Source organism: Numenius arquata, chromosome 1 (assembly GCF_964106895.1).
Source record: "Numenius arquata chromosome 1, bNumArq3.hap1.1, whole genome shotgun sequence".
Lineage (NCBI taxonomy): Eukaryota > Metazoa > Chordata > Aves > Charadriiformes > Scolopacidae > Numenius > Numenius arquata.
In genome coordinates, this window is record NC_133576.1 from 18,305,850 (window position 1) to 18,431,817 (window position 125,968).

General features: G+C 40.1%; 8 protein-coding genes across 16 annotated transcripts; 4 read left to right on the forward strand and 4 right to left on the reverse strand.

Annotated features, from left to right (window-relative positions):
- Window positions 1–1,680: 1,680 nt before the first annotated feature.
- SENP7 (SUMO specific peptidase 7) lies at window positions 1,681–49,362 on the reverse strand. 2 transcript variants are annotated; one of them, XM_074155190.1, is made up of 23 exons: window positions 49,098–49,139; window positions 47,580–47,626; window positions 44,939–45,046; window positions 42,511–42,605; window positions 30,914–31,111; window positions 27,021–27,133; window positions 26,092–26,261; window positions 24,822–25,182; window positions 24,105–24,262; window positions 23,025–23,171; window positions 21,113–21,146; window positions 20,095–20,268; window positions 17,681–17,943; window positions 16,525–16,658; window positions 15,215–15,331; window positions 13,576–13,695; window positions 11,301–11,393; window positions 10,267–10,475; window positions 9,826–9,878; window positions 9,452–9,489; window positions 9,160–9,228; window positions 6,805–6,955; window positions 3,692–3,928 (listed from the first exon to the last, which is right to left on the reverse strand). In XM_074155190.1, the coding sequence occupies exons 2-23, from the start codon at window positions 47,613–47,615 to the stop codon at window positions 3,791–3,793; spliced, it is 2,979 nt and encodes a 992-aa protein (XP_074011291.1). In that variant the 5' UTR covers window positions 47,616–47,626; window positions 49,098–49,139; the 3' UTR covers window positions 3,692–3,790. The 2 variants fall into 2 exon arrangements, with proteins under 2 accessions (XP_074011380.1, XP_074011291.1); XM_074155279.1 differs by lacking the exon at window positions 44,939–45,046 and having other exon boundaries at window positions 1,681–3,928; window positions 49,098–49,362.
- A 908-nt stretch (window positions 49,363–50,270) lies between these two features.
- On the forward strand, window positions 50,271–53,709 carry LOC141475700 (putative protein ARB2BP). Its single transcript, XM_074164219.1, has 2 exons — window positions 50,271–50,300; window positions 52,648–53,709. The coding sequence occupies exons 1-2, from the start codon at window positions 50,271–50,273 to the stop codon at window positions 53,707–53,709; spliced, it is 1,092 nt and encodes a 363-aa protein (XP_074020320.1).
- Window positions 53,710–54,393: 684 nt separating this feature from the next.
- TXNL4B (thioredoxin like 4B) lies at window positions 54,394–56,459 on the reverse strand. The gene is made up of 3 exons (XM_074154225.1): window positions 56,328–56,459; window positions 55,823–55,974; window positions 54,394–55,379 (listed from the first exon to the last, which is right to left on the reverse strand). Exons 1-3 carry the CDS (start codon window positions 56,457–56,459, stop codon window positions 55,214–55,216), a joined length of 450 nt encoding a protein of 149 aa, XP_074010326.1. The 3' UTR covers window positions 54,394–55,213.
- Window positions 56,460–56,910: 451 nt separating this feature from the next.
- TRMT10C (tRNA methyltransferase 10C, mitochondrial RNase P subunit) lies at window positions 56,911–61,115 on the forward strand. 2 transcript variants are annotated; one of them, XM_074154235.1, is made up of 2 exons: window positions 56,911–57,067; window positions 59,342–61,115. In XM_074154235.1, exon 2 carries the CDS (start codon window positions 59,373–59,375, stop codon window positions 60,618–60,620), a length of 1,248 nt encoding a protein of 415 aa, XP_074010336.1. In that variant the 5' UTR covers window positions 56,911–57,067; window positions 59,342–59,372; the 3' UTR covers window positions 60,621–61,115. The 2 variants fall into 2 exon arrangements, with proteins under 2 accessions (XP_074010336.1, XP_074010344.1); XM_074154243.1 differs by having other exon boundaries at window positions 56,911–56,940.
- Window positions 61,116–63,306: 2,191 nt separating this feature from the next.
- PCNP (PEST proteolytic signal containing nuclear protein) lies at window positions 63,307–73,715 on the forward strand. 7 transcript variants are annotated; one of them, XM_074154256.1, is made up of 5 exons: window positions 63,307–63,426; window positions 66,922–67,142; window positions 69,131–69,205; window positions 69,687–69,742; window positions 70,710–73,715. In XM_074154256.1, the coding sequence occupies exons 1-5, from the start codon at window positions 63,372–63,374 to the stop codon at window positions 70,837–70,839; spliced, it is 537 nt and encodes a 178-aa protein (XP_074010357.1). In that variant the 5' UTR covers window positions 63,307–63,371; the 3' UTR covers window positions 70,840–73,715. The 7 variants fall into 7 exon arrangements, with proteins under 7 accessions (XP_074010357.1, XP_074010405.1, XP_074010365.1 ...); XM_074154264.1 differs by having other exon boundaries at window positions 63,372–63,426; window positions 69,134–69,205; window positions 70,710–72,874; XM_074154294.1 differs by having other exon boundaries at window positions 63,372–63,426; window positions 66,922–67,092; window positions 69,180–69,205; window positions 70,710–72,874.
- A 3,637-nt stretch (window positions 73,716–77,352) lies between these two features.
- On the reverse strand, window positions 77,353–97,100 carry ZBTB11 (zinc finger and BTB domain containing 11). Its single transcript, XM_074154328.1, has 11 exons — window positions 96,791–97,100; window positions 93,456–93,691; window positions 92,550–92,781; window positions 90,568–91,382; window positions 87,032–87,211; window positions 86,288–86,524; window positions 85,755–85,899; window positions 84,596–84,713; window positions 82,682–82,840; window positions 82,066–82,241; window positions 77,353–80,683 (listed from the first exon to the last, which is right to left on the reverse strand). Exons 1-11 carry the CDS (start codon window positions 97,098–97,100, stop codon window positions 80,157–80,159), a joined length of 3,135 nt encoding a protein of 1,044 aa, XP_074010429.1. The 3' UTR covers window positions 77,353–80,156.
- A 2,387-nt stretch (window positions 97,101–99,487) lies between these two features.
- RPL24 (ribosomal protein L24) lies at window positions 99,488–104,877 on the reverse strand. The gene is made up of 6 exons (XM_074154054.1): window positions 104,834–104,877; window positions 104,631–104,706; window positions 103,367–103,477; window positions 101,792–101,928; window positions 101,323–101,386; window positions 99,488–100,752 (listed from the first exon to the last, which is right to left on the reverse strand). The coding sequence occupies exons 1-6, from the start codon at window positions 104,836–104,838 to the stop codon at window positions 100,672–100,674; spliced, it is 474 nt and encodes a 157-aa protein (XP_074010155.1). The 5' UTR covers window positions 104,839–104,877; the 3' UTR covers window positions 99,488–100,671.
- An 88-nt stretch (window positions 104,878–104,965) lies between these two features.
- Window positions 104,966–119,802, forward strand: CEP97 (centrosomal protein 97). The gene is made up of 11 exons (XM_074147418.1): window positions 104,966–105,238; window positions 108,611–108,753; window positions 110,096–110,254; window positions 110,686–110,787; window positions 111,385–111,498; window positions 112,454–112,620; window positions 113,898–114,062; window positions 115,861–115,994; window positions 116,503–117,259; window positions 118,330–118,405; window positions 119,086–119,802. Exons 1-11 carry the CDS (start codon window positions 105,184–105,186, stop codon window positions 119,800–119,802), a joined length of 2,589 nt encoding a protein of 862 aa, XP_074003519.1. The 5' UTR covers window positions 104,966–105,183.
- Window positions 119,803–125,968: the final 6,166 nt, after the last annotated feature.

Here is a 125,968-nt window from a genome sequence, read left to right on the forward strand (position 1 = left end):
CAATGGCAGACTGAATTCAGACCACTAGAAAAACCCTGTCAGGGCTGTTTCCCGGGTGGCGTCAACTCAGGACTTGCTGGTTACTGCGTTTGGATCAATCTGAGCAAACCACTGGATTGTCTGAAGTAACTATTTTTGGTAGCAGTTTTATGTAAATATTTCAAAGCTGGATTCCCAAGCCTTCCCCGAATACAGCCTGCAGAGCATTTACACAGAGCTCCTTAGGTATACAGTGCTGACTCCTCTCTTCCAGATGCTCTGCTGATCTCCAATAACTCAGATAACACTGACAATTCCTTATATTACACACAGGAATCAAATAAAACCACCTTTGTTTTTAGGGTCTAGTAGGTATTTTTCAAAACAATAACATCTTTTCCTTGATTTTTTTTTCCACAAAACTACTAAGTTACACTTTAAGTTAAACCACTGAGCTGGTCTAACACCCCCAAACAATTTTCTTAGGACCATACACATTTTGGATCTGGACAGTTGGACAGAATTATTGCTGTTGGTCTTGGTTTTATGTTACCATTAATGGAAACATAAAGTCTCATTCCACAATTCCTGCTTTTCCATCCAGAAACCAGAGTCTTTTTTTTGGATGGGGCCTGGGGCAGAAGCAATATTCTGCTTCCCTGTCATAACCAAGATAAAAGTGTTGCTACTGTGACTTTTAAGTCTTTATTATTTTGTAAGGTGTAGTATTTACTGAGTACTGCAAGCTCATTTTGGAATCAAATTCTAGGAGGCGAGTCCCAGAAAAGACAGATGGACTGCAATGAATCTATGCCTGCAATTCCAGAGGAAAAGCACAGCAGTCTACAGATACTTTTTAAAAAGCACATTTGCAGTTTCATGATTCACTTCTCCAGGTCTTGATAGGAAATAGGTGGGTGTTTTTATATTTTTCCTGGAGGATTGACTTCCCACAAGTTACTTCTCTTCCACCTTGTTTCTTGTATCATGCTTGCCACCAGAACCTTAAACAGATCTCCATGACTCAGATTTCTTCATTAAAGAAACTGATAGCTACATTTAACAAACTGAGTACAATTCATTGCCTGGAAACCAAAATTACACAGTGTAGGGTAAACAAACATTGGTTTACTATGAAAGTATCATGCCAGTCCACCATCTCAGTTAAACAGGAATTAACACAGGAAATGGAGATACAAGAGATGTGCAAAAAGGTCCCTGCGTCAGTCTGGTGCCTTATATGTGCTCAGAGTTACCTTTGGGGAGTTCTAATGCAACTAAAAAGGAAGCACGAAGGTACCTGGAGTGTAACTTTTTCCACAGACACTTCCTAGCATTCACCACATACCTGTTAAGTGCAAATGGCTGGAATGCGGTGGGTTGCGGCTGGTGGACCCAGGTATTTCCCAGGCTAGTCAGTCGGGCTGTCAAGACTGTCAGCCTGACTACAGAAAACAACTGTAAGGCTCTCGAGTCAAAAAGCAGCCTTGCTTGCCACAAGAAGCTGTGAACTAGCTGCATGCCTTACTAAGGACTGGAGAACAAATAATCACTTTGATACAAATTTGGGTTAAGAGAGACATACTGCATATAATACCTTAAAAGCAGCAAGATGGAAGATGGAGGATGGCCTATCTTACGCAGCTCACTGGCTATTTGCAGCTGGAAAAAGAATGGTAACGATCACATTCAGCAACTTCTGGAGATAAGTTTAATATCAAAAGTATTGGCATTCTCATAGCACATATCTAGCAAATCTACAAAGGCAATCCTTTAATGTTATAAAACCAATTTAGAAAATTTTATACATGACTTTTGCTTTTAAATATCTATAAACCAGTCAATTTAAAAAAGAACAGATTATGATAAAAACTAACTTTACCATAAGAAAAAACCCAAACTATTTGTTATAAGGGAAAACTGAAAATATGCATCAATTAAAAAGGTGCAGAGAAAGGGCACATGTTTCTGCATTTTATCTTTCATCTATTTTACAATAAATACAGAGATTAACCCTGTAAGTAATGCTGATGATGTGATTTAGGTGATGAAAGCCACAAAACCTCTGGATGAGGGGTACAGATGTTGGTGGGGACTAGTGACAAACTACAGAACTAAAGTAGAAACAAAAAAAAACCCACACAGTAATTGCACTAGGCTGGTCACAGCTATACAGAAGGTAACTGCGCTCAGCAAATAATTTTGCTTTAAAATTGCCTCTCTTCTCCAGAAAGAATGCTTCCTGGTTTGAGAAACAATGGTGGGGAATTTTTTTGGATGACTGTACAGAACCTGAAGTAATAACTGGATTTTCCAAATGCCAGGTTTCAGAGTTGTCTTGAGGGAAGGGGCCCTGAGAATTCTGCAGTGCCATAAAAACGTTCACATCTTTGGGTTACCTCTATCTTTACTGTAACTCTCTAGCCTACTTCCTGCTTTAAGAGCTCTGGTTTTGTAGAGAGGTTTATGACACAGGTGGTTTTGGTGGTTACCTGCCACACAGTCCTTCTGAAGGGTGTGATCACACTTAAGTTTACTTAGTGGAGAACAGGAGAAAGCATCCTCTTAAAACAGTCACCTTCTATTGTGCAGTAACTACATTAAAAAGTGTGCACATGTCAAAACGTTATTGAAGTTTCATGTGATCACTGTTTAAAGTAAAACTACATAAATACATATTAAGACGACAATAAACTTGTGCTAGTTTATCAAATCAAGTCCAAGTTTAAACACTCAAATATTCGGACATCTTTACTCAATTCTCCTGAGCAATGTATAAATCCTGTTTGTCTTATATGTAAATTACATATCTTAGAGATACATTATATGTAACATAATGACCTTTTTGAATTAAAATGGCCTTATTTTTGAATAAAACACCTAAAACTTTTGAGGTTGTTGAGCCACAACCTGCTTGCCTTTCTAATGCAAGTGATGCCATTAGATTCACAGGTATAACTCCCAAAAATAAGTCAAATAGGATTAAAAATCTACTGCCTGCATGCTACATGTACTGTATTGGCATGTACTTTGAGAGCAAGATTTCTTCTTAATTCTGGTATGAAAAAAAATTAATAAAAAATACTTGAAAAAAATCCACTGCCAACTTTAAAAGATTTCAATGGTCACTCTCAAGCTAATGTCTTCCACTCGTGGAACTAATTTTTTATGATGAAAGTGCTAGGGAGGGGAAAAAAAAAATAAAAAAATCAAAACTCAGCAGCCACAAATCTTGGCAGAATTTTGACACATGCAGACTACTTCTGTATATAATCAGAAACAAAACAAAAAATACTTCTCTAAAGAGAGTCAATATTAGATCCTTAAATTAAAACAATACATAGTATTTATTCTATCTGTATGCGCTGCAAAATTAAAAGAGACACAGTATAGGGTCAAAATCCTGTCTTCAGGGCTGACCCCTGCATAATCATCCATGTTTATATCGAATTGTAAAGAACAGGCTCCAAAAGATGAAAATATTTTTACATCCTTGTGGCACACACCTTTCATATTCCAAGTAAAGAATCGATTAGCAAGCCATGTGTATTAGCCTTAACTTACATATTTACACGTTTATCTACAACCTTTTCCTTTTCCCCCACAACTGCATTCTATGACCACACAACCCAAATGAAAAAAAAAATAAAAATCTTTAAATAAATAAAGACTGAACAAACAAAATACTTCTTCTGGTTCTTTTTTTTTTTTTGTCTTCCTTGCAAGGCAGGAAGAGCCCAAATGCTGCTAAGAAGAGTTCCAGTTACTTTATACAGCAATGTTCTTTGCCAGGTCTGGCTTATTAGATTTATTAGCTGCTGCTGCCACTACGCTGTTGGAAGTGCAGTTGCAAGATCAGGTCTCGAATTTCTTCTCTTTTGTTTCTGATCAGCTGACGAGGGAACCACTTCTCCAGATGCAGCGGCTGTTCAAAGTTAACAATGGGATTCTGGTAACAGAAAAAGGAGTATTTACAGCATGAATTTCCTAAAGCAGCTTTCAAAAATAATTTCAAACCCTTCCATTATTGCTGAGATCAAGGAGGCACAAACAAGTTTCCATGAGACAGTGACAAGTCAAATTCCAGTTCCTCCATGGTAACTACACATATATACGTACCCTTACCACAAGCTACTCATGGTAAACACCAAACAGGTTACCACCACTTCTCTTAAAGATACAGCAGTATAAGCACATATTCAAGGCAGATTCCACGTACTATGATACAATTAGACATGCTCTTAATATCTAACAAGGGATTGATGCACTTCAGCCACAAAACACACACGTACCATCACACTATAGGGAAGGATCAAGCATACAGCAGTTAAGTATGATGAGGTTTTGTTGCTTCAGGCATGTGTTTTTCTGTCATTAGCTGGTCTGATAGAAGACAACAAAGAATCAAGAACACTGCTAGCAGTTTTAGCAGGACATGAGAGGGGAAGAATTCAGAACAAAAGAGGACAGCAAACCGAAATGATTGAGACATGCTGGTAGCTTTAGTAATAAGACCACAACACCATGTCTGATTTGCCAAAGTCAATTTTTTTCCTCTGTCCCTCTTCATTCTTTTGCCATGCTTACATTTAACCTTCTCCTTCCTTTGGATAAAGTAATGTATGATAAATTGAAAAAGCAAAGCAAAAAACACACCATGATTTGTGGCCTATAAGCCCTGGTATGTTTAGGACAAATTACAACCATCTTGTCCTGGCCTTGCTTCTGCAAGCAGAACATAACCCCACTGTTAGAGAATGGGCAGTTCAAAGCATTGGTAAAGTTTCATTTCCCACCTGCACAGGAGCTCAACTCATATATCACAGAATCAAAGAATCATTGAGGGTTTAAGGAACTTCTGAAGGTCATCTGGTCCAACCCGCCTGCTCAAGCAGGGCCTCCTAGAGCTGGTTGCCAGGACCATGTCCAGACAGCTTTTTAATATCTCCAAGGAGCAACACTCCACAACCTGTGTTGGCAAACTGTACCAGCACTTGGTTGCCCTCACAGTAAAAAAAAAACATTTCCTTATGTTCAGAGGAACTTCCTTTGTTTCAGTTTGTATCCACTGCCTCTTGTCCTGTCATTGGGCATAATTAAAGAAGCCCTTCTTGTTGCCTTTGACATTCCTCACCAGATTAAACTCCAGTTGGGATTGGCTTTCCAAATTATGTCTCTGCATGCCTGGACAGTGTCTCTATATTCCTCCCACGTTTACTCTCCCTGCTTCTGTCCAGGAGCTGCTCCTCCATCCATGTGGGCCTCCTGGCATCTTTGCTTGACTTACTGCTTGTTTGGATTAACTGTTCTTTAGCTTGGAGGTGGTGTTCCTTAAATATCAACTAGTTTTCTTGGAGCCCTCTTCCCTCCAGGGAAGTTCCTTATCCCATGGAACTCTTCCAAGCAGATCCCTGAAGAGGCCAAAGTCCAGGCTTGTGATCTTGCTTTTTGCCCTGCTGCTTCCTCTCATGATCCTGAAACTCCACCGTCTTACGGTCACTGCAGCCAAGGCTGCCTTTGACCTTTACATGCCTGACCAGACCTTCCTTGCTTGTGAGTATGCAGTCCAGCATAGCACCTCTCCTCACTGGCTCCTCTATCACTTGGATCAGAAAGCTGTCATCAATGCTCTCCAGGAACCTTCTCGAATGCTTATGTCCTTCTGTGTTGTCTCTCCAGCAGATGTCAGGGTGGCTAAAGTTACCCACAGGGACCAGGGCCTGTGAACATGAGGCTGCTTCTAGCTGTCCACTTGTTCTTCCTGATCAGGTGGCCTACAGCAGATGCCCGCTAGTATGTCACCCATATTAGTCTCCTTTTTAATCACTACCTGTAAGCTCTCAGTTGGCTCCTCATTCAACCCTAGGCAGAGCTCCATGCATTCCAGCTGCTCTCTTACACAAAGAACAACTCTACCTCCTCATCTTTTCAGCCTGTCCTTCCTAAAGAGCTTGTATCCATCCATGACAGCACTCCAGTCATATAAGCTATCCCACCACATCCCTGTGATCTCAACAAGATCATAGCCCTGCGACTGCACACAGATCTCTTAATTCCTCACACTTATTCCCCACACTGTCTGCATTAGCATATAGGTGCTTTAGAATAATGATCTGTTCTACCACAGAAGAAAAATCTGTCCACTGGCCACGGCCCCACACAAGTCTTTCCATGCACAGGACTCTCAGAGAGAGTGTGGAGTACATGTATAAGCATCAAACAAGCAGAGCCATTCAAAGGACAGAGCAAAAGGGCAGTGCACTGATCACAGGGAGGAAGAGTTGGAGACATCCTAAAAGACAGTGCCTAAAGCCCAGCATCTGTAGATGTTTAAAGGTATGTGCTGAACAGGAAAGAGCGCTGTGCATTCCCTTTTAAGGATTCCCCCCTCCCTCTCTGCAGAAGCTTGAGCCTGCAGAGCCAACTCAAAGGCCAATGCACAAGCTGACCGAAGTTTTAGAGGCTACAAGAAGAGATGCACAGAACAGATGCCTTTTAACATCTGTTGGCCAGCAATGTGTAAACTAAATAGATTCCAAACACACCCAGATAGGTAGGGATATTGAACGTGTCAATGTAAAAGCAACATTAAACAACAAGGTCAGAAATGTTTGCCAACAAACACAGACGAGAAACTGTCTGTGCTCCAGATACAAAGATCCCTGCCACTACTTGAAGAATGGGTTTTATCTCCTCTTCCTCAAATGGCTTTGACACTTTCCAGGCTGACCATCACAGGCTTTTGTGTCTGTCTATTTCCCTCAGAACTAGTTTGTTGGGTTTAAGGTGATTTTAGGGAAAGGGGGAGGTAGTTTACACTTGTACCTGGAAGAAGCTTTCCACATATTGCAGCAAATAGACCCCACAATCACTGCTGTTATCTTGTTTAGGCACTCTGGGACACAGGTCAATCATTGTTGATTTATTGAATTCTCGATGCGTTTTTCGTTTAGCTTCCCATTCCACTTCAAGGTACCTACAAAAGAAAGCAAAGAGTTTAAATATTTGAGAAATAACTCACAAGTTCAATGCATTTTGGGATACTATTCAATAATGTTCTGGAGCTGGCCAAAAAGCTAAATTTTTTCACTGCATTTGTCAAAGAAATCCATACAAGGAACAACACAATTTCCACTATCCAATCTTCTGTCACACTCAGAGGCATCTCTACCACATAATATACAAATACGCAATATACAAAATAGAAATATGCATGACATTATTTAAAAGCAAACAGTTATTTCTGTTGAAATAATCTGAAATGTATCTTCAAGCTATTAGGATATCAGGACATTTTTAAACCTTAACTAAAGGAAGAACTCAAGTAAACTTTCCTAGCTATCACACAGATTTTTCCTCGGTTCATCCTAAGTTGCCAGCAGTGGTTTTCTAACCTAAGCAAACCATTAAAAAAACCCCTTAGAATTCACCTTACAAACAACTTCAGTTACAATTGCATCAGTATAACCCTTGCAACCTACTAATGTACAAGGTATATAAAGACTTGTTAAAAACCTTAAGGAATCACTTCTTTAATGATTATGACCTATTTGTTATCAGGCTTTTCTACTGTTCTTGTGCTCCAGTAGCAACTCACTGACTCCATATTCTGGGCTGGCCACTGATTTTGAAGATGGGATTGAAAGCGTAAGGGTCTGATTTTAAAAGCCAGCAGTTACCCATACTTTTCTGATGACTAGTCAGAGTTGCAAAGGCTCAGGGCTTGTGAAAATCAAACATAAGGTCTGACTAGGGAATAAAAAATATATACATAAGTCAGACCTTGTGTTTGATTTCTAAAAACTCCAAGTCCTTGCAATTCTGAGAATAAAAATATATAAAACACCCAAAGCACCTTTGGAGAAAACAGCAACTGCAAAAAGAAGGCAAAAATGAAACAATTCAAAGATCAGTGATTCACATTCCCTGGAAAATGCAAAAACCTATCTATGACTGTAGACCTGGAAATTAAATTGTTTGAGTCTGACAACTGCCCAAAACACAACAGAAGTCAACTCAAGGAAAGAAGAGGTCACAGAACTCCTGCATCAGTTTCCTTAAACTTCCGCTTTCAGAGCGTAACTGCAAATTGAAGGAATAAGAGGTCTGCTTCCCAAACTTCCCTGATCTCACAAACCATAAAACCCCTCTTTGTTTTTGGAATTCTCATGACATCTCTCTGAACTCCAGGAAACCACCCTCTCTGGAATTTCAAACCCAGGGTAGCTCAAGGCATAGAGCACTAAGTTAACACATTCCACAGAGATTAAAAAAAAATTAAATAATAATTGCTATTTTACTCTTCCTTCTAAGACGCACATGGTGGGGAGGCCTCTCTACCTAGGGAAAACGTTTCGTAAGAATTCCTGATTCTCATCTAACCTTCACATCGTATTTTGAAGAATTTACATTTACAAGAAGGATGTACTATTTGGTTTACAGATTTTTTTTCCCTTCAGTGAAGTGAATCCAACAGAGAACAAAGAACAATTCTATTTAGCTTCAAATATTTAATATTAGCAACTTTTTAAAAAGCTGTTGGTGGATGTTGAAGTCATTACGAGTTGTGTAAAAGCACTGAAAGTTTGAAAACATTCTTCCAGTACTTACATACTTATCACATAAAAGAATGAATATATTTTTACTCTCACTTTTCAAAACAAGTAATACCATTCTTATATAACTATATTGACACATCAAGCTTTTAGAAAGCTTCAGTCTAGTTTCTACTTTTTTGCACGTAGATAGGAGTGAATTTAACACTGTAATTCCGTAAGCTCCATCAAAAAAATGAAGATCAGCCCTTTGGAAAAATAATAATTTAATTTCAAAGTATTCATTTTGAAGAATCTGGTTTTCTACCCTTAAAAACCACACTCTATTACTGAGCTGGAGGGGATAAAAAAACCCCCAAAACTCCCCCTCTACTTTTAATTATTTTTTTTTCCAATTTCAAAGAGACTGTTCACTTTACAATTTTTGCATTATATCTGGGCTACATAACAAAGACAGGCTTTTCACACAAGCCTCCATACTGCTATTATAATTATTTTTATCGTGGCTCTTTACGGATTTTCCTTTAGCATTAGAAATGTACACCTTTACAGAGAAAAGTATTTTGAACATAGAAATATGCCTGGCAGCATCTCTTTCTAATAAACATAAACTGTAGTTACTTACTCTCTCAAAACCTGAACTGTTTTCTGCACAGAACCAGCTTTCAAAGAATCTAAGATGAGTATGCAAGGCCTGTACACAACAAAAACAAACAAATAATTGTAGTCTTTCATTACAACACTACTGAAGCAAATATTTTGTTTGAATACAGCTTAATAAGACCATCAATATCTGAACAAACATGGACAAAATGGGTAAGTTCCTACAATTGTGGCTTTATGACAAACCACTGAATGATTGCAGAATTTCTTAATATAATTTAATGATACAATATTAGTATGAAGCAGAAACATACCTTTTACAAATCTGCCTTTCAGAATTACTTAAGGAGATCTAGGAGAAGAGAAAGTAAAAATAACCTTAAAAAAAACTACAACAATTATAAACTCAAATGTCTTCATAGATTCAAAGGTAAAGCCAAGAGGCTCCCATTTCAGAAAGGGAGAAACCGATAAATTATTTTTTAAAAACACATGAAAGCATAGCACAGGCAACACAGGTAGGCAAATGAGGACTTCAAGCTAATACACAGTGCCTTGCACATGCTGCAGGCCACGCAAACATCGACAGCTGCTGCAAAAAAAGATGATGCAAAATCACTTGGTCAAGTCTCAGAGCCTTCAGAAATACAGTAATACGTTTCCTCTGTCAGTACAAAAAGGAACTTACTTTAGAAATACCTGAACCCAGGACTGAAGCAGAAGCAGCAATTTCATTGCCACCTAGTACAAAAGAACAAATTAAAAAGTCATGATTATTAGTATTCAAAATACAATAGTGCAGTATAAACTAATTTTGCTTCCCTTCTGAATGTTCAAATAGCAAAGTTACTGAGGGCCTTCTTTCCTGATAAAATTATTACTGAAATCCAAGAACCTCCCACTCATGGTGGGATCAGAGCTACTGATTTTACAAGTCCCTTCCAGTATTTTCCAGAGTTGCAGACAATAAGAACGCAGTGCAGTCCTTGCTATGCAGGGTAATACAAAAACTTATTCCACTGATCTTAACATGAAAGATACATTTTGAGACATCATATCTCTCCTTCAAGGACTGAGACACTATTAGAACTGTATATGGCTTGACATAATTTTCTTCTAGATTACCTACCTTTTGAGAATAAACTCTTAGCATCCATTTCTTCTTCATCCTTGCAGTTACCAGGAAAGGCCAACACTGAACCAGTTCTAGTGTTCTCACTCTCTGACCAAAGCGGAGACAGTTGAGGCTGGTGATATAATGAATCCTGATGGGGACACTCCTCATACACAGCTTCTTCCAACCATGGAAAACAGATAACTGCCATGTACCAATGAGACCTGTCCAGCAGCAAGGAGAAGGGGAGGAAAAAACATCAAAACTGTGTAACATTTGGTTCTGAAAAGGATATGAAAAGTTCTTATAACATCAAGAGCTCATGTACAACTGTTCTGTGACACATAACCACCGTCACCATGTTCCTTCATGGCATCTCGTACTAATCTTCTCACTTGTTTTTCACTTTGCATTGTGGCGTAACAGCAAAAAGTAAGTATCAATTCCTTTACAAAAACCCAACAAACCCACCACAGCAATTTATCAGTGTCTCACCACCCATCCCACACAGTTAAAAAAAAAAAAAGTAATAAAATAATCTGTGATGGTGGTCCCAGTTTTGAATACAGCTGAGGGAATGGCATGCCTCTAGCCTTATCTCTTTCTGCAGGTGTTTTGAATATGTAACTCCCAATGACTATTGAGTTTTACTGAAGATTCCATGTGCAGGTCAGTTATTCAACCAGGCCAAGGCACAGACCATGGAAGTACTACTCCTGATCAATTAACACTATGAATTACTGCGAGTTCTTTATAGAAATATTACTTAAGTGCACAGGAATCATCATAATGACACACAAATTGTTTTGAAAAATACATAAAAGCAACAGTAATGCCAAAAACAAAGATGCAAAGTTTACTAAAGACAGTTAAATAAAAAATGCAACTTTTGAAGATACATCAAAATTATTTATTCCACACACTTCTTCAAAAACTAATGTGTTCATTTCCAATGATCCAAGCTTACAGCCATAAATCTTTTTACCACCACAACATTAAAATATTTAAGTCTCTAAATATCAGAAAAAGGGTTTAAAACACATACTTACTCCTCATTCACAGGCACAAAGATGTAATCTTTACTGAAGATGTTTATATGACGAGTCCATGTTCTTACTCTTCTGTGTCTTCTCTGCGCCGCTCTGCAGAAACCAAATTACAACTGTCAGATTTGTTATTTTTAGCTAAAGCAAGGCATAGGGATCAGTACTCCTAGATTTTCCCAATCCCTCAATGGGTTTTTCATTCACTCTTGAAATTTCCCCAACAGAGAAAAAGAAATATATCAGCATACCATTAGGCCCAAGTGACTAACAAGTAATTTCTGAATGATCTTAAACTCTTCTAGAAACAAATTTATCCATAGATTTGAAAGGATTTCTTGCAGTTATTTATCCAGTAATTATTAATTACTACACTAAATGCAAAAATCTCACCTTAACACCAGCCAGTGTAAAAAAAGACCTATAGCAACGTCCATGAATCAAGCTTCACAATACCACTTTTGAAGGCCTGCCTAAACAACCTTATTTTTGGAAGGAAAAAGCTAAATGCCTTGCACAGGGTCATAGATTCCCTCAGTCCTGAGCTTTAAATGCAGGAGTACATTTCCAGTCCCAGAGACATAAAGCATGAGGACAGGATACTAGGACAGTAAGAAAAATTTGAGAAGAAACCTAAATTTAGATTTTCAGCTTTCTTAGTTTGCACAAGTTGAAATAGAAACCAACTGCTCTTAGAACTTTGCTCCAATATGATCTGAAAGCAAAAATTCACTTTACTCCGGAGACATCCCTATTAGCATTCTGACTCCATCCTGATCTGTAATCCAGAAATATAACTTCTGTGTAGGAGGAATGGGAGAAAAAGAGGAATGGTAAAACAGGCTGCTGTGGGACTCTGCATGGGCCAGCATTAAGTGAAGACTTGCTGCAAACATCCTCTACTACGTGACTCTAGAAGCACTGGGAACTTAAAAGGGGAAAGCATGTTTGCAACCGGGGAAAGCACCTACTGAAGGAGCTTTCCCAATCTACTGTCTCAGCAGTGTGAAGGAAGAAAAGTGAAGGGTCGTTAGGTTAAGTAGCTGCATCAGTTGAGATTAATTTAATTCACAACAGCATGGAACCCAATTTTCCACTATCCATTTATCCAAAAAAAACCCACAGAAACAAACAAAACCCAAACTACCTATAATCACCAGGTAAGTATCTAAGCCCAAACACAAAACTAGAATTCCCAAAGATATTTCCTGATCTGGAGCAGATACAGTCCTTGAATATGGTGAGTTAAGTGTGCTATTCTAATTCCTCAAGAAGGTTATGGACAGTCCAGTCTTGCAAAAGGAATCAGATCAAGGCACAACAACATTCTTAACATGGATAATTTTGTCTCCACCTCAGAACATTCGGGGTCAGAAGACAGTAAAACGACAGAAGACATTCTCTAAAGCACAGCTTCTTGAATTTTTGAGACATCTTTGAAAATATTAAACAAGTTGTATTTTTTTTTTCCTTTAACATAGCTGTCACTCAAACAAGATGGCACACCTCTTTGTGCAGATGGCCTTGTCTGCCGACAGAATGAAAAACCTGGAGACTTCATGAATAACAGAAGAAAAAAAATCACTTCAGAGAAACAAGAAAAAAAGCTTTGATACGCTGAATGATGAAAATAGAAAAATAGAAAGAAAGGTCATCACTGTAAGTGAAGTAGCACGGCAAGCTCCATGCTCAAACATCAGTATTGAGAAGGAATGGAAAGTGTGCTAAGGATAGTACTACCCTTTATACAGTCTTAGCTAGAAACACAAAGTGATACAGTTATTGAGCTCTTAATGACACTTTCTTGTGAAACTCTGCAATTCCAGTGTGCTTAAGTATTAAAAAACAAACATGTAAACTTGGTGTGTAAGAAAATTTTCTTCTAAAAATTTGGACAATAATTTAATTACCAATATTAAAATGAAATATGTGGTAAATCTAAAAATATTTTTAGAAGTGTAATTTCATAAAATGATGCATACCTTGCAAAACGCCGACTTTATAATAAAAAGATCAAAATAAATAATTGTCTGAGGTAAAGATTCAGATAAAATTGGAGACAGGTGATAACACTTTCATTCATATTCAGCATGAATCACATGTAGATTCTAGTGAAAAACACCAGTATGCTTAAATTGTGAGTTACAACATTTAAGCACCAATCCTTTGGAGAACACTGATTACTATTTTATGTGTAAATTAGGAGATGATCTGCAGAACTTTCAAGTGGCATTGATAGATAGCTTATTTCTGGTCATAATGGCACTGAAAATGAACTTACGAAACTTCGAGATCCCCCTCAGAGTTTTTTTCTGTCCTGGTCAGGCACTTATAGAAGAAACTGCTAAAAATGTGTACACGGTCAGCAAGATGTTTTGGTGCCTTCTCCAACAACAGGTATCTACCAAAGAAAAAAGAAGGAAATTATTAAATTCCTTTTCTAGAATTCCTTTACCATTACTGATAAAAAGGACAATTATTTCAATGACTTACCATACTCAGGTTACGCTTACTATCAGTTGCCTTCACAGTCACTAACCATGCCAAACTTTTCTCTCTACTCTATTTTCAATATGCACATGGGTGGACACCACCAGTGTATATAACAGCCAAGCAACTACTAAGAATGCAGTTATATTTTATCTCAGATTTGTGCTCCACTATTAACGCTTCTGACTTTATTTTCAGAGTTAGGTTTCTAGCCCTTGCAATTAAGACAGGCTTAAAAATCTACTCAAATATAAGGCTATGGAGTGTTACACTCCTGCTTATACAAAAAGCATAGAACAGTTCAGTACTATAAATTGTCCATTTTACTTTTACAGGTTATGCGTGTGAAAGTTAAGACAAATACTCTGTAGGTACTCAGTCTGTATGATTTTAGTGTTGATCATTTTACTGTAAACATCAGCTTGAGTGTTTATTCTGTCATCCTAGAAGGCCAAAGCTTTCATAACTGCAGTCATCCCACACAAGGTCCCTCCAGCTTCACACGATGACTTGGGCAACACGGTCATACATGATACAGCTTGCAACACAAGGAAAACTGAGAATGTCAGAAGTCTAACAAAGTTTAAAAAGCAGAGGGGTTTCTGCAATCATTCCATTAAATTCCTTTATTCAAATATTTCTTTTCTAGCAAGATAAAGCTACAGCTATTGAGAGGACCAACCTGCATGACTGATTTCTAGTTTAGAACAAAATACAAGTGGCTTTGCTGTAAACCACATCAAAACACTCTGGTACACATTTCCTTTCCTACTTCTCTAGACAAGGAGTTTTAACTGGCTCCCTATTGCTCACAGCTACAACAGCCATGCTGACAACCTTTAAAAGAGACAGAATTCTGCTTAGGCTTAAGTCAGCACAGGGAAAATAAACCACGGCTTTAGAGAATGGTGGCCCACAATGCTGGTTCTGGAAAACTTACTTTTTTGCAAGCAACTTTAGCAGGATGGAATGAAGCAGGTAAGCCAAGCACAACTTCCTCAAGAAGTATTAGCTGTGTTCCCTTCTGCAGGAGCTGTGCATCAGAAGACTTCTTGAACCCTTGCACAGAATAGCAGAGGATGCTCCACTTCAAGCAAACTTAAAGTACCTAGTCCAGACCCTCTAGTTTGTTCAACTGTTTGCTTAAATCTGCTCAGCGCTTTCTATTCTGTGAGGTCGCCATGAGGCTTTTTGTCCCCCAGCTATTCTGTCTGCATTATATTACATACCTTTAAAGGGACAAGAATGAACTGAAACAAAGGAAATTGCTGAAAATACACAAAGGCTTTAAAAGAAGTCTAACTCACAAATTCATCATACTGTTACTTCTAAAATTGTTGGGTCATATTTAGTGACCAGTATTTACAGTAAAATTCAAGTCCACATCAGGTCGCAGAAAGAAGGATCCAATTAAGGCTGTAGTTACTTACTTAAGATAGAAATCAATGATGACATCATTGAGAAACTCTCCATATTCTAAGCACTCTAGGTCTTCTCTTGTGACTCCCAGTCCTCCTTTTGCAGGTGGGGGTGGATAAACAATTAAACTAGAAAACACAAATCACATTATAACAGTGACAAATTGTCTTTTACATGACATTCTTCTTACTATGGCCATTCCACATGTAGATTTTCTAGAAAACCTGTTAAAAGTGGTAGTTCTCAAAACTGTTGACTAATTCAAAAGTCCTTTACCGTTTCTTCTTCCAATAGTTGTGTTACAAAAGAAATATGCACTGCACACTGAAATTTTGAGAAAACTTTTGAAAAGGAGGTTATTTTTTACCTTCATCTTGGTTTTCTATTTTTGATAACAGTAATTGACAAATGGACATGTAAAATGGGAAGAAATACTAGGAGACATATTCTCAAATAGTATGAATGAACAGTGATTTTCTACTCATTACAGCTCCAGTAAGGACTCCCACATTTCCAAGCAGGAAACTCAGGTTTACACACCATGCAGTGTATGTACTGTAAGTGGTTTGAAACTGCCCAAGTTACTTCTGAAGCTAGTATTTAAAACGTATTTTTAAAGCTCTAGATTAACAACCATGTTACTTAACTGGAACCAGTAATTGAGCATTACTGCTGTTGCAGAAACAAAACCAACTGCTATACTGTCAGTGAAAACAGTGACAGCAAAAGGCAAGAGTTCTTAAGAGCAATTTACTTCATTAATGTTTGCAGTACTTGAAGCATGAGGACTAACAGGCTAGTGCAGACAGAACTGAGGCACATCAGCACTCTCATAGTATCTTCCTGCGTTACACAGTTGTATGTTCTCCTTTTCTAACATCTTTTGTTAACCAAGCTCCAGTACAAACTAGTAAATTGTATGACAAACATTATAAATAGAGTGTGACACAAGAGTGAAAAAAACATTGGTTAGATTTAAAAAAAAAAAAAGGCTCAGCTTGAGTTAGCAATAGTTTTGCTGTGATATGGACCTAAATGGACACTCAAAGAGGCCATCAGGTCCCTACCCTCCCATTGATGCATCCGTGATACGAGCTTGAAGTCACAATTCAGGTATTCTCTAATTTCTGAGAGATTTTCTGTCCCTGTAATGTATCCATTTTGTCTGTTACCTCTTTGGATGGAAACAGGAATAACCACATTCACACAACACTTTCAAATCAACTGGTAGAATGGTAGTTAAACCAGGGCTTTTATTCCAGCAACTCGTTTATTCAATTTGTTTTATTTTCACCTCCTCATTTATATGAAATACACTTACTTCTTAACTGCTCCAGTTTCTCTTACTTCTTTCCATTCTTCATTCAGTGCAGAGGACAGAGAGATCGCATAGCAACCACTATTCTGCTTATTTGCAAGGGCATAACTGGGCCTGACCACTTTTGGTTTTGATTCCTACCAGAAAAAATCCAAACAATAATAATAGTAAAAAGCATTAAACAGCTTGATATGTAAGACAGAACACACAAAAGCCAAGCCTGAAACCCATGGGAATACCCTACATCACTGAAGAAGAATCTTGCTGGAGAACAAAAGTGTAAACATCAGTATTTACGCAAATGTGCCGCTGCTCAGACAATAAAAATGTTATGTCTCTTTTAAAATTATGACAGGTGCTCCATCTGTTCATAACCTCTCTCTAAAAGTATTTAAGCATTATTCAGCCAACTGATGCCAAATTGGTTTTGGAGAAGAAACAGAACCTGAAAGGAGGGAGACAAGCATCAGACTGTCTTACTATGGGCTGTGTACGCCTGGAAAATCTAGTTCTTAACAATTTGCCTAAAAATGATAGATTTGAACTGGCTGGCTCAATTTTTAAGTTCCCAGTTTCAAAGCCAGATTGACCTATTGTCTCTGTGCTTTTTACTGATAGAAACAAACATAGGTAATTTATGAAGTGACAATGATGTGGGGTTGTTACCCCTCAGAAGGAGATGCACTAACAGCAGCCTTAGGAATCATTCAGCATTTCAAGCTGTGGAGCCTCCACAAGATGTCTAGAGGTGTCTGGAACAATCAAGATACAGAGATCCTTCTCTGCTGCATCTCTTCACTTCCAGCTCAACTGAAAAACAGCTCCATCACTTCTTATTTGATTAACTCCCAATTTGTTGCCCTAGAGACCACATGGGCAGGATATCGCTGTGGTTCTAGGGACACAGAACCATGAACCTAAAGCTTCAGTATTTGCCACCTACTGATGAGGTCTATACACTATACCTCGGTGGACACAATCTGGTTTACTGCAAACCTTGCCCCATCGTCAGAGAGAAATAACAAACATGGTTGATTTTTTTTTTTTTTAGCTATGGATTAAGAAAGAATTTATTTTCTGCAGCTGGCTGATCTAAAATTTACTAGAATATATGAATGCCAACAGGTGGTGATGAATTAAGCAACAGCTACTCACTAACCTGAACTGCAGGCTCACGAGCATCTGAGGTACTCTCTTTTGGCATATGTTGCTTTAGTTGATCCTTAGTGGAACTCAGAAAAGAGCTCTCTTCAGGAGAAAGGTCCTTAAACAAGGGTAATGCTTGCTTCAAAGACAAAACCTCAAGGAGATCTGGTGCTCTGTTCTTCTTGCTCACATCTGTAATCAGTTCGGTCAGCCTGTCTTCTTCCCTTTCTGTGAGCGGTTGGGACAGTTCAAGAAACACAAATTCACTAGATTTAGCTGGAAAAAAAAAAGAGAGAATGGATATTATTAACTATTGGGTTTCATGATAAAAACTTGTCTGCACACTCACAAAGGAGTATAGGGAGACAAAGGCAGGAGGGGAAGCCCAGATAATACCCTGCCGGGTTCATCACAGTGGCCATCAGCCCACCTTTGTGAAGCTCAGCTTCACAAACCCAGAGGAGCACAGGGGCACAGCAGCAGTCAGCAACCCACATTAAGGACTGGGAGCAAGGGACACCCGCTCTGGGCCCTTCCCAGGGCTGTCCCACGAAAGCCTCAGCTCCAGGGTCCAGATCTGAAACCCATCACAATGAGTCAAGGCCAGGGGGCTAAAAGGCCAAGGGCATAAAAATACCAGTCATATCTAAATACTTTGCTGGCCATTAAACTTGTCTGGCCATGCCCTGTGCATTGATCAGCACAGTCCACCCCGTCTTCTTATTAAACTATTTTCTAACTCTCTCCTGGTTGAGGGACTCTCTAATCGATGTGTGTGTATGGGGGTCTGAGTGCAGCAACTGGAGCTGTGTGCAAGTCAGCGCGTGATTGCTATCGAAGATCAAGCCAAATAAGGTGAACAGGTGAAGTGCGCCGGGATCCAGGGGGTGAGCACATCTCTGGCTCTGAGACTGCCTGTGTATCTCTAAGGATGAGAGTGCAGGGGGGTCAGCTATTGGGACCAGAGGAGTCCTGGCCAGCTGTGGGCCTGTGCGCGCATGATGGTCTGTACCAGCAACTGCCAGTGGCCTCAGTGGTTTGTATGTCCGAGTGCCAGTAACTAGGCAGACTGAGTACCTCAGCCCAGCTGACAGAGGGATCCACCTTGTACATATGTGTGTATGTGTATATATATATATAAACACACACACATATATATATATTTTCTCACTAGTGGGCCTCTATTCTGCCCAGCCAGAGGGAAGCAGGATAAGGCTGTTGGTGCTGTCTGTGTTCCTGTGAGCGCACGTGTGTCTGTTATCTGTGTGGCCAGCTATGTATATATGTCGTGTATATGTGTGCTCTACTTATTGGGACTACATCTTCAGCCTTGCTACTGGTTGGACCTGGAGACATGGAGCTGCAGCAGCCTCACCCCTCTCAAGCTGTCAGATCTGGCATGATGTATTTTCATCTAATGTTAACACACTAAGAAGGCAGAGCAGAATCATAGCAATCATTTCCACAATCTGTAAAACCACCACTGTTTTGTCACAAATCTCTACATACATTTCAAAATATTTACATTACTACTTATTTAAAAGGCATAAAACATTCAAGCATAATAACAACTCTCGAAGGTTTCTCCTACAACAAGAATGCAATCAAGATAAATAAACCTAAGATTAAAAAGTTCCTCACAGCTTCATACTCAGATTCCACTCATTTCATTGGGAGCTGTGTCTATAGAGCTACCAGTAACTCTAACTTATATCAAGTAAAGGTAACTCCCTGCTAAAATTTCACTCGGTATCTCACTTCAAACTACTCATGCTCCTTGTGTAAAGTTAACGTTACTTATAATTTTTCTTACAGGTGCTGATATCACAGGGTAAACACACCGTTACATTTCACACAGGCAACTCTGACATCATCATTTTGTTAGATGTCATTTGTAATGATTTTGCTAATGTAAAAGCCTTGTACGATTGTGTCACTCTGAATATTTGAGCAAAAGTTATATTCAGTTTTACAGAGCTTCACGCTCGAAAAACCACTCCATAAGACCCTACAGACTAAATAGCCCATTCGGCCTTCAGTGGAAATTTTCTCCAGTAATAATGCAATAGCCCAAAGCATCTTGTCAAAGATCAAATCAGCCTTTATCTGCCAAGCCTTTCAACTAGCATATACATTACTCAAGAGTAAGGACACTTAAAACATCCCATTTGTTTTAAAGGGAGAGGTACTTTATACACAAGCCTAGTTTTAGAAGGCCTCCTCACACAGTTTACAATTGAACTGTGTTACAAGGTCTTTTTATTAAGTAGTAGTGGTTTTGAAACACATTATGTTAGATTTTGCTTCCAAACATAAGTATAGCGAGACATTTTAGAAAAACAAAACTGACCAATGTATCTTTAAAAAGCTATAGGCATACCATATATTAGACCTTTTCATTGCATTTAAGGAAAAGAGATTACTCACATGGCTTGCTGATAACTAACTTTCCTAACTGGGTTTCAATTCTTTCCATATAATCCACAGACAACCAAAGGAAAATGATTGCTTTTGAAGAACAGCCACCATCACTTCTCCACAAGCCAAACCTTCTCAGATCCAGAGTATCCACTGTCAGCTCAATATTCTTATTAAGAGCCACTGTAGAAAAAAGAAAATTAAAATAACCATATCTTTCACAGCCATTGTGTAATTATAAAGTCATACATGTTATAGTAATTACGCAGTAAGACGTATGTATGATCATAGTGTATTGAAACAGTACTTGTAGCTTTTATTCCTGGCATTACATAAAATGTGTTGAGAATTTAATACTTAAATCAGCTATAACAAACTATGTAAAACAAAGTTATCAAACTGTAACACCAAAAGTTAAACATCTAAATGCAGGATTCTTCAGGAAAAAAATAGTATTTTTTTCTCAGAATAACCACGGTTAATACCTACAAATATAGAAAAAAATATTGCAAATCATGAACTCCTATTTGCTTTTAGTCAATCCAATTCGGAACTGCCCACAAGCCCTCTCCTACGAGATACAGAAACCACACATCATCGTCACAAAATACACTGTATGCAAATCTAGAGCTATGTTCGTCTTAGCTTTGGTCAACTCATATGTTCTTCTTTAATAAACCTAGGGGTCTAAAAACCCTAATCTGAAAAGATTAATGTTTCACCTCAAAAACATGCATAATCATATTTACTATAGTTCAACATTTAACAAATGCAGGAATGTGGGAAGCAAGGCCGCTACAACTACTAGTTCACCTTCCAAGCATAAGAAGCTGCTAAGTTATTAATGCTTACACTGTAGAAACTGATACTTTTATTTATTTAAAAATGTAATCTTAAAAAATAATGAATGTCTTTGTGAAAACAAGTAAGATTATAAATTATTCATAATATAAATACATACTGAGTATTTTAATGCAATACTTTAAAGATATAGTTAACAGAAAGCTAAAGAAAAAGATTCTCTTACCTTGAAACGGGATCGTAATATACTTGGTTGTAAACTGAAATAAGATTACAAAAACATAAATTAATTTGCTTGCTTTTTACAAATTGATTAAAACAAAGTAAAAATTTTAATTATCTGCACATTTCCCTTTGCTTATAGTCAAATAAGCTGAAAATAATATCATAGATTCATTTAGGTTGGAAAAGACCCTTAAGATCATCAAGTCCAGCCATTAACCTAGCACTGCCAAGTCCAATCTGCTTGAGACTTATTAATTGCCTTTTTCATACAAAACAACACTCCTAAATACATATTGCAGAATCTAATTGAGAGCAAATTGACTTCCAGAGGTGCTCAGCACTGAGAAATAAGCAGAAAGTGCAGAATAGCCTACAGACTCCTTAAGAAGAAAAAAAACTGATGAACACTTGGGACAAAAGGAGCTCATTTGTAAGCACCCCATGATAAAGACTGTCAGCTGCACTATGTGAATTAAGGACATTATATAAACAGTCAAACACTGTGGTGTTACTTTGCTATTTACATTAAACTTTGAATTAAAGGTGTTTAAAGTTTCCACTTACACTGCTGCTACGTTAAGATGACACAGTTAAATAAGGAATGCTTTATTGTCACTTTGGCGGAAGGTTGCCATATACATTGTGTGAAGATGTTTCTCTTACGTTGCCACAGTAAGCACAAAGTTGTTTTTTCCAAGGAAAAATTTCACTTTTCACCTAAAAGCATTGATTCTAAACATATTTCAACTCATTCCTCAAATGGTTTTGGCATATTAATTTAAGAAATTTCCATGAAGTGTTTCCATTACTGCATGAGAACCGCTGCACAAAACTGCTGTTTTGTGAAAAGCTGAAATTATTATTACAATTCAAGATTTCAAAATGTCTTGCTGCAGACAAAAAAAAAAAAAAAAAAAAAAAAAAAAGATATACATGTTCAAATATTTATTTTTCAATTGCAATACACAGAATAAGTCTGGTCAAAGACCTTTTGAAACTACTGCAGCTGGTACTCCATGGGAAGTACACCTTCACTTATGTTTCTATGTCCTGTGAGTAGCATGTTGCTTATGCGCTAATGCTTTTAGTGTTGGTTTTATGCCCTTTAAAGCTACAAAACAAGCAACATTCTGTTTAAAAGAAAAGATTAGAGCATAATATTAGAATAAAGTAATTCATAGTGACCAGAGTTCAGATATCTGTCCTATTTCTGAGAAAAGTAATTGGTGTTTATTTCAAGTAACATTACAGAATCACAGAATGATATGGGGTTGGAAAGGACCTCTGGAGACCATCTAGTCCAACCCCCCTGCCAAAGCAGGTCCACCTAGAGCAGGTTGCACAGGAACATGCCCATGCGGGTTTTGAATGTCTTCAGAGACGGAGACTCTACCACCTCTCTGGTCAGCCTGCTCCAGTGCTCTGCCACCCTCAAAGTAAAGAAGTTCCTCCTTATATTTAGATGGAACTTCTTATGTTCAAGTTTGTGCCCATTACCTCTTGTCCTGCCACTGGGCACCACTGAAAAAAGACTGGCCCCTTCCTCTTGACACACATCCTTTAAGTGTTTATAGGTGTTGATCAGAATAATGGCTATGTTAATTCTAACATAGCCATTATTTTCCGTTAGAACTCAGAAAAGCTTCACTGGTATGATTTCTGTTCCAGTATAGCATTTATACAGCACCTTCATCTCTGAAAACTGGGGTCACAGAAAATCCCAGTTAGCTTTTCTACTGACAGCAATCCAGACATATGAGGTAATGGACTACACACTCCATCATTTAATCAAAGCAATTTGATGCAACAGTAATCAAAACTCAGTGCTTCCACACTAAGTACCACTAGCTTTGCTTAACTAGAATTTTAATTTTTAAATATTTTCAAAATATCACCCTAATGGAACAACTTACCCTAGCAGGACCTGTTGATAACCATTTAAATTTCCCAATGTATAGACTATCAAATTCAACATCCAATGCTGGGTTCATCTGTTTTCTGGGTGTGCTTCCAGAAGGTAAGCTGATAGGACGTATGTCTTCAATTGACTCTGTTAAAAACTGGGAAAAAAAGTACATTTAAATGAGACACTTCCCTTCCGTAACCTTAGGAATTTTCTCTTTAAGCTTGTAAGAGTTTAGTCCCAAAGTCAATTTCCATATAAGAATTTCATATTAAAAACCTGTAAATGTTATTACAATCATTACTGACAACGTCCTAACAGTATCTTACTCCACCTCTAAAGTTCCCATTGCCAAGACATAACCTGTGCTCTTTACTAATCTAGAGTCAGGTAAAAACTCAAACAACAGAGCAACAAAAAATACCCCTCTTTTGATAGCAAAGGTTATGATCAAAACAACATATCTGTGAGAAGAGGCAGCACTGTCTCTTCTGGCTTGTTTCAGGATTATAGAGATAATGTAAATCCAGGTCAAAGCAAGCAGAACAAGGCTAGTCAAGTCCAAAATGGGGCAACAACCTTTATGGCTAGTTTCAGATTCAAATTACACTGCTAGCCACACAGGAAAGGGAACTTTACGCTATCCCTGTCTGCTGTCAGCCAAGATCCTTGAACTGAATTACAAGAAATGACTGGGTGATGAGAAGAAACTACTGACTTGAACTACAATAAATATAAAAAACATTGTGTGAAAAAGACCTTTTTACAGACGTATCTTCATCATGTTCACCTCTAGCTCAGATCACTACTTGATCCTTCCTGTTTTGTAATATTGAACATTTCCAAATGTGTATTTTCAAAATACATTGTATGTTGCAAAAATACTCAAGCTTCAGAGCCAGAGATCTTCTCTGAAGAATGTCCTGAATTCTATCTGTGAAATAAATTACTGCAGCTACAGCTGACTGCTGGAATTAAACATATCTGCTCTAAGCATTTCACTTTTGTTCTAACATGCAAGAAAAAATAAACATTGGAGAAATAAATTAAAGGGATGGCATAACAATACATAGGCCAAAAACTGGACTACCTGCTCTGTGGGACTTTCCACGTTGTCTTCCAATTGCTTTGCAGAGAAACAGAAGTCAGACTGTTGGTCTTTTTCTTTATTGTCAGTGATATTATCCTGCAGCAGCTCTGTGCATTTTGGTTCAGAAGATACATCTTCATCATCACTGGAAAGGACAACTAAAGAGGAAAAAAAAAGTATATATATATTACAAAACACAGACTTGAGAATATGTCTTTCATTGTGGATTTCAGATAAGCAAAGAATTCTCTCTTGCAGTATGTAATATCAAAGTACATTGCCCAAACCAGTCAAGGTCTGCGTGCATGAAAACGTATTCAACAAGTACTGCTTTGTATATTTCTTAACACTTTTAACACAAGATACTCAAAATTATTTGACTATTAAAAAGAAACAGGCCAAAACATAGCCGCTTCAAAGAAGAGAGAACGTTTCAAATACAAGCTTGATTTTCCATAGCCACAAAGACAGCTGCAGAATAAGGACTGGAATTTGACAATCCTGCTCTCTATCCTGTTTCGAGTACAAGACCCTCTACACTCCAGTAGAGGACGCTGGCACTAGGCACTGTTCCCTAACCCGCACAATGCATTACAAACAGCATGATCTCTGTCTTCAATCTTTTGTTCCACGTTTCAACTAGGCAGTCACGCATCAGTTCTCCTAGTACCTAAGCGTTCCAATAATAATTGTCAGCAGCACAGATACAGTACATACTTGGGTCAACTGAAACAAGGTGCCGATTACCCCTGCAGATTCTGTTCCGCAGCTTGCTCAGATACTGTGATGTGTCCACCTTTAATTTCCTGATGGTACTAACTCGTGGTGAAATCATGTCCTCACTGGTGGCAGACAGCTGTTTCTCTGACAAATTTCTGGGAGGAGACTCTGAGCCAGGTTCCTCTGTGCAGCTGTGAGCAAGCCTTAAGTGGCTGTGGGTAGAAGTATCTTTATAGTCTGTCTCTAATGGCTGCAGAATACAGTCTGGCACCAGAATTGTATTAGATCTGTGACTTTGTCCATCCTCACAGGGTGTTCTGTGGCCAGGAATCTGAGCTGAACTCAATCTTTCCTCTTTCTAGAAAACAGGAATCAGAAATAGGATACATGTTAATTTCTTGATATATGACGGTTCAGATCAGTGATCACTGCAACTTAGCTATGTGCTAGACAAAGTAATTACAGCTTAATGCAGCTGCATTTAGAGCTGAAGTCAGGGTAATTTCTCCCTCCTCATGTTCCAAAGATTATTGCATAAAGGTATGAGGGGCCACCTTTTCAAAGTCTACTGTGACCCTTGTTCAAACTGAACAAGAAACTATTTCTGATTTTTTAGCACTTCTCTCACTCTCTGGCACTGAAAGACCAAGCACCAGTGACGTTCATTACTTTACAAATGTGTCTCTTGGTCAAAATGGCGAACAGGACTCAGCAACTACCTACTTCTGTGGAGTTGTAATCAGAAGGTTACAGAAATGCCTTTATTATATACAAATGCTCAAATATAAATCACAGTTTGCACTTGACTGAGTGGTTGCCTCAGAATAAAACCTTAGGGAAGGGTACAATAGACTGAAGAGGAGGAAGAAAGATAACATCTGCAAGATTTCAATAACCCCAAAATACTTTGTAATTTTTGAAGTATCTAATTAGATCTACAGCATCTGTGAAAGAAGTTTCACTTAAGTAGCTAGATGCCTTATTTCCAAAATTGTTTTACTCAATGCTCCTGTCGAAGGAAATACTGTCATTCACCTCTCACAACCCTTCTGCTACAACAAGCACATTCTGATGTTGTGGACAGGAGTACATATACTCACTCTTCTTGATGTACCACTGAACTACTTTCGCTCAACAGGTAGTAAGTATCCTTAGATACCCTACTTATTAGCATAATTCTTTAATTTTGGATGTTGCTACTGCTGCTACTGAAGTATGTGTGCATGTGTGTACACAAACACATACATTAAAATTAAGTGCAACTTACAGACAGTAGAAGTGATTTTTCTGGAATGTGTGCATTACAATCATCAGAAATATGGCCACTAGATCTTCTTTTCCTTCTCTCAGAATCAAAAGAGCCCGAATCTTTCTGACTGAGAGTGGTGCTGTTTATGTTTCTGCTCCTCTTTTCCAGTTCATCATAGTTCTTGTTTTCTGTGTCAGGAAAAACAAAGTGATTTAATGGGTTATCCTTAAAAACCTTGCATTTCTTCATATCTGTCTTAAATAAAATGCATGGAAGTAAATACCTTCCACAGTAGTTCTTTCCTTTTTTAAATTGTGCGTGGCTGCCAAAAGATATTCTGTACAATAATTAAGGAAAGATTATTATTGCACAATTAGTTAAGGGTATAACCAAATGCATAGCTCTCTTCCAAGTAAGAATTCGCACTCCATACTTCACAACCTTTCTTTTGTCTTCTGCTGGATGCAATATTCTCCATTTCCTGTTCTAATCTGCAAATATTACTAACCAGTATTAAAAAGATAGTACGTTCTTCCTGGAGACTCAGCATAGAGCTCATAATTTCTCAGCAGTAAATACAAGTATTGTCATATAGCATAAACATTCTAGCAGCGTTCACAAACCATTTGAGCATTCTTAATGTATTACATTCTTGAGTATAAAAGACTTTTTATAAAATCAGGATTATAATGGTGCAGTGAAGCTTTCCTCAGTTTCCTTTTTCTTCCACAGATCTGATTAACCATAGCTTTATTCCTACTTAAAAACAGCTATTTGATATATTTTACCATTATCTGTAAAAAACTGCATTTTGAGGAAATACATACACTGCGTGCAACACCTATTTTACTTCTGAGCTTGCCTCATAATACTAGACTAAAAAAAGAAAATTTCCCAACACTCTCCAAAATTCATATTTAAATGCCCAGTTATTGCTCACTACAGACCTTTCTTCTGCAGCTTCCGTCTCCTAGAAGTGAAGACATTTTTTTCTGGTGTCTTTGAAGCCTTGGTCAATTTACACAGATCATCATCTGTCTTTCTCAGGCAATGCTCAGACCTGTAAAGAATATTAACTATGACTTATCTTTAATTTTGAGAGAACACTGAATAAAAATCCCAACAGAAACAAAAGTTGGTTAGACCACAAACTTCTGCCTCTCTCGTAAGGATGGGGAGCTTGGCAAATGAAATACTAACTAATTCAGTTTCCGTTATGGAAATACAGATACTCTGACATTATTAATGAAACAGCTAACTCTAAAAGGTGCAAAGAATGAAATTCTGACATGTTTGACACCAGACACTGAAATATTATTTTGCTGTAAAGCATGACTGCAACAAGAACACAAAACAAGAAAAAAGAAGAGAGAACAACAGTCAGTTGAGTGTATCCTTGCCTTTGTCATGAATGTGATAGGAATGAGACAATGTAGTGTATTTTTAATTTAGATTTAGAACTGCTAATAGAATCCACTGAGTAAGTTCCTGCAATGAGAAAAGATTTAAAATAGAAATTCCTACTCAAAAGGGCTTGAAACAGTAACTTTGAAAGAGGTGTGGGGGAAAGGACATGAATGAGGAAGAAACAGAAAAAGATTACAGTACAAGAAAATAGGCAAATAGGTGTTCAGCTGAGTTTGTAGTTTTATTCTAAGAAGGACATGCAAGAAAGTAATTAGTTTGCTTTTTTAAAATTTTATTAGCTTTTTTATAAATAGGAGAACATATTCAGGAGGTACGGATAGACTAGATAGCAGTATGACATGCTCACATTTGAGGTCTACTCTTGTAAACATACTCTCAACTTCTTTGGAGGCTAGTTACAGCTGACAGAAGTCTACATAACTGTATTTTGGTTTCTCATGTATGCATTAGGATAACATTTAGTTAGATGTTCATGCGGTATTTTCTCACATGAACTTAATTACATTCAGTATGCAAGACTTCTCTTGCGAAAATTTATCAGGGCTACAACATAAAAGAAACTAACCTTCGCAACTTCTGCTTCATTTTCTGTGAGAGATGGAAAATAAAAAACAAAATAAAGAAGATTTCATAGATAAAGCAATTTAGTGATGCTCTAGAAATCTGTTCGATTCCTCCTTTTGTCACCTCACTTAATCTAAAGGGATTTTGCATTCATTGTTTCATAATGTGCTTAACTCAGAACGTTGCAGTCTCCAATTTGCAAAGAGCTAAGCGATCATCGTAATGAGTGATATCACTGGCAGCTGAGTCTGGACCCATAAGGAACATCAACAATGGGAAAGAACTCTCTTGACATCTCTATCTAGACAGCTAAAACTGTTGGACACTTTCTGAACAGGCATCTATTCTTCAGTTCCACATCTGTAGACTGGAGTATCACTGCCCTTTGGGAATACTGTAAAGAGAAATAAAGATTTCCAGAGTGCTCCAATACTACAGTGATGAACAGTATATAAGCACCATGAGGAAATTACTGATTATCGTTCCATTCAAAGAATCATGAATAGGACCATAATACAGAAAAAGTGTTTGGTAAGCACTATTATTCATTCCATATACTGAACAAAACAGAGTCTTCCATAGATCAGGCAGCTCTAGTTCCAGAATAACCTCCCTACAGAAAACTTGATTTTGGTATCCACATCTCTTTCTCAACTTAAATGTTTGCATGCATAATAGCTAGATAGATTTGACTGCTTTAAAAGAGTATACTAAACCATTAAGTGGTTTTTAGCTTTTGTTTTACATCAACATGACAATTTTGGTATTTCAACAACAGGAAACATTTCAATAGGAATCCTTCAGCTAATAGACTTTCCTAAACACATTTCTCTATACACAAATTCTGCACATTTTATTTTCACTTCCAGTCTTTGCTGATAAGTCTGTTTAAAATGCACTTCTTAGATATACGCATAAGCTAAGAAGCTTTGGGAGTATATACTGAAGTGTTCTCAACAGCCATAAGAAACAAGAACAAAACACACTTTAAAACTTTAAGTTTCTTAACATTTAAGACCTACCTTAAATTCATTAGTTATACCGATAGATCAGTGGTGACTTAAGCAAACGCATTTTATGCTGGGTTGCAGTGAACAAGCAATAAAAAAATCCACCAATTCTTAACACGAAAAGCAAGGAAGGAAACCGGAAACTCACGTCAAGTTCTAGCTGATAGAGAAAAGTTAACTTATTACCACTCTGTTCTGATCACACACAATTCTGACTTAATCTGAAATTTCCATAGTACAAAACTGGCACAATTTTCAGTAAAACAAAGCAAGCATTCTAGCTACTCTGACAATACAAAAGAATCTCTATATGATGACATGCACATATATGCATAACCTGCAGAGGAGAGCTGTTACTCTCCTCTTAAAGAAGAGACCCCAAAAGAATCAGTGCCAAGTGTATCTTATGCAGACCTTAGTTACAGAGAGGTGACCAGGATCAAACAGCATCTCTGGTGTGATCTCTATTTCATATACAGTATCTATTACAACTTGCACTAACATGCTAGTCACTGAGGAGGGGAGGAAAATCCTCCAAACGTTGATTCCTACTAATAGCAAGCTTAATGCTTGCTTTTACTTAATACATTAGAAAAGCGTATCACAGGAACAGAAAATTAATCCCTCATGCAATGAACCATTCCACATATAAAGCAAGTTGAGTACATCAACTACTAAAAAAACCTGACTAATTCAAACCATTCTTGCGCTTAACATAAAACTCAACAGCTTCAGATAGGAGCTTGAAAAAATAAACAAGGTGTTTCCTCAGATTTAGAGTTACACACAAGAATTCAAACAAAATCCCCACACTTTAGTCAGCCTAAAATTATGGAAAACTATTTATTAGCAACAAATGTAATACTTCTAAAAATGAGACAGTCTAATAAACTGTTCTAAATCCCTCATTTAAATTGCAGCTTTGTCAGATTAATTTAAGCAGCAATGAGGATCCCAAAAAAAGAAAAAGGAATTCTTACTAATTTATGTTCTCTAAGACGTTCATATATCAGAATGAGGAACATGACTTCTCTCAAGAATTTTATGATTTCTTTAACCTGAGAACTGTTGATTACTCCTGCCCTCACAAATCATTCTTCTCTTCCTTCCTCTTTCTACTCTCTTCTCCCAAATTTCATGCTATTTGTTCCTGTGGATACTTTGCTGTTAAGCAAAGAGGCGGCCATAAAAGACAAGAGGAAAAACTTACTCTGAATTCAACTGCCATCTTAGACCAAAATAAACGTTATATAGTTATAATATCTGATTTCTGCTAGTTTTATGTGTCAAGTATTACTGTGATGCTCAGTTAACCTAAACATAGGAAGAAAAGAGGAAATGTAGATGTTAAGCAATGACAGGACACACACACCCCCCTTAAACAATGGCACTCTGTTGGGACTGAGAACACTGGTGGATTAATGTGAAACGAAACGAACTATCACAGAGAGAAATTTGGAGAAATTTTGCAAAAGGAGTTACTTGAAAACATGCTAGAACATATTAACAGCAACGGGAAAGCAAGATTTTGGTTCTGGACACAAAGCCAACTTAAATGTGTTTGAATTACATGACCATCTCTGCAAATCAAAACACTGATTTTGTAAATGAAAATTCCTTTTCTGAAAGAAAAGTAGCCTATTAACATCAGGTGCAGCAGATCAGAATAAATGCAATATTAAAACGGCTCACTGGAGCAGCATCTTAGCTTGCACTCAGGAAATTGCTCTCCTGATTCAAGACAAGGGTATAACAAAAATTGTTTCAGGGAAATTTTTTTCCATTGTGAAATTATGTCATTTCAGGAAGACTGGCAAAATCAGCAGTGAGTAACATACCTTTCAGACAGAAAAGTACTTTCATGGGAAGAACTTAGTATTTGGCATGTCTGTAGGCTGGCAACAGATGATGAGGGTAGTTGACCAGAGAGTAATTTGTCAGCATCAGATAAATCTGCATCAATTATTACGTGGCTGTCTATGTATTTTCTTCCAATTTTCGTCCTCAGGACATTCGTCAAGATAACTTTGGGTTGCCTGCCACATATATAACAGTAAATCATAAATACTGCACTGAAATCCAGAGAAAGAAACTTCTTGTTAAATTCACGTATCTTAGAGGCTTGATAATCATCAAACATCGTTACTTTCAGTCCCCTAGAGACAAAACAAAATCCCACTAAGGAACTTAAAATGCAGGGTAAGCAGATAAACACAAAAAAAGCAACAAGAGACCAGGGTAAGAAACACTAGCCATATATTTGACCTTACCGGATACAATTCATCACGCCTCTAACACATCATGTAAGTATTGTTTCAAAACTGGTAACTGTTTCTTTCTAAATACCTTTCATACAGTATCTGTACATATTTCTCAGAACTATGGAGCAAACAATCTTGATTTTCCTGTGAACAAGAAGCCTCCAGTGAAGTAGACTGAATTTTCTCAAGCACTTAGTCAACAGACAGAAAAGTATTGCACCCCCAAAATGGTAGCATTAGGTTTTGTTCCCCTCGTCAACTTCCAGGTGGCATTCTACACAGTAGCAATAGCAAGGCTCAGAAAAACATCTGCAAGTGTTAGAAAAGCATCAAAAATAAGATAACCAGAAATATGAAGATGCAACTGCCAACTTGAGCACAGATGTGTTAGAGCAGCAGAACTTACTTCATACAAAGTTTCTGCAGCCAGCTTGTTGTATAGCCCTTGATTTACTCACTTAGTTTCTCAAGCTGGGATTTAAAAATTCTACCACTTCCATGGCAATTTATTTTGTATTAGGATGTAATGTCATGGCCTGTTTTGAAGCCGTTGTGAACAACACTGTCTTTTGGGTATGGACTGCATAATTTTCCTGTTGTCTGTACTCATCCACAAGGCACACTCCAGTATGGACTGCATGGTGTCTGGGGAGCACTCAGATTTCCTCTTGCACCAAGACGTAAATTTGCTTTTAATCAGGAGACTACCTTACAGACAAGATGTTGCAGAGGCAGACTGGTGATAAGCAATGAAGATATGATTTAGAGGAAAAGTCTGATATAGAAGAATACTGTAGTCTGGATGTAACCTCCAATAAAGGAAGTCCACGAACATCAGAAGCTCAGAGAGAAAACTCAGTGAAAAAAGTATTCACTCTAGCCATACTTTTCCCTCGGTATCTGCAATTGACTGTTGCTTAGGGTGGGGGTGGAAGTTACTGGACTTGATATGCTTTTCTTCTGACCCTTTATGCCAGTTCTCATATTTTCATGAGTAGTCACAGAATCACAGAATGATATGGGGTTGGAAGGGACCTCTGGAGATCATCTAGTCCAACCCTCCCTGCCAGAGCAGGTCCACGTAGAGCAGGTTGCACAGGAACATGTCCAGGCGGGTTTTAAATGTCTCCAGAGACAGAGACTCTGAAATAGTAACAGTGAAAATACACACTGATACCTCCTCTGAGAAAAGAGGGCAGTTACATGCAAGTGTACTCTTCTCAAGAATAAAAAAATCCAAACATTTTGAGAGTCCAATGGCTGAATCAGAATTAATTGGTCTTGTTAGTACAGGACCATCTAGAAGCCATCTGATCAGAAAACCCATCACAGTGTGCCTGGTACCATCTCTCTCAATGATTATCAAAAGGAACCAGATACACAGGAATTCAATCAAGTCAGATGACATGAGAATGAGAATATAGCTCATGAACAAGACAGCTGTGGTACAACAAAGAATACTTTCTCAAGAAAAAAACAACTGAAAGGAAAATTATTTTGTTTAGTGACACAAGGCAAAGACAACATACCTTTTAGACAGAAAAAGGCTTTGGAGAGTAGGGTTTAAGATTTGCCATATCGTTACGCTGGCAACAGATGATGAGGGTGGTTGATCTGACTGCAGCTTGCCAGCATCAGAAAAATTAGCACCAGTTTTAAGTTGCGCCTGTGTATATTTTCTTCCTATTTTCGTCCTCAGGACATTCGTCAAGATAACTTTGGGTTGCCTGCCATACATATAATAATAAATTAATAATAGGGTGCTGAGAACTTAAGTCACATGAATTCAACAAAGCTTTTCTGTGAGTTACTGTCTCTGCATCATACTTTATATCTTCAGTAGAATTAAGTTCACTTCCCTGACAATTTACAGAGCAGTTCTCCTTGGAGAAGAGGAATCACAAACATATCTTTTGATCAGGACAGCCTTTCAAGGTTTATTCTTCTGACATCAATAACTAACACATCCATATGTGATTCTGAAGAGGTAAACTTTCAGTGCAGAAACATGGAAATTTAGGTGCATCTTTTTATTGCAAAATGCTGGAAGTGGTGTCACTATGGCCTTACAAACTATTCTGAAAGAGTACACTTGAGCATTTACAGGATACAAAAACAAGCACTGATATTGCAGCATCTTATTTTAGAACAATGAATACCGGTTCCCATATCACAAATTAGATTATGATCTTGTTGGATTAAAATCAAAAAGCTAGTACAATCTCTGAGTTTTGAAGCTCCAACTGATTTCTATTCAATAGCACTAAAAAGATTACAAACAATTACAAATTACAAAGTTAGTAAAAACTCCCTATCACAGAATTGTCGAGGTTGGAAGGGACCTTTCAGATGAGTCCAACCATCAACCTAACACTGACAAAAACCATCACTAAACGGTACTGCTCAGCACTGTCTACCTGTCTTTTAAATACCTCCAGGGATGGCAACTGCACCACTTCCCTGGGCAGCCTGTTCCAATGCTTGATAACCCTTTTAGTAAAGAATTTTTTCCTAATATCCAATCTAAACCTCCCCTGGCACAACTTGAGGCCATTTTCTGTCATCCTATCACTTGTTACTTGGGAGAAGGGACCAACCCCCACCTTGCTACAGCCTCCTTTCAGGTAGTAGTAGAGAACAATAAGGTCTCCTCTCAGCTTCCTTTTCTTCAGACTAAACAACCCCAGCTGCTCCTCATAAGACTTGTTCTCCAGACCCCTCACCAGCTTTGTTGCCCTTCTCGGATCCACTCCAGCACCTCAATGTCTTTCCTGTAGTGAGGGGCCTAAAACTGGACACAGTACTCGAGGTGGGGCCTCACCAGTGCCGAGTACAGGGGGACGATCACCTCTCGGGTCCTACTCACTACACTGTTCCTGATACAGGCCAGGATACTGTTGGCCTTCTTGGCCACCTGAGCACATTGCTGGCTCATGTTCAGCCGACAGTCGACCAACACCCCCAGGTCCTTTTCTGCCAAGCAGCTCTCCAGCCACTCTTCCCCAAGCCTGTAGCGCTGCATGGGGTTGTTGTGACCCAAGCGCAGGACCCGGAACTAGGCCTTGTTGAAACTCATCCCATTGGCCTCGGCCCATCGATCCAGCCTGTCCAGATCCCTCTGCAAAGCCTTTCTACCCTCTAGCAGGTCGACACTCCCACCTAATATGGTGTCGTCTGCAAACTTAATGAGGGTGCACTTGATCCCCTTGTCCAGATCGTTAATAAAGGTATTAAAGAGGACTGGCTCCAATACCGAGCCCTGGGGGACACCACTTGTGACCGGCCGCCAACTGGATTTAACTCCATTCACCACCACTCTCTGGGCCCAGCCCTCCAGCCAATTTTTCACCCAGTGGAGAGTACTCCCATCCAAGCCATCGGCAGCCAGTTTCTCCAGGAGGATACTGTGGGAAATCGTGTCAAAAGCTTTACTGAAGTCCAGGTAAACAACATCCACAGCCTTTCCCTCACCCACCAGGCGAGCCACCATGTCATAGAAGGAGATCAGGTTTGTCAAGCAGGACCTGATGTTTCATGGACCCAAGTTGACTAGGTTGACTGATCACCTGGGCATCCTTCATGCACCACATAATGGCACTCAGGATGATCTGTTCCATGACCTTCCCAGGCACCACGATCAGACTGACAGGACTGCAGTTCCCCGGACCATCCTTCCATCCCTTCTTGTGGATGGGTGTCACATTTGCTAGACGCCAGTCAACCGGGACCTCCCCGATTTGCCAGGACTGCTGCTAAACGATGGAAAGCAGTTTGGTGAGCACTTCTGCCAGCTCTCTCAGTACCCTTGGGTGGATCCCATCTGGCCCCACAGACTTGTGAGCGTCTAGGTGCCATAACAGGTCCCTCAACATTTCCCTTTGAATTAAAGGGGCTTCATTCTGCTCCCGGTTGCTATCTACTACCTTGGGAGTCTGGGTACTCGCAACCGATTCTACTGCTATAGACTGAGGCAAAGAAGGTATTAAGTACCTCAGCCTTCTCCTCATATTTTGTCACCATGTCACTGCCCTCATCTAATGAAGGATGGAGATTGGAGATTCTCCTTAGCCCTTCTTTTATTACTAATGTATTTATAGAAACTTTTTTTATTGTTCTTAACATCCAAAGCCAGGTTAAGTTCTAGTTGGGCTTTGGCCCTTCTAATTTTCTCCCTACATAACCTCCTAACACCTTTTTAGTCTTCTTGAGTGGCCTGCGCCTTCTTCCAAAGGCCAAAAACTTTCTTTTTTTCCTCTTAGTTCCAACCATATCTCTCTGTTCAGCCATGATGGTCTTTTTCCCCGACGGCTTGGTTTTTGGCACATGGGGACAGCCTGCTCCTGCGCCTTTAAGACTTCCTTCTTGAAAAATGTCCAGCCTTCCTGGATTCCTTTGCCCTTCAGGACTGCCTCCCAAAGTACTGTTAAGCAGGCTTCTGAAGAGACTAGAGTCAGCCCTCCAGAAGTCCAAGGTGGCAGTTCTGCTGACCCCCCTCCTTGTTTCTCTCAAAATATACTTCAGCTACTGAAAAGCTCAGAAAGTAAATACAGGTCATGAGGGACAGTTTAGTAACACTAATGTCTGACGTGGTGGGGCCGAACTGTAGCAGCCTAGTGAGCACATACCAAGCCTACAATGTGTTCTTGATTTAGCATAGGAAGCAAGAGACTTATTTTCTATGGAAGTCCCCACTAAGTCAGAAGTCCTAGCTTTTTTTTCTAGGTTTCTCAAATATTCAGAGTTGATACATTAACCATAGTTTAATACATAAGATGAGCTTACAGTGACCAGACTTATACATCATTTGTTGTTTGTCCAACTGTAAGATATATTAAAAATAAAGAAAAAATTAGCAATACCCAAGGAAATAAAGAACATATACATTTAAGAAATGTGGTAAAAATTCACAATTCAGCTACACAAGAACCTACTAGATTGTTAAGAAAATTTACAACTACTAAAGCAGTTAAAGGCGATTTCAAGCTAAAGGTCATCAAGTAACTCATGCAAATTCATCTCATGAAACTAAACATTTACTCTTGTGCTTTAATTTTTAACATTTCCTCCTTAAAGATAAGGAAGACCCAAACTACTTTAGAGGTCCAGTTACTAAAGAACTGTAGCAGAAAGATGTTTAATCTTTTGAGGTCCCAGAACAGATGAAGCAATGAAAGACTAAGCCAGATACTTCCCATCTTCCTTTAACAGGACTTGAAATTACAAATCAAACCTTGAAGTATCATCTAAACGGCATTTTTCCTCCAAATACAGAACAGTTGCAGAAGCGGGCCCTGGCAATATGAAGAATGAATCAGAAATTGTTTCTCCTTTTAAAAAAAAGTTTTAAAATCATTACTGTAGAGCACCATGAGAAAACATAAATATGTTACTCTCTATGGAACACTTCAGTTCTCCTAGCTAGGATCATGCCGAGCTTAACAGTATATGTCCCAGATCTAAATTCTTTCAGTTTTCACTGTTCTACCTTGTAGAAATGCCAGGTTTATTTTTTTCTTCCTATTTGTCAAACAAAATATAACATAATGAAATTTTACTGAATTTGCAAAGTAATTAGTCCAGTGGAACATACATGGTCACAGAGTCTTTATGTCAATTGTATGATCAGGATTTGTAAAGATAACAGAAAAGTTTCTGACCTTTAGGATCTTTAATAATGCCATCATGACAGAAAGCCCACAGCAGGGGGTAAAGCAGTCAGAAACAGAATTTCCAGTAAAACTGGATTTCATTACCTATACTTTGTTGGCCACCTTGTAAACTCAGGTCTGACATTCTTTCTCACATTCATGTCAGGCTAGACCTTGATAGGCTTCGGGCCCCTCCATAATTTGATTTACTGATTACAAATTCTGTACCTAATAACAATGTTTTCCATTCCCTTGATTTAAATGGTGTTTATACGTTTTAAGCAAGTATCTTGGCAAAAATGATCTTACAATTTAAAGCACACACACACCTGTGCAACCAGCTTTGCACTGGAAACCTGTGCAAAGGAGAGGAACCTCCAACAAACAACAAGGAAGAAAACATTTGGGTCTCCTTAAAGATGTCAGTGCCAGGCTAAGACATCACTTCTTATGTGGCACCAGTTTGTGACTGAAGACCTTGACAGGACAGCTGGTTACGATCTGATCTTCAGAGCTGTACAGTGGCTTCAGAGCTTTCAATGGCTTCCCTCTCCAGAAGAGGAATGGCATCTGGTGGCATTTCTTAAAAAATCGTGTCATTAAGACTGGGCATAAAATAGATTCAGGAAAAACATCTACACTTAAGACAGCCTGTACATTTGTAAATGATGGTTGTGACACAGATCCCTAAATTACCTGTTAAATTGTCCACAGAATAAAATTGTCCTCAAAGCAAGTCATGCAAAAGACATTTGAAAAGATGAAAATTAACGTCAAGCAGGAAAAAAGCAAGCAAAGTATACAATAAAAGCAAGTCCCACCAGCAGACCCAGCAAGTAACCTGTACAACGGTAAGACTGGAGGCATCTTGGTGAAGGAAAATCAAAGGCAATTATTTTTGTTTCTAAAGCAAGCACCTACTGTACCCTCTCTTCTCTACCTCCACAAAAGAGGAAAAAAAAAAATACACATAGGTAATGAAAACATACTTACACAAGTAAGGATGGAATGGACAAAAAAATACATATTATGAAAAATGCTGCTAGCTGCTCCTGGAGAGTCTCATATCACTTTTCACAGGCAAAAAGGTATTACCCAGCCTTACAAAGCACAGGACCAAAAGCTATTAATTGTTTATACCCCTTTGAGGAAAATGTTTGACTTGGACTTCACTCAGTCATCAGAGCTGCTAGATGCAATTCCTTTCTTAATGACTGCATTTGTGTAAGCACTGGTGTTGTAACCACTGGCGCAATTTTTTTCAAATTTGTATTAGAGAGCATGACCAAAATGAGACCTGAAGGCAACAACCTCCTTTGGAGAAAATTATTAATTGTCTATGCCAACATCTTCATACCCACATTCTTCTACTAGTAAACCCAAGTTTTGGGAAATAAATATTCTGACAGTAGGATGCCACATACCATGCAAAGGTTGCCCCACTGGGTCCCACAGAAGTTGAATATCTGTCCTGGGTTTACAGAATAAAGCCTCTAATAGACTTGATATGTATTTATCTACCTGAGCTTCTGCAGCACGTGCACAGCTCAGGAGGTCCTTGGCCTTTCAGAGTCCAAAGGAATGACGTGATCCACTATCATTAATGGGAAACTCCAATTGCCACATTCACTGACTACAACCTGTTGAGAAGAAAGCCTGTCTCCACTTACTTCAAGGCCCTGACCTTTCATCAACTGATTGGAAGTCAATGTTTTGACAGCAAAGATGAACATCCCTACTAAACTCCTTGCTTTGCTGGACCAGGAAGTTACTACTGCCAAAATGAGTTTGTGAGGGCAAGGGGAACCAGTATGTAAATGATTGCCACAACCACCTGACTGCTACAGGGTCAGTACTTGATTCAGCCATGACATGTATTTCAATTAATGTTTAAAATACTGAGCTGAAATAATCATGCAATCTTACTTAAGTACTCCTCCCACCTGCCCCCTAAAAAAGCATGACAGACCAAGACGAGAAGTTTGAATTTCAAAACAGTGTTCTATTTTTATATGGATTTGATGGATGGACCACTCCACGTATAAGGAATTGGCTGGATGGTCACACTCAAAGAGTTGCAGTCAATGGCTCGATGTCCCAGCAGAGACCAGTGATGAGTGGAGCTCCTTAGTGTCCGTATTGGGAGAGGTACTGTTTAACATCTTTGTTGGCAACACTGACAGCAGGATTGATTGCCCCTTCAGAAAGTTTGCTGATGACACCACGCTGTGTTGAGTGGTCAACACACTGGAGGGAAGGGATGCCATCCAGAGACCTGGACAGGCTTGAGAGGTGGGCCCATGTGAACCTCATGAAGTTCAACCAGGCCAAGAGCGAAGTCCTGCACCTGAGTCATGGCAATCCCAGGAACAAATACTCGTTGGCTGGAACATGAATTGAGAGCAGCCCTGAGGAGAAGAACCTGGGGAGTGTTGGCAGATGAGAAGCTTAACATAAGCCGGCAGTGCGTGCTGGCAGCCCAGAAAGCCAACCATATCCTGGGCTGCATTAAAAGAAGAGTGGCCAGCAGGTCGAGGGAGGCGATTCTCCCCCTCTACTCTGCTCTCGTAAGACCCCACCTGGAGTACTGCCTCCAGCTCTGGGACCACCAACATAAGGAGGACATGGACCTGTTGAAGTGAATCCAGAGGAGGGCCACAAAGATGATCAGAGGGCTGGAGCACCTCTCTTGCAAGGACAGGCTGAGAGAGACAGGCTTCAGGGAGACCATATAGCAGCCTTTCAGTACCATATAGCAGCCTTTCAGTACCTAAAGGGGGCCTACAGTAGAGATGGGGAGGGACTCTTCATGAAGGAGTGTAGTGATAGGACGAGGGGTAACAAGTTTTAAAACAAAAAAGCATAGATTTAGATTAGATACCAGAAAGAAATTCTTTACTGTGAGGGTGGTGAGACACTGGAACAGGTTGCCCAGAGAAGCTGTGGATGCCCCATCCCTGGAAGTGCTCAATGCCAGGTTGGATAAGGCTTTGAGGGACCTGGTCTAGTGGGAGGTGTCCCTGCCCAACACCCCCTGGCAGAGGGGTTGGAACTAGATGATCTTTAAGGTCCCTTCCAACTCAAACCATTCTATGATTTTGTTTCTTTTTTTGTTGTTGTTGTTGTTGTTATTTCCCTCTAATTAAGGAGAATGCAGGAGTAATACAGCTGAAGTAAGTGGGTACCTCTAAGCTCTACTTCCAGGTGGTGATAGCTACCCTTGAAATAGTGTTATCCACTTCAACAATTAAGAAGTTTTGTAAGTGGGACACAAAACATTATTGACCAATTATATAAACTCCATATCTAACTTTCTGCAATGACACTAGTTAATTGAACTATTCACATTTTATGACAGTTCTTATCTGTTTCATGACACCATCGTAGGAATGTGTAAGAGACCTACAGCACATGAGAAGGACTAGAGAACTAACCTGCCCTGAGAGCCCTGTCTGCTATCACAAACAAATCACCTGACAGTGACCTTTCATGAGGCCATGAGCAGAGGTTTTTAAGTGAGAGCAGTTGTGGTTGCTTCTTCCAGCCCCCATGGTCTCACACCACAGCAGGACTGAAAGAAGCAATCAAATAACAATTTTTGTAATCCAGAACTTCAGTTAAAAACACAAATGAAGATGGATTTGTGCTAATTTTAGTCAGAAAAGACAAAGTGGATGTATTAAGTGGCAATAACAACACTCAAGCAACACCTTCGATGAAACATACCTCTCTAAATATTTTAGATTAGCTCCTATCAATAAAGATGACTGTTTTTAAAACATTAGCAGCTAACAGTAGTTTGTCATTAAGACCCACTTTCTGCTTTTCAATGTAAATGAAAAGTTTCTCATTGGGAAGAAGGAACACAGAAACTTCTGCATTAGAAATATTTGCAGCATGCCACTTCACAGTTACCTCTTCAGAGTTTTGTCAGTTCTCAGACTTTTGCTCAACAAACACCACCTCTTTAGAACCTGTAGGCTCTTTCTATTTATTATGCAATGAGGTTAGTGTTTTGATTTTGACTAAGAAACACTGAGTACCCAAATGGAATACTTTGAACAAGCTTTATTGCAGACAGCAGATTAAGTTTATTTTACAGAGAACCTCCAGCTAGTCTCTAGACACACATCTTTTTTTGGTAAGTGAAAAAATGCATAGGTTTAATATCTGAATATTTACTGTCTCTTTACAGTGTAAATAATTTCTTACTAATGCTCTAGTAAGAATTTTGGTAAAAATGATGGATCACCTACAAATGCTACCTGAAAGCCTCTCATATCAAAAAGAATATATGTAACATAAAATTAACATATGTAACAGATACAAAAGTCGCTTTCCTTTTTTAAAGCTCTTCAACACTGAAAGGTCAATTCCAAGATTACTGAAAGACCTTCAGAGATTGCTATCAGATATCAACCATTTCATTGCATAATTAAAACTCAAGATACTGCAATTAACATCGCTTTTAAATTCTCTAAGGTTGACTCTATGAGCCACTCCCTCAGTTAATGTTACTGAGAGAAACATTTTGAGGTTAACTACATGGAAACTGACAGCTATGCCTTTACAGAGGTATGAAAAATAAAATCAGAATCTTTTGTAAGCTCTTCCTTACAACAGTTTGAAGCATTCTGAATATAAAGAACAGGTTAAAAGATGACTATTCACAGGTCACAAAACCCACCAAATTCAGTGTCACCTGCTGTCATTAAGCATTTTCATTACCTGCACACTTTAACAGCCCTTTCTGACAAGAAATCACTTATGATCAAGTTCCAGTCAGAGAATGCATATTCTTATTCGTTTAGATTTAAAAGATTTGTGAAATATCAATTGCTTCATTAAGATAAATATAATTAATTTCATCATGAAATCATTATGCTCCCTAGCTGCTGTCAATTAATCTAATTCTACATTTTCACTTCCATTTGTCAACTATGGCACTTACACCTATAACATAGAGGTGAAAAACCTAGGTTTTTTTTACTGTCTTCCCCTACTAATCATCATATTGCTTGAGTTGTGTTTTTTGGTTGGTTTTTTTGGTGTTGTTGGTTTTGTTTGTTTGTTTGTTTCCAGTTGATAAAGCCAGGTTAATGACTGTGGGCTACAGGACCAAAAAAAAAAAATGTCAATGACAAGCAAAAGAATCTGTGAACCTTCTTAAGTATTTAAAATATCTAGGGCTAGAATGATAATTTACACTTAGAGAAGTAATGAACACCTTTCAGGATTCCAAGCAGGTCAACAAGCAGCAATTCCTCTAGTAAGTGTTGCATTCCCATTCTGACATCGCAATCTTGTGTTGTGTTAAAACAAAGAAAGTTACGGTTGCTTCGTAATTCACAGTGCCATTAAATCACTGAAACAGGATTCTTTGAAGGTGGGCTACCTAACAGCTTGAAAATCATCCCTGCATGACACAAATAATTCGCCAGAGACCAGTGACAGCCATCTTCAAGAAAGATTATGAAACTCTGAAAATACAAACAGAGAAGAACTAATTTTGAGATGACTTCTTACCCAATTGATTCTTCATCATTAGAGCTGTGTCCGTTGCAGTCCTTTTGCCTTTTTCCTTTTGTGGAAGGCTTTCTGTTGCTGGCGCTTAAGTTCCACTGAAATAAAATAAGTAAGATTGGCAGGTTCCAACAGACATAAATGTGTCATAATGGATATTACACTAAAAAAAGGGAAAAATGCCAGACATTGAAATAATGTAATTGATCAAATAAAGCAGAGCGACAAAGAGTATACAAAAAATTTTGCAAACAATCAATTTGCTTGATTTAAGGCACCCATGTACCACCTCATCCTGAATGGAACTTTTCTCTCCTAAAAAAATTTGACAATACAGGATAATTCAATTATTTGCCTATTTAAAGGAGGACTATCCCAATCAGGGACTTAAATATTAAGCCTGTTTTACAGAATCACAAATACACAAGATAACTTCTACTTTCTTTAACTCCATGCATTTAACCAAATTACATTCCACTCAAAGATATAAAATTCTGAGAAGGAAAAAGAATTTGAAGGTTTAGTACTCAGGTGCCAAAACACACAACAGCAAGACTTCAATATTTCCAAATTCTTTTACTTTACCAGAATGCACTTGTATTTTCAAATTAAATAACTGTATTTTGGTGGAGCTTCACTTGTTTCTGCAATTCCAGAAACCTATCTCCCTCTGCCATTAACTCCTCCTAATCTCGCCTCACTTTTTTTAATATAAAAAAAGTTAAACCAAACAGATCTTTGAAAACTATGCCAGTCAGGCTGAAAGCTGACAAACTTATCTTGATTTCTGTTTAAGTGTGGAGTGAAAGGGCATCTGAGAAATTCTATGCCCATGCATATCTTATATACTTTAGAGAAGTCTGAAAGGTGCATGCCAAACCAATCTTTTCCCTACCACAGGGGCCAACTTTGTAATGGAAAATACCTTCATTATTAAAACAGCTGGCAGCAAGAAATTGCCTTGAAGGTGCTCTCCCCTTCTACTGCCTTCAAACATCATCTAGTTCACTTCATCGCATTGGTCTTCAAGTGTTTTAGAGATCTATATGCCCAAATCACTGAAAGCTGCACAAAATTTCTCAAACAACACGAAGCAAACTCTGGCAACACTAAATACAACCAACACAGACCTTTGTATGGATAAAAAAGTAATATTTCTTTTATTTATGATACCTCATGAGTAATCTTTTCTTTTTAAAGTAGAATATAAAGAACCAGCCAGTGTTTAAAGCATAAGGAGCCCTCTATCACACGGAAAAGTCTGAAATATATAGACACTGGTAAGAAAAATAAGAAATGGAAAAATAGACAATATATAGGAAATAATAAGAAAAAAAGATTTTTCAGTTCACCCAGTCTAACCACTATTTTTATAGAGGCAGAGAGAAAGACAGGAAGAATTCCATGCAAGTGCTGTCTGACTCTACCTAAGAAACTACTGCTTGTAACCACAGGAGACATTACTTCCAACTTCAAAACCTGACTGTAACTGGATGCTCTGTTCACTTTAAGAATAGCAGTGTAGAACATAACCAGGCAGTAAGCTTGTGTTACAGCATGCTCAAACAACCAGGCCCACCAAGAGACCTGGATCTCATTATCACTGATACTTTAAGTCAGGCAAAATTCCTAACTTCTCTCACTAGGTTTTTAAAACTCCTCTGTGGGGAAGCCTCTTTATCCAGCCCCCTGATTCTGAAAGTGCTAAAGCCAGCAGCAAACTCTCAATGCTGAGTTGAAGGAGTCAAGAGTAGCAAAATGTTTCCAGAACTTGGCATTTTTAAAATGCTTACTGAATCTGGAACAGATTTATGGAAGAAAAGGTTTGCCTCTATATGTAACCGAGATTATCAAGATCATCATTTATAATGAACACCACATAAGTACACTTACAGTCTTTCACTCTTAATACTGCAATTAGCTATTTCTCTATCAGCACCTACAATTCTGTCAAAGTCATACAGTATTTAATGCAGTCTCTTGAAGTTTCAGCTCTGGGATACAAGTAACAACTAACTGAAAACTCAATGTAAAAATTATTTCCGTATCTTAACATAAACTTTGGTAAGTGACCTGAATACAACCTAAAAGTTCAGGAACCAGAAGACGACTACCTAAAAAAAAAAAAAAATTATATTTGCCTTTAAATTAATGATTTTCAAGATAACTTCAAACTACACCTGAAGACCAACTCTGCTTTTTAATGCTTTAGGCTGGCAATACAGCACTGAGACTTCCGTTTCTGCAACTGTATGCTTGTGGGCAGGTTTCAGACCTACACACTTGTCTTTTCGCAAGACAATCCGGGTCAGACATGGGTCACAAGGCAGCACCCAGTATTGAAAAAAAATCCAGCCTCCAAAACAGAACAATAAAAACCCCCATATAACGTTCTCCTACACACTTTACACTCCAAAGAACTTCTCTTTACCTCTTTTAAAGGGTAGTCCCAATGGTGGGAGCCTGGGAGCCTTGCCAAAGGGGACTGAACTTGAACATCCTCTGATTTGGTGTTTGTTTTCTTCCTTGGTATACGAAACTGAAAATAGATGATGTTACACACATAATAAAACTAAATTATCCACTGGTGCTATGAGTCGACATACTGCTGTGTACAAAGTTCTCTTAACTGTCAGGCAAAATAACAAAGTTCCAAGGGTAGCACTGACCTGTGACTTCAATTTAAATGCATTCCTCACCGATGCCTGATCCTAAATTACATGTCATACCACATGAGGAGCTAGTTTTAACATACAAACTGTCTGAAAAAGCAAGAAAAACTCTTCCTATTACATTTGCTTTGCAACTTCAAATGTGTGCCCAGAAGATGAGAACCAATCTAGTGGCACTTAACAGTTTTCTTAGTTCTCTCTGATTTGTTTATGCTCTAGTTTAATTATCTCATCTTAGAGAATGATAATAAGAAAAGAAAATAACTGAATGTCATGATGAGTGTCACTTCAGGTTTTCTGTCTCTCAAAAAAAAAAAATCAGGAAGAGAAGCAATTATATCTTAGAATAGTACAAGTAGTTTGGTATGATAATTTAGCATCAATACACTACGATGTACACAAAACGGCATCAGCTATTGTCATTGCCAACCTTTGCAAAAATGGAACCAGCATTTTGAAAGTAATTATTGAAATATAAAGCGGTTAGAAATTTGTAGAAATTTGCCAATTCAGAAAAAATATGTGGAAAATAGCATCCATCCATTGAAATTCAAAACAAAAATGGTCAAACTAAATTCCTACCAGTTCATCAAGACAAGGAAAGATGGTAACATTTCCTATCAGTTAATTAAACCAGTTAAAATATCAACCGAAAGAATAGAAGTGCAAGGCTAATCATTTCTCCAGGTATCCTGAGAAGCAAAAGCTTACACTGCAAATATGACCAGAGTAGAATGTATCAGAGGGAATGCAACATTTACATCTTTCAGACAACCAAGTCTATCTTAGCCAGGAAAAAACCAAAGCTATTCCATATGATGGCCGCTGTCAAGTGCATTATGACCTTAATTTGCAAACTTCCAGATGCCCTACCTTGTAACATGAAATTACAAGTAAGGACTCTAGAACAGTGACGCTAACGACTTAATAATTAACACAGGAACCGCATTTATTAGCTCTCTAACTAGTCCTTCAGACCATAACTGAAGCATACTGTATCATAGTGAAATAATCTTTCAACTCTTCAGTTTGTATTGTGAGTGCCCTTATTCCTTCTCTACACTTCTTTGAAACAAAGATTTGATTTTTTTTTTTTAGTAATTAGACCTGAATTTCTATGCAGGACCTCAAACTTCTTTTACTGGTCAGAGGCTGTAATAACAAATATGCCTTTAATAACAGATTCCTCAAATTATAAAGGATGTAACCATTACACACAAGCAACAATTTCTAATACAAGTACCTCCCTTCCCTTTCAGTCAACATTTAAGGATTGAAATAGACATTTTCTTACTCAAGAACATCTGCAATTAGGGTTTCTTTCTTTGGTTGGGTTTTTCTGAGAGGTGGCCTATAAACATGCTTTATCAGTCAGAATGCATTCTTCTGATCTGCAGTGTGACCACATACAAATTTCTTACTTCAGAAATCCACCTGCTGCCTGACTAGTCGTTTATGTTATGATCTTCCTAAGACCACGTTTATCTAAACTTTAATATGCAAAATTACAGAGGTTCAGATAACCTCTGTAAGGTCAGACTCAGAAAACAGAAAGGGACAGATGAACAGGCAGGAAGGGATAAAAAGCACAAGACACATTCATCAGCAAAATTTTCACCTCACTGTACAATATCTTCCTAATGCTTGCACTCATTAAGAAAATGTTGGTTTGCAGTGCCCACAGCAAGCACAAAGTCAAGAGGTAACCAACAGAGGTCTGTATCTACGGTAGGTACAACATATGCAGTTGCCATAGCTTTTCCCTAATAGAAAGTGACTAAACATATACATGTGTATACACAATTAGCAGATTCCTCATCTAAACCAGCAGTACTTTTCTGAAGGTTTCCACCTATAGGAGCAAGGGCCAGAGAAAGTGCATAAACAAGGTGCTGGAAACAGCTTACTTCTAAAACACTAGACAGTCCAGACCTTACCTGATGATGCCAACTGCTGTGCCTACAATTTATTTTCATCAGTGCTTCCATTGCTAGAAGCTACTACTTTAGAAAAAAATTTAAGAAAAAAAAAAAAAAACACTAGCATAAGTAGTTTCCAAACACATCTCTGCAGATAACTAAGTATTATGCAGTTATGCAGCTGCTCTATTTACTTGAACATTACTCCTAATATTTTAGATGTTAGCTTAGGTCTTAAAATATCCTTGAAAATACACCTTTTATGTGAAATCAAATGTTAAGCTTATCATGTATTAACACATGTTCAACAACAGACATTACTATTGACTGCTACCAGAATAAACTGTTTCTCAGGAAGGAGTGCTCCAATAAAGTGAAAGCTAGACCACTGGAGAATGAGTTTCGTTGTGTAAATACATCGGAACACCCTAGGATACCCACAACCTCAAAGTAAATTGTTGCAAATTGTATGAAGACTTACACTGACACGACTTGAAGATGATGTTCTTCCTTCCATTATTTTCTCTACTGAAAAAAAGATACAAAATAAACTTAGCAATTTGTGCTTTACTTATTCAGAGGGAAGCAGGACCACAATAATAGATAGTAAGCAAGAACAAGAAAATAATTTTTGCGCAAGCTAGAGCACAGAAAACTCATTTGGGTTGGATGGGACCTTTAAAAGATCACCTAGCCCACCCCCCCCCAGCCACAGGCTGGGACATCTTTCACTAGATCAGATTGCTCAAAGCCCCACCCAACCTGACCTTGAACACTTCGAATGATGGGGCACCCACAACTTCTCTGGGCAACCTCTTCCAGTCTCACCACCCTCATTGTAAAAAATTTCTTCTTTATGTCCAACCTAAATCTACTCTCTTTAAGCTTAAAACCATTGTCCTTTGCCCTGTCACTAAAGGTCTTGGTAAAAAGTCATTGACAGCCACAATAAAAGAGATATGCTCGGGCAAGGCTCTGGATGGTCAGAGTGGACAGAACTGTTAACAAAATTTTGACTAGAATTTGTCTTTATTGAAGGCATTTACTGCTTAACTCCCCTAGCAAGCATGCAACTAATAAGCAATTCAGGCTTTGATTATAAAGTGAAAAGGAGTCACAGAAGACACCTGTAACATTACAGGAGCCCCAAGAAGAAATAAAATTAAAGGATTCCTGTCAACAGATACACTTCTTCCTCAAAGGAAGCTTCAGAGCTTCCAACATTCATAGAGATTTATTCTTTTTATAAAAATACTCTGTATGACTCCAGTGTAAGACCTTCAAACCTCAGAGCAAGTTTGAAGGCCTTTAACCTCGTGTACTTTCATTTAGCTCGGCGGTTTTTCAACTTACAGCCCCAGTCCCCCGGTGTGGGGAACAGCAACACCTACAGACTATTAAAAGAAAAGCCAAACTACTGCCCATTCCGACGCCAGCAAAGAGGAACAGCTGGCAAACGGCGGCCTTCTGACAGCGCTGACAGGGGCACCACCCGGGCTGTCAGCCCTCAGCCCGTCCCTACCACACCAGAGGCCGCCGCCGAGTGGGCCGGTGGGGCAGAGCACCCCCGGCTCCAAACCCTGCGGCCCACTCCTCCCGTGGGGAAGGAAAGGGGCTTCTCACTGACAGACAGCAAGCGCCGAGGGTCGGCCATCCCGCCTTCCCACGCTCTCTCCTTAGCCTCCTCACAACGGGGCAGCAACACCGCCACCACTCTTCTCTTCCCTCCCTTCCCTTCCCTTCCCTTCCTTCCTTCCTTCCTTCCTTCCTCTCTCTCTCCCTCCCTCCCCACGGTATCCGGCCGCTCACCCACCCTCCCCTACCGGCTTTGCTCGCTGCAGATACCCCGTGAGGCGCGGATGGCCCGGGCCCAGCCCCGTCCCCAGCCAGCGGTAACACCGACGGCGCAGGGCCTAACGGAACGCTACCAGCCACCTTCACTTCAGCTTTACCACCCACCCCCCTTCCGCGGGGAGCGAACCATATCAGTAGCACTCACCGACACAGCTGCGCCGCCGCTGCCGCCGTTGTTGTTTACCCAGGCCCCGCCGTCGCCTGCGCAGCTTTCCGCCGGTACTTCCGGGCTGGGCACCGCCTCCGCCCGGCCCGGGAAGGCCGCCCCGCCTCGTAACGGCAGCAACCGTCTCCCTTCCCTGAGGCGCTGCCGGTGCTTCCCTCAGCGCCCCCACCCGCCATGTCCCCCACCGCGCACTGCCTGACCGAATGTCGGCCCTACGGACCGGCCGCGACCCCTCCAGCCTGCTTCTCCCTCACAGCCGGGCCTGGCCGCCCCGGGTGTCGATTTCATAGGGTTTAGCCTGCCACGGAACGGCTGAGGTGGGGAGGGGGGGATGCAAATGGCGTGGAGCAAACGCTAGCGCCGCAGGTGTGGCTGTTATACACGTTTCCCCGCACCTGACGAACTGCGGAGTAGTAACAACACGTAGTAGTTCTGCCAATGCAATAAAATACAGCTAAAGGAAGCGCAGGCTAGCAAACCCGAAGGAAATGAGAGAAACATACAATTTGCGGCAGGAATCGAGAAAAACCTCGGTATTTTTTAAAAAGGTAGACATGAAGTAATAGACAAGCCAAGCGGGTTCAAATTGCACCTTGCCAATCACGTTTTTCCTCATTAGCCTTCAGCCCTCGTTTCAGGGCGGCTCGGCTGCCCCTATAAACACCCCTTCCCTCTCCAGTTACTGGGGTTTTAGCCAGTGGCCTTGGAAATCCTCCCGCAGCCAACAGGAGGCAGAGACTGGTTAGTTGGGGTTTGTGTTTGGGGGGTTTCTTTTTGCCTCTTTTTTTTTTTTTTTCCCCCCAGAGTAGCTTCAGAATTGTAAATTTTGTGTATAGCTGTTTTGTCCTCTTGGTAGTACTTTCGTATCAAGTAATGGAAAGCTGTGCAAAACTAGTTCTGACAACTTTTTAGTTTCACTTCTAAGAGGTTTTGCTTTTAACTCATGGTTAGGTGTAAATTACGAACGTGAGATGTTAGCTTGGAACGATCTGAAACACTTTAGATGGCCTTAACCATCAGCAACTGCTAGATTTTATAGATACACCAGAGAATGAAGTACACAAAGTAATGAAACCTGAACTAAGATGGGTTTATTTTCTTTAATACAGGGAAATTGTATATGGTCCAGAGAGAAAAATATTTCTATCTATGATGATGACAGATTCTACAGGAGAGCAAACGGTAATGTTGGGCTTTACTAGAAGAGGAAACTGTTTTTAAATGGAAAATCTCATAAAGAGTAATACTTATACTGCAGTAGTGTTTCAAATATGCTGACTGCTGTAACAATCACTAGCTGAATTTACAGCTGGAGAATCTTACTACCCAAACAGAAAAACGGGAGGAAGGGAAAGAAGGATTTTTTTTCCCCAACGGTAATTTTTTTAAAATCAAAATTGCAATTGTAAAGGCTGCCAGAATAAACACCCTTGAATATTGTATTTCTAGTCAATGAAGTACAAGCAGCAGTGAACACTGATTTAAAATGCATGTTTACCAAAAACAAGTAAACGCATTATGCATCTATACCTAGAACACTCTACAACTGCTGCTTTTTAATTCTATAAATGACACTATTAGTCTGGAGGATTAATTTTATTGTAGTAAGTATATGATTCCAAGCTGCTACTCAAGTGAAGTCTTAAGTGACGGCCTACTATGAATTGCTTCAGAACTTTTCAGTTTGCACCTTGAAGGCAATTTTAGGAAGGGAAGTCATACCTATGCCTGATGTAAAACTGTATTTTTTTGTTTCTGCTTCCTGAAATCTTCCTAAACTTTTCACAATGCTTTGTAAGTTAGATATTTAAGTAGATGTTCTATATTACATACACAGGGTTTAATTCGGAATCCTGTATCCTTGTTTTGTTTTGGAACTGAAAAAGCAATATGGTTGCCAGTATCTGAAGTAAGAGCATAGTAATTCCTGTTCATAGTATGTTGGGAAACTACAGTCTGCAACTTTTTAGGAGTGAGGAGAGAAAGGGACAGAGACAAGTGTGGGACAGCGTGCCACTCTGAGGAAACTACATTTATCTATTCCTAATTGTTATGGAATGCTTCCTCTGTGCTTCGCCTTTCTCCATAGATACCTTTCCTTAAACCATGTCTGTTTTTCTCCTGCTTCATTGCATTGGGAAAACAACATGAATACAGGTAGCTCCCTCCCTCCTAAATATGACCTTTTCTGTGTGAATTGCCCATATTTCAGTAGTATAGCAACCAGAGACTGTCCTCCCACCTCCTTTGTGTCTTTCATGCCTTCCTGCAGAATGAAAAAATCATAGATGAACGCATGCACTTGCAACTTCTTTGTGCTGTTTCCATTCCAAGAAACTGCCAAGACAGTAAATGGTTTACATATTATAGAATCTGATTCCCCCCCACCCCCCTTTTTCTATGTGTACTTATTATGTGAGATTAAAATGGAGAAGGTAGCATTTTCTAGCCTACTCGCTATTAATCAGAAGACGAGAATGACCCTGAAGAGATGACTTAACATCTCTGATCCAATGGAGATTGCTCAAAAGGAAAATGTGTATGTTGTTGCGCTGTTGAAAGCAAAGGACTTCTTTGTAATTTGGAAGTGTAAGAAATAATTTTCAATATGCTAAGCAGCTTACTCAAGGCAAGTTGATAAAGGAATTGGCTTGACTCCAACTCAAGTCACTTATATGAAAGTTTTTAGATCACTTTCTGTCCTAATAATCAGCTTTATCAGATGGTATAGTGAGTTTTAACATAGTCAGAATGTGATTTACTGTGTTCTAAAACCCGTTAGTTCAGCAAGAAAAATTTAAAGGTATATGGTAGCTTGTACCAACGTATTTGCCAAATATAACTTCATATAAACCATTTGCCAAAACAAAATTACTGCGTTAAGATGATAAATTAATTTTAAAAATACTGATAGTTGTGGGAATGTAAAGCTTGCAAATCTCTGCTGTTGGGACAAAAATCCTATAAAAGTCATGTTATAACCACACCAAAGCTTACCCCATGTATACCATTCTACAGCCAGAGACAGTCAGCAATAGATTGTAGAGTTATTAGGAAAATAGAAGGTTATGATAAGCTTAATCTTTTAGTTGCGTAGAAACCACTTCCTGGCATAATTCTTCTCAGTTGATCAGTCATACAAGTTGAAAAATTATCTTAGCTGAAACTAGAGACCTCAATTTAGTCTCATAGAAGTTTGCTGAATGGACTTTCTTTTCTCCTGTTCCTGGATCACAGTGGCTAGCTTATTCTGACATCCATTCCACAATTTCCACATGGCAAGTGCTTGCAAGGATGAGCAAGTAACTGGAGAGATTAATGTACTGCTGTTGGTATTCAGGAACTGAAGCCTGCGAGAGCAGACTTTACAAGCAGCTGGCTTACTACAGACCATCAAGAGACAGTCTGTATCAATGAGTATTTTGTTTGTAACTACTTCTAAATCTCAATTCTAATGCAATAGGTTTTCTTTATGTAGATGTTGTATGGAGGTCTATCACTACATTGACGCTGTCTTCTTAATTTGTAGTGGCTAGAGATACGGCACAAACTAAGCTTGAGGAAACTGATAGAGGGTTCAGAGTATCCAGAGGAACTGAAGTATGACTTCAATATAAAAGGGGAACTGAGGCATCTGGATACAAACGAGCCCTTTGTTTTCAATTATTACAAGAATTCACTTGAGCAGAATCATAAACGCTATCAAGTTTTGGGACATTTGATTACCCAGTATGTTTATGAGCTCCTGGAAAGAGTCTGCATGCTGCAGAAAGTTTATATTCCTACTGATGCTACAGAGGATGAACCAAAAACTTTCTTTTTCATGAGTGAGAATGCACTAACAAGTTCCTCTAGCCTCATTGTCCTTCTTCAAGACCGTGGAGTTTTCCGTGCTGGACAATGGGGGCAAAGGACAATTGTCAGTGAGGGCCTGGAGCATGGAACACAAATACCATTCATCAAAATGGCCCTTCAAAGCCACGGGGGAGTGATTGTACTGAATCCCAATGACAACTTTGTTGATCTGAAGACTGAAAAGGAGAAGTTAAGCTTTTCTACCAGGGAAGAATCACCGCCTCCTACACAGTCCATCTGGGGGATCCCCAAGAGGGGCAGCAGCAGCCCCGAGGAACATACCTTGTATGTATGGGATCATTTCATTTCAAAGAGTGCAGCCAAGAATGTGGCCTTCATTGCCCATGGCTATGGTGGCTTGGTGTTTGTTGAGCTGCTGGTGCAGAGAAAATGTGAGGTTATGAATAAAGTGTACTCTGTGGCATTCATTGACTCTATGCATGACACACAGCACCAGGCTAGAAGCGATCCACAAACACAAAAATGGATACAGACATACTGCCGTGAATGGGTGTCAAACAGTAAGCCTCTAGGTAAAGCTGTAGGTTCTCTCATGAAAGTGAATTGTCCTGTTGTCTCTGCTGGAACGGAAAAGTATGGTTTAGCACCCTCCTGCTCCTTATGTGCCATCTTTAAGTACCTGAAGAGCACGCTGAAAGGCAAGACCGCAACACCCTCTAGGCATTCACCTGTTTTAACCCGAAGCAGCACAAGTAAGAAGAGAGGCAACAAATAAAGGTATGCCGACTTGTTCTCAATAGTGGTCTCTTCCTTTCATAACTGCCCCTGCACCTTTCAGTCATCTAAGGACCTTCCTCTCACTGTGGAGTAACTTACACTTCTAAGTTTGCAGCTAGTTTGTTTTTTGAGAAACACACAAATACAAGTAGAACTATTAAGAAAGATGCGCACTGTTGAAAGCTTTAAGCCACAACCCTTCGGCTAGCTGTAAAATTAAAAGTTGCACCAAATAAAGATATTAGGATATATCAACTCTCATCTGCACCGTTTTTTCCAAATAAAGATTCTGCACTTAATGGCTCTATAATCAGACTAAGCTATCAGGAAAACACTTAAGTGCATAGCTTTCATTAAAAGGACAAATCTGGAAAACAAAGACCATGTAAAGGATCTATTTCCTCCCCATTTTATACCATATAGTGCTTAAAATCTTTCAAAAGCTGAAACATCCACCTTCCTCCCTGAAACATTACTGTTAAGTTGAACAATACTTCAGGGAACTTCAGGGAACTACTAGTATCTTCCCTCCAGTCAGAGACAGTATGACCCAAACATGAGTAATTTCTGTTTTAAGGACAGCTAAACCAGTGAGATTACTGGCCATGAGCTGCTACAGAAATACAATACTCTAGCAACCTGCAGTTACCCAGGCGATGCAAAAGAATGTCACTGCAGTTTTATCTCAGCTGTTTAATTTCAGACAGAGGCAGGAACTAGAGACAGCTTTTAAATGTCCATATTCAAGGTGTACAATTTACACAAGCAGGTAAAATAATCTTTAAAGTGAATGTAAACAAAATGGTTGTTCTGAATTTCCAGTTTAATCCTGTGGAAATTACATGTGCTCAGTGGCTGCAAAAGAGCTTTGAAGGCTGACAAAACCTTGTCCTATGCCTTCAGTTCCCATCTCAGTCAAAAAAATTGTTGAACAGTAATACTGGGTACCAGAGAAAAGAGAGTGTCAACTTCCCTTTTATGTTTAGATTCATTTCAGTCATCTCTAACGCTGTTTGAAAAAGCTTCCATCCCATTATCCAGTAATGGGTAAAAGTGTAAGATTCCACTGGAAAGGCACAGTCAGTTCAATGCTCTTGAGAGCAAGCATAGCTTTTTAAATAGACTGGTTTACTGTTATTACATCTGAATGAAAATGGTACTAAATAGATAATTAATAGAATATATGGTGCTTTAGTCCACTTAAAAAGTTGCACTAGAGACACCATCATTGAGGATGCATACAACCTGCCTCTTTTGTAGGAACTGGTCAGCATGCAACTCAAAGAACACTTGCTTGTGTGAATTCTATGCACGAACATACAGCTATTTACCAGAGAAGTATGAGGTGACAGAATATCTGTCTTCAGAAGGAGACCAATATGATCCTTCAACATTAATACTCAAACTCTCCCACGGTGTCAGAGGTGGCTAAAACTGCTTGAAGAATAAAAGGGATCTAGAACATCAGTCATTTCTGTAATTCTTTGTCTCGGGTCATTCCATTAAATTCCTTGGTAGAGAAGGTCGTATTTAGGAATGTTTCTGGGATCAATAGGACTTCTCACAATGAGCTTTCCACGCATTGCCCCACGGTAAATCACCTCAACCAGATCTATAAAGTCTTGCTTTGTTTTGAAGCTTCCTACAAATTTGGTATGGTCTGGAGACCTAAAAATAAGCATAAAATAAAGGTAGAGTCATAATGTTAAAGTGTTCAAAGCAAAACTACCTAAAGACAAGAGAAGACATATAATGACATTAGGGGTTCTGATTTGGCCATTCTGAAAGAATGAAACACAGTGGTAATGGCATAATCAAGTCAGGGGTATACTGTGACCTCCAAAGTCCAAAAAGGTGCAGTGTCGTGTCTGAGGCTTTAACCATACTATTTTTTGCAGAATTCAGGCATGTTTCCCAGCTGACACTTATTGCATCAGAGCATATTTCAGAATGCTTCTTAATTTTATGTCCTCCTGGATTCCTACAGAGTTCTCAATGCAGATGCTGGTAGCAACATTATAATTTTCAAACGTTATCTTCCCCAGACACAGTAACATAAAGATTGATAATTCTTACAGACCTAATAGATAATGCCAGTTAGAATGACATACCCATAATCAACCTTCATGTGTTGTCCATTGAAGAAAAATACAGTAGATGGAATATAACTGATGTCAAAATACTGGGTGTACACTGGAACCTTGTCTACGTCCACCAGATAAATGACTGCCATTTTACTTAGGTCATGAGCTGTCTTTGCAAGCTGAAAATAGTGAGAAAGATGGATATGACAAATGGGTTGACACACAAGAGGAAAAAGGGTGGCCATCTTTATAAAGTCTGTTTCCCTTATGTCTTATCAGTTTAAGCTGGGCTAGAATATCACGTCTTCTCTACTTCAAGCACTTTGTACACCCACTACAATAACATAAACATTTACTTAATTTTCAAACTGTTTTATGAATACAGTATTATTTGATTTTACATTTGTCACCAAAATTTTCAGGAGACACCATATTATCTAAAACTAGCATATGATATTCTCTTGTATGCAACAGGTATACTAGTAGAGTTTATTTTTTTAAAAATTTGAAAAAAAAAAAAAATTGCTCTTACAATATCATCGAGCTGCAGACAAACAGCATCGTTATCTCTTCCAAACCGGAGAACCAAAACCTTCTCGGCCACGCTTTTTATTGCTTGATCCACTTCCCTCTTACAGGTCAGCTTGGGCAGCAAAAAACTCATCCTGACAGACCACGGCTTCCACTAAAATCCCTAGTCAGGGAGGAAAATAAAAAAACCAAAACAAAAACCTGCGTCAAAAACCAGCGAAGCTTCTCCATACTATTTAAGGAAAAAAAAAAAAAAAGTAAATAAACCACCGAGCACCACAACTGGCTGAAAACCCCTGGGGCTCCAGCCTCTGCACCACGCCCCAGCCCAGCAGGGCCCAGGCGCAACCCCCCCCGCCCCCAACCCCCGCAGGGCCTCGCCCCGTACCAGGGGCAGCGGCAGGACCCCCCCGGCATCCCTCCTTAGGGCCCAGAGGCTCCCCCCGGAGAATCACCGCACCCCGCAAAGCCCCGCGGTGCGGGGAGAGGAGAAGGCCGGAACCTTCGCCGCGCCGCCACGGAACCTCGAGGGCGGCCAAGGCGCCCGGCGGACCGGGCCCTGCCCGCGCATGCGCAGGCCGCTCGCCCTGAGGTGAGATGGAGATGGCGGCGAGGTGGGCGCAGCTACGGGGTGGCTGGTAGATACGTCCGCCGCACAGAGGCGTCCACCCGCCCCCTTCCCTTCCCAGGCGGGACGAGACGGAGGCCAGGCGGGTTAGAGCGTGGCCGGAGCTTGGGCAGGTGCGGGCGCAGCCGCTGGAGGTGGAGGCCTCTCCCGTCCCGTGTTTCCCGTCAGCGGGCGGGGGGTACCGGCGAGAGACTCGCCTGCGGGCCCGAGGCGCTGAGGTGGCCGCCGGTGGCTCCCGGGGACGTTGGGAGCGCCCGCTCGCCTCCCTGCCGTGCCGCCCAACCCGGCTTTCCTCGGCGGGCGCGGATCGGGCCTACGACGCGGTGCTCAGGAGCCCGCGCGTCCCCGCCGGTGTTCCCGGGTCGGCGGCGCGGCGCAGCGCGGTGCTTCGAGGTGTTGCCTGGCTTCTGGCGGTTGGGTTCGATTATGGGCTGCCTTTAAAGTTGTTAAGAGAGTGTGGTGCCGCGCTCTCTGGAAGAGCCGCGTGGTTCCTCACCCTGGTCTGGCGCCCTCCCCACACCGCGGCTGTACAGGCCTGCCCGCAGCCAGGCGTGGGCATCGGTGCTGGGGGAAGTAAGGGGAGTTATTGAGTCTCTGAAATATCGGTGAAGGGGCCTTCCTGTTCCTGGGATTAGTTACAGTGAAGTAATGCTAAAAAAAAAACCAAACAGAAAAATAATTTCAGTCCTACCAACCTCGGTTCTTCAGAGGGATTTAGAGTAATTCTTGCAGTAAAGACACGGTAGCGTGCATGTTAGACACAATGAAAGGTAACTTGGGCTTTATCAAAAGCTGCCATCAAGTATTCAGATTGCGTAGATCTGCCTTTCAACTACTGACTTAATTGGAGCTCTAGGAATGTAAGTTAACTGAGGAACTGATCCCTTGGTTGCTGCAACCCAGACAACATACTTTTTTGATTATTGCTTTTGACACTATGTGTAATACTTGAATGTAAAATGATGAACATCTATATAGTAATAGGTTTTTTGTCTGATTTTCTTAACTGCAGCCTTACTAGGTTGTTGGGTTTTTGTTATTATTTCGTTGGGGTTTTTTTAATTTTATCTTAATTACAGTAGAAAATGAAAGATCAGCCACCAATTTGACCAATTACAGTACTGTAAAATGCACGCCAACTTATATATTATTTCCTAATAATATGCTGCTCTTTCTGTGGCTCTTTATCTGGGCAGGCACATATATATAACCCCAATGTTAGGTTTAACTTGTTTTGTATGTCAAATTATTTTCAGGTGATAAGTTATTAGGGAGTGTATGAATTTTGCTTTTAAAATTTGGAGCTTTGTTTTTGCTAAATTGTTTTCTCAATCATCGAAACTTCACTGATTTTACCTAAGTAGGTTTGCATAGGACAAGGAAAATAAAGGTTCTCTGGTGTTTTGATTTTTGCAGACCTTTTACATTTAAATACAGATGTGTATGAAATTAAGGGGACAGCGTTTTTTTGTCTCCTTAGCTTTACGTGCCAACATCAACTTCACAGGCAATTTAGCAAAAAGAAAAAAGATGGTCTTTTCCTATACTAGTTGTTTATTCTTCCATCTCTTCTTTCTAGGAAGTGTCTGGTAAATCAGATGTGGGAACTCATTTGGGTGGGATGATAACCAGCTATTCTTTTTCTTTCTCCACTTCCTGGTTAGCTGTCCCTAAGATAGGTTCCCTATTTGGCTCATAGTGCGACCGTGTGAATGCTTGCACTGCTGAGGGAGCCAGGAACAAGGAGCTCAGGGGACATAAGAGTGCCTTCAGTGGCAGTAGCGTTGGCCTAGCAAAACTATAGCATTCGTAGTTTCAGTAGTTCCAGTGACCTGCAATGTGGAAATGCACAAAAGAGGGAAGACCTCAGTGGTACACTTTGCCAACAGAGCTTTCGCAAAAGATAATGGTGAAAGCAAAAATGTGATCTTCTGTGATAGAGAGTTTTCCCAGAAAATGTTACAAGATTAAGCATCTTGTCTGTTTTCACAGTATACGTAAATTCGGTAGGCACCTGTGGACGTGTATAAAAATATTTTGGGTCTCCATGCATGCAGCATTTTGCTTGCTTTGGTTGTGAAGGTTCTTACTTGTCATGTTATACAGATAATTTAAATAGAGCTCAGGCAATACTTAAGGGTTGTTTGAGCACATTTTGAGTTGCAGTAAGTATAGCTGTTTGAAGCAGCAGAGCTAACCGTGTCTCCTCACAGCAGTGCAACACACGCTGTTTTTATTTAGAAAACAGTAGAAAAGTGGAAGCAGGTGTTTCTAGTATTCTCCAAGAAGTAAGTTACTGTCTGTCAGTGTTACTAAGGATGAAAATCCGTGTATGTTTTCTTCATGATTTCTGACAGGTTTTTTCCCCTCTTACTGGTGTTTTGCAGATAAGTGTTTGAACACAGCACATGTCTAGGCATGCAGTCTGCTAACGTGCTTCTGAAAAAAATTATAAGAAATTCTGTCTTTCCATTTGCTGCGCAACATGGGATGAAAAAGGATTTGTTTCCACTCAGTAGAACTCTGAGTTTATCACTTTGCCTGAAGCAGGACAATTCAGCCAGTCCCTCAGGAAAACTAGATTTAGATGCGTGGAAGAAGGTAATGAAGTCTGGGTTGCAAGAAGAAGTCAGTGAGATGGTCTCTGAGCAGAAGGAGCTTTCCACTTTGGCTGCTGCACGTGAGATTTTAGAGATGTGGAGACTAGCTGGCAGATCAGTTCCAGAAAATATCACTGAAGAGCAGCTAAAAACGTTTATGGAATGTCCTTCCAAGTCGGCCAAAAAGAAGTATTTAAAATATTTGCATCTCAAAGAGCTTTACAAGAAAAACGACAAAAGAAAGATGGATGAGAAAAGGGAAAGGAGGCTGGAAACACAAAAGCAAGCTTCAGAAACTGATGAGACCAAAAGGAATTCATTCGTGTGTTTGTGGGCCAATGCTATGGATAAAGCATACAGTTGGAGGGTTGCTCAGTCTATGATCTTTGGCCAACCTCTAATATTTGACATGTCTTATGAAAAAGATATGTCAGTCCGAGAAGTCGCAAATACAGTGAGACAGATAGTATTAAGTGAAGGCTGCAATCGAAGATCTGTGGATCCATTCCACATCCACTTCTGTAACTTGAAAGACGACAGCCTCTATCATAAGGAATTTATCAAGCATTATAGAGAGGCATGGAGCAAATTGCTTATCACTGTGACAGACCAGTGCTACACTGATATCTTTCCAAAGGATAAGCTTATCTATCTGACTGCTGATTCTCCCAAAGTAATGAAAACATTCGATCATGATAAAATCTATATTGTTGGGTCGATGGTTGACAAGAGCATAAAAACAGGAGTCTCTTTAGCACGGGCAAAGCGATTGGGGCTGGAGACTGCGGCCCTTCCATTGGAGAAGTACTTGCTTTGGAATTCTGGTGCCAAAAATCTCACACTGGATCAAATGATGCGTATTTTATTAACCTTGAAAGATACTGGAGACTGGAAGAAGGCTCTGGAATTTGTTCCAAAAAGGAAATATTGTGGCTTTGTAAGCAGGCCTGTGCATGAACTGAAAAAAACCTTAACCCTGATCAACACACTTAAACTTGGAAAGCGACAGGAAGAAGCGGGAAGGCAATTTGCCAAGAACTACTCTAAGAAGCTAACGCAAAAGTAGAGTGATGGGGAAGGGAATGATTTATTACGGACAAACTGTGCCCCTGAATGCTCCAGTTTCTCAGGACTTCTAGAAGTTGATGCGGCTATTTATCGCTAAAAATGCCTTTGTTGGTCAAGTTTGAAAGGACGCTTGTTAGGAATTTTTTTTTAAAATTACACCTTAGTATTCCAGCTGTTTGAATTTATTCACATTATTGAAATCATGTAAGAGAAATGAGATAATCTGTTCTAAAAAAAAGTCTCTGTACAAAAAAATACAAATCTGTTTGGTTGAGTCATGCTGGGATGAGGGTAACTGGAACTGAATGCAAAGGTGGTTCTTCAGAGAATTCCTCAGTGCTTTGGGTTTGCAGTGGGTGGAGGCAATCCGCAGTCACCTTCTCAAAGGTTAGCAGAGATGAAATAGAAGAGACCTTTTTCCCTATTACTTTGGTGTGTAGCTGAATTGACTTTTGATAACCGAACTAAAAACGCATGGTTGAAACCTAGCATGAATTTGGTGAGTTGCACTGTTTGTTTCTTGGTGTTGTGTCTGGCATGAATCAAGTCCCTGTCTGGGAGGAATAATCCAAATTTTCTTGACCCTGCCAAAAACCTACCTTATATAGTTTTGTGTAAGGCTCATTCCCGAGTTGCCTGTGTTTTCAGTCTGTGTAATGTAGATTTCCCAAACTGCTGGAACTTAGATAAATAGACCTGTTAGTAAATACTTCTGGGAGTAGAGAGCCTTTCGGTATTTCTCACAGCTGAAAATGTACAGATGGTTTTCTCTGTGAAGGCCTGTGTTCAGGCTGCAGAGCTACAGTGGGCACCTTGTTAAATGTGGTTCCTTCTGCTGCCTGGAGGCGGAGGGATTTCTTGGTGCCTTTACAGGCGCTTATATCTTTTTCATTTAGTCTGCTTGACTACCCAGATGCTTAAAAGTCAGTGATGGCAGATGTTGGGTTTTGGTCCTGAAAATTGAAGAACTGAGCAGGGAATGTAATTTTGAAGAGCAGGCTTCAGATGTACCGTGGGCTGGTGGTGATCACAGAATCTTCTTGGTTGGAAGGGACCTTTGAGATCATCAAGTCCAACCACCAAAAAAAAAAAAAAACAAAACCAAAACTCAACCAAACACCAAAACAAAACCAAAAACCACACAAAACAAAGACTCACAACCCCACACCACACCACCCACAAACCAACAATCTCATGCACTAGAGCATGCCCTGAAGTGCCATGTCTACACATTTCTTAAATACCTCCAGGGATGGTGACTCCACCACCTCCCTGGGCAGGCTGTTCTAGTGCCTGACCACTCTCTCAGTAAAGTAATTCTTCCTAATATCTAATCTAAACCTCCCCTGCTGCAACTTCAGACCATTTCCTCTGGTCCTGTCGTTATTCCCTTGGGAGAAGAGGCCAACCCCCGCCTCTGTACAGTTTCCTTTCAGGTAGTTGTAGAGGGCAATGAGGTCTCCCCTCAGCCTCCTCTTCTCCAAACTAAACATGCCCAGCTCCCTCAGCCTCTCCTCATATGACTTGTTCTCTAGACCCCTCGCCAGCTTGGTGGCTCTCCTCTGGACACGCTCCAGCAGCTCAATGTCCTTCCTGTAGTGAGGGGCCCAGAACTGAACATAGCACTCGAGATGAAGGCTCACCAGGGCCGAGTACAGAGGTACCATCACTTCCCTACTCCTGCTGGCCACGCTATTCCTGATAACAAGCCAGGATGCTGTTGGCCTTCTTGGCCACCTGGTCATACTGCTGGCTCATGTTAAGCCGGCTGCCCACTAGGTCATTTTCTGCTGGGCAGCTTTCCAGCCACTCTTCCCCAAGCCTGTAGCGTTGCCTGGGGTTGTTGTGACCAAAATGCAACAAGTGATCTTGTTCCCTGCCTTGTCTCGTACTGCGCGTGTTGCCAGGAGGTGCGGGGAGGCCAGAGGACGCCCAAACCAACCCGATGCTGCCCTTCACCGCCATTGAAGCCCAGGGCTCTCTGGACGTGGAGGAAGACCTCCTTCCTTTCGGCCACCGCGTGGTTGGGTGGCACGCAGAGCTCCAGGGCGGGACAGCATGGCTGAGGACCGCCCGCCCTGTCGGGTCCGTGGGTGCCCACGGGCGCCGCGCTCCAGTGGCCACTCTTCTTTCTGGTGTGGAGAAGGGACAGCAGGGAGCCGCTGGGGTGTGCCTCCTGGTGTCTGCCGAGCGGGGAACCGGTTTGTGCTGTGGGGAGGGGGGGAAAGGACGCCACTGCTGACTTCAGCGCCTGCTGGGTGAAACGCGGAGGACGCTTTTTCAACCGTCAGCGGCAGAGGAGGTGCGCCGGGGAGCGTTGCCGCCGCCAGGGCTGCGCGCCGATGGCCTTCTTCTGAGCGCCGGTGACGCGGAGCTTCTGCGTGTGGCGTCTGGGGGAGGGCGACGCTGAGCCTCCCCCCGCCCCGCGTGAGGGAAGCGGTTCCCACGTGCGCAGTGCGGCCGCATGGCTCGCCCTTCGCGCCCGGGGCCTACCCAACGGAAGCGCGTCAGAGTGGCGTCACTCGAAACTCACACCCACCACCCACCCCCCCCCAGCTGTCTCCCTGCCGGCTGGGAGAGCAAAGCTTCCGGCTGCGTCATTCCCGCCGCGCCGTGGATAGGCGGGGCCAGACCCGGCCGCTCTGGCCTCCGTCCGCGCTTTCTCTATGGCCGGGGGAGGGCCCAGGGGGTGCTGGAGCCTCGGCGGGGCGGCGCGCATGCGCGGCGCGGGAGGTGGAGGCGGGGGAAAATGGCGGACGGCAGAGCTGAGGGGGAGAAGGCGAAGCGGTCGCAGCCCGCAGGAGGTGAACACGTAGCTCCTCTCGCCGCGTAGCTGCGGGGTGGGCAGGAGGGCCGGGACGGTCCCCCAGGGATGTTGGGTGGTGGGGCCGGGGGTGTAGCTCCCGGCCGGGCAGGCCTGGGCCGGGGCTGGGCGGGCCGTCTGGTGCCCGGCCCTGCGGGGAGAGGGGGAGGCCTGGCCCTGAGGGGGCTGCGCTGGAGGAGAGGCCGAGTTGTGGGCCCGCTGTCCTCGCGCCTGAGGGCTGGCCTCAGCCTTGAAATCTAACAGCTTCTCCTTGTCCGCGTAAATGCGTTATTTTTCTTTCTCTCTAAAAAATACACGGAATAGTTCTGCCCTGTGTTGGGAGATTTGACTTGCTGCAGGCAAGGATGAACACAACACCTTAAAGATTAGCTTTTAACAGCTGCAGTACCTTTTCAAAAGTGGGTACAGTGAATATTCCTTACTTGCTGTTTTAAGCATTCTGGCGGTTTTGCTTGGCAGCAATCTGCAAGTTTTTCTGTTCGGTTTTATATTATTAGTTGGACATTCCTGTCATCATCTGTATTACTTATTATCATTTCTTCTAAAATTTTTGATCATGTGTTTTTTTCTTTCTTTCTTCCCTGACTTAAAATTGAGAAGATAATGCCTTTGCAAAGATAAAGCTTCCCTTTCCTGTTTTGGGTTTTTGGGTTTTTTTTGTATGTTTTAAGTATACCTATAGGCAGAGGGCATTTTTTTTTTTTAAATCTGTTGAAAGAGTGAATCAAGCTTTTAAACCAATTAGGATAGCTTCAGCAGTGGATGTTATTTCTGATAATCACTAAAATAGGAACAGTAGTACCTGATTTTAAGTAGTTCCTTGGCTCTCGGCTCTCTGTTGGGCTTTTTTTGGTTTTGGGGTGGGTTGTTTTTGGTTTTTTTTGTATTGTAGTAACTGGACAGCATCAGTATGTCAGTTATCAGTTCTGTCTTGTGTACTGCTTGGTGTGCTGGAACATGATCTTAATGAGTTGTGGTACATTGGCCTTAAGGAAGGATAGTTACTCCCTAATGATTTTTGAAAGCAATTTAGTCTTTGGCTTTTGCCAGGATCAGTGGGGTTTATCTTAGAGTTAACTTAGTTGTGGCTGGTTTGTTCCCACCACCACCAATGGTCACACTCTCCAGGGCAAGAGATCCTGAAATGCTGTGCAGGTAACACTTGTCAGTCTTGTCACTTAAACCACCTAGATAGTGGAAGCTGCCCAGTTACATAGCTTGTTGATGCTCATGAGAAAATTTCATCTGTGAAGTAGGACAGCTTTTTATTACTGTGATCCATGAAAAGAGCACTGGTCAGATTAGTTTTTGAAATAGTAATGGTGCTTTCTATAGGTGAAATCTGACCTCCTTGAGATCTCTAGGAAATAATAAAAGAATAATTAAATAATAATAATAGGTAATAAAGAAGCACTAATGTCTGAAAAATGGGTAAGCATTGGTATGGGAAATGGGAGAGACCTGTTTAATGGATAATACGTCTGCATTTCTAACCGTTTCCTGCAGAAATATACAGCAACTCCTTTCCCACCTACCTCAATTGTCCTACACCCTTTATAGCTCCCTCACCAAGAAAGAGTGTTTCTGTTAGCAGTCTACAGTTTGTCCTAAGTGGAGCCTAGTAGAAGTAACGTTCAGAATGTGCTGGTGATAAGAGCTAATTTTAAGCGAGAAGATACTATATATTTTGGTGAGAAAACAGATGTGGGTAGATTGTGTTAGGCTTCATCTCGTGCTTAGCACTATTCTAGAATTTGCAGTCAAAGCGGCACGCTGTAGTGTATTAGCTTCAAGCTAGCATTAGCTTAGGAACCTGGACTGGTCCAGTGTGCCCTGAGATTTGGGCTGCTGTGGATTTTGTATCTTGTGAAAAAGAAGACTTTTAGGCCCGTGTTGCCAATGCTTTAAGGCCAATGAATCTTCTACATGCAGTCAAATCACCTTACAGTCTGTAGTGTACCTAGATTGGACTTGTGATTGAATATTCTTTTTAATGTGTTTTCATGGACTAGCTGTAAAGAGCTTCTCACAGCCTTGCATTCTGCTGCTTGGAAAACTGTGCTAAGACCGCAACTAGTGCCCAAGGTTGCTTGTTTGTCTTTCTTCCTTGGTCTCTTTTATAACTATGCTTTCTGGGTCAAATTTCTAGTGATGCAGATTAGTACAATTTTTTTAATAGACTGAAGTTGATTAAAGTTACTAATTTTTTTGTGATCTGCCATGTTTCCAAGGGTGAATAATAAATCCATTTTTGTTCCAATCACTTATTATCTTGATAGCTATAAGAGTGGGGTAGAAAGGGTATGTTCTGCTGCTTATGATTTGGGAGATAGCTAAAAAATATATGTGGATGGTGTCCCTAGTTTTTCTTTCTTCTGATGTTGTTTGCTTCCTTTTTTTCTCAGAGCTACAATCTTGTTGACCCCCCAATTAAGACTAGCTTCTCTCTCATTGCTTTCTCTTACTTCATAGCTTTTTGCTGTTAGAGAACAGTGCAAAGAGGTTTTTTCCCTGATGGTCTGAATTTGCTGTGCATGGAGAGTCCGGTTCTCCACTTGATATAATGCGGGACTGGTGCTAGCTCCAGTTTTTCTTAGACTGGTAGTATGAGTGCTTTCTTGTCCATTCCACAATGTGTGGTTTGTTTTGGATTTTTTTTTTCCCTTCTACTGCAGTGATTTGGTTATTGCAGCAGCAGAGGAATGTATTTTTGCTGAAGTATTTGCTATGTTCAGTATGAGTTTTCCAAGGACACCTTATTCTTGGTGTAGCTGAAGAAGCCAAGTGTATAGGCATGAAAATGTGATTTGTGTGTTTTTTCTCTGTGGATCATTGTTGAGCTGCTATGTTTTTCATGACTTTATACAAAACCAGAAAAGATCAAATCTATATATATGTTTTTCTAGTGCTGATTCCTTCCTCAAGCAGAGCTTGGCAGATTTATTACAGATGAGATGCGGACAAGCAGTGACTTGAAACATGATTGAGACAGCCGGCCTAACTGTAGTCACTTCTATGATTTTAGAGTTGTGCCAGACAAGCCTAGAGACTGGCATGGACATGTTTTTGTAGAAATTTAGTAGAATTAATTTAAACTTAGATTATCTACTCTAGATTTGGAATTGGGATTCCAGTTATGAAAGCTTATCTATGGCAACTTAAACCCTAAAAAGATTTAGTGATCTACATTTAATTTGCTACGTGAACTTTGACTTCCATACTAAATAAAGAGATGGTGCTTCAAGATTGTTTTCCTGGCTCATACACAAGAAGTGCTTTACAAGTAGTGGAGTGCTTGCAGTTTCTTCTCCTCTTTGTGTTTTGCTGTCCACTAAATGTACATTGGTGGAAACTGCTGTCACTAAAAACACCTTACCTATTTGCACCCAAATTATAATGCTTTTTGAGGTTGCTGCTCCCATCAATCTGCTCAGTAAAAATAGCTCATCTTGGTAAGTTGTTTCGACTTCACCAGGACCTGAAGAAGAGGCAGAAAAACCTGTGAAAACTAAGACTGTTTCTTCCAGTAATGGAGGAGAAAGTTCGAGTCGCAGCGCAGAGAAACGGGCAGCTAATGAAGAAGCTGAAGACTTCACTACAAAGCCTGCTCCTGCCAAAATGTCCAAGTTTGGATTTTCCATAGGCAGTCAGACAGCAAAGAAGGCATCTGCAATATCCATCAAACTAGGAGCAAATGTAAGTTGTCTGGGGGCTTTTCATTTTAAGGAAAGTGTGGCAAAGGGGAGGGAGGTACTTTGGGGAGGCTTCCGTGCGGAAGGAAAGCCTTGAATTAAATGTGGGTAACTTGGATATAATTTAAGAAAACATTGCAGGGCCAGATGGTCATGCATGTGTAACTACTTCAGGGCGATTAATACTAGGTCACTTGTTTCAGGAAGCATAAGACTTTGATTGAAACGAACTGTAGATCTTTGAACACAGGGAATAATTTTGTAATGAGATGTGATAAGTCTGGAATAATTTCCTGAGGGAAATGAGCAGACTTGTTAAACTATTCAGGCTACTTTGAAATGAGTGTTGGGAGCTTCATTGCATAGGATGCTTAAAGCTACAAGAAAGCAAGCACTCCCCTAGATGGCTTAATAGGTCGTCTTCCACTCCAAAGATCTTATTTTAGTATGGGGAGCTATAGTTTATTTTTCAATGACTTTGCCTGTTCTTTGCAAGGTCAGTATGATTCATTTATACGTTTATGCTTTGTTATGTAGGTTCCAAAGAATTCTGATCCCCTTTATTGTCCCAGTACAAGGCATCCTTGTGCTTGTTCAGATGTGAATCTGATGCTTCTCTTTACTACCAAAGTAGTCCTCTACCAGCTTGGACAAGGGCAAGCCGGATGCTGCCTCTCTATTTAATACAGTTCATTTACACTTCCCATGTACCACTGTGTTGGATATGTTATAAATCCTTGTCTGGATTAAATTCAAACTGTAATCATGAAAGGCTTGCACCTGCAATGCCAGCATTTTACAGATCTGCAAAAGATGAAAATGTTCTGTTATTTTGAGATGGGAGGGAGATGTGAGCTGGCAGCATTCTAGAGTATAAATGCCATCAGGTCAGCTCGGACTTTGGAAAAATTGACAAAGCTGCCTTCTCTGAGCCACTAGCAAGCTCTGGTTTCTCATGTAGGAAGATAATTTCAGTGGCAATATATTTGGCTCAGGATTTCTGGCTCACTGAATTTAGTGTGTGACTGACAGTGCACCAGATTGGACACTGCTGAAACTTAACCTGTTTCTTCTTAGTCATTTTTACTCCCTTAGTACATTACCCATTCCTGTGAAGCTGACGCTTTAAAAAATAGCACAATATTTCTATGTTATACATTATTAGGAATAATGCTATACGTTATGAGGAATAGCTGTAGACGGTTGCATAAGGACTCTGCTGCAGTATCAGCTTGGAAACTGAGTGTATATGAAATAATCACCAATAAAGTCAAAATGGAGAAAGCTCTGTGTATAACTGATTCAGGTACTTCGTAGTGCTGTAGAAGCAAACTGTTACTGATGACTCAACACTTTCTTAGTGGCTTTGAAGTTATTTTTGATGTCTCTGCTGTATTACATGCAACAGTCATGAGTTTGGTAGCTTCTTACACTTTAGAGGAAAGTATTTATTGGAAATCAAAAGAATACTTTTTAAAGGAGCTTTGTTATTTGGACTGCGTGATGCACACAGATGCTAATTAAAAAGTATTGAATTGTTTTAAACTAGAAAGCTGTTATGTTGTTAAAAGACAAGAGAATAAACATATTCATGTTCCTTGCATTGATGGATAAGAATACTCCGAAACAATAATGAAAACAGTGACATGGTACAATTTTGAATACCATGACTTATTCAGGTTCTGATTTAATTGTTCATGTCATGCACCAGTGGCTGCATATCCCTGCAGTGGGCTAGAAAGTTAAGACTTTCTTGTGGGGAATTGTAATATGAGAGAGCTCGGCTTGATTTTCAGGGTGGATCTTATGCAAATGAGCCGGTGTTTTTCATTAGAGAGAAACCTTTATCTGCTTGATTCAAACAAAACCACTTTTACCCCTCGTTACCCATTTCAGTGAAGGTGTTTGACTTCATTTTATCAAAATCTTTAAAATACCAAGGGTAGCTTTTTTTGAGTTAGTAGACTTACTTGTGCATTTGGTCTTTTTCAGAAGCCTAAAGAGCCTGTTCCAACTCTTGCTCCAAAAACCCTTTCTGTAGCAGCAGCTTTCAATGAAGATGAAGATGTGAGTAATAAACTGGTGATAACTCAAAGTACCATTGCGGGTTAGAGTTGGGCAGAGAGAATGGGTCATTTAGGTTCTTTACATAAATGTCAGGGATTTTCAACTTAGAAACATGTGTTGTGTTTTTGTTTAAGACTGTACAACTTTGTAGCTCTGTGTTGGTTCAAGAAATCATTAAAGTGCTGATAATTTTTCCCTGAAAATGAGATGCACAACGTAATTTGAATTAATGGTTGCTTTCTCTGAGCTTGATAAAGGGGAGACGAAAAAAGGTTGTGCTGCTTCTAGTTTGCTAAGTATTGTATTGTCGTGTTACTGCTGCGTGTTACACAGAGGTGAAGAAAGCAATTTGTATTTCTTTCTATAACCTTGTAGAACCACTGTTTTGTCCTAAGTCACTTTGCTTTCCCATAGGGCTTTCATGTCAGGCATTTGAAATCTTCAAAAGAGAGCCACGCTCTAACCTCCTTTCTCTCTGTAGAGTGAACCAGAAGAAATGCCTCCAGAAGCCAAGATGCGCATGAAGAACATCGGAAGGTAGGTCAGCTTTTAACTGTGGTTTGGAGGAGGGTGAATGTGTGAGAATACCTTCTTGACAACAGGTCAGATCTTGCAGATGGTTTAGAAATGTGGGAAGATAGAATAGGTTGAAAAAGGTTTTCTCCTTTTCCCCAAGAAAATTTTAACATAGATATTTTCTAATATTTCAGCTGCACGTTAAAAGTAGTACACTTACATTTGCACTTTGAATCTTATTTGCCACCTTCTTTCTGAGGAAGAAATTGATTAAATATTAAATAGAAGCTACATTTCTTCTTGGAAAGGTAATAGGTGGGAGTTCCTGCTGCTAAACTTTGTGTCTTTCTAGTTCTCCATTTTATAGATTGCCCCTAAGTAGGGTAATCTGCTCAGATTTTTAAGCTCCCATGCAAGGGGAAGATGAGAATCATCTCTTTCAGAGACATAAAGAGTAGCTTATTTACTTTTAAAACAGGTATATGTAATTCTTCTGCTTGTCACAGATTTGAGTATTGGGCCAATCCTAAAATAAATAGGGACATTTTCAGAGGAGGCTTCATTTCAGTTAGGGATAAGTTTTGAGCATATGTATTTTAAAGATGTTTATAATGACAGATGACTTTTAAAGTCGGTGCCCTGGAGGCTCAGTGCTATTCAGTATATTTTTTTTTCTCCAGTAGCAAATTTGGATCCTCAGTTTTGTAGCCCTTGCAAGAAATTCATCACTGCTGGCAGCAGTTGCCATTCCCACCTCCTCTGCTGCTGCCCCATCTCATTGCTCTGTCTTGATGTGCTATAGAGAGATCGGTTCTGTGGCCAACCTACGGTTGCTAATAGTGAGGACTCCTGATGTAATGGAAAGAAGGAAATGTGGGGTAGTTTCTGGTGGCAGGTTGGACTTGAAATTGGGGTTTCCAGTGTCATGTTGCACAGACTACTTTAGTTGAAACTATTTTCTCAACTGGTCTTGTTTTCTTTTTCACAGGGATACACCAACCTCAGCAGGACCAAATTCCTTCAATAAAGGAAAGCATGGTTTTTCTGACAACCAGAAGCTATGGGAACGAAATATAAAATCTCATCTTGGAAATGTCCATGACCAAGAAAATAACTAAATGATGTGGATTGAGAGTTGGGTGTTTGGGGGGAGGGGAGGGTGAAACGTTAAAGGAACAGTTTCCTTTTTTAAGAATGGTATAAGACTATCTTTGGAGCCACTTTTTTAAGATTTTGAGTGGTACACTAATAACTGAGTTTGAAATTAGAGGTAATTTATGTTTTGTATACAGATTTCAAGGCATTTGCTAATTTTGTAGTTCCATGTGATTAGTTTCAAAAGGTTACAGAAATAAAGAAATTGGAGTGGTACCTTTTTAAGATTTTATTTTTTATTTTTTTTTTTGGTCAGTGATTAATTAAGGCGGATGAAAAAGGTTACTGTCTCTTTAATCAGGTTAACATTGAATGCTCTCGCATTCTCACTTCTGGCTCCCTCTTCATAACAGGAGAAACAGTTGACTCCTAGGAATACTGCTAAAGAAAGTGAGCATTGTCTTGTGCTAGAAGTGTTACTGGACTATTAATTTGAATATAAACTTATGCAGGAAATAATAAGAACCTGGATTTTTTTTTTTTCTCCCTGCAGTCACCTTTTGTTAAGTCTCTGCAAACTAGGAATTATGTTGCTCTGAGTGGCTCTGGTAACTTAGCTCTAATTTTGTTTAAAACTTCATGTAGGATGTGTAATCTTCTGTGGCCTGTTTCATCCTAAGGAAATGGGCCTTGTCTGTATATTAGATACAGTCTGTAAAGAATATTCATTACAAAAGTAAATCAGTATTTTCAGTGTGCTCCTCTTAAATCATTAGCCTTGAGTAGTGCTTGTTAGCATTTCCTTGTGGTACACAAAAGCCACCACCAAAAAACAAGCTATTGTACATTAAAGCTTCACCTTTGGTTGAAATACTTTTCTTTACTATGCCTAGAAGGAATAAAAGCCACACCAAAAATCAGTAACTCACTGCTTAAGTATGAAAAAAATCCAAGATGCACTTTCCCTCTCTTGCCATATAAAACAAAATGCCTTGACGCCTGTGACCTCAGTGGACACTATCAGGTTAAAGAAGAATCCTGAATTTGCAATCCTAATGCTCCTAACGAGTGGCAACTTCAGAAATAAAACTCAATGTTTTCCTACCTGTCTGCCTTTTGCAGTAATTTTCAACAATGACATTAGTCTGGTCAGTTTGATTTCCTAGCTTTCATATTCCAGAACCATGCTATAGCATATCAAACCTAGTAACAACTGTCTACATGTCTGTCTAATTCATGTTGCATATTTTTGAAACATTTTACTAGCAGAACTGGTTAAATAAAAAGTTATTAACAGCAACACCACCCAAACCTAAGATTCTTTTTAAACGCAAATACCTGATAGTGTCAGCCACTAAATTAATGGAAATTAATTTCAGCCTGGAACTGGTTGTAGACTTCAGTATGTTAATTGCTTTCATCCTGCCTCTAAAACCTTTCTTTATGCTAAAGTTGAACCTGCGAGTGCAGAAAGGAAAGTGCATCTTGAAGTGGTTTGTTTTGTTTTTTGTTTTCTTATTTTAAGGAAAGCTCTGACCACTTAGACTTTTGAGTTTGTAAGTTCTAAAAAAATATTTTTTTGTATTTTTGTACTGTATGTGTAATCTTTTTTTTCTTTTGAAGTCTGATGCAGTTGAAAACCTGTAACTATTTTCTTTAAAAGCCTTGTTATAAACGTAACATAAAAACGTATACATTATTTTTTTTCCATAGCAGAAATCTTTGGTTTATTTAAAACGAAACACTCTTTCAAAACTGACTTTCAGGATTTCCAAAACTGATTGGGCATTATTGGAACTAGACAAGGCAAAATGAAGTATTTTCTTTTCACTTATTTTCATCACATGTGGTTATGTTTGTCGAAATAAATCCCTTTACGATAGTGGTAATTCACAGTGAATAACTATTTTATGTTGCTCCTTAGTAGTTACTTGAGACTATCGTGATCACTTGTATTAGGAAAAAGCAAAGGACTAAGAATAGGAGGATGACTTTGAGACATGTTCTTTTTTAGTTAACCTGCCACCACCACCATCTTCGACATCTTTGGCTGAAGTAGACATTAATTTCAACATAAATTTCCTGGTGCTTCAGAATCCTTTGGGACATTGCTAGGCAGAACAGCAGATGCTAGGAAATACTTTCCGTGCAAGTGAGAGAGCTAAAGTTATATTTATCTTTCTTACTCCTATGGCCAGTAAATGTAATCCTAGACCTTGTGAGAGACAACAGCAGCTTCTAGATCTCAGCTGAAGATGAGCAGAGATCTTGCCTCAGTCAGTGTATGAGTTCTGTTCTTTCTCACTGCTTCGCAGAAGAAAATCAATCAGGATGGCTCCTAAATCCACTCAGGACTGAGCTTGAGATCGTCAAGCTTGATCTTGTAGCTACAAGGGTGTGGTGTTTAATGTCTGACATATACAGAAAAGAACTGATCTGAAAAGTATTGTCAAGGCAACCGTTAGGTGGAACTTCACTTGAAATTCTAGGCTTTTGTTACAGCAGTCGTTGTATGAAGGGTAGTCTTGGGGAGGGTGCATATTATTTTTTTTGTGTGAGTGTTCTTTTTCTAAGAATATTCAGGAATCCTAAAGCTTACGGTAAACTCACCGGTTTAGCTGAGACCTTTAGCTGCTTAGTATAGTAAGGTATGTATACCTACCAGTGGTTGAAATGTCCCTCCATGTCACCGGTGCGGTTCTCTTGGAAGGTTTATGCTTGCTTAGCACTAAAGCTTTACTTAGTACCTGAGCAGCTTGCAAAGCATTCAAGACCTTAGGCGAAGTTGTAAGTAGTTATCTAGTAACCTTCTGCCTGCTACTGCAGCTAGGCTGCTTCTGAGCCTGCTGGGCTGTGAGTGGATCCAAACTCACCTAAAGTTAACTATATTAGAATAACTAAAAAAAAAAAAACAACAACCCAAAACCCAAAAACAGTGCAGTCAGCTGTTGATGGATGTGATTCAATGGTGTAGCCACTTTTAAACCTAATTTCAGTCCTTTAAAAGCGTAAGAGGTGCACTGTCCAGATTCTCAGAATCTGTATTTATTTCACCAGCAGAATCATAGAATGGTTAGAGTTGGAGGGGACCTTAAAGATCATCGAGTTCCAACCCCCCTGCCATGGGCAGGGACACCTCCACTAGAGCAGGTTGCTCAAAGCCCCATCCAGCCTGGCCTTGAACACTTCCAGGGATGAGATGTCCACAACTTCCCTGGGTAACCTGTTCAAGTGTCTCACCACCCTCACAGTCAAGAATTTTCTCCTAATATCTAATCTAAATCTCCCCTCTTCCAATTTAAAACCGTTACCCCTTGTCCTGTCACTACACTTCCTGACAAAGAGTCCCTCTCCGCCTCTCCTGTAGGCTCCCTTCAGATATTGGAAGGCTGCTATGAGGCCTCCCCGGAGCCTTCTCTTCCCCAGGCTGAACAACCCCAGCTCTCTCAGCCTGTCTTCATAGGAGAGGTGCTCCATCCCTCTGATCATCTTCGTGGCCCCCCGCTGGACCCATTCCAACAGATCCATGTCCTTCCTGTGTTGAGGACTCCAAAACTGGACGCAGTATTCCAGGTGGGGTCTCACGAGCGCAGAGTAGAGGGGTAGAATCACCTCCTGTGACCTGCTGGCCACACTTCTCTTGAGGCAGCCCAGGATGTGATTGGCTTTCTGGGCTGCCAGTGCGCACTGCCGGCTCAAAGGGAGTACCCAGCCAGCCTGTCTGTGAGCTGACTGGTGGATGCCATTTTAATTTCATGGGCTTACTCCCGGGTCGTAGATGACCTAACTACAGTATTCAGCCAACTTTGACAAAACCAGCTCTCGTGTCCTGACGTGCCTGCCCACCACGGCAGCAGCCACAGCTGCCTTCAGGCCTGATGCGCTTGATCCCTGCGTCTGCCAGGTCTGCAGAGCCACCTCCTTGTCAGAACTTACGTGACCCTGCTGAGTTCTGTCAGCTGGCAGTTGGCTTCACCAAAGCTTTCACTGGGAGGAGACTTTCCTCCAAAAGGCAGCTTTTGGCGAAAACGGCAGCTTCTGCTTCCCGACGAGGCAAACTGAGGTTCTAAACTGTTGGGAATCACAGGTTTAACCAGAACTCTTTCTATGCTGCTGTAAGATAAGAAGATAAATCCGTTTGGAAAAGCAATGGAATTTCAAGGAGGCTTTTCACATCTGTGTGGTTAGTACCCTTAAAAGGTGTTCTGCAGAAAGAGGTTGGGTTGGGTTTTTTTAATTGATTATAAAATTATAAACTGAGGAATGCTGAGTAGTTCTGCCCTTAAGCTGCAGAAGGGAAGGTTGCATTCTAAAATCACCATCATTTGTCTAATTCCTCTGCCGAGAGACACTAGAATATCATAAAAATTGGACAACTAGCAAGTTCTTTTTATTTTATCCTATTAACACCTTCCTTATTTCTTCTGGTTTTATTAAGGAATAGATCTCCTATTGTTCTCCAATTTTGATATATTGGCATCTTAAAAACTATATAGTGCTTACGTCGGAAAGCTGCTTGTGTTTAGTAACGCGGAACGATCGCCTCCGGGCAGATGCGTAGTTATCCACAGAATTAAAAGCATGAAACATGAACTGTGACGCTCGAACTCTGTATATAGCGTGTTAAACTTCTGTTTATGAACTTCCATTTTAAAAAGTCTGGAGCGGTGGGAGCCCGCGCAAGATGTGGCTACGGCAGCAAGCCTTTTGAAGCCTGCAGTGCCCCCTCCATGGGGTGTAGATAAGTATACACGCCAGCTAGCCTTTAGGAGAGGCGGGGCGGCTGAGAGCGGCAGTGACGGTCACAGCTCTAGCAATTAACAGCACCTGTGTTTCCATTCGGTGGCGCGTAGACAGTGAGGGCTTCAAAACCTTTGCTGATCTTGTGACTTAGTTCTTGAATTTGGTTCTTGGGGTTGGATTTCCTGGTGAGGCGGATGCGCAAATAAAGCCTTTGTGGTTCTGTAGCAAGAGCTCCGCTGAAACTTGACGTCACGAGCCTGTGTTTATGTTTTCCTTGCAGTACAAGCCCATTAATTTAAGGTAATGCAAGTCATAATAAAAAGTTAATTATCTCTCCTTTTCTCCCCCAGCTTTCCGTAATTTGTAAACACAGTAGTTGCATGGGAAGTGGTGGCTGCTGCTCAGCAGCTTGTTAGAAAATGGTGATAATTCTGCCTTAGCTTTTGCGAAAGAGGTGTAACTGCGGTAGCTTTTCACGTGCATACGTTATGTCAGCCTCCCCTATATAGAATTGGGGGCACCAAACACAGCAGCGCAATTGGGCCGCCCTTTAGTGTTGTTATTCAGATGCTTCTTCACCAGGGTCCTGTTCGTATGTAAAATGGAAGGCCACAAGAAGAACAGCTTGGGCTGGTTAGTACAGATGTTGCCAGATGTACGGCAGGGCACTTTTTACCCAAGACAAGAAATACTGCCTTCAAGGGTACAAGATGAACTTACATTCTGAAAAGCCCCTTCAGAGTTACACTAGATTTGTAAGCGTGTTCCCCAACAGCCCTGGGCCTGCGGGCGGCAACAGGGGGACCTGGGGCCTCGCACGTTCAGTGGCCAGAACTCTTCTGCTTGAGGACAGGTCTCACTGAAGAACTGCTTGGGAGGTGCAAAGTTTCCACTGTCTGTAAGACAGGCTCCTGAGTGTTTGCTTATTAAATGTATACGCTGTTCCAAGGCTGTAGAAACTCCTGGCTCTTCCTTTAACAGCTAGGAATGACATGGTTCTAGCTCCAGGGGGGGAAAATTATCCACGCAGCGCTTTGCTGTTTCTCAGCTGTAGTTGCATCCCTATTCAGCAGTGTTTGTTGAACGGTAGGCAGCGTTACTCCTTCAGCACTCGCCTTTCGAAACCCCCGTTTTTACTGAAGAGTTAATACGCTAAAAATCTCCTAGCGTTTCCCCTAGGAATCGGGATGAACCACAAGAGGTCGATCAGCCTTTCTGCAACATTGACCTTGCCTTGAAATGGCTCTAACAGCAAAGGCAAGGGCACAAGCCCACCGTTCGTTCCCAGACCAGGAGGCAGCTCTACAGCTCACCCTTCAGCCGCTGGAGAACAACTTCCAAAGCCACAACCCCTGCTCACGTGTTCATCCCAGAGCAGAAGCCGAGACAGAAACGCTGTGTGATGCTCCCTCCTGGGTGGCAGCGTCGTACAGAAACCCAAGGCAAGAGATATGATATCGGAGATAAATTACAGTGGTTCGAGCTGGGTACTGGGGGCTGAGCGGACGCCTCATCCACCAAGAGATCTTGCAGCCAAAGTGGTTCCAGTATAAACACACACTGCTGTGCTCTTGTATAGCCATGCTGCAACACAACTTAGGAGGGCAGAGCATGTCCTTTCTTCATACAAGTTAATTTTTTGAGCCTGAAGCAAACAAGTAGGTATTACTAGAACTATTCAGATCAGACAGCTATTTCTGTATGGAAGGTGAAATACTGAGAGCAATAAATAGTTCTCCAGCACTTTTTTTTTTTTCTCCTGAAAAAGAAAGTTGCTCGAAAGAGTAATTCATGGCAAAGCTCAGTTTATTTAATGACAGAAATAACTTTATACATCTAACACTAAATAAAAACAGCAGAATGTACAAATCAAATTAATTATGTACAGGAATTCACTAGGAATACTTTACAAATGGACACTTCTCATGAACTCTATTTAAAAAAAAAAATCAAATTAAATAATATCAATTGCTTATTTGCAGTCTGACTTCAAATAGATCGCTGGAGGGTAGGTAACATCTTAAATTAAGAGCTGAAATCTAAAGAAAAACATAAGGCAACTTCACACATGCAGGAACAGCGAAGCTCAGAGCGACACTCCCTACTGACCTCATGCCCTTCTGAAAAGCTAAGGCACAGTACGTTAGGGAAGGGGTGTCACAACGTTCAGCTGTGATGTTCCTGCCTGAGTCTCGTTTAGGAAACAACCTTTTCTGATCTTTTGTTTGTTTTCTGCTTTTAAATGGCAGGCCATCAAGTCAGTTAAAGCATTTTTACAGTGGGTAACAAGGCTCCAAAATTCAGATTCACTTCTCTCTCTTCCATAGGTTGGGAAAATAAATAAATGCACCAAAGATTAAACTGAGGTGCTGGTAATATTCTTTTTGTTAGGTAACACACTAAATATACAAATAATATTCTAGCACTATTTACAGCTGTTTTTCCTCAAACATTTCCTCACTTTAGTAATACATAATTATTTGTAAGATACAAACATTGAAGTAATTTTTAATGTTTACCTAGCGCTCTTTTAAATCCTTTTCCATCATAATGACAGTATTTTAAGTAGGATGGCTATCTCCAGATTCTTGATCATACAAAAAATTCAAGAGTTACAGCTAGCAGTATTTTATTTTTTTTAAAGTATTCATTTTAGTTTTACTCCTTTTGGTAATTAGAAAAGAATACAATTGTAAAGGGCTCCAGGATGTACAACTAACCACGTTATTTCTCTGCAGGAAGACCCTGACCTTTGCAATAGTCATCTGCAGCTTAATTCGGATCCAAGGCAGGAACTCAAAATACATATTGCTTAAAAAATTTTCAACAACTGCTTATCTACATGCTTACAAAGTATAAAAAGAACAGTCCATTCTGTATCTTAGTAGACAGATACCCAAATAGTTAAATAAGAGGAAAGGTAAAAATACTAATTCAAATGAGATGGTTACTTCGTCGCAGATTTTGCTTAAATTTTGTTCAGTGGATCCCCTTCACTGAGTTATACGCATGTAGCTTTACTTACGAAGAGTACTCTGCGATATTATAGGCTTCTGGCTCCTTGGCTATCTTGCTGCCGCAAATTTGGGAAACATTTGATAATATTATAGACTGAGAACAGTTTAAAGAACACAGTTCTGATCGTTCATGTGCATAGCACATTCAGTTACCTCGACAGACGTGTTTCTCACTTACAAAAAAATCCCAAACAAACAACAATGAAAGAACCCACACCTTGTACCGATTATGATGTGCGCTGTTCATGATATTAAATCAGAGGGATTTAAACTTGGGCCAAGCATGGCTGTGATTCATGCTTACTCGCAGGAAAACCTAATCAGATTTTTTCCATCTATGTGGTGTAACACCGGGAATTAGCTTGCCCTAGAAGTATTTCCTTACAGCAGCAGTAATAAGGTCTTCTGAAGACTCTGGTATTTTGAGAAAAAAAAAAAAAAAAAAAAAATCATTTTTACCCCATACTAAGATTTTCATAGTTCTCTATCCTGATATTGCCATGTGTCCCATTTGGGAATTAGCAGGGCACCTCCTTTCAACATGATACAAGACAAGATCAGATTGTAACCAGCTGGGCTTCTTTGGGAATATAAATATACAGGAGAAGTGGTGTCCCATTAGACTTTTTTCATTTAAGAGTTTCTACATCAAATGTTCTGCAAGATTAGAAACATCCATCATTAGGTTGCCTGCTTTGGATACGTGCAGCAACGCAGGCGATAGCTTCCTTTACACAACCAAACATCATTAAAGGAAATGTGGTTGTGCACAGAGGCTGAAGCGTAAGCTCCTCGCTTACAAATAAATAGCAGTTCACTTCTGTAAGCAGTCTCCCTGCAGTGGGTTGTCCTCTGGACAACTTAAATTAACAATCCTGTTACCCCTTAAAGTACATCAATCCATCTCGGAGAACCACTTCCTCAGACTTCAGTGGACCCCTGCCCATTCTCCATAAAACATTTTACAGCGTTTTGCTGAACCTTGGACCTGCCACCCACCAACCCGGAATTTAAGTTCTTCAAAACTGGGGTTCGCTAACTGCTGCTGATGTATCTACCCAAAGAAAAAAGCCTCAGATTTTATGTATGTCCCATGAAGTGCATGCTGCAGGAAGCATTCTACCACCTCCTTGTTTTGGGGAGTAAACAGACAGAATCCAATACAGGTAATTTGCTCACACACTCGATCAAATTCACATAAAAATAAAAAGTCAAAAAAATGCTACCCATAGCTGTGCATTTCTAGTTTTTAGTGCAGCCTCTATTTTGTTTTCCTTTTTGTTTTTTAGAAGTTACAGCATGATACTCCATGACACAGAAAACACTATTATTCCAACCTTTTTTTTTTTTTTTTTTTTTTTTAAAGTTATCACCAGTGCAGAAATCTTAGTCTTCAAAGCCTTGGCCCACACTGAAGCATCGTAACGTTTTCCCTGGAACGCATGCTGCAGTATGTCATCACCGAGACATTCAGTTCTGGGGATTAACTGTTTGAAAACAGGCATCACTGTAAGCCTCAGAGACCCAGTTAAATACTTAGCTCCCAGAGATCGAAAGACCTTCTTGCTTATCTACTATATTCAGTCTGTCTTTGTTACATGGGCCACTTCTACTTCTACAGTTTCAATGGCCTGCGTCACTTCAGCCATTTTCTGTCCTTGCTGTTGCGCCAATACATAATTTACCACCTGCATGATGCTTTGGTCAGAAAGAGTAGAGACTGATGTACATTCCTCAGTAGCTGCAACTGCTTCAATGGCTTCAATCGTCTCTCCTGTCACCACCACGGTCTCAATCTCACCACCACCAACGCTAATCTCGGTTTCCTGTTCCTGCACGTCTGCTGCTAAAATGCTGATGGCGTGCTCCACCTGTGTCCCCTGGTTATGAAACTGAAGAGTGTCTTTTTCCAGCATAATTTTGCAGGGTACGTAGTCTCTGTGAAACTTGGTCATGTGCTTCCGCAGTGTCCGGGCATCTATGTAAGCTTCGTTGCACACTGGACAGACGTAGGGTCGTTCTCCAGTATGTGTCCTCACGTGACGCTTCAATGAACGTGCATCGGCCCAGGCTACTCCACAAGTTAGACATTCAAATGGCTTCACACCTGTTCTCAAAGGGAAAGCAAGGAAAGATGACCGTCAGCATTCATAAACACATGTGTGCGATGAGGAGAAGTGACAGGGAGAACAGCAGTAGAAAAGAACAAAAGAAACATGACAACTTTTTCTAAGTAAGGAGATCTTGTTTACCATTTCCGTACTACAATATAATGCAAGCATAATACATTCAACGCTAAGATTTTCCTCAAGTGCCCCAGTCATTCTAACATTTTACTTTTTAAAAATTTTTCATTAAAAAATTCCTTTTAATGCAGTTTCTCCCCTATTTTAAGTACATGCCGCTTAATAAAATTTAATTATTTTTGATCATGCCTTTCTGAAACATTTTACTTAATAGAATTTGTCACTTACGTTCCTAGTCCCACTCTGTTTCTGTAAATCTTACTATACAGGTCTCATCAAATCAGCACTTATTCTAGTTAGCTTATAACTCCATCTACAACTTTTTCCCTCCTCCTCCACACCATGTATGTTCAAATACTGCACCTGATGTTTGAATAAATCTTATTCTCCCTTACAATGGCTGAGTTCTGTGGTCTGTAGTATCTAATGGGGCGTGTGGGTGGCGACAAACACTATTTCAATACTGGATTTTCCAGCTACTGTAGATTTAGGCTAGGTACCTATTACAGGACACTTTCTCTGTTTAGAAACAAACACAAAATCTCCATTTCAGTAGTTAGACAGCTCTTAGGTTTATTCGTAACAGATCTTTAAAAGGAGACATGCTTCAAAAAAGTGGGTTTTGCCCCAAGATAGGAGTATGTATAGACTTCCAACACAGCTGGAACAACCAAATACTCAAAAATCAGTATCATACTTCACATCTAAAGTAAAAATGCACATACTTATTTTATATAGGATATATATTTTACTTATAAAATGTTTTTATATTTTCCCAAAACATCATATAGTTTACTGCTTGTTATAAATCAAGAAATTGACCGATTTCCAAGAGTGATCCTTTTTTTAAATTCAGGCCAATCACTGTCCTGTTTGAAGAATACTTTGCTAACCATTGCGCCTTTCAAACCGGAGAATGTTTTACTACATCCAATTCTTTGCCAGATATACATCTCTTGATCGCTTCTAAAAGAGTTCCTCTTCCGTTAAAGTTCTGAGAAGGACAAGTTGTTACTGTCCCTGCGTGTGACTGCGGTTTTAGGAAAATCCCAACAGCCACTTCTAGGAATCATTGGAAGCAAGTTGACAAACAAGGACTAGCATAAAACTAACTACAGAATCTATAAGAACTTCTATGTGTCTTGCAACACAGGAGACACACAGACCCAAAGAAACAAATACCCCTTTCTCAGTAATGTTTCTAGGAAGTGAGGGATGTCATGACTACTTGTTTTCTACGTACCTTCATGATTGTTCATGTGTCTCCTATATTCCCGGAGCTGTGTGAATTTTCTTCCGCAATGCTCACAAACTCGTTCAAGATTTTGTTTTGCTCTTCCTTTTTTACCATGTGTGGCTTTCTTCACATGTCTTCTGTACAAAGCTTTCTCATAAAATTCTTTACCACATATATTACACCTAAAATGTAAGTGAGATATCGATTGAAACCATTATTCTATGCTTATGCTATGCTTTTAAAATCCAAAGGCACTTTAATTATAGTAGGCAGAGCTTAATGGCAATACTGTCTTGTATGACAAGTAGTTCCATAATTAGTATTTTTGGACTGACCTGTGTTTTCTCTTATTCACAGTCACAAAGCTTCCACATACCACTCTAGAGAAGCGAGATCACATACAAAGCATTTCTACCTTCATCAATTACATTTACCAGGACTATGCCATGAAGTTAACGCCATTTGAAATCACACATCTGCTCTCAAGCACTCAAGACCCCAGTCAACATCAATCAATCGGTACTTTAACAATGGACCAGGCAGTTCCTTGTTGACTAGCTGTGGATCTGTATAATCTCATATTGATCACTACATTTCAGTTGTTAAATTAGTTTCTTCTTACCTATAAGGATCTGTGACAGAGTGAGACTTCACATGAGAATACCAGTCTTTCTTCCAACTGTAACATTTTCCACAGAACTGGCATTGAAACGGCTTCACACCTAAATGTTTATTCATATGCTGCCGAAGATCTCGAGCTTCATAGAAACTCTTTTCACACCTGTAACAGTTAAGGTTTTAGCATCCCATATAAGAAAGGCCTTGGTTACCCTGACTTCAAAGGCACTGGAACCCTTTTGTTTAATGACAACCGAAGACTTTGAGAAGACAACACTTATTCTGTCATCAATACCTATATAAAGCACAATCCCTTTCCAAATCAGGGAAAATTAAAAGGAGCAGCGGCTTATCTGAAAGTCTGGAATATAACTTGAGGACCTCTGAAACACTTTTGGCTGTTACGGGTAACTGTATTCTTTCTGTTATTTTTTGGGGGAATAATCAAAGGCAAACTAACTGGAAGATACCAGAAATTTGTATTATACCATATGAACTTATAAGGATAGTAACAGCTGTTTCTTCCCTTAACCAGTAAAAAACTCAAGTGACTGCCACCCTCTGACACTATCATGCACTACTATAATTTAATTGAATACTTCACTGGAAATCTTCCACAAACATTTTAGAGAAGTAAGTCATGTTGCACTTTGTTCAACTGGGCCAGAAGCTCAAACTCAAGCCTGGCAGGGAGATTTATGTACCAAGCCACCAAACTAGAAAACAGAAGTCTGGTTATTGCTTAGTGAAAATTCTAAACCATTTGTGACAACGTGGATTATATTCTTGGTAGAGATTTTCACTGTAGAAGTAACAAGGACTGTGTCTGTTTTGAAGGAGTTGGGGAATCAAAATATCCTCTCTGTCAAGGTGATCTTTTGCATCCATAACTATACTGCCTTGAGTAAAAAGAAAAAATATTTTAAATATATTTCTCCTTCAAAACCAAAATTGCCTTCCCTAGTATGTTTCATCAAACAGTCCTGTCCCTGTTTTGGACCCCATTAGCTCTGTTCTTTGTATTTCTAAGATCGATATTTTTAGCATTACAAAGCACATTGCTGACAGAATTGAAGTGAGTTTTCAGCAGTTGCAAAATATTGTTTTCACTAGCATGCAGCAGCACTACCAGAAATACTTTAAATGATACTTTAGATTAAAGCATTCATTAAAACCATGAGTTGCACACAGACAATCATATAAATTGTACAACCCCTCTTAATACCTGAGAGAGTTTTCCAGAGACCTAATTGACAGTTTGGAAATTAAGCACCGTTTGTGCTTTTGCAGGTCACTTGAAAGGTTCTGTAGTCTGCTTGGTCATGGAAAAACTATACATGTTCTGCTAACGCATTAGGAGACATGCTCTTTCCAGTTACAGAGTTTCTGCTAAAGTCCATAACGCAAAGATATTTAAGTGGTCATATAAGTTTTATAATCAAGTTAACTGCAATAGTCAGCAACTCTTAATTTATGATGTTCCTGCAGAGCTGTTTGTTAAACACAGTGTGTATTGCAGTGCACACAAGCACACTGTAGACTGCAAAGGAAATTTTCAAATTAAACTCAAATCAAGTATCACAGTAAAAGAGGGCAAGAACAGGCTGAAGGCCCTTTGCCTCTGACAAGCTGTCCTACGAGGGAGCTTTAAAACCACATAGCTACTAATTATGGCTACAAGTGCAAACACACTCATTAGAAAACAGCTGTATGAAAGTAGAGCTAGGTAACAGTTAAAAAACAAGCTTTTGATCTCCAACGCATATATTAACAAAAGTACATTTTTTACTCTTATGTTTTAAAAGTCTTATTCCAGGCCAGTGAACAGCTTTACACTACACCAAGGAGCTGCTTTGAATCTTTAAAATTAACTAGGAAAAAAGCCCACCAAAAAGAAACCCACAACCAACCAACTTACTGAGTACACTGATATCCACGAACTTCAGGCTTTGGCTGGTGTTTCTTTATGTGTTTACTGAGTCCTGATGCCCTGTGGAAAGATTTTCCACAGATGGAGCAGAGATACTTGGATTCTCCTGACAAAACAAAAACAAAACATGTTACAAGGCCAGGCCTCCATATCTCTGAAGAGCTTTGAGAGAGAGGTTTTTTTCTTCTCATATAATTTAGCTTAAGTAATCAGAGCAGTGCTACAAAATGAAGTTGGTTTAACTACACACAGATGGAATTTTAAAGTGTATTTTGGATGTGCCAATGTAATAATACAGAGAGGGGGGAGTAGCAACTCTAAATTACTTTATTGCATGTTTTTAAACACAGGTACAACACTGCAGCTACAGATCACTCATGAAATGCAAACAGCCTAAAAAATTACCCACAGTTGCCTGTGTTCATATAATATGCAACTTCTCCAGCAATACAGCATTGCTTACGGATGACTTACATCTTGAATTTGTGGAACAGCACCTTAAAATAAAAGTTTTCTGCTCCAATTCAATACAAATTCCTTCATTTCTGGAACAAACTGTCATAGCAAAAACAGTCTCTTACTTTCAATTCTGCCCAACTCGGGAAACAAGAAAACACAGACCTCTACACATTACAATTTTAAACCTCTGCTTGTATTGTGTTATTATGCTGTCATCTTTCACGTGCTAAGATCAAGAGACCAGGTTTTATAAAATTTCAGTATTAGTACAGCAAGTCTCATAGAACATATATGGAGATTCTCAGAGATTTAACTTAGCATGTTTTCCTCTGAAAGGATAGGCTAGAAGTGCAAGCGCTCCAGAACATTCCAGCCTATTGCCTATCTTTGTTGAATTAACATGATACAGGCATAAATACATATATAAAACCCTAGGAACAGACCAACCATGATTCCCTGTTCTTGTATAGAACATTTGCATAATAACATTAAGCTACAGTAAAATAAACCCAGAAAATAAACATAAAATGACTACTTACCTCTATCTCAGCGGCCCGATCAGTTGAAAAAAAGGAGAAACTACTGTTTATTTTTTTAAACAGTTCCTTTGACATCAAAGACCAATACTGAAGTTCAGCAGCATACAATAGCCAAACAAAATAAAAGGATCTTCTTTCCCATCTCTTACCTGTATGAATGCTCATGTGTTCCTGAAGACTTCTTTTTGTGACAAAAGACTTCTCACACAAGTCACACTTGAACTGTTTCTGTACTTCATGGAGAGCTAAGTGCATTTTTAATCCATGCTTATATGTAAAGGTCTTTCCACAAACCTAAAAAAATTAACATCCAGTGGAATAGAGCAAATAAAACTCATTATGTAATAGGTATTTAACTTCAAACACAACAAAACCTCCTGTATTTCTTGGGAACCAGGGTGGCCAACTCTGTGATTTTGCACCAGTGGCAGAACTGGTCAGTTAAAACAGAATACTGAAGGGAAGGAATTCTTCTAGACATAGGAATATGAACTTTCATGATTCAACTTTATTCTAGTCTTCTTGGTCTTGGACTACAAAAATTTTCATCAGGAATGTTACAGCAGTTTTCCCCATTCCTAAGTGACCTAAATTAACCTAAATTTTAGGTCAGAGTGTCAACACTAAAATACCAAGGTAAGATCACTAATTTGATTACAGAATAAAAGGACTTTCTCTTTACCTTGCAAGCATGTGGTTTTACACCTGTATGTTTGAGCATATGTATTCTGAGAGAATAGAGTTTAGGTAGAGTTCTTCCACATATATCACATATAAATTCCCGTTTGGTTCTCCCTTTCACCGAAGACATGCCTGTCTCTTCTCCACTAGCAGCTGCAGTGTTCACTTCGGTCTTCCGAGTGTGCCGGACAAGATGGGCTCGCAGGGAGGCACCATATTGGAATTCTTTTTTACACAACTGGGAAAGGAAATAGTACAGCTTTACTTTGCACTTAATCAAAATTATTTCAAAAAAAAGGTAAATAATGGTTTTAACTATAGTAATATGATTAGCTATATTTATAAGCTGACTCCAGTAGGTATTTTATCTCAGGTTAATTAATAGTTGTAAATTTTGAATTTTATGGCTACTGACAGAACCACTGATCACCTCTGAATGAGGCTAACTTCCAGACTAATTTAAACACAGTTACAAATGTAATGTAATTTTAAAAGTAAAGCCCACACCAACACTGTTGCGAGCAGCAAGCACACTCCCGTGTCACATGGTGCTGTAAGGCCACATGGCTGCACCACATTCTTCTCCACCCCATCCAGATGAGGATTGCATCCACCTCTGAAATCCGTAACGAGGAATAAATAGTTGCATGAACAGAGGCAAGAAAAATAATTACCGATGTCATTACTGAATGAATTTTCATAAAGAGGGAGGTTTACAGACACACACAAAAAAAATCCAACTTACTGGGCACTTATAATCTTTTGATCTTTCATGTTTCAGTGTGTGCATTATAAGTGCATAGCGCCGCTGGAACACCATTCCACACTCAGTGCATTTGTGCTGAGCTTCTACTTCATTATTTTCCGTGGTCTCTCTTTTGGGCTGTTTCATTTTTTTCCCTCTTTGTACCAGCTTCATGGCAACCTAAGTTGAAAAAGCATAACCCTTGAATGAAATTTACTACACTGTATTTTATAATTTATATTTCCTCTGCAAGTTAGTACTAAAAGCAGATGTTTCTGTGTGTTACTATATTACCATCTAATTTTGCTTCATTCCCTTAGTTGCTAGAAAGTTACCCACTTTGAGTTCAATGCAAAACTATGGATCTCATGGTGGGTGAAAAACTGGTCTTGTTTTAAAACCATAAACTGATTATAATTAGAGACAGACAATGACTTACCAGTTCAGAGACAACTATTCAACCCTAAATAACTGCCTAAGTGAAAGCTAAGAGATAGTTACAGAGGAACCACAAAGTACTGCCAGTCACAGTTCCTATAAAATGTTTCTAATACTTTCCTAAACTCCAATTTTCCTTTTTAGGATTAGATGATCAGAGGGCTGGAGCACCTCTCCTATGAAGACAGTCTGAAAGAGTTGCGATTGTTCAGCCTGGAGAAGGCTCCAGCAAGACCTTATAGCAACCTTCCAGTACTTAAAGGGGGCCTACAGGAAAGGTGGGGAAAGAGGCGAGTGAAAGAGAGCAGATTTAGATTAGATATTAGGAAGAAATTCTTGACTGGGAGGGTGGTGAGGCACTGGAACAGGTTGCCCAGAAAAGTTGTGGATGCCCCATCCCTGGAAGTGTTCAAGGCCAGGCTGGATGGGGCTTTGAGCAACCTGGTCTAGTGGGAGGTGTCCTTGCCCGTGGCAGGGGGGTTGGAACTGGGTGCTTTAAAGTCCCTTCCAACCCAAACCATTCTATCACAGAATCACAGAATCACAGAGGTTGGAAGGGACCTTTTAAGATCATCTAGTCCAACCAATGAAAAAAAAAAAAAAAAAAAAAAACACAACACAAAAAAACAAAAACAAAACCACCACACACGCAACCCACACACACACCACCACACCACCCAACACTAATCCATATTCCCAAGCACTATGTCAACTCCTCTCTTGAATACCTCCAGGGATGGTGCCTCAACCACCTCCCTGGGCAGCCCATTCCAATGCCTGACAACCCTTTCAGTAAAGAAATATTTCCTAATATCTAACCTGAACTTCCCCTGGCGTAACTTGAGGCCATTGCCTCTTGTCCTATCATCTGTAACTTGGGAGAAGAGACCGACCCCCGCCTCTCTACAGCCTCCTTTCAAGTACTTGTAGAGAGCAATAAGGTCTCCCCTCAGCCTCCTCTTCCCCAGACTGAACAACCCCAGCTCCCTCAGCCTCTCCTCGTAAGACTTGTGCTCCAGACCCCTCACCAGCTTCGTTGCCCTTCTCTGGACCTGCTCCAGCACCTCAATGTCTTTCCTGTGGTAGGGGGCCCAAAACTGGACGCAGTATTCTATGATTCTATGATTTACATTTGCTTTACTACAAAAATCATCACATTAAAAATAAGTGCACTAATCAATTTTTACCAGCCAGCAAAAACTGGGTTATTAATACTGTAAAAAAATTTTACAGTATCTAAGCAGTTCTTTCTGATTAAGAATATTCCAGCTTTACTAGTGTTTTTTTTTTTTTTTGTGAGGCACTAGTGGTTTTTTGTTAGGCCGTACTCGCTGGAGCTGATAATCTCATTTTCCTTCATAGAAACTTAATGTGAAATTCTCTAACAGCCAAATTTTAAGTGATCACGTTGCAATTTTCTGTATCAGGTATCTCCCCTTCAGGTTTCTGAGAATAAGGTAAGGGGGAAAAGCACAATGCATGCTCATTTCTTCTTCTCCTGTTCTCTCAACAAATGAGGTATCTAACAGTTTTTGAAAACATGATAGCTTTTCCATGTCTCTCAAAAACAAACCAAAACTCAACACAGGAACAGCATTTTAATTTTTTTTAATTTTGCTGTTGCTCTTAAAACTTATGCAAACTTGGCTAAATTGTGAAGCCACAAAAATAATTTTGTTCAGTAGACAATTAGTAAGACTGTGGAAAAGAATCTGTTCATACAAAGCATGCTTCATCGCCAACATCTCCACATCAACTGCAGTTACTGTAATTCAGTAGTCAGCAGCATTTTTCCTCAAACTCTCTTTCCTGGTACTCTTCCAGCACCAAAACTGGTAACTCAGGAAGAAGTGCCTCCTTCCCAGTGTTTATACAACATCCAGTATTTTGGGGGGAGGGAGCCAAGACAAAAATTCAAAAAGCTATGAAATGAGTTAGGAAAGCAGAAACCTATTACTGAATCCAATTCTGAGCAATTATCTAAACCAATTTATTTTTTCCATAGGTGGCCACTGTCCGCAGGCCTCACCTGTCAATCGGCCAAATTTAAAAACTGCAAAATAAGTTAACAGGAGCTGTTCCTGAAGGTAGATATTCTCCCTCCCAAAAGAGAACAAAAACTTGTAATTCTCCAACCATCATAAAGAGGATGCTCAAGTATTTTGATTGTGCTAGTTTTAACATCTGGGCTCCAAGTTATCCAGCTGTAAAAGGAGACAAATGCTACAGTTTCTACCTGCAAGGGTGTTGTAATGGTAACAAATTTTCTCCCTGGCCTGTGGGATTGATGGCTCTGTGTGTAAACATCTCACAGAACATCTCTGGAAATTAACAGTTCTTCGTAAGATTTAGCCAATGTGGAATGACTAAGGCAAAGTGTACTCTGTCACAAAACCAAAATGTGTTAATGCCCAGTGAGGCGAATGTCAGCTATCCACAGGCACTAAAAGGGGAAAGGGCAAAGAGTAAGAAGGCCGTTTCATTAGGAAAAAATAGTAATTGAAACAACTTCAATTACTAAACATGTAATATGTCTGAGTGCTTGAGTTTTTAATACCAGTGCTCTTTGAACCTTTTTTTTTTAACTGGCCCCAATCCGAAGGTAGCAGGACTTCATTACTGCGACTCACGACTATGTCTTAAGATCTACATAGGATGTCAAATTTTTCATCGCCAGTGCTCTGCTTTCAAGTCTTAACAAGTGTAGGGTCTCACTCCTCTAACAGACAAATACATTTGTCTATGACTGACATACACACGTGCTAGTTAAGAATTAAATTCCCACATCATTAATAACTTTAGGGAGAAGATACACCTTCTGTCCAACCATTAGAAGCTGTGAGGAGATACTCAAGCTGGGCTAAAGTCACTGAGCATTCTAAAGATCTTCAACATGGAAGGAATTTTGACGCCAATGTTGGTTTTTTGTTTAGCACAACTGTCACATCTTAGAAGTTACTTTGGTTTGCAGTAACCATAATCGCTCAAAAAAGAAAAACATTTGCCAGACAGTGCTTGGAATCAGGAAACTGTCTTTTCAGACTGGCCTCAAAACACTGGACGATTAGTGACAACAGGCCTAAAGACATATAGAATACCTGCTGTATTGCAGATTTAGGATTTGTCTTTCTATTTTGCAGTTTTTTTTCAATTCCTTTATGCAATCTGATATATCCCCCTTCACTAACAGAACGCTGGCGAAGCTTGCTCTTGTAAGTGTCATCTTGGCTGGAAGCTAGGCTTTCTGTTTGTGAAACTGAAACGCTCTGTTCTTTACTTTGCCTGCCACGTTTTTGCTGGAGTGTTTCTGAGGAGTCTTCAGAAGCAGTGTCCACATTTGCTTTACCATTGTCATTTTGATCTGTCTCAATTTCTGTGTGACTTTGTGTGTCCATGGCTTCCACAGCCAATGGCTCAGCCTCTACAACAGACACAGTGCTATTTGACATGCTCTCCAGTAGCTGCATCTTGACGTAATTTTCAGTTGTTTCACCCTGCTCCACAGGCTTTGAAAGATCATCCGGTGTGACGTCTACAGGCTCTTGGGGCAGGAGGTCAGGCTGGGGTGCTGCTGCCTCCTCTGTCCCAGCAGAGGAAGGAGCTCCATTCACAGCTACTGGCACTTCACCGGCTGCGAGCTCAGGTTGCTCTGCACCATCCACAGGCTGTGTTGCAACTTCAGTCTGCTGTGCTAAATTTTGTGTTGACTCTACTGTTTGAATATCTCCCTTTTGGTACACTGTAATTTGTTTCTCTTCCATCTGTTTGTGCACATTTTCACAGATTTCGAGGACCTCTGACATGAAGAGATGCCGGGCAAGCATGGCCACTTCTGCCATACTACAGAAGTCAAAAGTTAATTCTGAAGTATAAGCAAATTCCAATAGAGGCAGGAAACTGGACTTGCAGAACCCTACCAGGAATAAAACAAGAGATTAGAGCAAACACTGATGACCCCGAATTACACCAAAATACCCCATGATGGATACAACAGTTCACCTTTGATATGGTTAACTCTGAAATTTAGAGCAAAGCACGCTTGCAAGTAACATTGAAGCCCCTCCACTGGGTCTCAATTAATTGTAATTTACTCAAAGCATCCTCCTTGTGTATTTTCTAAGTGGAAGCAAGCTCAGACAACTTTTCCAATAAGTAAGTAGAACAAAGGTATTTTCACAATAAAATTCTCTAGAGGAATGTTTCAAGAAGCTGGAGAGCCACAATATTTTTGAAACAGATTAACCCTATTTTAACCAAAGTCTTTCTGAATCTGCTATGTTCAGAAAGTAGTCTGAGTAACAGAAAGTAGACTTAAATAACAACTGATGCAGCAGAAAAATAAGAAAGTGGCTAATGAAAAAGTATATATACGTATATATATAAATGCTTAAAAATAAGCATTTGGTATCATTTTCCACAGTTCTGTAAATCATAAATTAAATATTTAAATTTGGGGGATCTTCTGGACCATCATACTAGAAATCTTCATGCATGTCTATTGTTCATGTAGAGACAGACACAGTTGAGAAACTAATGAGAAAGCAACACAGTAGGCATATGTACTGTACAATATTCTTCATCACTTCAAAGCTATTTTTAGAACATTTATTTTAGGATCTTCTCCTATCTTTAAGGTACCAGAAGGTTTGAGAAATAAGCAGAAACATGTATAATAGTGTTTACAGACATAAGAAACAATTTAGTATTTGATCAGCAAAACAGCTCTCCAAGAAGCTAGTCAACATCCTCTCTTGATGCATTCAAGCATTTGCTTATGTTCCCTTTTTTAACGTTTGTGACTAATACAAGGAGAAAACAGGCCTAAGAAGGGTAAAAATCAACTACTACTCAGAAATTTTAAGATGAAATCCCATAGTCCATTCAATATGGAAGATCAGATTTTGCAAAACCAGAGTGATCACTTTAGCATTAAAATCCACACAAAATACTTTTAGATTAAAAGAGAGAAAAAGGCAAGATAAAATATTTGGTTGTCTTGAACACCGAAAAAAGACTGAATCAAATACTGTACACCTTACTTAGGATATTATATCTAGCTTCGAAACCCACAACAATTCACCTGACAGATCCACTACAGCTTCATGACTAGAGACAGCTCCCTTTTCAATGAAGAGCTCTCGGAAGTACTCGCTGTTGGCTGCCAAGACAGATTTGTGAGCTTTGTACTCCTCTCCTTCAATCAGCAGAGTCACATCACAGAACTGATTGGAAAGCCTCTGCTGATTCAGTTGGTTTAAGACTGACAGACAATGTTTGGAAGATGACTGCTTCACAAGGCCCTTACTGTCAACCTGTCATAAACAACATCATGAGAACTTCATTACATTTAGACTGTGCCTTTTTAAGCATTCACACTGAAACAAAGAAAAGGATTATTTTCTGCAATTCGGTACAATCAGTTCAAGCCTGTATAACAATACATCTTAACTTTACTATTATTTTCTTTCTTTAAATGTGCCAAATATCACCCTCCCTCCAAACACAGTTAAAACAGACAATTGCAAAAATAGGAAGACATGGATATGCAAACAGTTCTTTGACCATGTTTTTCAATGCTACAGTCTGAAACTGTTTCTAGATTCACATGTCTTTACAAGTGTATGAGCCCCCAGTTATCGCTAAGAATTTTATATATAAATATAGCATCATTTATTAAGGAACAGATACAGATTCCATGAGAATCTTGTATGTGATGCTTTACTACTTATACTTTTGCCATTCATTTTCCCTTGGGTCCTACATACATAAATAGCAGTCGGGGTGAATTTATTTTCCAAAGATGACACACTACAATTAATTTTGTGTTATATATACCAGTAACCCCTTTCCACATATTCAATATCTTTGGCAAAATTTATGTCATCTTATTACTGCAAGATTATCAGAACAATGGAAAATAAGCATGTGACTAAGAACACACTAACAAACGTCTTAAATACATTCAAAAGTCAACAGTGGTACTTACAAATACAAGCTCATGCTTCGCTATTGGCTTCTTCTTTACAGGCTTTGGGGATGCAGCTGGGATTGATGCTGTATTACTCAATTCATCATCTGTTTCGTTACTATCTTCATGAGATTTTGCATCCAGTCCTAGTTCCTCCAGCATTTCAGAAGGATCTGACAGAGATCTAGAGCGATCTAGCTTTTCCTGGCACTTGCTGCATTCTTTAATGTAATCTTTAACCTGTTTAAGAATACCTAAAAAAAGATAATGGAGCTTAATTAGGCTTCTAATCTTCTCTCAATTTACCCTAAACATGTAACTAAACGTGTAGGTGATTGACTTAATTTTTCTCACTATGTGTTTAATATGGTTTTGCTAATCATCTACATTTTCCTTCTGTGACTTTTTACCAGTTCTGCTTCCCTCACGCTGAGTATGATACTGTATGTCACTACTGTAATCCATCATTGAGATAGAACATTTGGAACATCACTATATCAAGCAGACCATCCTAGAAAGATTTTTAAGGCTAGAAAAAAATATTTGTATTTCTACATTTACCCTAAGAATCCCAATACAATAAAAGCTGTAACCTGATCCTGCATTTAGCCCACACAAGTGGATCTTAGCTTGTCCTTACCCAAGGGGACAAGAATTGGAAGGCTCACCTAAGGGCTTTTCCAAAATTGGGACCAACTCTGCTACATGCAATGATGCTTGACGTATATTATTAGCACTGATTTAAATCACTGGCTTATGGTTTTGGAATTTAGAGAAATTAATTTCCCACCAGTACTTTAACCAGTGTAACTAAATAATTTTAGATAACCAAGTCATCTAAACTGGTCCTCTTCTAGGTACCAAGGCGTTTACACTGTATGGCTTTCAACCCAAATAAATTTTCTTCACTAGGACAATATAAAAGCATACACAACAACCGCCATGTCTCTACAGTTCAAAAGCTAGTACAGCTTAAAAAACTCAGCTGAGATAGAGTTAGACTTTCACTGCTCACATCTTTTCAGAGCATGAGATGCACTATCATTACATACATATCTCTAAGGATCAGGAAAACACAGACTTCAGGCAGCCCAAGACATTCATACCCATTTCAAACATTTTTACATTTCCTTGATTTCACCTGAAACCAGGGTTAGTTCTCAGGACAGAAGGTCTCTGGTCTTCAAATCACATATCTAACACCCTTCCTGGTCACTGGGCCATACTCCAGCCCATTGCTTCCCAGTTACAGAGCAGACAGGCACAACAGACTGGCACCCATCTCAGGATATGACTGGGTCAAAGCTGCTCACTGCAAGCAGCAGAAGAGTATTGTAATGGCAGGGGAAACCAATGTTTTCAAGGAGACACAGGTAAGAAACAAAATGCTTGAACTGAGAACAGGGCATGAATTTTAATATGTTCACTACAAGAGAAATAAGTAAATGTAAGTTGTGCAAATAAAGGTAACCAATAAGATCAAAAGATGCAGAATACAGAATGATGAACAGAAGATATACCAAGGTCCATTAAGGAAGTTTCCAGCATAGGATGACAGTAGATAGAACAGTCCAATACTGGGCAAATGATGAGAACCCAGATAAAGACTAGAAGAACATCATCCAGAACTGATGTATCAACTTTGAGACACCAAATCCTTTTTCACATCAAAGATCTTCAAGTCAATGAGATCTGGACTGGAAGGATGGGCTGCAGCTAGAGCAAAAAGTCTCTAAATTAAGATAGAGAAAACTAAAGTTGAAATGACAGATGTGCTAACTGATGGACCAAAAAGAGCAGAACAAGAGAAGCAGTACAAACAGAAACCAGGCCCTGGGCAACTGAAAAGTGGAATATTTTTTTAATGGATACATAAGGCTAAAAGTAGAACGCCAAATCCAAAGGGAACACAGACACCAAGTCACTGGCTCAGCCAAAAGTAGGCCCTGACTGGGAATGATTGTTGTTCATGCACTACCATTTCTAACAGCTATGACATCACTCTGGGTCCAGTGAGAATTAGTTTGATCTCTTGGAAGAAAGAGACAAATATAACAATGAGTGCAGCAAGGACTACAAACCATCACTGGCAGCTCTACTATTTAAATATGAGCACCACCCACATGCTAGTTGGAAACAGCATCACAAGGTTAAAAGCTGAACTAGGTCATATGGAATGGATTATCGCCCTGTACGAGGTGTACAGGTTGAGAAATCGCTACCTTGCATGCAACACTTCGACGGGGACAGTCACACTCCGTGTTTCATAGATTCATAGATTGGTCCAGGCCGGAAGGGACCTCCAAAGGTCATCTAGTCCGACCTCCCCACAGTCAGCAGGGACACCCCCAACTAGACCAGGTTGCCCAGGGCGTCACCAAGCTTCACCTTGAATATCTCCAGGGAAGGGGCCTCAACCACGTCCCTGGGCAACCTGTTCCAGTGTTCCACCACCCTCATAGTAAAGAACTTTTTCCTAATATCCAATCTAAATCTCCCCTTCTTCAACTTAAAACCATTGCCCCTCGTCCTGTCACTGCAGGCCTTTGTAAACAGGCCCTCCCCAGCCTTCCTGTAGGCCCCCCTCAGGTACTGGAAGGCCACTATTAGGTCTCCCCGGAGCCTCTTCTTCTCCAGGCTGAACAACCCCAGCTCCCTCAGCCTGTCCTCATAGCAGAGGTGCTCCAACCCCCTGATCATTTTAGTGGCCCTCCTCTGGACCCGCTCCATCAGGTCCATGTCCTTTCTATATTGAGGGCTCCAGACCTGCACACAGTACTCCAGGTGAGGTCTCGACAGAGCAGAGGAAAGTGGCAGAATCACTTCTCTGGATCTGCTGGCAATACTTCTTTTGATGCAGCCCAGGATGTGATTGGCCTTCTGGGCTGCAAGTGCACACTGCCTGCTCATGTCCAGCTTCTTGTCCATCAGCACCCCCAAGTCCCTTTCCTCAGGGCTGTTTTCTAATACCTCATCCCCCAGTCTGTATTTATACCGAATGTTTCCATATATTCAAAATACCGCTCGTGAATAGGAAGCCACAGGGCAATCTACTGACGAAGGTATAACTTGCATAGTGAGGCCTTGCCCTCTTAAGGAGCGACCAGCCTCCAGACAGGCGCCGCGGTTGGAGATGGGCGTGTTGAAAGGCACCAGTCCGTCAGCAAAAGCGAAAGTCCCCTCCTGCTTCCTCCCAGGAGGCGACACAGCCGCCCCTCTCAGGAAACCTGACCGCGGGGGGCTGCGACCCCAGCTCCCCAAGCCGCCTTCTCCCCCGCCTCGGCGCGGCTCCTCCTCCCCCGCGCTGACCGGCCGGACCCTCGCCCCCTTCCCTCCTCTCCCCTCCAGCTCACCTCGCCACCAGTACTTCTGGGACAGCCCCTGCCAGGTCTGCAGCCGGGTGCGGTGGGCGCCGTCGGGCCCCAGGTGGGCGGCGCGGATGAGGCGGGCGCGGCGCTCGGCCTGCAGCACCACCTCGAGCTCGGCGAAGCGCTGCTGGTCCCGCTGCCGCCGCTGGTAGTAGAGGGTTCCGCCGCGCACCACGTAGCAGGCGGCGGCTTTGCGGATCTTCCGCTTGGCGTTGCCCTCCGTCCCCGGCGCGTAGGGCTCCCGCTCGTTGGTCAGGTAGCGCAGGATGGCCAGGTAGCTCTCCTCGCTGGACATGGCGGGGCAGGGGGAGGAGGACGGGGAGGGGGGTGAAGGGGCAGCCTCCCGGGCTTCACGCCGGGCTTCCCCCCTCGCCGCCGGGCAAGGGCAGGGTGCTGGGCACGCCGCTCCGGGAGGGCGGGCGGAGGGTGAGGCTGTCGCCCCCGGGGCGGAGGCGGCTGCGGGGCTGCGTCTCCACACGGGACGGGGCCCGCCCGGGCCAGTCACATGCGGCGGGACCGGGAGTGGGGAGAGAGGCGCCCCGGCCCTCGCCGGGGGGGCCGCGGGGCTGCGGAGGCACCTCCCGGGGGAGGGAGAACTGCCGAGGGGAAGGAGGATGGGGGCCTCCGCCGACCCCTCGCCCAGGCGCGGGGAGGGCGGGCGGCGGGTCCGGCGGGAGCCAGGCCCGGGGGGGAACTGGAGTTTCGCAGCCAGCGGCGGCGGGTGGGAGGGAGAAGCTCGGGCAGCAGCAGCAACGGAAAGACAAAATGGCTGCTGCACAAGAGGAAGTGAGGTCAGAAGCCTGCGCGCAGGGGAGGGGCAGCTCGTGAGTGGGGAGGGACAAAGCCACCATCTTGGAAGCGGGCAAAGGAGGGGCCGGCCGGGCGGAAGGTTGGGAGCGGCCATCTTAGAACCGGGCAAAGCCTGTGAGGGGGCGGGCACTGCTATGGCGCTGGAAGGGGACGCCCCTCAGTAAGTAAATTTTATTGCCCTCGCTCCGAAACGAGCAGCTTCCGCTTCAAAATTGCCTCGGCAGTAGGAGCTACGAGAAAACTCGAGGTGTGTTTTCATGTTGCATCGTCAGCATACCAGTTAGGGGCAGCACAGGCAGAGCGGCACGGCGGCTACATCTCCATGCATTGAGTATGCTCTTTTCTTTTGGTTGTGAAAGGAAGGAAAATCTTTTGAACATCAACTGCTGGTTTTCCTCGTCCGAATTCTGATCCGATTTTATTTTACACCTGTAACAGAGACACAAAATGCAGGACCTGCAGGATGCCCATGCCCAGTCAGGAGCGTGGCCAGCCATGACCCTTCCCCTGTGCTTAGTGCTCGCAAGGTGGCACCTGGGGTACTGTGATCCCTCCCAAATACAAAGACCCTGACTGGATGGAGTCAGTCTGGCAGAAGGCTGTAAAGACAGTCAGGAGTCAGAGCTTGAGGGACAAGGCGAGGGTGAGAGATGTGCTTGTTCGGCCTTAAAAAGGGTAGGCTTGGTGAGGGCCTTGCTCTTGTCCGCAGCTACCTCACCAGAGGATACAGAGAAGATGGAGGCAAACTCTTCTCAGAGTTGCATAGCAACAGGCAACACGCACAGGTTAGAACACATGAAATTCTAGTTCTATATAAGCATTTTTTAATTATTTTTTTTTCTAAAAAAAACCCAACAACCTAATGGTAGTGGTCAAATACTGGAACAGCTTGCCTGAAGAGGTTGTGGAACCTCTGTCTTTGGAGTCGTTCACGACTCGGATGCAGCCCTGAGCAACCTGATCTAAATAGACATTCTCGGAGGAAGGGGTTGGACTGGATGACCTCTGAAGGTCCTTTTCAACATCAATTATTGTGTGGGTCTATGAAAAATTTAAGTATTCCATTTTTAGTGATATTTAATAGAGCACCAATTATGTTACATCAGGTAAACACAAGGACTTTAATGTACTAATTTCAGTGTTAATTCATTACATTCTGTCTACGTTTGAGCTGAATAATGTGCAGTTATACCAGGTGAACACCCTACTCAAAACAGCCTGCCTCACTCACTTCAAGCATAGCTTGTGAGAGGAGAAACCTGGTAGGCTGTTACTTTTTACTCCTGACTTACTGTATCAATCAGAACTCATGAATAAGCCGCAAGGAAGAGTAATCTTAAAGCATTTCTGTGAACTTCTGCAATAGCAGCAGGCAGCTGAAGCCTGCAAACTTCAAAGCATTAACAAATATTGATTTACTAATAGTCATATCTGACAATCTATTCCTATATATCATTAATGGTATTTCAAGCAATTGTAAGAGCTCTTTACTTTCAGCTTTTCAGCTGAAAACTTTCACAAGCAGTGTACCAGGTAATTGATACAAGACACTGATACAATTAGGATTTTATATAGTTGTCACTAGCATATGTAACTTTCAGTGTTTTCAGCCTTCAGTTTTAAACGTTTAAAAATTCCTTTCCCTGTAATACCAAGGAGTTTTCCTTGCCCTCTTTCCTCCTCCTGTTTCTGGCAGCTTCAAGTGTGTTAACCATTTAAAAGCCTTCAATTTAATTCTAAACCTGAGTAGCTCATATGATTTGGATGTGTTTTTTTTAATAGCAAAATGCACAATTGTTTTGAAGATGATGGTCCACATTCCACTAATGTAATCAAGCTAAACCTATTTCAAAAAGGTTGCAACCTTGATCCAGACCTGTATCTATTTTATTAGTAAACCCAAAACAAAGCATGATGTAACTCAAAATGTAACACATAACCCAAATTGCCCATTACAGCTGTTGTGGTGTTGAAGCCTAGAAGAACTGCAGGAAGCAAAACTATGAAAGACAGCTGCTTTCTTGACTTGTGTGGTAAGGTAACAAAGCAAGCCCTCGAAGCTCCTCAAAGTTAACAGGTATTAAGACATGGCACCTTGAGATGTTTCTAACCTAGAAAACAGGGAAGTAAGTCAGAGGACGTTGCTTTGCCAAGGCTATTACTGTGCATCAAAACTATGAAAACTACAAGACAGTTTGGGCACACTGTCTACATAGTGTAATTACTAAAGTAGACAGATGAATGCATGAAGAATTTAGCAAGTAGCGACTCCCTCTAGGGAGTGGCTAGGGTGGGGAGTTACTAAGGGAACCTCACCTGCATTCTGCAAGTTAAATATGAAACTAAATGGGCTTGAAGTAAATGTATTCCACCAGCTGCGTTTGAAGCTCATTCAACCTGTTACCAGTGTTGCAAGTGCAGCTGCTGAGATCATAACTGCAAAAGAATGGTCATACTGGGTCAAGAAACCCATTTAGCTTAGAGAATGAGTTCAAGGCAGGACCTTTACAGCCATCCTTTTCCTCAGAACAGCTTCCAGCAATCCTGACCCATGAGTTGCACCTGAACCTTTGCGTGTAGCAGCCATGCGGTCTGTGAAATCATTCATTCCTTTTTTTCAACATACTTCTTTTATCCTCTACAACATCTTGCTACATGCATTCCTTTTAAGTCACTTACAGATGGCACCGCTTAACGTACCCTTTTGTTTGCATCTCTGAACTAGGAAACCTCTTTTTATGCCATTTGACATAGATGCGGAATAAACTTGTACTCGTGCTGTTTTGTCCTTCAGGCAAGAACAGCTTCTCAAGCACCAGCTCCATCTTTCCTGCTATCTGGGTCATTCATTAAGACTTACACAGTGTGTGCCAATACTGCAGTGTCTACAAAATCAAACGTTTTAAGGCAAGAAAATCTTTTTCAGCCTGCAAAACCAGACATGGTTATTTCATAGATTAATTCTCTTCAGTTTATCTCCCACAGTTGAAGAGAACATAGCACAAGTTATGAAACTTAGTCAGATGTTTATTCAGCATGACCAATAGATTGGCAAGTTAGCGCTTTCCACCAACACGGGGAGCAGAAACCTTGACTGGTTTCACAATCTTCTGCTTAGGTGCTGCCTTTGTAGGAGCCTGTAGAAAAAATAATAAAAAGTATGAGCAACAAGAAGCAATTTATCTGCAGTCCTGAAAGTGTCCCTGTATATTTAAGATTCTTGACAGAAATCAGGCAATTTAAATCAGATCGGATTAGAATTACAATGTATCACATTAGAATCACCTTACCAGGTTGTTACACACATACCACAGTATGATGCCAACATATGGTATTAAGTAATAATAAGTAATGATTAAATAGATGCTAGCATTCATCAATATATTGTCACCAAGTTCCTAGATAGTGAAGATGTCACATCCAGACAAGTTTTTAGCTATCAACCTCTGACATACGGTCAGAAATCTGTTTTACTGTAATATTTACTTCTTCTATTAAAAAAAAGGCTCATTCTCTTCAGCTGTTTCAGTATGTTTAACTTTTGTACTAAAGTTTGGTTGAGGTGCTTCCAGATCAAAATGCATTTGCGTTTGCTTATATTTCTTCCAAACGCAAATGGGAATTTCCAATTAAGCACTGCAACAGAATCTTGTGTTACAACACAGTATATTCCATTTCATGACTTCTGTCCACCTAATGCAGCTTACCTTTGCAGCAGAAACAGCCGTTTTCTTGGTTGCCTGCTTAGCCTTCTTGGCTTCTTTTGCAGCCCTGTGAATTCACAGAAAAAAGAGTAAGTTGTGTCTGCCATTCACTGTTTCTTTGTCTCAGCACTATAAGAACTCTGTAAGATCAAGAAAGGAATGCATTACTTCAGGTTTATCCTCTGCATTCAGTACCCTCTAGGGAGACTGCTACAGAGACAGCAGAATTGTGTGTGACAAAAGCAGTATTTTCACAAAAAGAGAGGGCAAGAAGAAACCCTTTGCTGCGGCTGCTCTCTCTTGCTGAGGTTACTCAGTATTAACTCCAAATACACTGATTTAAAAAAAATAACAAACCCATGTAAAAAAGCTTATAAACCACAGAGCTCCTCTAGAGTTTCAGCTCTTATATGAAGACCATTAATAAACTTTGAAAAGCCTGGGGTAGCTCCAGTTACCTCAGATTTCTCACCTAATAGCTTGTTCCCTCTGTGCCTTTCGTACTTCAGGCTTCTGATTTCGTTTAGCCATAATCTCAGCTAAAGATGCACCAGTGATAGCTCTCTGAAACTTAACAGCACGGCGCGTGCGCTTCTTTTGTACCTCTTCCTAAAATGGCAGAAGATAAAGACAAACAATTAGTATCATAAGACATTAAATAAAAAGCTAAAGCCATTTATAAAAACAAGCTTCTATTAAGATTGAAGCTACTATAAAACTGTATACAGAAGTAGAATTTTACTCCTCACTTTGGAGGTAACTGATTTCTTGATTTGCCAAAGCAGATGAATAGCTAAAAAAGAACAATGCATTCTCCTTTGCAAGGCATAAATAAAATTATTTTGGAAGAATGTCAGAAGCTCAGCCTTCTGTAACTCCCAGAAAAAAAAAAAGGAGGGAGGGATAGAGTCCACTTTAGTGGAATGTTCTGAAAGGAAGACACTTCCCAGCTGTTTCGAGCACGATCATGGTGCTGGGCAGCAGTGTAAGCCATCGAGCATCAACTTTCCTTCTCCAAACCATCTAGTAAAAACACTGACTTGTTACGTCTATGTAAACTTTTTGAAATGCTCTTTTGCTGTGCAAGTTTAAGCAAGAACACTGAAAATAACTCATGCTGAATGCCTTATTAATTTATCTTTTTCATGCAATGACAGCTACATAGAAAAGACCTCCTACTACTAAGTTACTGCCCAAAGTTTAAGAGGGGTATGTGAAAAGTTCCCACACCCGTTAACCCCTAAATCATCTGTTTGGAAATACGATCCACAAGTTTTTCAGCTCTCTATGCTATCGCCATTCAGGAAGTTGACAAGTCCAAACTTTTGGAAAGCCTACATATTAAACAGCATTACCCACCTTCTGTAAAACTAATTTTTTAAAACATACACCATTCATACAAGTGTTAAAATCAACTGAACCTACTGTGGTTCTGAGCAAGCCCCCAAAGAAGTGAAATAATACAAATACAATGCCTTTGCTGAATAGGTTAGCTTTCAAACATAAAGCAACATATAAACTCATGTAAATGCACTCATGTTCGCCATTACTGGCCAGTCTTCATCCTGGTTATATGTAGGTTCAGTTAAAGTTCGCTCACACAGCTAAGATTTACGTGCATCTGGAGCACCAGTGTGTGCCATTAGCGACCTTGAGAGCAGGGGAGGATGAGAAACATAAGTTACACATCCTGAAGCTCATCCTGACAAAAACAGAACACAGTCTGGGAACCAAAAATTGTTCTGTTAGCAGAGTACCTGTTATTGTGATAAACTCAGTAGAAGGTAGAAAATATTTTTGTAAGTCCATGATTGGGCATTACGAGGGGAGTGGGTTTGTGTCTTAGTGTATATAAGTTTCTCGGTGTAGCAATAAAGGTGGTTGAATTTGGATTCGCTTACTGCATGACCTACGAGTCCGTGATTTCTTCATACGCCACAGTTATATGGGTCATGCTTCTGCTACACGCCAGCAAGTTACCTCTATTCTAACAGACCATATCTTTTGATGGGAAACTACAGAGCAGCATTAGTTGGTATATACTTACTGACTGTCCTTTCTTGTGTTTACGCCTGTACAGAACAGTCCAGTTGATTTGACGGGGGTTTCTCTTGGAAAGGAATGCAGACTCACATTTTGCATTCAAGAACTGAAAAACCTGGGAAAGCAAAGTATTTTGCATAAGCTTTGTTTCTATGAAAGACATTATTACAGTTTACATTAACCTATCAAGTAATCCAGTGTTTTTCAACATTGATGCTTTTGTATTTCTTTACACAGCTCCGACAACCCAAAATTTTAGAACATAATTTAACAAATTTAAAGTTTGGAATTTTGTGCCATTGATTAAACTGATGTCTTGCAAGGCATTCCATTATAAGGAATTTTGCAGGCCTAATGTTACAGTTTTTGTTTTTGTAACACAATGAAGCAGCTTATTTTTTTCTGAGGAAAGCTCAAATTACTACTTGCATCCACTACTGCGCTGTAATCTAGGTGTAGCATCAACAGCCATATCCAACATCATGCTTCTCAAGCGCCTGTCCTCAACTAACTATGTGCTTCCTGTGTAAGCCAGTCAGAACCTGGCATAAGGAACACATGGAGAGCAATACTCTACCCAATTCCTTCTTATGTAGTTACACAAACCTTCTTGCCTAGAATAACAGGCAGAATTAGCAGGCTGATTTATTAATAAGCCATATAATTAAATTTGAAGTATAAACAAATTCCCAGGAGAGCACCTGAGGATTCTGTCAGTCTATTTACTTAACTATCATTTCCCAGGAGACTCTGTACAGCGAGACTACTGTACTAGGATGTCCAAAACTCAAACCCTCTTTTTGTAGATACGAACAGTGTATTTCTGACAGTCCTATCTCTGTAAGATACGAGAGCCTGAAAGGGTCTCCTCCCAATTTAATCCCAATGATCTGTACCCACATTATTTGAAAGTCCAGCTGTTTGCTTCAGCAAGTCTCAGCATTAGATGCAGTATGTCTAAATAGCATTTTCTACAGAACTTTGGTAATTCAGATTAGAAGCTTTAAGCCACCCCTCCCAAACCACAACCTAAATGCCGGCTCAACACCCCAAGCTACAGCACAAGCACGGTTCTCCCGCAGAGCAGATCTGACACCCGGGCACTGACGGAAGCACAGTGGTGCTATTTCCGTAGCGCTTACTCAGGCCATGGCGACAGCAACCCACTGCCTTCCCCACCGCGCGTCCCAGGCCAGGCCTTCGCTTCGCCCGCCATCGCACCGGCCTCCCCCTCCTGCCGGTCCCGCTCCCGCTCGTCCCGGCCTCACCTTGCCGTCAGTGCGGGCGTAGCGGCGTCCATGGCCCGGGTAGATCTTATACCCGCTGAAGCTGCACAGCTCGACCCTGCGCGGGAGAGAAGCGTTAGTGGGGAGGCAGTGGGGTAGGGGAGGAAGAAGGCGCGACCCTCAGGCGGCCGCCCTGCGGCGGATGGCACCGGATGGCGCGGCGGGGAGGCCGCCGGGGCCCTTACTTCATGATGGCGGCACCGGCTCCGAGGCGGGCGGCGGCCTGGGCCGAGAGGAAGAGAAGGTGACGTGAAACCGGCCTTCCGTGCGCCGCGCGCAGCACGCCGGGACGCCTCCCGCCGCGCAGGGGCTGACGGGAGGGGAGCGGGAGGGCAGCGCCTCCCCAGCCGGAGGGGCGGCAAGGCGGGCGGACGGGGGACCGCACGGGAGCGTGCACACTGGCCGGGCTTTCCACTGGCCGGCTAAAATTCCACCGGGCGGCCCCGTACGCGAGACCTTCCGTCTTACCGAGAACAAAAGGCACAGTTTTCCCGCCTAGCCTTCGGTTGCCTGGTAGCGTCGGCAAGCGGGAATCATGGCGGCGACGGCGGTTGCGGCCAGGACCGAGGCTGTCTCCCCGGCTGGAGGGGGTAAGGGGAGCGCCGAAGTCAGCGAGCCTTCTGGGCATTGCGCGGCCGGGTTGCCGTTGCTGGGGGCCAGTGGGGGTTTTGTTTGGGTCTCCGTTGTGTGCCGCGGGGGCGCGCAGCGCACCCTGGGAGCTGTAGTGCGAGCCGTGCCGTGCCACAGTTGTCGGCCCGGGGTTTGGACTACAAGTCCCGAAAGGCCGTGCGGCTAGCGATGTGGGGCGCGGGGCTGGGGCCTCGGCTGTTCCCCTCTGCGTGCTCCTACCCGCTTATGGCCGGCACCTGAGGGCCCCAAGGGGTGCTGGAAGCGGTCAGGACAGCCCGCTCTAAGGAGCGGGAATCGCCGCCTAGCAGCGGGTTTGGCTCTGGGCATGGGCGGAGGGGGGCTGTCCGCTGAGGCCCGGGCCCCTAAGGAGGGATTTGCCCGCAGCCTTGTAGAAGGTAGGCCGAGAGTTGACACAAGGCCCCTTCTTCCTGCAGTGGAGGGCAGAAAGGTCTTTGGGAGACCTCGCCTCCTCTGAGGGTGTGGGTTTCTTGCCCCCCTGTCGTCTGAGAGGACAGTGCGGTATAATAATGCAAGTCCGGCTTTGAAGGCTTAAGGGCTCTGTGAGTGAGCAGAAGCTTAAGGAAAAAATGTGAGCTTCTGAGGTCTATTAATGTATGTAGCTGCTAAATGAGTAATAAGCAATTCTGAAACATTTTCTTGAGTACTGAGTGCCTGTTAGGAAAATCTCATTCCCAAAGTATTATACCAATGAGTCTTTGTAGTATGAAGTTGGGGCTTGGGGCTTTGAGCAACCTGCTCTAGTGGGAGGTGTCCCTGCCCATGGCAGGGGGGTTGGAACTCGATGATCTTTAAGGTCCCTTCCAACTCTAACCATTCGATGATTCTATGATTCTATGAAATTGTATTAACTTTCTTAAGATATATATGTATATTTCACACTGTATACTGAATAGTCATGCTTAAGCAAGCAAACTAAAGGACCCCAGCTTGTCATAAGGAGGAGAAGGACAGACCCCCTTGAAATAGGGACATTTGCTTCTCTGAATCTTAAAGCTGCCCACATAGGATAAAGGATACCCCCCAAACAACCAAGACAGCACCAACATCTTGTCTCCTCTAACACCACTATGAAACCCTCACATTGTCTGGCATTATAGATAAGTAATTATAGCAAGACTAACTCCAGGGACACCTAGATCAAAATAGAAGCAGGTGGATGGTGATGCCATAGAAATAGTTTCTTTGCAAATGGTAGATTGTATGTGTTAAGTAGCAATTAGTCAAATCATGTTGTACCTGAATGCTTGAAAGCTTTGAGAACTGTATGTAAAACCACATTCCGTGTGCCCCAGTTTGAGTGTGACACCTCATGTGCATGAATAAAAGGATTACTCTTGTAATCTATGCTGTAGGTTCTAGCCTTTCTGCTCGGTTGGCATGGGCCACTTGTGAATTTTCATAACAAGCACTTGGATAAACAGGCAGATGAAAAATTTCTCTGTTTAGTTAAAATGACCAAGTGGTTGGAGAGGTGGCTACTTAAGTGAGAAACATGCAGTACCTTCTTCCTGAACGTGCAAAGACAGGAGTGTGACTGTTTCTGGTACTGCTCGCTCTGCATTGCTGTTCTTCAGAGCTCCTTGGGTGGCAGTGAATTTGAGATGTAATAAATGTCATCAGGGAAACTTCTTAGAAAAGCATATTCTCTGGTTGACAAAATGGTACACCAAAAGTGTTTGTCTCCAACCGTAGCATAACTAAACCCGAAGAGCCTGCAAACTGTAAGAATATTAATATATAGTGCATGTTAGTGTAAGAACACTATTGTGGAACATCCTGCTGAAAAAGGCAACGTTATTTACTGAGCAGAAAGTAAGATAAGAGAAGCACTAGAATGGTGTATATGTGTAAAACACACAGCAGAGGCTTAATGTATGAAAATTATTATTAGTAGGTGTCACTGTGGGTACCAGCCACTCAAGTTCTCTGTAGATGGCAAATGTTTTCCTTTTTATTTTATATAGTAACAGTTTTTGCATGGAACACTTTAACTGTGTGTTCCATTAATTAAATGATATGCTAGCCTATTTACAATTTGCTCCTGCCTGTGGTATGGTTATATGATTGGGTTCTTTGTTCTGACTGTTCACTAGGTACTTTACTGGAATATGGGGCATTTAACCTATTAATACAATTGGTGACAGAAGCACCAAAATCCCAAGGCAAGATGCACTCAACAATTTGGCCAGTGAAGTCCTGGAGTGGAATCTTTGACTCTGAATTGCACGCATTCCCTACCCAATAAGTTAGCTAAATAGTTAAGATTAGGTTTTGCAGCAGCAATACTGCTAAAAGGGAGCATGTCTTAAAATATCTGATAGGAAGCTTTAAAGGGAGGGTTGTAACTTAAGTTTGTTTCTTCTCTGAAGTTTAAGCATCCAACTTCTGACAACAGAGAGGTGTCAGTTTTGGTTTCACAGGCTGAAACTTCTGCTTTGAGTTTGCACCTAGAAATCATTTTTTTTAAAAAAAAAAAAAGGTTAATTATATTTTCCCTTTGAAATACAGAGAAAGAAAAAGGAAAAAGAGAAAACTGCAGGTTTTTATTCAATGGTTGAGCTTTTTGATGACTTGTTCATGATAAGGCTGTTTATTTTCCTCTGGCTGAGGACTATCACATGGGCATTTCGCTTTTATCAGTCTTCAAATGCTTTAGCAGGGTGTTTGATGGATCTCTACAGGAAGCTGAGGTTTGCATCCTCATCAGGTTTCCCACATTCTGATTGGCGAAAGAATGGATGCTGCTAACCGTTTTTCCAGACTCCTCCCCTTTTTAAGTTTTTTATTAGTAACAGGTATGGTTGCTGTTGTTTGTGAAGTGTGGTCCTACAGATGCGTGCTAGGCATGTTCTGGGTTTGCCAATAAGCAGGAATTTAGATAGTGCCTTCACATAGGTAGTTGTCAAGCTGCTCAAAACCTAAAATCTTCGAAGAATTTAAAATTTTAGGGGCTCTTGAAAACTGGGGCTTTGAGGATCACACCTTTAAATTTAGCTACTTAAATTTTGCTCTGCTTCCCACTTCAGAGGATCTGTTACTGGCTTTGCCAGAATTCTTTATTGGGATGGGACCTGGAATCCATATCTTCCAGTATCTGGATTAGTTACTCTAATGTGCGTGGCCTGAAGTAATTTGCTTCAGTTTTACATGGAAAAGAAAGTTAACTTGTATTTGCAAATTAGCTGCATGCATTATAAAACAAATCTGTTTATCTTGCTTTGTTTTTTCAGTACATGTTCTCATATATAAAGTGTTGACTTTGGTGCTTTTTATTTTTTTGCTTATTTTTTTCTTCTCATTTTTCTTCTAAGGTTTGGTAGTCAACTGGTCAGGTCAAGGATTGCAAAAACTGGGTCCAACCTTACCCTGTGATGCTGATACTCACACTCTGATTCTGGACAAAAACCAGATAATTAAATTGGAACACTTGGAGAAATGCAGGAATCTGATGCAGGTCAGTCTTGCTTGACTTGAATTTGCTGTGAAATAATGTTTCTGTGATGCTAATTAAAATACTTCTGCTTTAAGGCCATATTAGGCAATTGAAGTAAGTTAGCAGTTACTGTCTTCATAGGAAAATAAATAATGGCTAACTAAAATAGAAAGCTTTGTTTTCAGTGTAGCTCTACAGTTCATAGTGGGGGGGGCTGTTTTGCTAGTTACCTAGGTAACTAAAAATGAACTAAATAAATCCTAATGGGGAGTGTTTCATAAGAACATTTAGAAAAGTTACAGATAACCCAAATCTTGAGATGTCTTAGCTTTTGAATAATTGAGCTTTGTAACCTTAAAAATAACTTTTTTTTATCTTTCGTCTGTGTAATTGTAAACACACAGACATACGTACAGGACTGTCCTCTCCATTGGGTTTCAGAACCCTTCACAAAGGAGGAGGATTAGTAGCCTTAATTTACAAGAAGAAAAAAAAGCCATGTGGATTAGGTTAAAATAGAAATAGTAAGGAAATAGAAAAAGTGATCTGGGAGGTATCTATGTAGTCTTGTTAACATATAAATTTATGTAGTCCCTGATGTTGCTAGTGCTTATCCTTAGTTTTAATACTAGCAGCAGTCCATTTAAGTTCATAAGGCTATTAGTGGTAATAGCGTTATCACTAACATTAGCGTGTGCATGGTCCTCACAAAAATCAGAGTATTAATCTCTCCAGGGCAAAGCTGTACAAGTCCATGTTAGTTATCACTGAAAGTGCCTCCAGATAGACTTGAAGTCACCTAATAGCTTCTAGAGACACTTTGTCCAAGAGGTAGGAGAGGTTGGGTTTGTTGCTACAACAAATCTTCACCATTGTGCCAGTTTGGTGGTCATGTTATTAATTTGTATGTCTGATCAGGATTTATCCTTTAAAAAGTTTGTGATTTACAGTCCTGTTAGCACAGGACTTTTTTTGAGAATCATGTGAAATGTATTTTGTTCTCTGCCATGTTTACAGTAAGTATGATTTTACAGCAGGAATGGTGCAACAATTTGCGCAATGATTTGGCAATTCTGATTTTAAAATCTTATTTTTGTATGACACAGTTCCTCATTCATTCTCTTTTATTTACCTATTGATATGGAGAAGATTTCCTCTTAAGTTTGCAAGTGAGTTGTGAAGACTACTTTCATCAGTAATTTATTTCCTGGCTCTTGCAGTCTTTTGTATCTGTCTTATTTGCTTGAAATGAAATAGATTGAAGTAGTTCCTGTTGGATTAGATTTTTAACCATTAAAAACTAAAGCCTATTCTGCAGTTTAATAGTTAAAACTGTTTCTTTTATTTGTGTGTCAATCTGCAGCTCTCTGTAGCCAACAATCGTTTGGTGCGAATGATGGGTGTAGCAAAACTGACTAAGCTCCGGGTGCTAAACTTGCCTCATAATAGTATTGGGTATGTGGAAGGTCTGAAGGATTTGGTGCACCTGGAATGGCTGAACTTGGCAGGAAATAACCTTAAGGTAAAGTATTTAGTCTTTATACATTTTCCGGAATCTAGTGTTGTAGAAATTTGGAAAATGCTGCAAAGAGATCTTAATATGTTTGTGGTTTTGATTGGAAAAGATGTTGAAGTTTTGTGTCTGCTGGTTTATGAAATAAAAGAGGGCATATTTTGGACAGAAATTGTCTAGGAAAAAATATAAAAATTTTGATACCAAAATGTAATGAGAATTGGGAAATAGTCCCCAAAATTGGAAAAGAATTATCATCTTTAAAATGAAACTGGAAAAACATGATTTTCATTTTGGGTTACTTATCTGATGGGTTGGTTTTTGTTTTTTGTTTGGTTTTTTTTTTAGTTTTTCAACATAATTTATAATTATTGATACCTGATTTTATTTAATGACTAAAAATGTGTTACTGTGAGTAATTGACTTCTTTATTTTTGTAGGCCATTGAACAGATCGATTCCTGTCTATCTCTTCAGCATCTTGATTTGTCAGACAATAACATAGCTCAGTTAGGTGATCTCTCCAAGCTTACATCGCTGAAGGTAGATGTTTGGTTTTTTTTTTTTTTTTTTTTGTTACATTCTTTGCATAAAGAAATTTGGTTTGAAAATTGCTGCTTTTTAAAGCATTCATTATTCAAACACTAGGTCTTAAAGCATTTTAATTAATCACTATAATTTCTAGAGGGAAGAATTCTTTTCCTTGTTTTCAAGTTGCAGGAACCAAGACAGTGATTTTTCTATAACCACTCTAATGATTTTGGTAAAGATAACATGGTGAGATCTTGTTCACTGCTCTAGGTTCTCTTGTCTCATGTCATGAATCAAGACAAAACATAGTCTTAACTCTTCCAGCATGGACACTGTAGAGAAAAAATGTTTCCAAATACGTTTTTGGTTTTTTGGGGTTTGGTTTTGTTTTGTTTTTGTAATTATGATTATACTTCAGTTCTGCATTTTAAAATGAGAAGATTTAAAATTTGATTTTTTTTCCTTGCTGGAATAAACAAAAATAATTTTGATGATACTAGAAAGCCTTAATTGTAGTTCTTTTGTGTGCATCATGCAGGGATTGCTTGAACAAAAAATATGATGGTTTTGATCAAACGTACATTTCGTGCACATATTTTTATTTTATAGACTCTGTTGCTACATGGAAATATTATAACTTCGCTTCGCACTGCCCCTGTTTGCCTACCTCAGAATCTGACTGTTTTTTCTTTGGCAGAAAATGAAATCAGAGACTTAAATGAGGTAAGATATAGAAGATATATCACCTTGTCTTTAGGTAGACTGAAAGGAGGTGGTTGGAGAATTCTTCTGAGCATGTAACTGAAGATGGGCTCTCTTCTTTGAAACAACCCACATTGATAGAAGTGACTTTTAAAATTTTATATGTAATAACTATACTTGCATTGGCTGCACAAGCTAGGTGATACTTTTTACAATTTGTCCTTGAAAGAAACTTTGCCTTTTTTGGTTTATGTTTTCATATTATTCAAGGATATCAGAAGTATACTTTGAGGACTAAATTCATAGAGAGCTTTTAATGATTGTCTGAAGGTTCAAAAATGAGCTGATTAACTGCTGCAGAAGGGTTTTGCAGCTGCTGTGTTTAGAACAGATGTTTGAATTGCGCTTGTTACAACTGAACGTTTTTGGGCCCGTGTCTTATTTTATCTATTTCTCAAATACCATAGAAGAGAAACAAATATTCTGCCTGTGATTTTTGTCTTTATTTTTTTGTTTGGGCTTTTTGAAATATAAGTAGCAGCCAAGACTGCCAGTTTGACTTCCATGTTAGAAGACAAATCTTACTTTGGTAATGTATTTCTCTTCAAAACAGGGCGGTGTTTCTCCAACTTTTGGCTTGCTATTGTTTGGTCAAAATTTCAACACCTGTTGTAGTGGATTGGAATCATAGAAATACTATACCTTTCTATACATAAAGCCCCATTCCCAGAGTTTAATAGAAGGTAATACTTTCCAAGGACTATAGTACCTACAGGATAATTAATGAGAAAATGGCAGTAGTCAATAGAAGGCCCTTTGAAGATGTTCATGTTCAAAAAGCAAATGTGATTTTCAGTGTATTTGTATTTATGTTGTTTTGTGTGAGTTGTCTAGCTGTAACTAGGAGAAATGCGATATATGCTATAAGTATTTAATAGGTTCTGTTCAGTTAACAAATATATCTTGTTTTCTCAAGGTTTCTTTCCTGGCGTCTCTTCGTCAATTGGAACAGTTATCAATTATGAACAATCCTTGTGTGATGGCCACACCTTCTATCCCTGGCTTTGACTACAGGCCATATATTGTCAGCTGGTGTCTAAACCTTAAAGTTCTTGATGGATATGTGATTTCTCAGAAGGAAAGGTGACATAATAGTATTAAGTCTCTAAAATTATTAAGTAAAGTTTGGCTAAGATGAAATTGCATTTTTATGTAATAAAAACAAGGAAAAGTGCTAATGGTCTGAAATTCTGTTTGTCTTGTTAATGGCCATATGAAATATAAGCCAACTAACATTGTTGCTTTTGCTAAATTTTTCATCTGTTACACTGAAATTACTGTGTAAGATCACAAGTTTATTTAAGTAGATGTATAAAGTTAAGCTTTTGTTTTGTTACCCAGCTCTCAGTAGCACTTTTACAAAGAAAAACTCGGGTAGCAATTTATCAATGAACTGTTACCCCCTTCCAAGCTTACAGCCTCTTTGACTTTGCAGAATGAGACAATCAGCAGATATTAAAGCTATTATCTTCGAGGAAGCATAAATGTGCCCTTTTATACAGGGCCTGATTTGCACCTGCATTTCTAGATTTGGCACTTTTTGTATCAATTAGTCAAATACTATTTTACTCAAATCACTTGTTACTATATCACTGTGGTCATTATATCACTGTATCTGTATGACAGTAGAGATTTCTTCTTAAAGTTCTTGACATCAGGACAGTCCAACTGTAAATATTATCCAGTATAAACACATTCTAGTCCAATACATTAATGTAGTCCAGGACGTTGATATTTTTTTTTTTTTTTGTGCCATTACTAAAATAAAAAGCTGTGGTTTTGGTCAAAGGTAAACCAATTCTGTTTATTTCACTGAAACAGACTTTCCCAAAAAGTTGCCTGTAAGAATTTTAGAAACTTTTAAAATGACTAGTGGGGTTGTCTGTATTAACTATATTATTATATTACATTAATTATACTATATATATTATATTAAATGTTCTCAGACTGAAGAGCATTTAATTTAAAAACAGATTTCAGTTGTTGAATATTTTCAGCAAGATTTGCTCCCTGTGGCTATTCTGCATGTTTGTGTGAACTTTTCTGTTTCTGTGAAAGCTTTGCTGATAAATTCATTGACACAAATGTGTTTTCAGTGCTCAAAGACTACACACAGATAAAGCAGAGACTGCACAGTTTTGGTCAGAGGCTTTTTTTTTTCATCAATGCTTATGTGAGGGAATACTTTATTCATTATTCTAGTAATGAAATTCCCAGTTCCTCTGGGCACTGCACATATTCCAAGTTTTGATTAGATTTGTAGATTAGCTCTTAGGTACCCATTAGAAGAACAGTAATCAAGAGAGTTAAGGGGTTTTATGCCATGCATTAATGGTGACAATTTTCCCCCTTCCTAACAGTTTGAAGGCAGAATGGCTCTACAGTCAAGGTAAAGGAAGATCGTATCGACCTGGGCAGCATGTTCAGCTAGTCCAGTACTTGGCTACCGTTTGTCCTCTTATATCTACATATGGTCTCCAGACCGAAGAGGATGCCAAACTGGAAAAAATACTGAGTAAACAAAGGTGAGAACTTCTTGTTTCTCTATTGTTAGAGAATGTAATTAAGAACATAATTATATGTCTTATGCCTTGGATATAAGATTTCCTTTTAAGTATTTCAAAGCAGCTGTGGGGGCTGGAAATGGGAAGAGTAATAGAGGTACAGGATGTATCCTAGCGGGAAATGAGAGGCAAGACAGCAGCAGCAGGAGGGGTTTCCTGCCTGCTGGGCCATCGAGGGGCAAATTCTCTGTATTTTTCAGTCTGTGGTCTGTTTGAAGGTGATTTGTGTTAGGACTGTTTGATTGAAATAAACAAACGACCTACTGAGATTTATTTTTTTTTTGCCATGGAGAAAGTGAGGAAAACCTCAAAAAGGAACTTAGATTGACTTGTGTTCTAATTGTAAATGAAGACTATTGTGGTACAGTGGTGTATTAGCCATCTTTTTGTTGTTAGCATGTTCTTCCTTGGTTTTAAAGTTAAGCTTGTTCTTTGAGGGACACTGTTCCCAGTGATGCACTTGACAATCTCCGTATCTGACACGTCGGGTCTGTCAGCAGAAGCCTCTATAGAGCCTGCTGGTTCTGCCAGCAGTAGCTGTTTTCCTAAGATCTATGCAAGCAGATGAGGAGAGTTACCATGATGCACTTTCCTCCCATGAAAAGGTGAACTAAGTGGGACTAAAAGCCAGAAAATGTAACAATACAGATACCTCTATTCCCTAGGACCTATTGACAAACTCTTTTTGCAGAAAGATCAGAGCAGAAGACTCAGCTTTATGCTGAGCAGGCTACATCAATGGCATAGTGTGGGTAGGAAGTTGGGCAACAAAAGCGTTGTGGTAAGCAGAAGGGCAGCATCTCATCAAAAGGGATTTAAACCAAAGCATCTTGAAGGAGCTATTTCATGCTTTGTCAGTGTAGATTGATCTACAGCAGGAAATTATAGAAATGTTGGGGCCATTTCAGAGGAGAAGGTACAATAAAAGCATATTGACACTGGGATTTCCAGCTAAGTGCTCTGACATTCACATGATGTTTCTGGGGAAAATTCAGGAAGTTGGCTCGCCAAATATAACTGTTTAAAAATTTAAAAAAACCAAACCAAACAACAAGCCAACCAAACCAAAATCCAGCAAACAAACAAAAAAACCCACACCAAAAAGGCAACCCCCCAAATTCCCCACCCATGTATATATACATACACACATATATGATTTTTAAGGCAGTTTAACTTGCTGACGTCTACCTCATGATCTTTAAATTTAGCTGGGTTGAAACAACCTGTGTGTTTTCTCAGTCTGTAAAAGATGATTGTAAGTTTGTGGCAATGTTTGTTGATTCATATTAGGATCTGGCCCTTTAGTAATAGGCATACCTTTTCCTTCATTCAGTTTTTTTTTTTTTCCAAATCTAAAAGACACTCCCTCTATTCCTTAAACTCCTCTACACATAAAAAGATAATGTATCCTGCAGCACACACTTAAAATATCTGCATGCCTTCCTTGTATGTAGAAATACTTCATGGTTTTCAGTCTATAGTCAGAATTGCATTTTGGATTTTTTTATTTTTTTTTTTGGTACATGTAATGAAGAAAAAGGGGCTGGAGGAAAGGCAACAGGAGCAGTCTGTGCAATCCCCTACTTTGTGAGTAATCCTGTCAGTGTCTTGTAGGTGTAGGGATCTGCATAACTAGACTCCTGTTTTAGAATGGTTTGACCACTTGTTTCTTTTAAAGTAGTTAATAGTTTCTTTTAGATGTCTTGTGTACCAAAAAACTTTAAAAGAAATATAAAATCTGTTGGAACTCTGTGCTTAGGCTTCACCAGAGGCAGCTGATGCATCAGAACCAAAATGAAGGACCACCTGCATCTTCTACTCCCAACAAAACACTGCCAATTACTTCTGAACACAGCAGTCCAGCCCAGCCACCACAGATAGTTCTTGAAAGTGGTAAGAAGCTAATCTGCACCTGTGATCTAATGTGAAAATAAATATTTTTTTGAACATAGATAACTTTGTGGAGAGAATTTCAGAACAAGACCCTGTTGTTATTTTATTCTATTGATCTCAATTGAGTTATACTTTGTTTTCTAAAATTACATTCCATGCTTATTCATGTCTTGAAATGCTAGTAAGATTGTTAGGTGAAAAACACGGTCCAATAAACTGAAGAGTTATTACTTTGACTGTTCCATCTGATAAAAGTTTAACTTCTCCAGGGAGAGACAGTTTGTGCAATTTACTGTACCCAGTATTTGCAAGATTTGTAAATGTTACTGTGATTAGTAGTTACTGTCTTTATTATATTGAAATAATGCTTATCACTACTAGCTTTTTAGATCTTACACACACAGATTCTAACTAAAACAATTTGTGAATCCCTATGAAAGAAAAGAAGAAGATACGTTACTGAAATACTATGACGCTTTTGAATGTGGCTTTCTTTCCTTTTGAATAGAGCCTATTGTCCAGAAGAATTCTTGGGTTGGACCAAGTGCAAATGATGATCATTCCTATGCAGTAAAGAACACTTTTCTTCTTGAAAGAAGTCTTCACAAGGAGCTATACCTTGAAGATATACAGACAGATGAAGACAAATTAAACAGCAGCCTTTTGTCCTCAGAGTCTACTTTCATGCCAGTTACTTCAGGATTGTCTCCAGTGTCTCCTACTTCAGACCTGAAGCTACATGGAATCAATTTGGGCCTAGAAGATGATGATGATACAGTGATTGAATGTGTGAGAGATGTTAATAGTGGAGAAACAGCTAACAAGCAAGGAGCTTCATGTGTTACAACAGAGCACTCCAACAAAACAGTGGGAAATGTGGAAACTCAAGAAAATATCAAAGAGGGTATACTGTTGCCGCCTTCTAGTCCAGTAAAAGCTAGCCTGACTGCTAATACTAGCAACTGTTCAGCATCCTCTGAAGACCAAGTTCTGCGCAGTCACCCCAGCACCTCCGTAGGTACTAAATCAGGAGTTACAACTCCCTGTCCTGACCAGATGGCAGGAGAACGTTCCGATTCATTAGCTGTTGTTGATCAAGGCGCAGCTGAACTACAAAGAATGAATAAAGCAGCTACAAAGCTTCAAGCCTGCTGGAGGGGATTTTACACAAGGAACCACCATCCCCGAGCCAAGGAAGTGCGGTATGAAATTCGACTAAACAGAATGCAGGAGCACATCATTTGCTTAACTGATGAAATAGAAAAGTAAGTATCAGGTCATGCTGTGTACTTTCAAATCTGAATGAATATAACTGTCATTCCAGTATATTTCAGAACTGGTATAAATGGGTCTTGATATAACTACTCACTGTAGAACCTAGCATCGGTAATATAAAACTGTGATTATGGCAGAGGATCACTTCCTGTAAGATAAGCATCGTTATGCACATAGCTGTTCATACTCTAAGTGCCTTCTATGAGTGGGTTGGGTTAGAATAAATTTTTCTATTCCTCTGTTAGCAGGACTTGCATGTTTCACCGCATAACCAAAATAGAAATTGCTACGTGTGACTTTTTTGCTAGTCTCCTAGCAATTGCAAGAGCGTGTAAATTAAGTGTCCAGATTGAGAGTCGTTCCTCTGTTATTTGAAGAAAAGAAGGACTCCCTCTCTGCCTTGCATGATACAATTTTAAAATGCAATTCTGTCCTTGGTTCTGTTTGTTTTTTGGATCCTACGAATCCATATTTGGAGGAGATGATTATCGAAGTTCCTCAATATGTAAATTATAAATGGCAGATTTAGTTACTGTCTTTCAGAATCAGCCTGAGAACTGGCAGTCTGACAGGCTCTTTTCCTTTACTATCACAAGTGACAAAAGTTCTTTGAATCAAGTTGAGCCCTCAGTGAACCTCTAGAAACACCCAGTGCTTACACATCATGCCTACATCCGAGTGATATCAGTTGGGGAGAGCGTAATTTGAAAAGGAGCAGCGCTATTTTGGGTTGGTTCTTTTGCGCAGACTAAAGAAGCATATCTATTTAAAATGAAGAGCTCAAGTTCAGTTTACAAAAACACACTTAAAGTATTAGCAAGTCAATAAATGTGCTGCAGCAAAAGGAAGCAGAATCTTAATGTAACTCTGAAAAAGAAACTTGAAGTCAGCAGCTGTCTATTGATGGCAAGCCAGACTGCAGTAACGTCTTAATGTTAGGCTCTGTTGTATCTTTCAAGAGTGCCGTTATGTAAGTAGGTATTTTTATGTATCCTCGTTGATCTTGTTACCCAAATGTTGCTTATTTAAGCTGCATAAATTTGGATGTGTGTTCTTGCAGACTAAGAAAAGAAAGAGAAGAAGATAAGATTCAGAGCCTTGTACAGGAGGAAGCTGTGAGATTTCTTTGGAACCAGGTACATAGTTTTAATCCTCTTCTTTTTCTGCTTACATGTGAATTTGAAAGGCATTATACTGTAGATCCTGAAGAGACAGTCAATATGGTTCATTTTTTCCAGTTCTGGGGGAAAATAGCATTCAGAAGTATTAGCACAATAACACTGGTTTTGTTACAAAGGGCTAAATCATAGCCTGGTATAAGAAGGAGAACAAAATGCAAAGGAAGCTAAATAAACGTAGCAAAAGCATGAAGAATGATGTGACTGCTAGATGCCCAGGGCAAATGAAATGGTGTCAAGCTGTGTTGCTTGTGAGCAACTAATTTCTAAAGTAGAAAAGTTACAATACATCTTCTAATAAGCTATTCTTCCAAAAATAAGACTGATTATTTTCTTAAGCATGGGTTATTTCATAAAGTTTCCCCATCCTTTTTATTTTTAAAAGCAGATTGCTTTTTCTTCAGGTATTTGAACTGGGAGGCTTGTGTGCTCTGTCAGTGTTGGGCATCTAGGTTTAAAAGCCATTATTGAACAGTGGCACAAACATGCTTTCCCTAAAGGTCTAGCAAATCTTTTGTTAGTTCACTTGGTCTTTAAATTTTATAGTAGAGCTTTGTTGCTGATTGCAAGAAATACTCTAGAAATCCGAGTACTTTATTAATTGTATTTCATAATGGAATTCTGTCTATACTTTACAGGTTAAATCCCTTCAACAATGGCAGCTTTCAGTGACACAAAATTTAGGTGCCACTTGGCAACCTGGGATACCTTCAGCCAGTACTTTCTGTCCATCCGAACCATCTATTCGATCATCCACACTTGAGCAAGAAACCCCACCAGATGCTAGTTCTGCTTGGTTAGTTCCAGCTGGTGATGTTCTTCAGGAAAAGTCTTTGTTGCAGTTCCCAGATTCTGGTTTTCATTCTTCCATGGCTGATCAAACTCATGACCGTGACTTGTGTGGCTCTGAAAAGAGTCTAACAGAAGGAACTGAGAGCTCTCTTTCAGTGGAAACTGTCAAACAGTGTGGCAATTCTGTTTCAGCATGTTCTTCAGATGTAGAGGATAGCTTTGGGGAATGCGGGCAAAGTAAAGAGAGCTCTGGTAACGAGCAGGACAATGGACTGATACAAGAGTATTTAAAATCTGTTCAGCAGCTGGAAGAGGCTGATGAAGGGACAAATTGCAATGATGAAACAGAGGGTAGCTGGCCACAAGTTGCTTTTTCAGCAGAAGGCCAAGATTCTTCATCTGACACGGTCTCTGTAGATCTCCCTCAAGATGCATCTTCCCCTGCCCGAGGTGAAATCACTCAGACATCAGAAAGCTGCAAACTGAATTCGGGAATAGTAGATGGGAAGCAAACAGACTGTGATTCTTCATTTCAGATGCTGCATGTTGGGATAGCTGTATAGTAGGCTCAATTCCAAAAAGGACTAGGGATTCCGTTTCATTTTCCTTTCTTTTTTTTTTTTTTCCCATTTGTACAAAACTTATTTTTCATGTGTGCTGTTTCAGATTTTGACTCATGTTAACAATGCGTGTTTTCATTAATATTTTATTGATGTTGCTGAGGACTGACACTGACTATGCTAACCTGAAATCAGTGAAGTTCTCAGTGACAGTCATTATGCACTTTATTTTAAAACATAAAACTGATTTCCTAATAACTGGCTTCCATTAATTAATTCTGAAGATTAGGGCTGTTGCGGGGAGTGTGTTTGCTGTAAATTCACTTCGGTCAATGTGTTAGTAAGTCTTTGAAATTTCTTTTGTAAAAATCAGGATTGAGTTCTTACTTTGCGAAGAGAAGGAAAAAATATGTGAAGAAACAGAGTCAATATAGGCAGTGTGTGCGCATATGGATACAGCCTAATGAGAAAGATGAAAGCAGTTGCCTTTCAGACTTCTTTTTTACTTAAACAAGAGTAATTTGGTCAGTATTTCAAAGATCCATTCCGTGAAACCAGTGTGCAAGTCAGTAACTTCTTTTTGTCATTTTACTTGAAGCTGCTGGCTAGGAATTAGGCCGTTTACATGTCCACTGAAGGACTTGCAGGAGTCAGTTTGAAGCTCCCTAAGGCCTAACTTTGACCTTTGTTTGCCCTGGGTTTGAATTTCCCTGCTTTCTCAGGTAAGACTCAAAGTGGAACCAGTAGCAGCCTTTACTAAATAAGAATTTCAGAAGGGCATGTGATTTGGGAGCGTAGTTTCCAAGCCTGCACTGCTGGGTTACAGCAGCAGACTTGGTGACGTGTCTTTTGCTTCCACAAGGACGCTAATGCTGTTTTGGGATTTGGATCTGCATGGCTTTCAAGACATTAGTGTGTTTGATGGATCACAACTTCTTCTACCTACAGGTATAAATACTAAAAGTACATGTCATAACTTAAAACTATTTCTTGACACCTCTGCTACTTTGGGTTTTTTTCTCTGTCCAGTATTTGACATTCTAATTAGATGTGGATAAAAAGCTGTATTTCTTCCCCACTGGCAAATGTGCTAAGTTACCTAGGCTATGCTTTGCACTTAAACACTGGGCAAGGAATAGGGTTTGCATTTTGCCTAGCCGTTGCTATGTTTTTTTTTTTTTAGAGGAAAAAGATCAGGTATCTTAGTACACCACAGAAGTGGCAAGGGAAATCTGTTTTGCCATGTGATTTGTAATGGAAAAGTTGATGTGACTTCTAGGGGTCAGTTAAATTTGCTAATACTGCATTTTGCAAGTGCACTGGAACAATGTGCACAGTGTTTCTGTGGTTGCTAATATTATCTTCTCATATGGGAAGACATTTGCATATTATAATTCTCTGAATCCACAGATTAACTTCTGATGCTATGGTGTGATTAAAATCAAATAATGCTGTTTTAAAGTGACCCTTAGGTTACCATGTAAAATAATTTAATTTTTGTAAAAGCTTTGGTTGCTTGTCTACTTTAGGTTCTGAGCTGAAATTTATCACTATTTAGGAGTTTGACATGAGGCCAGCATCCACTTGAGGCCTGAAAATATCGTTTTTTTTAGAGCATAAATGGTGTATTGGACTTGTACCAGCCATCCACCCACTGGTGAAGTTCACCTTGGAAGAATAAAGTTTACCTCTGCGTATGGATTAGCCATCATGTCTTTTTCCCCACCTCCAAAAGAATAAGTTCTAGGGCATTAACTTTTCAAAAGAGCTGTCATTGCAATCAAGCTGACATTTGATTGTGCCTTGCATACATAAGAGCATTTAAAAAAAACCCAAACAACTGAGGTGGTAGATTCTTAACGTGCTAACTCTCTGACTCAGTCTAGTTACAGCACGTTTGTAGCATAACCATAGTCATAATTAGAGCATGAATGTGCTTGGCTATTGAAAGTGGTGCAGGTGCATTAATGTATCACAACATCTAATTAACTGTGCAAAGAGGTTTGTAGGCTACTTGATCGTACCCTTGCCCTCTGAAGGTTTCTCAGCTTGCATTTAAATCTGCTGTGCTTGGAGACCTCTGCAGTTCGTAGGCTTTGGCTCTTTGACTGGCAATTTGTTGTTAAAGAAAATCTCGTGTAAACCTTTAAAGAGACTTTCTTTGGGTTTTGAGAGAGAAAAGATTTGTCTGTGAAACAGTTGTTGGACCTTACACTGTGGAGGCAGTGGTTGGGTGTAATAAAACAGTAAGTTCTCTTTTGAGGCAGAGCGCTGTGTTAGCATATGTAAGACCTGGGAGAAACTAGACCACTGTCTGGATAAAAATTTCACTTACTGAAGACACTGAGGGACTGCATGTATTTTGCTATTTTGCATTATTGTCACTTTTGCTGCAGAATTGGAAAGAGGAGGAACAACTTTAATTTTGGAGGTATCAAAGGGGGAAAACTTGGTGAAACAATTTTTCATGGACACCCTAGATATTACTTGACATTTCTTTTGTTATTAGGGCTTGCAGACACAAACACAAGAAGACTTATTTTAACTAATGCCTAGGTCAACTGTTGGCTTTTTTAACTTGTATGTCCAAAATTGATTTTTATGAAGGCACAGCAAAGTGTGTACCAACATATAATCAGCTTTATCTTACCATTTTGGGGAAGCTGTGAAGTATGAAAGATTTTTATTCTGATGTTCTGAAAAGTATCTTGCATGTGTAGAAGGTGAGTTGCCTAGATATACAGAAATTGCAAAGAATGATGAAGTTTTTGATTATTTTTCACAAGGTTAGCTGTAATTAGTTTGTATATGCACAAAATACTTTCATCCTGACCATTAAAATGCATACAGGGAAAGACATAATGGGGGATAGAGTGGAAAAATAAGAAATCAGACTGGATGTATACTTAAAAACGGCTTCTTTCAGTCCATTTTGAGCTCTCAAAGAATCATGATATGGAAATATATATATAGGGCTTAACACTTACTCAATTGTCTGTATAAGTTTTCTTAATCTAGGTATGTAATATTATTTTACCTGGATAGGGAGGCACAGCTCCCTCTGGAGATCATGTAAATTTTATGAAGGAATCAGAAGGCCTAATATATGAAAATCCGTGTCTGAAATTTTCCTGTATTAATATTGTATGTCTTTCAGCATTTTCCTTTTGCAAGGCTTCACATTTTTCAACAGAAGAATGTACTTTGTAGAAGGAAAGCTTGTCCGTTATGTTTTCTCCTGGGCTGATCCTCCAGTGCTGATGAAAGAGATTACTAATGGTTACTTGCCAGGCAGTATTGTCAGCTCTGCTGTGAGTACAGTTTAAGTGCTTCTTTAATTTGCTTTAGAAAAACATCAGCTGAATATAGCTCACTAGCAATTTAAACTGTGTCACGTGAGTACTTTTGCCCCAAATGAGGTGGTTGGCACATGCAGACCTCTTTCTGTGACAAAAACTACTGTCTTGCCTGCTTTTCTGAAGGTAGGGACAAGGAGGAAGGTGGAAATGCATTTGTCTGTGTTTTCAGATTCGGTCTGTGATGGTAACACCAATGCTTTTATGATTACTATTTCATTTTTCTCTCAATTATTTTTATAGGTTAGAAATTTTAGTCTTTCATGCAATCAAGAATGCATTTTTTTCTATTGTATATAATATTTGATAGATGCTGTTCCAAATGGTATTTGGGAAAGAAGAAGAATATCATGAAAGCAGGCCTGTTCACATTTTATATTTTTCAGATTTTTTTTTAAGGCATTTGGATTGTATCGATTCCTCTCTTTACAAAAGAAAAACACAAGGCAATGCCTCATTAATGACAGTAAGTAAATTTCTGTTTCTGCCTTCTTCCATGAACTGAACTTAATGGTCACAACTCTGTTTTCAGTACCTAAAACTGTCATTTAAGTGAATGGGAGATTTAGCTGCTGAATGAAAGCAGCGACTCTAATGTGTCTTTTTTTGTGGTGACTATTCCCGTGTGGTGCTATTTTGTAAACCAAGTATGTTTGGCAAGGATTGACTTTTTAAAAGGTACTGAATGTTAGCCTAACTCTGCTTTCATTTCCTTAAAAGAAGCAGGGTCGTGCTAAGTTGAGTCTTCGTGAGCTGGCTGTCTAAATTGGGATTTTATCATATTTACATCTCCAGATGTAAAGAAGGCATTAAGACTGCAAATTTTATTGCTTCTAAAACACAAATATCTTTCAGCAAATACTTGAGAAAGGCCTTGTTAAACTAAATTGCAGAAGCCTAACAGTTTGTGTATAGTTAAGTTCCTCAAAAAACCTGTAGTCTACTATTGCATGTGGCAATTTAAATAATGCACTTAGCGCCGGTTTGCCTGTATATAAAAAGCAAGTCTGTTTTTTTTCTGAATAATGTTTGTATGTCATTGAGCTTGCAAATTGTTCCTCGTTTTTATGGATTTGTATATATTGTCTGAAGAATTCCAATTTTAATTTCTATTTGTAGCAGTTGTTTGATGAACAAAAAATGGAAGATACATTCCTTTGAGACTACCTGGGTACCTTTTACTGGGCTTGAAGTTACAGTGTGTCTCAGATAAACTTTTTTCTGAGAGGATAGAATTGTAGCATTTAGTGGAGACAGGTTGAATGACAATAAAATGTGAAAGCTGGTCAGTTCCCCTGCTTTTAGCTATTGGAAAAGAGACTTTTTTTCCTGTTGTATTAACTTTTTTTTTCTTTCCCCTTGAGGACTGTGCCACCCAAATAAGTAAGCATCAAGTATTCATGAAGTCTTTCAAAGAGTGGTTTTTTTATAGTTACAGATTTTTTTCCCAGTTTGGCTTTCTAGGACAAGTTACTGAAAAACACTTTCTTATAAGCCTGCCAAAAAGTTGGAACTTTCTACCTATTTTAAATGCTTTCTCTGTCAGGTAATGCAAAAAGCACAGGATCCTTTACTTGCAAAAGTGTAAAACAGTATTTATCAGGAAGGGTGCTTCGTCTCTTGGAAAGTGCCATGCCAAATTTTGTTGTATAAGAGCTCTCAATAAGAAACTTCTTTTCTGGCTTCATTACATTTATAAGTATACGGGCAAAATTCACTTGTAGCATAATTCTACTGAACTAAATTTTGTTGAGTCTTTCACAGTAGTATTCTACCTCTAAACCAGAATCAGAAAAAAAAAAAATAACAATTAGGCATTGATTTGTCTTTCTACTTCTCACTATTTTCTGTGAAGAATGGTGGGTGGTTAAATTGGTACAGTTCATATATTTTCTATAAGTGTTTACATTTCTGTATTTATTGTTTCTTAAATATTTTGTTTGTACCTCTGAGTTTTGAATTTTGAATAAATGATTTGTACATTTGTTGAAAATGTTAATTTGTACTTGATCCTGACTCTTACAGCTAATAGTCATTGTCTTACAGTTGGAGGACTCTTTTGAAGGTGGTTTAGAAATATGAAGCAGGTGTGACAAGGTAAGCATTAGCACTCATGACTTGGTGCAGCTGAGGCACCTAATGCCCCACTGTTTCAGTGCTGAAGATAGTATGAGTGTGGTGAGGTACTCAAAACTTATATACCAGTTGATGAGTAGCTGCCACTGAAATTGGTATTCGTGACTTGCAGTCCTTTGTTTCTACCACTGGCCCTCTCTTTCATGTTCTTAATTCCCTACTGTGTTTACTGAGTACCGACACATCTTCTAGTTTACAGAGCTTTCTAGAAAGAGAATTAAGGCTATGGGCTTATCAAGAGAAAATACAATTGCAAAGCATGTTGTTCCCTTTCCTGCTATTTTGGTTTGGTCAGATAGCTGCTGTGGGCTTAAATAAACAAAGACTAATTAAATGTCTTTCAGGCTTTAACAGACAAACAGTCCAGGAGCTCAGACATGTATGAAAGTCATGTTTTACTGCAGGACAGTCATTCCAAAGGTAAAAAACAAACACACACACACACACACACTCTTTCTTTTGCTTAACTCTCATTTCACACATGGAGGTTAGTGGGCATTTTTAACTCTTTACTATGTGTTTCTACTTCATTACACCAAAGAAATTAGTGGAGGTTTTTAATTGGGACTCTTCTTGCTCTTCTATGAAGATACTTGAAAGACAGAAATGGGCATAGCTAAAATCCCCTTTTTCCTTGCCCAAATCCTGTTTGCTTACTCTTTTTGGTATGTGCAAGA

What these genes read in the sequence shown, in the direction of transcription:
- SENP7 (XM_074155190.1), bottom strand. Translation starts at nt 47,615, where the DNA reads ATGGAAGGAAGAACATCATCTTCAAGTCGTGTCAGT. An exon ending in GGGACTACCCTTTAAAAGAG is followed by an intron (nt 42,606 to 44,938) that starts GTAAAGAGAAGT and finishes ATTTTATTTCAG; the next exon opens with TGGAACTTAAGCGCCAGCAA. An exon ending in TGGAAAGTCCCACAGAGCAG is followed by an intron (nt 23,172 to 24,104) that starts GTAGTCCAGTTT and finishes TTTTTTTCCCAG; the next exon opens with TTTTTAACAGAGTCAATTGA.
- LOC141475700 (XM_074164219.1), top strand. Translation starts at nt 50,271, where the DNA reads ATGATGACAGATTCTACAGGAGAGCAAACG. An exon ending in ATTCTACAGGAGAGCAAACG is followed by an intron (nt 50,301 to 52,647) that starts GTAATGTTGGGC and finishes CTTAATTTGTAG; the next exon opens with TGGCTAGAGATACGGCACAA.
- TXNL4B (XM_074154225.1), bottom strand. Translation starts at nt 56,459, where the DNA reads ATGAGTTTTTTGCTGCCCAAGCTGACCTGTAAGAGGGAAGTGGATCAA. An exon ending in GTCTGCAGCTCGATGATATT is followed by an intron (nt 55,975 to 56,327) that starts GTAAGAGCAATT and finishes CACTATTTTCAG; the next exon opens with CTTGCAAAGACAGCTCATGA. An exon ending in CACATGAAGGTTGATTATGG is followed by an intron (nt 55,380 to 55,822) that starts GTATGTCATTCT and finishes GCTTATTTTTAG; the next exon opens with GTCTCCAGACCATACCAAAT.
- TRMT10C (XM_074154235.1), top strand. Translation starts at nt 59,373, where the DNA reads ATGCAGTCTGCTAACGTGCTTCTGAAAAAAATTATAAGAAATTCTGTC.
- PCNP (XM_074154256.1), top strand. Translation starts at nt 63,372, where the DNA reads ATGGCGGACGGCAGAGCTGAGGGGGAGAAGGCGAAGCGGTCGCAGCCC. An exon ending in GCGGTCGCAGCCCGCAGGAG is followed by an intron (nt 63,427 to 66,921) that starts GTGAACACGTAG and finishes CGACTTCACCAG; the next exon opens with GACCTGAAGAAGAGGCAGAA. An exon ending in CCATCAAACTAGGAGCAAAT is followed by an intron (nt 67,143 to 69,130) that starts GTAAGTTGTCTG and finishes GGTCTTTTTCAG; the next exon opens with AAGCCTAAAGAGCCTGTTCC.
- ZBTB11 (XM_074154328.1), bottom strand. Translation starts at nt 97,100, where the DNA reads ATGTCCAGCGAGGAGAGCTACCTGGCCATCCTGCGCTACCTGACCAAC. An exon ending in CCAGAAGTACTGGTGGCGAG is followed by an intron (nt 93,692 to 96,790) that starts GTGAGCTGGAGG and finishes ATCTTTTTTTAG; the next exon opens with GTATTCTTAAACAGGTTAAA. An exon ending in CAAAAGATTATAAGTGCCCA is followed by an intron (nt 86,525 to 87,031) that starts GTAAGTTGGATT and finishes TTCCTTTCCCAG; the next exon opens with TTGTGTAAAAAAGAATTCCA.
- RPL24 (XM_074154054.1), bottom strand. An exon ending in CAGAGGGAACAAGCTATTAG is followed by an intron (nt 101,387 to 101,791) that starts GTGAGAAATCTG and finishes GTGAATTCACAG; the next exon opens with GGCTGCAAAAGAAGCCAAGA. An exon ending in CGGCTGTTTCTGCTGCAAAG is followed by an intron (nt 100,753 to 101,322) that starts GTAAGCTGCATT and finishes TTTTTTCTACAG; the next exon opens with GCTCCTACAAAGGCAGCACC.
- CEP97 (XM_074147418.1), top strand. Translation starts at nt 105,184, where the DNA reads ATGGCGGCGACGGCGGTTGCGGCCAGGACCGAGGCTGTCTCCCCGGCT. An exon ending in AATGCAGGAATCTGATGCAG is followed by an intron (nt 108,754 to 110,095) that starts GTCAGTCTTGCT and finishes GTCAATCTGCAG; the next exon opens with CTCTCTGTAGCCAACAATCG. An exon ending in TGGCAGGAAATAACCTTAAG is followed by an intron (nt 110,255 to 110,685) that starts GTAAAGTATTTA and finishes TTATTTTTGTAG; the next exon opens with GCCATTGAACAGATCGATTC.